This window comes from Haliotis rubra, unplaced genomic scaffold (genome assembly GCF_003918875.1).
Source record: "Haliotis rubra isolate DU_JTF1 unplaced genomic scaffold, ASM391887v1 Scf13, whole genome shotgun sequence".
In the NCBI taxonomy this organism is placed as follows: Eukaryota; Metazoa; Mollusca; class Gastropoda; order Lepetellida; family Haliotidae; genus Haliotis; species Haliotis rubra.
In genome coordinates this window covers 3,757,538-3,901,716 of record NW_025765225.1, presented here as the reverse complement: position 1 = coordinate 3,901,716, position 144,179 = coordinate 3,757,538, and the positions used below count along the sequence as shown (strand labels likewise).

The 144,179-nt window shown below is 40.6% G+C and overlaps 2 protein-coding genes across 2 annotated transcripts; both read left to right on the top strand.

Annotated features, from left to right (window-relative positions):
- Positions 1-6,272: 6,272 nt before the first annotated feature.
- On the top strand, positions 6,273-51,342 carry LOC124267229 (thioredoxin domain-containing protein 16-like). The gene is given in 22 exon segments (XM_046702145.1): positions 6,273-6,527; positions 21,545-21,627; positions 22,830-22,909; positions 23,640-23,714; positions 24,227-24,318; positions 24,321-24,347; positions 38,465-38,555; positions 39,031-39,193; positions 39,961-40,121; positions 40,964-41,039; positions 42,506-42,686; positions 43,854-44,003; positions 44,608-44,842; positions 45,405-45,538; positions 45,834-45,918; positions 47,190-47,331; positions 47,785-47,973; positions 48,094-48,155; positions 48,999-49,086; positions 49,259-49,352; positions 49,580-49,714; positions 50,841-51,342. Coding segments are annotated over 22 exon segments (2,793 nt in total). The 5' UTR covers positions 6,273-6,346; the 3' UTR covers positions 51,110-51,342.
- Positions 51,343-65,193: 13,851 nt separating this feature from the next.
- Positions 65,194-140,703, top strand: LOC124267187 (kinesin-like protein KIF16B). The gene is given in 35 exon segments (XM_046702102.1): positions 65,194-65,349; positions 74,618-74,687; positions 74,939-75,061; positions 77,098-77,214; positions 77,724-77,756; positions 78,352-78,404; positions 79,508-79,623; positions 80,502-80,571; positions 83,968-84,040; positions 84,314-84,381; positions 84,909-85,009; positions 91,344-91,466; positions 93,478-93,650; positions 94,146-94,199; positions 95,249-95,308; positions 95,975-96,097; positions 96,714-96,780; positions 98,490-98,548; positions 98,551-98,626; positions 107,885-107,970; positions 112,626-112,747; positions 114,638-114,691; positions 115,239-115,395; positions 116,507-116,608; positions 117,042-117,203; positions 118,792-119,609; positions 130,649-130,778; positions 131,946-132,091; positions 132,545-132,721; positions 133,029-133,086; positions 133,365-133,412; positions 133,712-133,837; positions 134,118-134,207; positions 134,585-134,665; positions 135,775-140,703. Coding segments are annotated over 35 exon segments (4,119 nt in total). The 5' UTR covers positions 65,194-65,302; the 3' UTR covers positions 135,931-140,703.
- The last annotated feature ends 3,476 nt before the right edge of the window (positions 140,704-144,179 follow it).

Below are 144,179 nucleotides of genomic sequence, written 5' to 3'. Positions count from 1 at the left end.
CAAAGGTACATATAAACTTTAATGGAGGGATCATGAGACCATAACAAGTCGGGAGAATTTCAATTGAAAAGTCAATCACAATGACGTCACGAGTCCACAACATAGGGGACAGGGGTCAAACGACCATGTCACAAGCTCAAGAACGGGTATGTCCACCATCGGCATTGAGAACAGCAGTGCATCGACGACGCATAGAGCCTATCAAACGTGCAAGGAAGGCTTGTGGGATGTCACGCCAGATCCTCTGAAGTTCTGTTGCAAGGTCAAGGACGTTATCTGGCCATCCATCTCGTCCCAAACATGCTCTATCGGGGAGAGATCCGGTGAATTTGCAGGCCAAGGCAGTAAGTCAACGTTGTGGTGTTGCAAGAAATACATAGCAACCCTTGCCGTATGAGGGCGGGCATTGTCCTGTTGGAATGTTAACCCAGGGCCATGACGTTGCAGATAAGGAATTGCCACAGGTCGAAGAATCTGATCCCTGTAGCCCACACCAGTTCAGTTGCCCTGAACAATCACCAAAAGAGTTCTTTGGCGTGCTGTTAATCCACCCCAAATCATCACGGAACCACCACCAAAGCGATTCCTCTCCAAGACACAGGCCTGTGCATTTCTCCACCAAAACAAGTGTCTGCGGACATGATTTCGGCACCACATTCGGCGAGCTTGTCGATGATGTTGTGTCAGGAAAGGCCGTATGGCGGGACGTCGTGGTCTGATCCCGTGATGACGTAAACGTTGTCGAACTGTGTTGGGGTGGATACGGCGAAGTCCTGGGATGGTTTGGGCAATCATCACTGCAGTCTGAAACCTGTGGCGAAGATGGGTCACCCTTATCCATCTGTCCTGTCTTGGCGTTGTTACACGTGGACGTCCAGAAGTGGCCGATCGATGACGTCATTTGTGTTCTGGTAGCGTCTCACCAGTGCAGAAATGGTGTTCCGGTGGCAGTGGAAATGTGCAGCCACTTGTCGTTGAGACATTCCCCCCACGGACCATCCCAATGGCCGCATGAGGTTGTGCAGACGTGAGCATTGGCATGCTGTGCGTTTCAATAGCCGTTTAATTTTTTTAACGATCGCAAGGGCAGGGGTTGAGCTTTCCAAAGTGACAGTATTGTGTGGCATTCATTTGCTCTGTTTCTCTTTCCCGGAATGCACGTGCAACAACGTATTGCACGTCTCAAGGACGAACCCACTGACGTCACGGAACGTGGCACGTGCAAGCATGTTGGATACATGTCACTAATCTCTGAGTTTAAATCCTTATGTGTCTACACAGGTTTGATAAATTTAGATTTTAAATTTTTGTATGCACAGTTTCTTTATGTGACTAGTATATATAAGTCCAGGATCGATGCTCAAGTTTGTCACATCAGTAGATATGGTGTGAGGATATTTGGAATGACACATTTACTTCTCGTTCTTTAACTGCTCTAAAACTTAGCTTCTAACATGAGAACACTAAATCTCATATTGGTCAGTGATCATGTCTGTCCTATTTCACGGTAACTTTGGCTAGTCTATTAGTTTATATTCCTGAAAAGTGTAAATCCAATCTTAGATTTTATAACTTTCGGTTTAATGTGTATTTTACGCCCGCTTCAGGCAATAGGAACATAACAAGAAGCGGTCGTAAAATACTCACGTTTGTACAAGAAGTTTCCTTACGTACACTCAGGTAATAAGGTTTATTGAACATGTTGAAGTGGTTCCTAAGTTTAAACAAGCATTATGACTTTGCCTTTGACCATTTGTCAGAATCTCGATTTTTAAATATTTGACGTAATTGCGTGTACTGCTAGAAAGGTTCAGTGAAGTGACAGGTTCTGTTCAAATTGAATCAATTCACAATGTACTGACCGCCTCCGTGGTGTAGTTGTTAGAGCGTCCGCCCGGAGAGCGGAAGGTCGCGGGTTCGATCCCCGATCGCGTCATACCAAAAGACGTTAAAATATGGCACTTGTTGGTCCCTGCCTGGCGCTCGGCATTAATGGGTACAACAAGGACTGGTCAGTATAATGTGTCTGAGTGGGGTGTTCATGCTTCACTGGGGCATGGTATCTCAGTGGGCTAGCACTATAAAACCAGCTTCAGTCTGGGCTAGTACAAGCAGCCGCACATACACATACACGGGCATGCACGTCGTCATATGAGCGAAATATTCTCAAGCACGACGTTAAACCCAATTTCACGTCACCTCACCTCACAATGTACTACACACAAAGTCGCAACTGTATTAGTTACAAACGAGCTGTAGTTACAGTATTCATTGACACTCATTGAGAAACAAATCTTCATTGAGTGGAAATTACCATGGATCAGCTAAATGGGTTAAATAATTCTAAATTATCATGGTTTTAACAGCTTTGTCATCACTACCACAACAGCCCCACCTTCATTATTGCCTAACCCATCTATACTACCCGTCAAAAGTTTAGACTCACTTAAAGCACTCACGATATGTTATGTATATATATTTGGTTACATCGAAGATGAATTTCTCCACTAACGTGGGGGAACCAACTGCAAACCTTATGGAGATTAATTGCACGAGGATCATGCATCAATTGCTGAAAAGCATGTGCAAATATCGTGCATGTGAACAGCTGCGTTTTGGTGTAAAATTTCGCTAAGAATTCGCCAATTTTCACTGAGTTTCATCATTTATTGAACTCATGACAATAATCTTTTCAACGTTACGAATTTGTTTTACAATACATCAGTTCATGTGTAAACAGTACCCTTAAACTGTATGGAATATTTTGCAAAATCTACTTAAGATCAGTTGACTGAAGTAACCCAGATAGCAATGTCCGTTGGGCCAATGTTGGACCAACATTGGCCATCATTGGGCCTACGTTGGCCAATGTTGGCCCAACGAACATTGCTATCAGGGAAGTGGCTACATTTACAGTAGTGAGGCTAAACCTTTGATGGGGAGTATATTTTGATCGTTGATTCTAAAAAGACGTTTTAGCGATAGTAACATATACAGTACATCCACGCTGCAGTGGTTTAGACGTGTGTATCGGGTGTCCACCTTTTATTGATACAGCACTTTCATGGCCCTCAAGTAACCATTACAAAACATGAATTTGGCTGGCAAATGTTGTAGCTACAGACTCGTCAGATAAGAGATGTGTGCTTTGTAGGTAATTGTTATGTGTAGGACAACATGCTTATTAGCTTATGCCTCTAAATTGTTACAGAAGTCTGTGCTCTACTACTATGGTAGACACACAAAAGTTTGGTTCAATACTGTAAAATCAGTTTCCACATCGCCAACTGACCCATGAAGCTCCGGGTTAGCATTGGTCTTCAGTAACCCATGCTTGTCGTAAGAGGCGACTAACAGGATCGGGTTGTCATTCTCGCTGACTTGGTCGATGCATGTCGCCGTATCCCACTAGCGTAGATCGATGCTCATGATGTGAATCACTTCATGGTGTTATTCATATAGGCCGTCGTCATATAGCTGGAAAATTGCTGAGTGCAGCGATAAACAACAAACACAGGCTACTCGTGCACCTTTTACACACACGGTAACTACGATGTTAACAAATCGTCTAATTCTTATTCATGGCACTGATTACAGAACACTGGCCAATTGGTACAAAGTGTCTGAAGTATGGTCTACCTTGACTTCATATATAACTAAACTATCTAATCGGTATCCGCCCGTGTTTGACAGTGGCTGGAAATGAAACAAACAAGTGTTTATTCGACAGAGGTGTATTTGATACGAGTATCATTGATGTTTTTAGACCATATGTTGGCAGTGTTTCCGTGACGGGGTTCAGCCTTGTAGTGTTTTATAATTAGCTGGTTAAATCGAAGTTTAGTGTATCCTTCCGTGTGAACGGCAGTTTATTTCACCGATCTTGCGAGACGGATGACACTATGGACCAGGCCCCGTGTGTAAATGTTGTAACGGCTGTTCATTCTGTTCATGTTGTCACTGCTGGAGATCGACATATTCAACTAACACAGAACCCTTGGCTGCCAAAAGCAGCAGTTCAAGTTACATGGAAAGAAGAAGCATTATTTTAACTTCAGAATGGATGGTATCATATATATAGGAGACTGTGAGCAGGGTTAAGATGCTGGAAATACAAGTCTTCACACACACACACACACACACACACAGAGAGAGAGAGAGAGAGAGAGAGAGAGAGAGAGAGAGAGAGAGAGAGGCACATTTAAGCACCCCCTGTATTTTTGTAATGATGGGTTTTCAACAGGTACATAAAACTTATCGTGGTGACCACGATGGAACAACTTGGGTTTTTCTGACCCATATGATCCCTTGACTCATAAAAACGAAATGGCCCTGGAATGTTTAATGTTGAATGTATTGGTGAATATGAATATGTCATTTTGCGTGTCTTACACAATTCAAGGTCAATACCGACAGCCAGCACTTTCCTCTCCTCCTCATTTCCCCTGTCAGCCTCCTGATCCTCCATTCCTTGTGTAAAGCAGCTTCCAATTGGGCCAGGTTTTATACAGGAGGATCCCTTTGTTGCACACGACGACCATGATCATTATAGAACAAACTTTATGGATAACAACTTCTTTTATTCGTGAGTGCGACGTTTCGATACAGATTCTTGTACAACGGTGCTTGACAACGGTACAAGAATCTGTATCGAAACGTCGCACTCACGAATAAAATAAGTTGTTATCCATAAAGTTTGTTCTATATTGTACTTCCCAACTTCTAAAATGCCACTCAAAGAAGTGACCATGATCATGTTCTCGATATACTCCAAAGGGTTAAGATCGGGGCCCAGTCAATCGTGAGATATGTCAGTTCTTTGTGTATATTTCGACAATAACCAGCTATTGCATGGCGTCAGGATTGATATATGAGCCAACAAATCTATATTCCTGGACTGTTTAGTCCCATTTGTCACAAGTTGTCCTTTGTTTGTTTTCACAGTAATCGACTCCCGTTATGGTGAATACCGTGACAACCACAATCAGCTCGATGACATATATTCACTCTTCATGCACGTGGACTGAATGAGTGAGTGAATGTCGGCGCAGTCAGTAGTACGAACCACACACTCTACCCCCATCCACAGAAGCGCTAATACATTCTATGTTTTCACCTGGAGTTTTATTGCTTATCCCAGAAACCCGAATACTGCAAAATACGATTTTCAAAAGCTGAAAAATGAAAAGGAGGCGATTTGAAGTTTACTGGAAAAAAAGTCGAAAAAATAAGACGAAGTTGCCGAGCAACGAGCGATTATTTTAGACCTCTTGTAGTTTTGAAAGGCTAAATTAGTAGGGTATTCTACAATACCATGAATACACAATGCCATTTGGTGGAAGCTGCGTGGGTGAGTGGGTTAGACGACTTTGTGTGTTGACGATTTTAGGTGCCTGACTCTGAGGGTGTGGGTTCGAATCCCGGATTGGGCTCAACCAAACAAAAGTACTCGAATCAGTAGTTTACTAACAAAGTGTAATCCAAAATATAGCATGTGTCTTCAATTACAGTCGATTAGATCAAATGTAACATATTGTTGACTTTGTTTTAAGTTGGAGAATAAGTTCTCCTGCACATAAAAAGAAATATATGGCAGTTTTCTTACTGACTTAATTATATTTTTTCAAAATAATTATTTGGCTTACCATATATGGTTTCATTATAGACCAACACATAAACAGACTTACATGAATTAAATGTACTTATGAAGAGCAATAATCTAAAACAAATAACAGTTGAAAACAGAACGATATTCAGATAAACTGACGTTAGATTGACGTTATACACCTCAAGATTGATATATATTTTCAGCCTATAAAGAATGGCTATTTTTGGTCTCAGTGACATATGAATGTCAAATTGACTTAATTCTCATGCTTGTATGAGATCGTTGATGAAGTAGTTCAGAATATTCATAAATCTGGTCGTGATCTCATTAATGAACCCTTTAATCATTGTAATTGAATTGATTTACCAAACATATCACATATTTGTCTTCATTCTTCTTGGGTCTTTTCATATAATGCACCAAAGAATAACGTCCATTTGCACGTTTTCTAACATATCTCAGATTAGACGCAACCCATATTGCTTTTATCGGACGCATTTTTATCTTTATTGATTATTTACATGCCCGCGAGAATGTATTATGCAAATGTACATTCGCCAAATGATCGATTGAATCCGGTAGAAGCTCATTGGAGCATTATATAGGTAAGGTACAGACGAGGCGTTCCGATTGGTCAATCTGCCGCCGGAAGCAGTGTCAATGTGCTTTGCTTGACAGTGTGTTTACAGTCGGGTAGTGGGAGATCGGTGTGGGAAGTTGATCAGTGTACTGCTCGGCATGGCGTTAAAATTCAGCTTTGGCAGCATCTGGAACATTGTCCTGGGACTTAGCATAGCATTTGTATATGCGGAACCTTCAATTCCATTTGACTTCAAGAATGTTGAGATTTTGACACCTGATTCACATTCGTCTCTTCAACATAAGCCGTTCGTCAGTGTGATATACTACTACAAGCGTGGTGAGATGTTTTTAAATGTATTTTATAACAGTAAGTCGGGTTGGCAAGGTTGCTCATTAACCAATCACCCAACAACCACGGCAACAGATTCCCGAAAGAGATCTCGCTTTACTGATATATAGATTACAGTGTACTGCAGTATGCATCTGACCGAAACAGGTCGATCCTTGTACTTATTAATATTATATCCGGGTAGGCCTCTCACACCCGCCTCTTCGCCCTGCCACTCCCACCCACCTCCGTCCCCTTCCAAATAGTCATTCACTTACAAACAGCAGTCCGATTCCTGCAAAGGAAGTGATCTGGACAGAATACCCTCCTGTATGAACGACTCAAGTTTATTGTGACAAGTCTATCATATGTACTTTGCTATAAACTATTAGCATATAAGGTTTCTCTGTCAACAGAATAGCTCAAGCAAGACTATAGCTAGGCATAGACACATATAATTTAAACTGCATTAACCATAAAAATTTAGCATGAATGAGCAGATGTATACAAGCAGAGACCATATACCATATCGGTATCTGATAAAAGCCAGATTAAATAATATATATCTCGGTTTTCTTGGTGCAGCATCGTCTGCATTCATTTAAAGATGCTAAACATTCCTGCATTCTAAACAGAATTTTCTTTTTTGTCCAGTGTATATGACCAATGGAATATTTATTTTCGGGACAAGAGATGGTAATGTGTTATTCATTTAGGATACTGGATTTACTTTATATCAGGATCATCCAATCCTTGTACAGGGTGCCGTTCCACTAACCGATCTTAGCCCTATGCCAATCGTAAACCCCTAAAATCCCAATCTTAGTGTGACGTTACGATCGGCATACCGTTCCACTAACCAATCTTACCTAAGTCAATCGTAAAGTTAAGATTCAAAGTCTAAGTTGCTCATGACCAACTTAGGGTAGCTAAAATCAATCGTAGAGAAACCAAAATGGTGGCTTTCCTATTCTATGTGAAAAATAAGAGCGAGCATTTCACCGTGAGCGTCCCCTAAAGTCCCCCATGAAATGAATTTGTATATTTCTGTGATGTAAACAAACACTAAGCTGAACAAGCCTTACAAATGTCAGGCCAGTCTGACCACTGTCGTCATGGGAACACAACCGAAGCGAAGTCGGTGTAACACATTTGTACAACAATATTGCAACGTCATGGTTAAGAATAGGGACAGCCGTGAAGTGAACAATGTTCTGAAGCAAAAAGATACAAATATGTATGATTTCACTGCGCATTATTGGTGGGGGATTCTAAAGGCAGGCCGCGTGTTATTCAAGACCACTGACAGATTCTACATACGTTGTATATAGCCTCGTCACGCCTTGTTTATTCTGATTGACAAGGTTCAGGCACATATTAAAAGCTCTGACACAATTGACAGACTTAAAACCTGTTCTCAGTATGATACTTATAATCTCGGCTGTAAATATTCTCGTAAAATTATAGATCTGTACACAGCGCTTTGAGCATGCCCACTGATGTGGAATAGGCACTATAAATATGCAATTATTATTATTATATTATGCTTGATACCCAGCGTTCTCACGCACTTGCACCTGAAACCAAGGTGCTCAGTACCCTAATATTTTTGCTCTGGGTTTTTCTCCACGTTTACACTTGGTTAGAAAAATACCCATGAAGGACCGTGTTAGAATATTGAACTTCAATAACCCATGCCTGTCGTAAGAGGCCACTATCGGATCGGGTGGTCAGGCTCGCTGACTTGGTTGACACATGTCATCGGTTCCCAACTGCGCAGATCGATGCGCATGCTGTTGATCACTGGATTGTTTGGTCCAGACTCGATTATTTATAGCTAAGATACATAGCGTTCACTAACATGAACGCCATGTTGTTGAACGCTATGCATCTTAGCTAGATTATTTACAGACCGCCGCCATATAGCTGGACTATTGCTGAGTGCGGCGTAAATCTAAACTCACTCGCTCACTCAGATGGTTCGTAAACTACTTTCTATCATTTGCTAGACTATGCAAAGGGAGATAACGCGTGCCTCGCATTCCTCTATCTCTCGCACGAAAGAGTCTCGATCTAAGCTTGGATCGGATCGTAAGATCGGGACCGGCTACGATCGGCCTAAGATCGGTTAGTGGAACGGGTGTAACTTTTAGCTAAGGCGATTGTAAAATTGGCGTAACTTGCTAAGATTGATCTTAGATAAGATCGGTTAGTGGAACGGCACCCAGGTCTCATGGATTAGTCAGGTCGGTTGTTTTGTGTATATACTTTGTAAAGATCTTTACATTACAGGTATGTTATTTTCAAAGTTCCTTCAATGTCAAACAATTCCCCATACATTCACTTAATTTGAAATTGCTTATCTGACATAACATGGTCTCTTTCTATATTTAAAACAAGGATAATTTACAGATTACGGCCTAATTCGCCGACTTTTGAGCAGCCAGCCAGACTAATCTGTCGACTAATGCTTGAGCTGTTCTATGCTAATCGGTCGATTCTCGGCAGCAGGCCGTGTTAACACACTGGGAAAAGCTAGACATTAATGAAGGGGTTGGCTTGTATTGGATTAGGCTGCATGTTTGTTTAAATGGGTAAGGGGTTTTCAAATGCGTAAGGGGATTTTGCAATGAATTCAGCTTGTTTTCTGTAATATTTTAAAGCTATCCTCTTTTGTTTTAAAACTGATCTTTGAGTAAGAGTATTAGCACCCTTAGGGTTGGGGAATGCTTGCTGATCATTCACCCCTTTACAACCCTTAGGGTTGGGGAATGCTTGCTGATCATTCACCCCTTTACAACCCTTAGGGTTGGGGAATGCTTGCTGATCATACATCCCTTTACAACCCTTAGGGTTGGGGAATGCTTGCTGATCATTCTCCCCCTTACAACCCTTAGGGTTGGGAAATGCTTGCTGATCATACATCCCTTTACAACCCTTAGGGTTGGGGAATGCTTGCTGATCATTCACCCCTTTACAACCCTTAGGGTTGGGGAATGCTTGCTGATCATAGATCCCTTTATGACCCTTGGAGTTGGGAATGCTTGCTGATCATACACCCTTTACAACCTTTGTGGTTGGGAAATGTTTGCTGATCATACACCCCTTTTCAACCCTTGGGGTTGGGGAATGCTTGCTGATCATACATACCTTTACAACCCTTGGAGTTGGGAAATGCTTGCTGATCATACATCCCTTTATGACCCTTGGAGTTGGGAATGCTTGCTGATCATACATCCCTTTACAACCCTTGGAATTGGGAAATGCTTGCTGATCATACACCCCTTTACAACCCTTGGAGTTGGGAATGCTTGCTGATCATACATCCCTTTACAACCCTTGGAGTTGGGAAATGCTTGTTGATCATACACCCCTTAAAACCCTTGGGGTTGGGAAATGCTTGCTGATCATACATCCCTTTACAACCCTTGGGGTTGGGGAATGCTTGCTGATCATTCACCCCTTTACAACCCTTAGGGTTGGGAAATGCTTGTTGATCATTCACCCCTTTACAATCCTTATGGTTGGGAATGCTTGCTGATCATTCATCCCTTTACAACCCTTAGGGTTGGGAAATGCTTGTTGATCATTCACCCCTTTACAATCCTTATGGTTGGGAATGCTTGTTGATCATACATCCCTTTACAACCCTTAGGGTTGGGAAATGCTTGCTGATCATTCACCCCTTTACAACCCTTATGGTTGGGAATGCTTGTTGATCATTCACCCCTTTACAATCCTTGGGTTTGGGATATTTTTCGGTCATTCACCCCTTTACAATCCTTACGGTTGGGAAATGCTTGTTGATCATTCACCCCTTTACAATCCTTATGGTTGGGAAATGCTTGTTGATCATTCACCCCTTTACAATCCTTACGGTTGGGAAAGTTGATCATTCACCCCTTTACAATCCTTATGGTTGGGAAATGCTTGTTGATCATTCACCCCTTTACAATCCTTACGGTTGGGAAATGCTTGTTGATCATTCATCCCTTTACAATCCTTACGGTTGGGAAATGCTTGTTGATCATTCACCCCTTTACAATCCTTATGGTTGGGAAATGCTTGTTGATCATTCACCCTTTACAATCCTTATGGTTGGGAAATGCTTGTTGATCATTCTCCCCTTTACAATCCTTATGGTTGGGAAATGCTTGTTGATCATTCACCCCTTGACAATCCTTACGGTTGGGAAATGCTCTTTTGTTTTACAACTGAACTTTGAGTAAGGGTATTAGTACAACATGAAATTGATCTTAAGCATTTCTTCATATATACATGTAAAATGTGGATCACTTCATACTTGGCAATATGACAAACGCGGCTGTTCAAGTACTGTTTCTTCCAAATACTAGAGGTACCAGTAGTATACACAATGGGGCTACGGGACCAGGTCCCCACCAAGGGCTCAATTTTAAAAATTGAGCCTTTGCGAAGTCCCTAATCCCGTAGCCCCATTGAGTATACTACTACTGAGGTGCATGCAAAATTTGATGAAAATCGGTCGACTAGTTTCTGAAATATTGACTTTTAAGTGAGCATGGGGTCGGTCGGGAGAAGGCAAAATGTCCAGCCAAAATACACACGCGCACACACTTATACTCGTCCACGGCGCTCACTCAAAGCAACCCCCGAGACAGTAGCGAGGTGATGACTGCCGAGACCTGCGATTCATTCAGCTAAAAACACCTCTCGCCTCGATAATATATAACAAGTACGACAATACATTGGATTGTTAGCCTTTCGCCAGACCGACCCCATGCTCACTAAAAAGTGATTATTTCCTAAACTATTTGACCGATTTTCTCGAAGTTTTGCATGCATCTCGGTAGATAGTTACGCTATAGCAAAACGGCATTGGGAACACTCTCGGTGACTTCATTAGATTAATAAATTTTTTAAATTTAGCCCTTTGGGGGGGACCTGGTCACGTAGCCCCATTGTGTATACTACTGTACCAGATACGCATACCACAGAGAATTCAGGTACACGACCAACAAGGCAAAGAATGACACCATCTACTGGAAATGCTCGAACAGAAGCTGCAAAGGGACTATGCCTACGACGTCGACATCTTCAGAATGCATCTCAGATCGACTTTAAACATGCCGTCACCAAAGCAGTAATGGGAAGTATTCCCTACAGACCAGGATTCACAGATGCTTCTTTCATTTTGCCCAGGCCCTGTGGAAGACGATCCAGTCACTAGGACTCGCTACGACCTATGAAGAAGATGCTGAGTTCAGGATGCTGAGGATAGAAGGAAGGCTCTAGCTCTTTTCCCTGTAGCAGGTAACCAAGTACATGGACTATGTCACGATACAGTGGATAGAAGGCCCATGGCGAATCCAGATCTGGAACCACCACACCAACACCACCCACCTGACTAATAACAACTTAGAAGGTTGGCATCACAAGTTGAACCAGCAAACGTCATGCCATCCCAACATCTTCAGCTTCATCAACCCGATCAAGAGGGAACAGCCTATCACAGACGTGAAGATAGCACAGTTTGATACCCCCAAAGAATCCTTAATTCTTGCATCCCCTTAACGGTCTAGCACCCTTTTACAATTGTTAGGTTTGGGCTCCCCTTTTCACTCACACCACTTTATAATCCTTAGGGTTGGGAATGCTTGGTGATCATACATCCCCTTACAACCCTTAGGGTTTGGAAATGTTTGCTGATCATACACCCCTTTTTGACCCTTGGGGTTGGGAAAGGCTTGCTGATCATACATCCCTTTACGACCCCGAGGGTTGGGAAATGCTTGCTGATCATACATCCCCTTAAAACCCTTAGGGTTGGGAAATGTTTGTTGATCATACACCCCTTTTTGACCCCGAGGGTTGGGAAATGCTTGCTGATCATACACCCCTTTATGAACCTTGGAATTGGGAAATGCTTGCTGATCATACACCCCTTAACGACCCTTGGAATTGGGAAATGCTTGCTGATCATACACCCCTTTACAACCCTTGGGGTTGGGGAATGCTTGCTGATCATACATCCCTTTACAACCCTTGGAATTGGGAAATGCTTGCTGATCATACACCCCTTAACGACCCTTGGAATTGGGAAATGCTTGCTGATCATACACCCCTTTACAACCCTTGGGGTTGGGGAATGCTTGCTGATCATACACCCTTTACAACCCTTGGGTTTGGGGAATGCTTGCTGATCATACACCCCTTTATGACCCTTGGGGTTGGGAAATGCTTGCTGATCATACACCCCTTTACAACCCTTAGGGTTGGGGAATGCTTGCTGATCATACACCCCTTAACGACCCTTGGAGTTGGGAATGCTTGCTGATCAAACATCCCTTTACAACCCTTGGAATTGGGAAATGCTTGCTGATCATACACCCCTTTACAACCCTTGGGGTTGGGGAATGCTTGCTGATCATACACCCCTTAACGACCCTTGGGGTTGGGAAATGCTTGCTGATCATACATCCCTTTACAACCCTTGGGGTTGGGGAATGCTTGCTGATCATACACCTCTTTACAATCCTTGGGTTTGGGAAATGCTTGCTGATCATACACCTCTTTACAACCCTTGGGCTTGGGGAATGCTTGCTGATCATACACCCCTTTATGACCCTTGGGGTTGGGAAATGCTTGCTGATCATACACCCTTTATGACCCTTGGGGTTGGGGAATGCTTGCTGATCATACATCCCTTTACTTTGCTGATCAAACATCCCTTGGGTTGGGAAATGCTTGCTGATCATACACCTCTTTACAACCCTTGGGGTTGGGGAATGCTTGCTGATCATACACCCCTTTAACAACCCTTGGGTTGGGAAATGCTTGCTGATCATACATCCCTTTACAACCCTTGGGGTTGGGGAATGCTTGCTGATCATACACCCTTTTACAATCCTTGGGTTTGGGAAATGCTTGCTGATCATACACCTCTTTACAACCCTTTGGGCTTGGGGAATGCTTGCTGATCATACACCCCTTTATGACCCTTGGGGTTGGGAAATGCTTGCTGATCATACACCCTTTATGACCCTTGGGGTTGGGAAATGCTTGCTGATCATACATCCCTTTACAACCCTTGGGGTTGGGGAATGCTTGCTGATCATACACCTCTTTACAATCCTTGGGTTTGGGAAATGCTTGCTGATCATACACCTCTTTACAACCCTTGGGCTTGGGGAATGCTTGCTGATCATACACCCCTTTATGACCCTTGGGGTTGGGAAATGCTTGCTGATCATACACCCTTTATGACCCTTGGGGTTGGGGAATGCTTGCTGATCATACACCCCTTAACGACCCTTGGGGTTGGGAAATGCTTGCTGATCATACACCCTTTATGACCCTTGGGGTTGGGGAATGCTTGCTGATCATACACCCCTTAACGACCCTTGGGGTTGGGAAATGCTTGCTGATCATACATCCCTTTACAACCCTTGGGGTTGGGGAATGCTTGCTGATCATACACCTCTTTACAATCCTTGGGGTTGGGAAATGCTTGCTGATCATACACCTCTTTACAACCCTTGGGCTTGGGGAATGCTTGCTGATCATACACCCCTTTATGACCCTTGGGGTTGGGAAACCACATGTATCACATGTGCTTCTTTGTGGAGTAGGACTGAAGTCCCAGAGTCAAGCTGCCAAAAACGGTCACCCATCCAAGAGCTCTCCACACTCAACGCTGCTTAACTTCATCTGATTTGTGACCTGAGCCCTATGCCCAGGACCACACACCACCACATCCTTGATGTTCATCCATCCCTTTATGACCCTTAGGGTTGGGAAATGCCGAGATTTCCATGACACAAACAGCAACCTGCACACGTGTGATTGTGTGTATCCTGTTGGCGGTAACATATTGTCTGAACGGAGCTACATCCTGTTAGCCAGGTATTTAGAGGCATATTTTGGTTTGTTATTTAACATCAGACACAGCAATATATCCAGATTAATGATTGTCATGCTTAAGATTAGTGCTAGCAAAAAATGACATCAATAATGGGAATGGTAGCCAATGGAAAACATTAAAACAATTATCAGTCAGAAAGTTGTTCCAGGGATTATATCTTGACACAACTGAAGATTATGGCTGGCCAAAAAGGAAGAATAATCCTAATAAATAGTCAGTGGGAAAACATTTGAACAATTATCAGTCAGAAAGTCAGGGATAATATGGAATTATGGAAAAAGTTTGATAAAACTGTGACATTACACTAATTACAGTTATCACATTACTGAAATGCCTTCCTTGTTATAAGAATTCCTGTCAGTAAAAACAATGTTCTCATCAATATTCTGCTTTCTGTCTAGCTCTCATTTTTTTAAAGAATGGATGTGACTTTGTACATTGAGCCTTTGACACTGAGAATTTTTGATAATCTTAATCATGATAATGATATGCAAGTACAGTTAAAGTGTTTGGAGTCTGGGGCCCGATCTCCGAAATGTTCGTAGCACTATGCCATTCGTAAGCCTATGACAAGATATAGAGTTACGACTGGACAGCTCAACAATATATTCAAGATGTATATCTTCTATATAGCCCCTATGACAAGATATAGAGTTACGACTGGTCGTAACTTTACGAACGCTTTGTGGATCGGCACCCTGTTTGTTAGCTTCTCTACTGTTTAGATTTCACAATAAAAATGAGAGATGACATGATTAGCAGTAGACAGCATTTATGTTTACTTTAAAATGATCACAGAGATGTCGGTTGTCATTGAATTTGTCCCTTTATTAATATCTCCATGCGACAAGCCAATATGGTTGTGAACAGGTTCTTGATGTAAATCAGTATTCTTCATGTTCTCAATGTGATGAGCTCTCAGGTGGGCCAGATTTGTTGTCTTGTCTTTCAAAGGACTTTCGGTGGCACCTGGCTCTTCTCAACACCTGCAAGGCACTTTGGTAGTCTAGTGGTTAAAGTGTTCACTCATCACACCATAGACCTGGGTTCAATTCCAACACATAGGTACAATGTATGAAGCCCACTTTTGGTGTCCATCTCTGTGCTAAAGGTGGCTCACTCACTCACTCACTCACTCACTCACTCACTCACTCACTCACTCACTCACTCACTCACTCACTCACTGGATGAGATTGAGGATGATTTATAGAATATGTATTATTCTTTGATCTGCTGTGTGTACGCCTTGACGTTGCAGTTGTTTACTGTATATGATTGTCATCACCATGCTCTGTTTTTAAACAGACAGAGCTTGGACAGCTCAACAATATATTCAAGATGTATATCTTCTATATAGCCCCTGGAGATGTGTTTGACACACTGAGCTGTCGGGTCAGGCTCATAGTTTGAAAACATTATGTTGTCAGGATAATTTATCTGTTTTAGCCATGAAGTACAATGTAGGTCTATCAACTTGGTGAGTAGCTGATGACAAATAGTGTCATTTATGAATGACATGTTCATTATTTATGCTTTGCAAGTTGCTTTTTGTATTGGTAATAATAATAATACAAAGATAAGTATTGAACAATGGCAACTTGATTCATTTTATGTTCACAAACGTTTGTATGGACATTTCACCTGGTTAGGCTTACCTGGTGAATCTTTAGCCCAAGAACAAATACAATATCGCTTAGTCGGCAATATCTAATATCAGACTTTGTCTTGCTGAAACCTAAGTTATGATTCTGAGCTAGGTCATATTTATTGAAATGATTTAATTGCCAAGACATAAGAAATCTTACTTAGAAATACTCTTTGTTATGTATGAGATTTCAAAATGGAAGAGCTCTTATTTCAATGAACTCTGCAAATGGGGGTGAACCGTAATCAGTGCGTGTTCAGGTAACATGATCTGATGATACCCTGGATATGTTTATCATGGCCTATGTATCTAGAGGCCAGTATTCAGCCCCATGCCTGCAGCATGTATCATGTAAAATATACAGATGGTAATGGTAATATTACTTTCTCGTGGCAATATACCTAGAACTAATGTATTGACTTGGTTGGGTTGATTGTATTCCACTGATAACAGAGCCAAACATAAGAGAAGGAAGCTTAATACTTTATCATTGTATTGAATGCTTTTTACATTGGAATCATAAATACCTCTGAAAATAAATTAAAACGTAAATATTCCCAGTTTCAAACATTATTAACAAAATAATCATTGTGTAATCAAAATAATCATAATAATGAAAAAAATCCAATTTTCCTACCATGTGGTCTGGATTCCTAGATAAATGCTTGTGTTCATAGTAAGCTGGACATATTAGAAGAAACGGGGTCAAGTCATGGTATGATAAACATGGTCAACAGGGGCGGATACAGCTTTTTGAGAAAGGGGGGATGCACACTATTGAGAAAAGGGAGGGTGCACGCTTCATTTTCACCCGAGTTTCAATGGTCATTTAATAAAATTTCAGGACGAAAGGGGGGGTGCGCACCCCTGCACCCCCCCTCTGGATCCGCCTATGGTCAAGTTGCTGGCTTCCTACCACCATGTTCCCATGACTCTTAGACTATACATGATACAAATGATAAACGATCAGATAATGTCACTGAAGATCAGCTACTCTCTGTTTGCCAATATTTGTTATGGTTACAGCATTGTAGGAAAGATGTAGAAAATCTAGCCTGTCCACAGGACTGGCTGGTCAAATTTTTTACCAGTCCTGCCAAAATCTAGCCTGTCCTCCAAATATAAATAAAACACCATTTCAAGACTTAAAACTGGCTTGTTTTATTTTAAGCTATAATTTAATATGCACACACAGAGCTTGGACTGTTAAATCTCTCCTAGTGGAATCATCTGGTTACAACATGACAGAACTAGTCTTCAGACAAGTCATCAACATCTCCATCAAGATCTGAACAGTCAGAGTCATAGTCTGAATCTGCATCCTTGCCAGTTGCACATTCAACATTGACTAAAATAAGAGTAAATTCGCTCAGTCATAGCAGCAGACTGACCGATGAGGGTCGCGCCATTTTGGTTTGAAATTGGGGGAAACAAGAAACACGTTTTCCTATTCGTTGATTCTGTGACAACCGGCCAATCACGCACTTCCTTACTAAACTCGTTTCAAGAAGCTAAGGAAGAGAACTCTGTTCTTATAGCAAACATATCTCATCGATTTCGTTTGCGATAATTTTATCTGTTTGATTATTCTAGTATCTTTTGGCAGTAAATATTCAAAAAGGTTATAATATAATAATGATTATGTCATTGGTTTGCTAAAACTGACCCAACATGAGGACGGACCAGATTTTTTTTTAACCCGTCCTCCACAAAATTCACCCGTCTCGGACGTTGGGACGGGCTATCTTTCCTACACTGGTTACAGCGATCATTTTGGACAGCACCGTTGCACCATGCACACTTTGAAATATGAAATGCTGCATTGAAAACAACCAGTGTCCCTTATGGCGCATATAAATCCCACATGGTGCAATACGTTGTGTTTGGTTGGGACCCCATGGCTATATACAAATTATGGGTGACTATTGAGTGGGAAACAACTATTGCGATAGCGATAATCTATTGCAGCATACTATTGCGATCAACTATTGCAATACTGTTGCTATAGTTTTTTTCTTCTTGAATTGTCTCATTTGAAGTCATTTCCCAAATGAATATATAGTTTATATGAAATAAAAACAAGTTGAAGTAGTTTCACTCTCTTTTTATAACTGACAAGAAACTTGAAACCCAAATCAAGTAAACAGTTAAAACTCAAATGAAGCTGCAAGTCTGCACCTAAAGAATAAAAAAATCTGCGCATTTATCAATGGAAGTCAATTACTAAACTATCGATAGGCTCACATGCTATTGATGCATCAACAGTTTTTCGTTTCAACCATCGATTGAGACTATCACAGACTCAACAAATGTAATCCATCGATAGTTCGATGCATCGTTACAGCCTTAATACAAATAGTAGGTTTATTTTGATTAATATAATTAATAAGCTTTTGCTTTTTCCATGTAGATGCAACCCTTCTGCTAAATATTTTAATAGTTATGATTACGTCCATTAAAGTAACCATATTAATTTTTTAGAATTTGTTCTATATGTTTAAAAACATTCAATAATTTTATGTTTTGCTCAGTATTTTTTTGACACATGAGACAGGTATACGACAGGTTTTTGACAGGTATACGGTCATTTTTGGTTATTTCTGTTCTATGTAGCAGATTTACATCTGGAATTGACCTTGATATGTCTACTTGTACGTGGTAGGGTTACTTGGGGGTCAGGGCTTGAATTTGAGGGGCCCCAACCTAGCAGGCCATGCAGAATAGTCACTGAACCGTTGACAAAGAAAGCAAGTACGGTACTTTTTGTTAGCAGTATATTCCTTGTCAGTGATGAAGCATTACTTCGTGGAGAAAACGGCTTGGGTACCCGAATCCCAGTTTCTGTCCTTATCTGGGTATCTTCTGTAGGTCTCAAGACTTGGGTACAAAATGTCTAACTGGGAATTGCTTTATTGGACCTCTGACATATTGCATTTAAATACATGTACAGTTGACTGAAGCAGTATATTTACTCAGACATAAAAGTCAGAAGGAATGTGTGTATAGTTAGGGAGAAATGCAGATATAAATGTTTGTAGTGTTACCAGTTTTTGTCCTTCAACAATGTGTCTTGTCCTTGTACCCACCCACCCACCCAACCCCACCCTACCCACGCACCGAGTTATCTATCAAAGCCCTACTGGATAATGGGACATTATATGCATCCATTTTCACTTCTAATGGATACAGGTGGGACTATCTGATGTCCGGTAAACATGATAAAGACTAACTGACCGAGTTTGGTTTTACGCCGCTTTTAGCAATATTCCAGCAACATCACGGTGGGGGACACCAGAAATGGGCTTCACACATTGTACCCATGTGGGGATTCGAACCCGGGTCTTCAGCGTGACGAGCCAACGCTTTAACCATTAGGCTACCCCACCGCCCTAACATGATAAAGAACTGATGAGGCAAATATAGACGTAATTTCTTGGAAAATTATAATCTTTTTGTTAAATTCTTTTGCTCGCTATCATCATTAACCAGGTAAATTTGAAATAGCTAGTCAAGTATATTAAGTACTATAGAAACCAACCAATCTTTTGCCCTTCATTGGCAGTGACATATCATATATATGTCCCTGTGAAGATTTCTCTGAGATAACTGTAGAAAGGAAGTTGCTACCAGTTCCTACAAGCACACAGAAGATCTTAAAGTGATATTTTCTTCAGTGATATCCTCAGTCAGTATATTGTGTGGTGAAGTTTTAGATCTTCTGACTGATGTGACTAGTCAAAGATTATGTTACCTTTTACCTTGAGACCTGATGGGTCATATATCATTGGCCAGGGTCATATGAACAAGGTCACCTATTGGCCAGTAAAAGCAGGGTAGGGACCACCTATACCAAAATAGTTTTGGTTCAGGGACATTATCTGCATCCATCCATCCATCAATGTATTTAGGGGGGCAAACAGTATCATAAACATTATAAAGAAATAAACACTGAATTATAGACATGGCACGAGGGTGATTGATTCAATTGTCATTCGACATAACAGGCCATATCTATATTTTTGGCTTAATGATTCTTAGATGCTTGATTGGCATTTTAGAAGATGATATTTGATGAACATAGAGATTTTTTCTGGGTTACATCTTCTTTTTATTCTCGAGTACAACGTTTCAGGGCTTGTTCTGGCCCCATCATCAGGTAAACTGAACAGTAACTGTTAACTCTGGCCGTGACGTCACAATGCTTATGACGTCATAATGCTATGACGACGCAATACATGTGGTGGTCAATAGATACAGATGACATGGCTAATAGAATACATGTTATTATGAATATATAAGATGTCATTTACTGCAAAATTAATGGATCAAATTAGAACTGTGCAGATACTTATACAAAATTGTTGATTGAATTAGAAATGTACAGAGACGTATTTATAAATGTATAGAATGTAAAGTAATAGCAGTGTATACAAAGAAATTATGCTTTATACATGGGAACAGTGACGAGGGTAGGGTATTGTCTTATTGTTTTATGTACCATGCATTTGGGAGGTAGACACCCTGGTCCCTGTTTATTGCTGGTTTTGTGCGTTTGATGAAGATAGCTTCAATCAACTTGCGTTTACGCCAGTCACTGATGTTTTTTGAGAGGACTTCAGTTTCCCAGTCAACTTCATGATCGGGATTATTCATAATGTGTTCAGAAACTGCAGATTTCAGATCTGATTTGTCCACTGAAGTTTTGTGTTCTTTCACACGTGTAGCTACTGGTCTGCCTGTCTCACCAATGTAGATGTCACCACAGTCACATTTCAGTTTATACACACAGCCTTTAGGGTTGGATATAGCATGATTGCATCCCTTACCATTTGCACGTAGCAAAGTTTTAAGGGTTTTGCCAGACAAGAAAGTGGTGTCAATGCTACTGTTCAGTTTACCTGATGATGGGGCCAGAACAAGCCCTGAAACGTTGTACTCGCGAATATAAAAGAAGATGTAACCCAGAAAAAATCTCTATGTTCATTAATGATTCTTGTCGGCAACCCTTCATGTCAGTGATAGACTGACTCAAAATATGACATTGAGAATGCCCTTGATGGGAGCAGACATTTTTAACCTATACACTTGGCAGGTTAATGTTTCTCGAAGTTACTAATGAAACATCTACCGGTAGTTTAATGTCAGTATGTCTATCTGTGTGTCTGTCCCTCCACCTGTCCACCCATCCATGTTAACCTGTTAAACCTGTGGAAGCATCACCACAGAGACATGTCATTTAAGCATCCTAGAATCTGATGATCATTGGTTCGAGTCCCTGATTATGTGGCAACCATACCCTTGCTCGTGTAACTTGAGCATGTGAATGACCTGCATTTCCTCCCATGTTATGTTGACATCCCATGCTGGTGTTAAACCCTAATTCACTGACTTGTCCTCAATAAGTGCACAAGTTATCCTTTCGTGCAGACCGTTGAACACTGTTGTTTGCTAATTATCAGTTCTGCGTCTGTGTTCCAGAACTACCCCGGTTACGTGCCTTCTTCAAGGAGTTGGACAAATCAGCTGAGTACCTGGACATCTATGGCACAAAGACTGGCATTGTAAGTATCACAGTGAACTCTCACAGACTTAGACTTGCTGAAGTCTCTAAGGTAATAAGTTTAAATTATAATTTCGATAAAAAAAATATAAATAACAGACTGGCATCAAGTCTCTAAGGTAATTATTAATTGTATGAATTATATCTTCTATACAAAATATAAATAACAGCCTGGTGTCAAGTCTCTAAGGTAATAATTAATAGTTTGAATTATTATTTCTGTAAAACATATGAATAACCGACTGGCATCCTTCTTATCTAGACTTGCCTCTTTGAGGGACAGAATTACAATAAATGTACATCCATGGGCTTAGCATTCAGTACAGCCTTGGAGCAAGGCTATCACAGACTGTATGATTGATGCTGTATGACCAATTTAATTACTTTTGTTCTGAATGAAGTTTATCATAGTCTCAGTCATTAGAGACGTAATGATTCACTGATATCTGCAATGTCTTTGATTCTTAGGTATAGACTGAAGTTGAATCGTCACTTTGTGAAATCACAATACACTGTACAGAGAACAGGAATTACATCCTATACCCAAAGCATCTGTGTTACCTTGAAGCATAGGGATGTGATGGGGGAGCCTAGTGGTTAAAGCTTTTGAGCGTCACACGAAAGTCCGGGTTATATTGCCCACATGGATACAATATGTGAAGCCCATTTCAATGTCCCCTTCCATGACATTGCTGGAATAAAAGCTAAAAGTGGTATAAAACTATATTCACTTTAAGCATGGTGGAATATAGCAAAGCAATGCCTGTAATCATGGCAGAAAATAGAACATGGCCACATAAAAGCCTTGGGGAACAAGGATTCAGTCATAATAGGAAAATAAGTTTTCATTTTCAGGCTTTTTCGAGCCCAAAATTTACCTAAACATTAAAAAAGGTTATGAAAAATTACAAGCCAGAGGTGTTTGGCTGTATGTAGTTCAATGATTTCAGTATTTCTTACAATTTGCTGTATATTGTGATACAAGTGGTATCATCAGTCCACATTGGGATATGGTTGTATCAAGAGATCGCAGACAATTCTTAGCTGCACAGGTCATTGTGCATATATAGGTTATATGTGTTTGACAACTACCTCTCCAGTTTGCACTATAATTTGTGTATTTACCTTTCCATACAGACATGGTAGAAACAATGTCTCCTATGTTGTAAGAACCTGAGTCTTCAGGAAGTGCTCTGTTTGCAGCTGGACTGTAGTAGCGATGCTGCCACTATGGTGGAAGAGTGCAAGGCTTCGAGGGTGGAGTACAACGTTTACAGCTATAGGCAAGTGCTGATACCACTGTCAGTGTGTCACTTTAATACACTCAAGGCAGTAACCATTGTTATTGGCATTTAAATAATAAAACTGAGTTTGTAATTAGCCGTTTTTGCCATTTGTGTGGTTTGTTACCATGGTTACTAGCATGCATAACCTTAGAAAAGTAACCTAGATTTCATGGATAACAATGAGGCGACCTTGTCTTGTATTTGTGTGAAGGGCATCCTGGGTGCATGAAATTACTGTATATGAGTCCAGTGTGCAAAATGGTTTCCAAATTTTGCTATCGAGTTGGGCTAGCTATATGCCTGAAAGTTACTAGCCCACAAAATACTTCACTAGCCCAAAATTTGAATGTAGGCACGGGTATCACGATAATTGCTAATATGATGAACATTTTTATCAGGCCATAATCTTGCATGACTTTCAAGTGTCTTATAACTTAACAAGTCGGAGAGAGTGATATATTTACAAAATGACCCCATGAAAATTTACTAGCCAGTCGGGCCAGTGACTGTGGAGATTTACTGTCCCAACTGGATTTTTACTAGCCACAGGCTAGCAGGCCAGTGCCTATTTTGCACACTGTATGAGTCTCAGAAACCTATGATTTTCCTGATGATGTTTCTCGGTTTGTCAGAAAAACTGCAAACCCATTCTCATTTGTTTTCTCCCAGTAAGGAATGTCCCAAAGTTGGTTCATGTGTTTTGAAGTTCCATGTTGTGATATTTCAGAGATGGCAACAGTCTGCTCATTCTGGAGCTGGAGACCATGTTTGATGTCAACTCCATCATGTCCAACATACTACAGTAAGTAGCTTGCTGGCCTAGCTTGGCACAGACTGTTGCAATGATAATCGCTGTGAAGACGTCAGCTCTGTGTAGCTTGTGGACAAGCTTTGTAGCCTTAGTGAGTAAGTGAGTTTAATTGTACGCCGCTTTTAGCAATATTCCAACAATATCTTGGCGGGGGACACCAGACGTGGGCTTCACATATTGTACCCATGTGGGGAATCGAACCCGTGCCTTCAGTGTGACGAGTCTGAAGCAAAGTGGCACAGTTAATAGTAAATTGTATAAAGGTTCATATTTTAGACAATTTACCAATGATTTTGTACGAGTGTGGTCACCAGTCTGATTAATTATCTGTAAATAACTTCTTGCACACCAGAACATCTATGACATGGATGTCATAGAGAGATGTACACGAAGTTCACACCAGCACCGCTCTCTGAAGTAACATGCTGCTTCATACGAATGTGTGTGCTTCCTATGACTTGCACCATCACATAAATAATACTTACATCGTTTCTTCCCACTAGGCTTATTTTGCTGCATGACGTACCCATTGTCCAGAGTCGGTCTGATCGGCAACAGATTGAACTGAAACATAAGGGCAAGTCTGATGTCATCTTCCTTTCCACAAGGCCATTGGCACCTATGGTAAGTGATAGTGTTGTATGCTCCATATATGTCCTCACAGATTTCATCCTGATTCAAGTTTCTGGCATTGATGGTAACAGTACATAGATTAGTCATCATGACCTTCAATGTCGGCCATTTGCACCAATGTTCAGTGCCTGACAATGCTGTATATATATGTTAATATGGATATCTAATTTACATTTTTATTCCACAAGGCCATCAGTAGTGGCACCAATGGTCAGACTATACCTACTCATTATGCCCTTAAAAAGGTGATTGGTACTAATGGTGAGAGACTGATAATGTTGATGCTTGATGTATGTGGATAGTTCTTCATATCTGTACAGCACAAGGCCAATGGTACCAATGCACAGATTTATCACCATGTCCTTCATCAAGGCCATTCATATTCAATGGGAGTCACTGACAATGTTGCATACTTGACATATTTACATAGATTTAACATCACTTTAGCATCCCAATATTATAAGAGCATTCTGATAGTGTTGTATATTTTTCTTCCATGAGTCACTTAGAAACACCTTTCTAATCCAATGTCGTATGCTCTGCCAATTGATATTAATGGAATGAATTTGTCAATACAGTTTTATATCCTCCTTCCACTAGGCCACTGTTTGTCTTGGTAAGAGTTTCCTGGTTTAGTGTTATATCCTCCTTCCACAAGTAATTAGTAAGAAATGGAGAGAGCTTTCTGATTCTAATTGTTACCTGACCCATGAAGATCCAGGTTAGAATTGATCTTCAGTAACCCATGCTTGTCATAAGAGGCGACTAACGGGATTGGGTGGTCAGGCTTGCTGACATGGTTGACACATGTCATCGTATCACAATTGCGTTGATCGATGCTCATGCTGTTGATCACAGGATTGTCTGGTCCAGACTCGATTATTTACAGACAGCTGCCATATAGCTGGAATATTGCTGAGTGCGGCATAAAACTAAACTCACTCACTCACTATTAGTTACCTGTTTTAATACTTTATTTCAAAGATGTACACTTTATTGCTGCATGAAAATATCTTTCAGCAGCTGTATCTGTAATATATATGTTTAGTTTTATCACATGCATTTTACAAGTAAGCTGTTCATGTACAAGAAATTAGTCATTGGATGATGAACAATATCCCCAAATTATTTTTTGTAAGGAAAATGTTGTTTTTACATATCTTATTACATATCTTAAACATGATTTATTGATATACATGATAGAATAATATAAGTTGTTTACTGGTCTTGAGGGGGACATGGGCTGATGTACCCTTGATGTTTGTTTATGTTCCCTGAGCCCGAAAGGTTCGCTTGTAAGCAGGGTACATTCAAAATGATAAGGGAGGCGGTGGGGTAGCCTAGTGGTTAAAGCGTTGGCTCGTCACGCCGAAGACCCGGGTTCGAATCCCCACATGGGTACAATGAGTGAAGCCCATTTCTGGTGTCCCCAGCCGTGATATTGCTGGAATATTGCTAAAAGCGGCGTAAAACCAAACTCAGTCAGTCAAAATGATAGCAGAGCACTCAGCCAATCAGAAAAGGACATTTATGTGTGAGGCAAGATAAAATTTAATAAATATTCTTGGTGCTCTAAAGACATGCAATGTTAGAAAAATGCCAGCAGTATTTCTACACACTACACAGCTGTTTTACTTCAGCCAGAGACTATATATTAAGATTATCTACAGCTACCTCACTTAATCATAAAATTATCGTTTGTCGATTTCGGGGGAAATGGACTATATTGGAGTATGAACATTATCAGTGGTTTGATCACATCATTGGAAGATGCAAGTGCCGAAGCACGGATGGCCTTGTTACAGTAGTCATGTCAAGATATAGTTGTGTCAATTAAGAGGACTACCTGCCAATTTGAGAGCGGCATCTGTCCGGAAGCCAGGCAGTTTGGAGCCAGTGTATCAAATGAGAGAAATCAATAAAAGACTGCAGTGGATACAGAGACCATATGAATCACCTGTCACCATGACACCAACCCATAACTATATCCTGCTTAGCACCATTAGGTGTCCCCAGCATATGGCAATGATGAAATGATACGCCCAAGTGGAATTGCCTGTTGTTACAAAGAATTTGTTTTTGTCTTGTTACTGTAAGAAAATATATGCTACTTGGCGACACTTCAGTTTAAGTAGCCAAATACACAACCCAAACTAAGACTAGCATGAAATTTATGTTTGAATAAAAATCACAATGCATTTCTCTCTTTTTAATAATATTTTTTAAAGCTCATTTAATGCATCTAGCAATGTTTGTCAATTTGTTTCATCCAGATTGGTTTTGATGTGCAGTGAAACACTATTGTGTCAAAGTTGGGAGGAAAATACTACCCAAGGTTGGACATAACATACATAAGTATGACTAAATAAAGAATATGTAGGGACCAAGCTTTTATTTGCGACAATTTGTAAGTTCAACACAATAAAGTTTGACGAAATGGTGTAATTAAACACTGATGTTACCCAGTTCTGGTTCACAATGTTCAGGGTGCTGTTGTACATAGTAACCGTAGTGCTACGACTGTCGCAAGTCAATTATAAGGTATGAAAGTTACGATCACCTTAGCACTACGACTGTCGCAAGAACATTATAAGGTATTGAATTTACGATCCCCTTAGCGCTACGACTGTTGCAAGTCCATTATAAGGTAAGGGAGTTTTGATCAGCTTAGCACTACGACTGTCGCAAGAACATTATAAGGTATTAAAGTTACGATCTCCTTAGCGCTACGACTGTCACAAGAACATTATAAGGTATTGAAGTTACAATCACCTTAGCACTACGACTGTCGCGCGCCGTCCATTATAAGGTATGGAAGTTACAATCACTTTAACGCTACAACTGTCACAAGTCAATTATAAGGTATTGAAATTACGATCACCTTGGTGCTTTGACTGTCGCAAGTCCATTATAAGGTAAGGGAGTTACGATCACCTTAGCACTACGACTGTCGCGCGTCCATTATAAGGTATGGAAGTTACAATCACTTTAACACTACAACTGTCGCAAGTCAATTATAAGGTATTGAAATTAAGATCACCTTGCTTTGACTGCTATGGACTGTCGCAAGTCCATTATAAGGTATGGAAGTTACGATCACCTTAGCACTACGACTGTCGCAAGTCCATTATAAGGTATTGAAGTTACAATCACCTTAGCACTACAACTGTCCATTATGAAAGTCCATTATAAGGTATGGAAGTTAAGGATCACCTTAGCACTACGACTGTCACAAGTCCATTATAAGGTATTGAAGTTACGATCACCTTAGCACTACGACTGTCGCACGTCCATTATAAGGTATGGAAGTTACAATCACTTTAACACTACAACTGTCGCAAGTCGATTATAAGGTATTGAAGTTACGATCACCTTGGTGCTATGACTGTCGCAAGTCCATTATAAGGTAAGGGAGTTACGATCACCTTAATGCTAAGATCGCACCCAGGTCTCAAAGGGAACTGTGTTTTGTTTGATATTTGAGGTGATTAAATCAATAAAATGCTGATTGGTGACGATTTTGTTCTTAATAGCCTAAAGAGAGACACCACACTGGAAATCAGATCAGCCTTAATACACAGTTCCTTAAAACAATCATGAGGATTAGGGAAGACACTTGTATGTTAAAATATTTATAGGGAAAGTGTAGTTTGTTAAGTCAGTTAAACAACTCCCTTGTAATAGAGAGTAGCAATACCCATTCAACTATAAGGTAGCTGTTAACTAACCCCTTATGTTTAAAAAATGTTGCCTAACTGCACAAACGTTAAAAGCCTCTTGTGCACCAACATGGGATAAAAATTGAACTATTGGCCGTCTTTCTCTTATCAATAAGGTGACCTAGAAATGAAACAAGTATTTATCTGAATATTCATCAGTGAAGAATGGTTCTTTTTATGTATATATAATTCTAATGCAATACATGTAGTTTAAAATAGGTTTGTACATTGTCTGTATGAGTTGACCATAAAACCTTGAACTTGAAGCTCTGATACCGTGTGATAATGCTATTGAAATCAGGCTACAAGAATTGATATATTTTTCTAAATGAATTACAGGGAAGTAGTTATGGAAGATCACAATGAATACATTTAATTTAGTCAAAATTCCGATTTTATGAAACAAGGCCAGAAGGTATGAAAAGCTCATGATAATTTATGATGGCCAAAATTGAAGTCAAAGAAAAGTGTTACAAATCAGAATAGAATTTCTGACTTATCACTCCCAGTCTGCGTGCAGTCACTTTATGATGTGTAACATATGGAGACCAGAGAGGCATTATCTGTCTCATCAGGCAGCATGGTGTGTAGTGGCACCATATGGGCTGGGAACAAGCTGGTGCTGGGTTGTACTGAGATTGATTTACCTTGCACAGCTTTTGGGTTGTGTGTTTATGGTCCAGTAGGCTAGTGGGAACAGTATTTCACTAGTCCTCAGACTTTGTAGCTAGCTCTGTTTGAACATTAGCTAAAAAATTAAAATGTTAACATTTTCTATCAGCTATATTTGGTTGGCTGGCTTGGCTGCTTGTTGGCTTGGTTGGCTGGCTGATTGCTTGGTTGTTTGCTTGGTTGGCTAGCTGATTGCTTGGGGCTGATTGCTTGGCTGGTTGGCTGGTTGCTTGGCTTGGTTGGCTGGGTTGGCTAGCTGATTGCTTGGCTTGCTGGCTGGCTTGGTGTTGCTGGCTGATTGCTGGGTTGGCTGGCTGATTGCTTGGTTGGCTGGCTGGTTGGCTAGCTGATTGCTTGGTTGGCTGGCTGATTGCTTGGTTGCTTGCTTGGTTGCTTGCTTGGTTGCAGCAAAAACCAAGAAGGTGTTGTGGGACAAATTGGTGTTGCATGTTGAAAGACTTAAGACTATCAGCAGGGCAGTTACAATGACAGAATCACAAGAATTGAAAGTTGGAACTAAGATCTTGTGGAGCATACTTGGACAACTGGCAGACAAATCATGATACGAAAGAAATACAACCAAAATATGGAACTAGGAAATATAGCAGATCTAGGCTCCAGAATGTGAACTCATGATCGATTAATCATCTTATTCAAGGAATTAGATACAACTAGGAAGAAATGTACAAATACAGTCGAGCAGTGTTGTGTCAAACTCTGATAACTCGATATCTCGGTTGTCTCGATATAACATCTTGGTCCCTGCAAAATCCTTCATAATTTATCATTATTCAAGCTCTTTTAACTCAATACGGATGACTCGATATTTCGGATATCTCAATATAATGTCATGGTCCCAACAAGCAAAATACCCCTTTTACTCGATATTTGCAAAGAAACTCGATATTCACATATCTTTCAGGGGGCAAGTATCCCTCTGAACTGAGGTTGTTTCCACACGTTTACACACGTTGCGGCATGAATCAAAGGGATGCGGTAGTGTAAACTAATTAGGGCTAATTGAGTTGAAGGTGTCGCTTATTTGTTATTTAGTTAGGATTAATAAGGAAGGAATTAATTAGGAAGTACTCACTGTTACGACCTAACACTACTGATAATGAATTATAGTTTCGAATCAAAACATACTGACAATATCCAATGAGGGTTTTGTGTAATCACGTGACTACCATGTGATTGTTGAGTTGTTTCAAGATTGCGTTCCCCGTGAGTAAAAATGTATATCCAAATAAATATCTACTTTTTGTTTTGTCTTCTTTCATAGTGATATGTGATGATATGCCCTGGTTGGATGTCTCGAAGTTCGGATAACTCGATATTTTTTCTTGGTCCCATAAATATTGAGACAACCGCGCTCGACTGTATGTCTTTCTAATTCATACATACTCGCAAACATTGCTTAACTGTTATCCCAACTTTAATGTGATTCACTTTGAAATCTGTGCAGGTGTTGTTTGGATGAATATTTTTTTACATATAAGTTAAAGGATACATTCCATTAAGTGTTCACAAGCTTTCTTGAGAATGTGAGAGATCAAAGCTGAAGTCCTTTCAACCAAGTGTTATATTCAGTGTATGCTCATAAAGGTGTTCAAACAGGTTTTCCTGGAATGGAGATTGTTTAACAGCAGTACTCATTGGTAGATAAATATGTATTATGTTGTTTACTCTGTCTGATGTTACACCATATGATAGCCTCTAAGTGTGCTGTTTATATCTGTATATACCATAGTCACTGTAAAAAGACTCCTACACTTACATTAAAAACTCATTCAAGCAATAAACAGATTACGTTATTTTGAAATAAAGTTAACGTTGTAGTGAACAAACCAGTCCAATGTACATAAAACTATGACATTTCGGAAATAGCTACAAGGCAGTTACATATCCTTTTGCACTCTCGTTTTCTGTAAATAAAACGATAATGTTCATATTTTAGTTTTTAGTATGTGTATAAAGATAAAATATCTATTGCATCCTATGGCATGAACTATAATATTCAGCATACCAAATTCTTGATAAGAATTGTGAGGTTCATGTAGTAATTTTCAGACAATAGAGTACAGCACACATTACCATTTCATTACTTTACACGACCTTTATATTTCTTGCAAGGCTTCTTAAAATATATACAGTGAGACCACGGATACCCAGACCCCAAATATCTATAACGGATATGCGGTTTCCGTTCCTGGACGGTACATTTTACAAACCAAATGGCTAAATCAACACAAAATTGACTCACTTATCCGTACAAAGCTTTGATCTTCCGCTGACTGTGAGAAGTGAAGCGCGAAAGTCCCATGTGTCTTGAGACGAGACAAGGTCTACTAATCCAGATTAATGACCGATCAGCAGGGTGAATTCTAATTGGCAAATCAAAATGACCATGCTGTTTTGAAAGTGATTTAAACCAGAAGTGTATGCTTGCTACCATTTCAACACCTAAGCCTGAATGACAGAAATCGAAATATATCTGGATATTCAGTTATCTGGACAATTTACGCAAAATCAAATGTGTCCGGATATCTGGGGTCTCACTTTATGTGATAAAAGGTCAAGGTCAGATTATTCTTGTAATTGTTTTGAGGAAGAGTGGTTGGGGGGGGTGTCAGATGTGCTTTTTGGCATAGTGTGTTCAATACAGCAAAAACATTTGCCTGATCAGAAGATCCACACCACAGTGTTATGCTCATATACAAAAGTGACCATGTCTTTGAGACCAGATACCCGTGAAGGTCCGGGTTAGAATATTGATCTTCAGTAACCCATGCTTGGCGTAAGAGGCGACTAACAGAATCAGATGGTCAGGCTCGCTGACTTGGTTGACACATGTCATCGGTTCCCAATTGCGTAGATCGATGGTCATGCTGTTGATCACTGGATTATCTGGTCCAGACTCGATTATTTACAGACCGCCACCATATAGCTGGAATATTGCTGAGTGCAGCGTAAAACTAAACTCTCTCACTCACTCACTTTGAGGCCAGAAGATCCACACCAAAATCTTATGCTCATATACAGATGTGACCATGTGTTTGAAACACAGCTTCAAGTCACACAGCTGACGTGGAAGTTACAAGTATATTCACACTTCAGTAGTGGCTATTAAGAAAGCAAGATAAGACCCCATGGTATAGCACAGACTCGGGTGACATCCTGGATGGCAGGGCAGTGTGTGAAACATAGACTTGATAGATGCAGGTGATAGACCATCTAGACAGAGGTCCGGTGTTAGGTTTCATCTTTCTGTGTGCATGTACTCAGTGGAGCCTATCACATTCCCCCCACTGTCATCAGTGATCTGATGTCCTAGAAGTCCTTTCACACACCAATAGCTGTAGTGTGGCTGTCCTGGGGAGCTCAGGCCAGAATAGTTAATACCCAGAAAAGTCCATGATGCTATAGCTGATTTTCATGCAGAGTTTTGCTTGACCAAAACTTCATAAACAAGGGGGATAGTTCTATGGATGTACAACTTCTTTATTACAATATATACAATGTTTAATTCAATATAGAAGTTGTATATCCATAGAACTATCCCTTTGTTCATCATACCAGTTTCTAAACGCCACTATAGAAGTCAAAACTTGATGGTTTTTGAGCCACAATGATTGATTGTAATTGTTGAATGCCACTGAATGCCAAGCCCAAACATGAATATTTATAAGCCCCATGATCATTTAATATTCAAGCTGTCAACAACACGTTGCCCTATTAGTTCCCTCTGGAACTCACTACCTCTCCATGTCAAGTCATCTCCTTCCATCTCCATCTTTAAATCAAGACTCAAAACATTCTTGTTCAACCACAACTAAATCTTATAACACTTCTTCCTGTATATAGTGTACATATTTACTGTTGCGCAAAGAGCATGCCCATGAGGTGTGGAGTTACTACTGTGCTCTACAAATGTCTATATTATTATTATTATTATTAGGTCTTCAGACGAAAGTCTGGAAGACCTACTGTTAATATCCTCAATATTATTCTTTATTCTTCTTCTTCTTATTATTATTATTTGTACAATTTTTGTGACAGCTCTCCTGACCTAACCGCTGGGCCGATTTTCATGAAACTTTCTAGGAGGTGATAGCCTGTGTGCTGAAATTGATACATAGTCGAAAAATCCAGACTTCCTCGCTTCCGTAAGGGCAGAGAACCCAAAATGTCAAAAATATTTCAAACTTTTTTCAACGTCTATATCTCCAATACTATTAGAGATAAATTGACCAAATTTGCACTCAATGTAGATAACAACCTTCCCCATGGATTCAACCATAGCCGAAGTTTCGCGGCAGAATAAATTTTCCGCAATTTTGAAAAACTGAAATTTTTGCCCGATTTCCTGCGTTTTTGATTTGTGCCTGTCTTTAAAAATCTTCTTCTCCAGAACGGCATATAGTACAATCGCATTCGATATATCATTTTAAAACCCACACTCCGGACTACTTAAACCCTTCAAGACATATCGATATCTTGAATAGTTTAAGAGTTATCGCCCTTGGAAGTCAGTTAATTTTTTAAGACGCATTTTTTATAGGGTTAAGAAAGAGGTCACAACTCTGCGGAAAATCAATGAATTCCATCTTCCATAGTATCAAACTGTAGGTAATTGATGGGAAACATTTTTGCTTCACATCATGGTTATGAAAAAAATCAATAATAACGTCACCATTACGACGCAAACACAGCCTTCACGATTTCGCAAAATTTCCTGCCCCTTTTTGACGGTGCCTCTGTTTAACAATCCTCTGCTCCTGAACGGCAAATGGTACAATAGTGTTCTATATATCGTTTTAAAGCCCACACTCTGGACTACTTAGGTTGTTCAATGCATATCGATATCTTGAATAGTGTCGGAGTTATTGCCCTTGGAAGTTGGTCAATTTTTGGCCAAACGCATTTTATAGGGTTCACAGCTCTGCGAAAACACAATGGATTTTCTTTTTGGAAGGTACCAAACTGTAGACAATAAAATGTGGAACAATTTTGCTTCACACTATCATTATGTAAAAGTCAATAGTTACGCCACAATTACGCCACAAACAGTGAGGGGACATTAGATTTCGCATTTTTTCAGTTGTGAGATAGCTGGAGGAAGTGTCGTAAAATCTAGCACCACTGCCCGTGTCCTGGTTTTCCAGTGCCCACAGAAATAGTTCCCTCTTTAACAGGCCGTAACTCTGTTGTTCATAGGGTCTACATTCAAAAGAATTAGTGTTCTGGAATTGCCAGGATGTGATCTCTCCAGCAGTCTGCAACATGTACCAGTAATCTCTCTTATAGTATATGTTTTTCTGCAGTTTGTGAATTTTCCGTTTGTGTCAGCAGCATTGAATCAATGCCAAATTAATCTCAGGTTGGAACCCGCCTTTAACCGCTACACCACAGTAATTTTTAAAGGTTGGGTTGAGTTGAGTTGGGCTTTACGTCGGCTTTATTCCAGCCAGCCATATAGTGATAAGAACAAGTCTGCATTAGTACACATGGTAAGTACAGAGTCAAAATGAGTTTATTTATAAAACATCTATTCATTACGTTGTCATTTAAAAACAGAAAAAGTCATAGCACTAAATTTAAAAGCAGGCAGTTTGTTAGTCACATCACACAGTTGCAATTTATAATACAGATAAAACTTCCCTCAGGTTGTTCACTATCAGATGATGCTCCATGGCGGAGAACATATATCTCCTATAAAGAGACTACCACTGCAAAGCTGGTCCACGTGCAGATATGGAGACGCATGTCAATTTCAACGGCAGATGTAATTGACAATGACAAGGAGCTGTCAAATCTGAGTTGGAGCGCCATCCAATGCCCAAAGAAATAAGCGTTACATGGCATTATCCTTCACAAGTGCAGTATTTGCACATACGTGTATATGCGTCAGATAGCTAGGATCACGTAGCGATTCCAGAACACTAATCGTTTGGACCGTAGACCCAAAAGGAATGGCCGGAGCTGGCAGCTGTTAAAGAGAGAACTATATCTTCTCCAGAACTATTTAAAAGGTACATGACCCGTGACCCGGCTGCATTTCACCGATCGGCTCTCGTGTCAAAAGCGTGTTCTGCCTGGGTTTTGAACGGCTTTCTAGCCCTTAAATACTCTTCAAACACCCTCGTAACTCCGACAGTTAAAATTGGCCGGTCCAGCTGAAGCGTCAAAGCGGTACAAGTAAAGGTAGCCACGGGGGAGGAAGTCTGAAGACCGTCAGTATTGCCCTGGAGGCAATCCCTGAGTTATTATTATTATTATTATGTTTTACAGATTAAAGATAATATGCAGCAGAGAGGGTTTGGGTGATCCTGGCACAGTCAGGCTGGTAAGGCTCATCATCAGCTCAGGGCCCTTGCCCCTCTACCAGCAGCCAGCCCAGACAGCGAATGGGACTTCTCCCAGGAAACGCTGCCTAGTCAGACCACCAAGAACTTTCCGGAGAATATGAAGGCTCCCAACACTGCAGCCTTCTGCATTACCCAGAGTGTCAGAGAGCTGTACTCGGTGGAGAACCGGGCACTCTCTTGATCTGTGCCAAAAGATCAGGAGGTACCAAACCAAAGAACACCGAGAACAATGGGGGAGCCTGACGACAGTGTACTTAGGATGCAAGCGAGAGACATTTCAAAGGCGAGGAGTCCGCATATTTATCATGCTTTTCCTTAATCTTGTCAATCACATTTCCTGTCAAAAGGGACAGAAAATTCAATGATATATATAAATTCATTGGCTTTATCAAAGTACAAGATCAGGTTTGTTGGCAGGAATTCTTCTGAGGGCTGTATATGGGCCTATTCCACAGAAGTTTGAAAGCATCATTTTCCATGGCGCCCTGGACATGTTCAGGGTCGTACCATGGATGGACCTGAGGAGTCAAAGCCACAGGCATGTCGGAGGCGGTAGTAAAAGCAGCGAGCCATGCCATCATGTCGTTTAAGATATGCTGTTTGTGCCAAGGAAGGGCATCCACTGACAAGGTGTTGGACAGTCTCTGTGAATTCATTGCAAAGTCGACATTTCATGTTAATATTCTCTTTAGAATCACATTAAAGGCGCGATTCTGAGTGGGAAGTGACTGGTCCTGAGCAGCAAAAGGAAGCCCTCAGTTTCACATTTAAGACCAGCCACGACTTCATCCAGGCGAGAAGGAGTCGGAGGGATTGCTATTCTGTTCCACACACTGCATGTACACACGATGCAATGGCTTCTCAAAGCTTCTCCACAAAGACCGACTCTGGGCAGACTTGGTGAAGGACTTAACCTGGTTTACTCCCATCAGCTGTACCATCCAGCAGTACATAGCCATCAGCAAAGTCAACCTCAAATTTCAGATTCTGTCCAACAACCTTGGCGCGCTTAAAATAGCTGTGGAATTCCTTGCTTTCATCATGAGTCTTCACATGCATCACCAGAGGATCATCCGATAAATAAATATGTGCAAAGTACACAATAAAAATTCTGTCATGAAGAGCCTCCACATTAATCAAACCCCGACCTCCAGAATTGATTGGCATATATACCGGTTAAGAGAGGAGCGAGGGTGGTGGGCTCTGTTATCAGACATGATCCTTCTGGTCAGGGCGGTCAAGACTCTGGATGTCTTGTTTCGTCAATCAACTACTCCAAAGGAATAGGAGAGGACTGGCACAGCAAAAAAGTATTGGTGGCTTTGACCTTGTTTCGAGCATTTAGCTCTGAGCTCCAGATTTTCTTTAAAGCGAGATTTGTACTTTCGGCCCGAAGTTTGTCTTGAATCTGGGCATTCTGGAGCTTATCTCGAACTTGCATTCAAGATAGGTGTAGGCCTGATCTTCCACAAGATGCTCAATAACTCCTCCCCTTGTAACTTGACCGATCCATCATTAGTTACCTTGCCACGTTTCAAATGAAGAGTATTACATTTGTCGAGTCCAAATGTCATGCCAATATCATTCGAAAAGGACTTCGACAAGGAGAACCTGCTCTTTCAAATTGGAATCTCCTTTGGCAAGAGGGCTTCGATATCATCCATGTAAAGGAGATGAGTAAGAGGTGTTGGGGATCTGTGCTGAGGAGGTCGGGGATGGTAACCCTCCCCTCTTTATTGAGCAGAAAGCTCAAAGGGTTTAAAGACAGACAAAAAAAGCAAAGGACTAAAGGAATCCCCACAGAAATATTCCCCTTCTGATTGGAATAGATTCGAAGTCTGCATCTGCCCCCAGCGAGTACATCTCAAGTTGAGTCGACCAGCAACTCATTAAAGACTTGAGTAAATCAAGTAGTCGCTCAGGGAGGTCAATGCAATGAAGAGACTTCAGAATCCATTCGTGAGGGACAGAGTCATATGCTTTTTGTAGTCAATCCAGCACATGGAGAGGTTAGGGTGATATGTTTTAGCCTCTTCCAAAATCATTTTCTGTACAAGAAGTTGATCCTTGCACCCCAACATCCCTTTCTTGCTCCTTCTGCTCTCTGTAAATGATATCATTGGAAGAACAGTAAGATGACACAAGGTTTGTCAAACACCCTGTGAATATTTTGTATTGTGTATTCAAACATGTGATAGAGGCGAGGAAGTTTTGGGATCAGTCAAGTCTCCTTTCTTGGGGAGAAGTATTGTGCCACCTTTGCAGAACCATGGAGGAACATCACCTGTGTCCACAAGAGTATTGAAACAGTGTAGTAATGGTGTTTGGACACAGGGGAACAGTTTCCAATACCGATTTCGAATGCCATCAGGCCCTGGAGCTGTATTTGATTTGGACTTTTTATAACACTTTTCAGGCAATCTGGTGAGATGTAACAGACAAACGACCTAGTTACCTTCTCATGCATTGCATGGTCATAATCACGGACCCATGGTGCCTCAAGGTTACAGTTGCCGGTACAGACCACAACTGTTTCCAGAACCTTTCATTGGCATCCATGGGAGGCCGTTTGTCATGTTCACCATCACCCTTTGCTTTCAGTTGCCTGTAGAAGTGCTTTTCATTGTTTCTAAACAGTTTATTTTGTTTGATGAATTTATTTTTCTTTTCCCATTTTTCTTTCTTTCAGTCCAAACCTTTATTTTGGCCTTAAGGGAATCGACAATTTGGAGAAGTATCTTTCTTCGTTGTTTTATATTTCAGTTTTAATTTTCTCCAAATTGCCTTTTGTCTTTTGACATTGGACTGCCTGATGATCTTAACTTCAGGCACAGCTCTATCCAGGAAATGTATTTTCTCGTTTCCGTTAGTTTTACTTGAAACCGTTTTCTTTTGGTGTAGTCTTCTTAGTATTGGATGTGTTTTCTTTGGAAACTGTGTGAAGTTCCTCCAAGGTTATTATTATTATTATTATTATTATTATTATAGCATTGATGAAATAACTGGAATGTTTTCTATTCCTACAGTATTAATCTTAGAGTTATGCCCTCAAAATGTATGTCATGACTATTTGTGGAGCCTGGAGTTCCTGTCCTCTTGTTGGAAATACTGACATAAACACCAAAATAAAATTTGAGATGGAATTTGGGTTGACATAGGTCCCAAGCAACCTGTGCTTGTTTTGTAAGGTGAATAAATCGAAGGGTATTCAGGCATGGTGGCTGGGATGGGTAACTTCGGGTGGTCAGGTCCAGTGGATCCTGAGTAAGACCCACTGGGCTAACCCGAACCCGGTAAGTCACATGATGCATTGTTTATTGTTGACTTACAGTGTTTATGTTGATTACAGAGCACCGTGTGTTCATGGAAGTGGCCTATGCTTACCAGGACCGCTACAAGTTCGGGCTCACCACAGAAACAAAGACTGCTGAAGGGCTCAAGTAAGCAGCCTTTCACAAGTTAAACAGAATCTAGGATTTAGTCAGTTGGATGTTTGAGCAAGTTTGATTCCTTTCCCCAAACACAAATCATTTCAGTGCCACATAGAACTGTATTGTGCCAAGACCTTGAAATGGGCACAAGGCCATGGTGCATATACCTTCAAAATTGGTGGTTGGGTGGCCTAGTAGTAAGCGCTTTTGCTTGTCCCCATATGTCAACAGTTTAAATGACTCTTATGATATTCTGAAAGCAGCATAAAACCATACTCACGCACTTACTTAAATAAAAGTAATGGTAAGTTTTGTAAGATATTATGTTGAACTCAAACCCTGCCCCAGTACCTGCTCTATTGAAAGCTACTGCCATGCCTAATTCATGACTGAAGTGTTGTCTACATATGTAGGAATTGACTAAGGGGGATAATTCATCTAGTGTAGCTGCGGTTGAAGCAATAATGTATTCTCTGTGTCACAGGGAGGCTGACCTTGTGACTGCCAACGATGATGCTGCAGTGTGGGTGCTGTACTGTCGTGATGCTGACGAGGACAGCGCTGGGTGCCCCAGTGTCCGGTATCGGGGCAAGATGGACCTTCCCTCCCTTGCTGTCTTCCTCAAGGCTCTTAGCCTGCCTAGAATAGTATGTTGTCAACTCAGTACTTTATTATGTTAAGTATTTATTAGTAAAATTAGACCTTTTACTCTGATGCAGTATCTCTCTGCTTGAAGACTGGTGGGCATACCAGGTGAACTTTCTTATTAGCCAATCAACAGTATTTCTTGTAAGTTGTCAGTATGAGACAATCTATCATTCAGGTAGGCATATCTGATGTTTTACTTTAAACATGAAAGTGATTGTTATTGTTCTTTTGTTGCGTATGATACTTCCTGGCAACCACTCATAAGGGTTGTTGCAAAGGATATATTTCATTTCTTAGATTAAAAGTTCCACAAGATAGTGGTAAGGAAATGAAGCCAAATCAGTTCAGAAAACTATCACCTGATTGGTTTATTAGTCCAAGCATCCTTAATTTTGATTGGACAGTCATAGTTTAATCTGGATTCATCTGATGTGACCTCGACTGGTGTCATATAAGAGTTTAACATGTTCCACTCTACTTGAATAGATAAATACAACGATGCCAGCAATGAAATGCATGTGTGTGCGATCAGGACCAATGTTTAAGGGGCGGTAGGATAGCCTTGTGGTTAAAACATTCACTTCTAATTTCAAAGACACAGGTTTGATTCTCCATACCTGGTTTCCCCTGTTGTGACATTGTTGTAATATTGATAAAAGCTATCTAAATCTATACTCACTCACTCACAAAGGTGAAACAAGAAAGAACACATCAAAGAGTTTCAGTACTTTAGTAACAGCTCCACTTTCTCCTCCACATCATCCAGTTCGAACTCCCGGAGCATGGCACAATCCCAACCTGCCGCAACGAGAAATTTCACTGCGTGTTCCTGTACTATGACAGTAACAACAAGGACCAGGTGCTTGAAGCAGCAGAGAACCTCAAGTTTGAGATCTACGGCGTGGCAGGCATAGTCGTTGTTGACACGTAAGTACAGGGGTGTTAGCATGATTCAAGCTACCTTCAGTTTTTCAAGTAAGGTTGCCCTTTTGATTACTTGGTTTAAAATGTTGGGGGTGGGGTGGGGGAGGGAATGTTAGTATGATTTGATAAGATCTGAATACATGACACATGTTGACAACAGTGTTTTACAACAGTTTTTACAGTGTTACTTTCTTTATATTTAGAATGTTTTCATTGCAGAGTTTTACAAGATGGCAATTGTTGCATCCTATATTCTATACGGGGCAGTGGGGTAGCCTAATGGTTAAAGCATTTGTTCGTCACGCCAAAGACCCGGATTCGATTCCCCACATGGGTACAGTGTGTGAAGCCCATTTCTGGTGTCCCCCGCTGTGATATTGCTGGAATATTGCTAAAAGCAGTGTAAAACTAAAATCACTCATTCACTATTTTCTATACAAATTGAGATTGAAAACAGCTAATTCATATTAATGGCTGTGTATCAGAATGGTAGATTCCTTGTTACAGTATAGTAACATTTCTTTTCTGATAAGAAAAACAGTCAAAGTGAGTGGTTGAATTCAATTTTACATTGAAACATTGAAATCACATATATGTAAAAGACTGAAGGCTTCTGAGCATGTGCTGTGATGTCACTAACATTCTGGGAAAACCCAGTGAAATGTGGAACATAGCACCAGCCTGCATGGCTTTAAACAAAGTTCAACTGAAAGTCCCCTGGACCTGACAGACCCAATATATCTCTGCATTTTCCAGTGACTTTTGCAGGGTCTGTTAATTGTACCTAGCTATCGCCTTCCTGGTCCCAAGGTAACCATGGTAACCACCTAATTCATGTATTGCAGGGAAAAGATTGTCTTTGATGAAATCCATGGTTTTAATGGCAAGACTCCATCTATCAGTGTGTTCCTGAAAGAAGAGGTAAGTTGTTATTGCTGATGTGTGTCCCACCAGACAGATTCGTCTCAGTCTCTCCTCACCCAACTTCTTTGAAAGGCATTTTTAGAAGTTGTAAAGGTGAAGGAAAACCAAGTTCTATGGATAGTCAACTTCTTTATTGCAATGAGTGCGATGTTTCGGTGTAGGTACTAACTTGCTTGATAATGGTGTTAGAACCTACACCAAAACGTCGCACTCATTGCAATAAAGAAGTTGACTATCCATAGAACTTGGTTTTCCTTCTCCTCACCCAGATAGTGGTGAGAGGACAGAATAGGTCTCAAGCTCAACTTGCTTTTCTCAAAGACACATTTCATTGGGACTTGTAAATAATACTGGGAGTGTCATTATTTGCAAAATTTAGTATTGATTTATTTATTGCACTTACTGGGTGACAGGAAGTTGTGACTAAACGGACCATTCCTTAATAAATCTATTTTTGGATCATGGGGAATGCATTTATCAAAAGGAAGTACCTGGCTTCCTTAATATTAGAGGCCAAAAAGTACCCGGCGCTTTATTTCTTAAACAGCTGCTTTACCCCAGCTTTTATTCGAGGCCCAGTGCTTATTAAGAGGAAATATAATATGTAATCATTTCTTTGTCAGTGAATTTTCAATTAAGTATCGACATTGATGGTGACTTAATGGATAGAGTGGGCAGTCTTAATGGCTTTATTGATCAAGTGTTATTGTGTTCTGTTGGCGTATATTGATACTGATAATATCAAGGACTGGTTTGCCTGGTCCATACTCAGTTATTGAGAGGCTGCATCCATATTGCCTGAATATTGCTGAAAGCATTATTAAACAACAAATGAAAAAAAAAAAAAAGTATTACCAAGTGCATTACTTTTCCATTCTGTTATGACAAATATCCTGGTCCAATTTGCCATTTGTTCCAATGTGACCAGCCTGGGTTTGAATTGGTCTTCAGCAACCCATGCTTGTCGTAAGATCGGTTGGGATCTGGTGGTCAGGCTTGCTGACTTGGTTGACACATGTCATTGTATCCCAATTGCGTGAATCGATGCTCATGATGTTGATCACTGGATTGTCTGGTCCAAACTCGATTATTTACAGACCTCGATAATTGCTGAGTGCGGCATTAAACAACAAACAATCCAAATCCAGTGTGACCATTTCTATCGCATATCTCTAAGATAGCTCAGGATTTCGCTTGCTCATGAGTGTTATTTGATTGGATGGCTGTTTGAAGCATCATTCCATTTAAGTATGGCTCAAAAGAAAGCTACATTAGTAAAGACTCCAGGCTCCATGGAATAATAGGAGATAGCTACAATACCTTGACACTCAAGGATATTTTTTATCTATCTTTGTCTTCTCCTAGTGTTCCTGTGTATCCACTGAGGAATTAGGACTTTCACTCTCATTATCCAACCCTGTTTTTGTAGAAGCTTGTTTCATATCGATGTGTGTGCCCTTCAGGATACTCCACGTTTCATGACAACTGAGTGGTCACTGGACAACATCGCAACCTTTATCCAGGCCAACCTGTTTGACCAGCAGCCCGTGGATAGGGACAGCGAGGAGGGGCAACGGGGGTCAAAGGGTTCGGATGCAAAGGATATGGACAAAACTGGATACAACTTCCCTTCTGTGGAAGAAGGTTTGAGTCTCACTAGATCAGCACTCACTTCTCTCTCCCCTTCAGTGTTTTTCACAATACATACTTTTCATAATTTTTACCAGTACAAACAAATTGTACATCTTGAACTCTTGAGCGTATTTCTGCACAAGCACATTGAAATCAAATGGATACTTCCTTTAAAAACATGTGCCGAAACCCTGTTCTAAAACTTTGTACAGTATAAAACTTTTAAAATCCTTGAAGATTTACTTCTTGAAGTGCCACCTCCTCCTTGGTGTAGTGGTTAGAGCGTCCACCCAGAGAGCGGAAGTTCGCGGGTTCGATCCCCGACCGTGTCATACCAAAAGACGTTAAAATATGGTACTTGTTGGTCCCTGCCTGGCTCTCGGTATTCATGTGTACAACCAGGACTGGTCGGCTCGGAGTCAGTATAATGTGTCTGAGTGGGGTATTCATGCTTCACTGCAGCATGGTATCTCATTGGGCTAGCACTATAAAACCAGCCTCAGTCTGGGCTAGTACAAGCAGCCGCACATACACATACACGGGCATGCACGTCGTCATATGAGCGAAATATTCTCAAGCACGACATTAGACCCAATTTCATGTCACCTCACCTCACCACTTCTTGAAGTGCACACTGCTCAGAGAGAGAGTAAACAATATTCAGGTGTGTATGACTGAGACAAAATTGTTTTTCTCATGTTCAATATTCTCCTCATCTCGGCCTGGGTTCTACTTACCATGGGTACATCATGTAAAGCATACTGGTGAAGATATCATACCCACCAAGATTGTCACTGTAAACCATTACCACTGTAATCCATGCAATGTTGTGCCAAACATTTGTTATGAAAAACAGTGAACACGCAATCCCTGAACATGCATAGACTGTTACAACAATTGCCAAAAGTTTCCAACATGGTCACTCAAAGATAATTCATAAACCTTAATCACTGCTGATAATTCATCAAGTTTACTGATGATTTCAATTGTTGGTCTCTTACAGCAACTGTGGTTAAGTGTTCATTTGTCACACTGAAGTCCCGGGTTCGATTCGCCACAAGGGTACAATGTGTGAAGCCCATTTCTGGTGTCCCCTACCGTGATATTGCTGGAATATTGCTAAAAGCGGCGTAAAACCATACCCACTCACTCACTACAGCAACAGTGTTGTTGTTGCAGTGGAGACACAGGATGACCAGGTGGCAGAGGCTGTGTTCCAGCTCAGCCGTGACCCCATGAAGCTCAGCCTCGTTCCTGCTCTCACAGATAAGACTTTCCCAGCAACCGTCCAGGAGAGGGACCTGTTGGCCGTGCTCTTCTACCTGCCCTGTAAGTCATGTGATGGAGTGAACATATGTAATTGTTGAAGTGGGGCATGATTAAGGAGCATCTTTGGGGAGTATCACTCTGTCACATTTGATCTAGTCTTATATTATCTTCCTTATATATGGTGCATTTATGACCAAGCTGGCTAAGGCTATTTGCTATTTGCTGTGCAGAGTTGCATCCCTTGGGCTTGCCAGAAACTGATGATCATTGGTTTGAATCCAAGATTCACTCTTGATTATGTTTCCAGGTTTGTCTGGACCGGACCTGTGTGTAGCTGAGCTACCAATCACTGCAGCTTCTATGTAAATGTCACCAGTTAAATTTAATGAAATGTGCTATATCCATATATATGAGGATATAATGGGATATTTTTAATATTTTTTATATAGAATATACATTTTCAAATTAATCCTACAGTTTTCATAATTCCTTTGAATACCCTACATCTATTACACCCTTGCCATAAATTCCTGCTAACCACATAACAAAATCTTAGATTTTTCTCTTCACTGCAGATTTATCTATTAGTTGTGAGGATAACCCTATTCTGTCTTTGCACATTGTCCAAGTGGAGAGACTGTAGAGCACAATGACTGTATTTCAGTTGACTCAAGGAGCATGGCATTCCTTCGTGCATATGGTGAGGCCTCCTTCAGCCTGGGGGACAAGCATGCCAGTCCCAGTATTCTAGGGAGGGTCAACTGCTATGACTGGACGGATGTGTGTGGTCAACAGAATGTGTCCAGCTACCCAACAGTGCGCTTCTTCAAGAAAGGACAAGACCCAGTTGACTACAAGGGAGCTCTTGATACTGATGCAGTTGTGTCTGTGGTCAAACTGTGAGTGTGATGGCTCAAATTAGGACTTCTGCTTGTCTACATAATTAAACACACTATCGCCCACTGTTTTTGTCAGGTCAAGATATACTCAGTGATTAAAGGCTGTCAGAAAACACTGCAAATGAGGTTAGAGTATGATAACAGTGGATGTTGTCTTTTGAACTCTATGCTGTCGGGTTTTCAAACAAACCTGTATACTCTCAGATTGCTGTCACTAGTAGGAGTGAAATGTCATGATTCCTTGAAATGCTGGAATATCTAGGGAAAAACAGTAGGAATCCTGTAGTGGCTCCTTGGCAGATTTTGGAGAACAGATGAAGATTTTTACCATAGTTAAGATGTTGATCTGTGGAACAGTTTTGTTGAGCACGTCTGTTCGTGTCAAGGGGGGAGCGATGGGGTAGCCTAGTTGTTATAGCATTTGCTCGTTACGCCGAAGGCCCGGGTTCAATTCAGCACATGGGTACAATGTGTGAAGCCCATTTCTGGTGTCCCCTGCCGAGATATTGCTGGAATATTGCTAAACGCGGCGTAAAACTGACCTCACTCACTCCATGTCTAGGATGCAGCAGGAGTCACCGATGATGCTGACAACACAGACGGAGGCGCAGAAGTTTGTTGCGGGGACGCTGCCTGAGAATATCGTTACCTACACCAACATGTCAGTACTTGGCCTCTTTGAACAAACAGGACCTGGTAAGTTGCTGTGGCTCTTACAGAGGCATGGGTAGCCTAAGACTTAACAGAAGAAAATCATTGTAATGACGAGAGAAACAAACAATGTCGTTTATTTGGAAGAGAGGCCAAGTGAGATGAGACATTCAGAACCTGAACCTGTGGAAAATTCTAGACTTGCTTCATTTTCAAAGAAACATTTGTTGCTGTATCATTAGCTTAAACTATCAGCCGTTAAGATATGTTAGGCATCCTTGTGTTAGTTTGACAAACTTGTATTGCAGATTATTCACAATGTTTGTTGTGTTTATTCCAGAGCTGTCAGCGTTCAAGGATGTGGCTGGGAGCCTGCAGAACACAACAGTGTTTGCCTATGTTCAGGGGAAGCTGGCCAAGGACATGTGAGATTATGTTATAATATTTCTATTTCTATACGACAGAATTCTGTACTGATATGATTATGGAGTGATAGGTTGACCATTCTTGGATGCTGCAGAGTTATCTCCCTTGGACACACCAGAAAACATTGATTGTGGGTTTAGTTTGCTTTTAGTTGTTTAACGCCACTCAGAAATATTCCAGCTTTTTGGCATCAGTCTGTAAATAAGCAAGTCTGGACCAGACAATCCAGTGATCAACATCATGAACATCATTCTACATAATTGGGATATGATGACATGAGTCAACCAAGTCAGTGTTATGACTAAGATGGGTTGCTGCTGAAGACCAATTCTAACCTGGAACATTACAGGTCGATTGTGGGTAAAATGGCCTTCTAAACATCTAAGCTGCAAAACTTCAGGCTTTCCCACCACATTAAGGTGACATGCCATGATATAGTTGAAATGCTGTTAAACAGTGTTAAACACTACTCACTCACACACTCTTTATCTTTTAGGATGAACTGTGGTTTAATTTGTACATTTCAATACAATACCTATATGAAGGAATAATAATTCACTAAAAGGCAGACAACATAGGAAGAAGGCTTCTTCAGTATAAGGCAGACAACATAGAAAAGAAGGCTTCTTTAGTATAAGGCAGACAACATAGAAAAGAAGGCTTCCTCAGTATAAGGCAGACAACATAGAAAAGAAGGCTTCTTCAGTATAAGGCAGACAACATAGAAAAGAAGGCTTCTTCAGTATAAGGCAGACAACATAGAAAGAAGAGCTTCTTCACTATAGAGACAAAAGAAGGCTTCCTCAGTATAAGGACAGAAGACTTCCTCATATTCAAGGCAGACAACATAGAAAGAAGGCTTCTTCAGTATAAGGCAGACAACATAGAAAAGAAGGCTTCTTCAGTATAAGGCAGACAACATAGAAAAGAAGGCTTCTTCAGTATAAGGCAGACAACATAGAAAAGAAGGCTTCTTCACTATAGGGCAGACAACATAGAAAAGAAGGCTTCCTCAGTATAAGGCAGACAACATGGAAAAGAAGGCTTCTTCAGTATAGGCAGACAACATAGAAAAGAAGGCTTCTTCAATATAAGGCAGACAACATAGGCTTCTTCCAGTTAGAGAAAAGAAGGCTTCTTCAGTATAGGGAAGACAACAAAGAAAAGAAAGCATCCATGCTCCCATGCCTCCCATCCCTCCCCTTACCTCAATATGTAATTTTTTCCCCACCAGTTTCCATGTACATACTTGTCCTCTGTGTGTTGACAGAGCAGAGAAGCTAGGCCAGCCTGTTCCATCTGTGCTGGTGTTCCGCCATGATGACCCGTACTCTGACACCAAGTCCCTCACTGCTGACCTGACAGTGGACAGCATCAAGTCACTGGTGTTAAACAGCAGGCTTCCGACATTGGTGAGACCAACACCATGCCTTAGAACATTAAGAACTGACTTGTAAATGATAATGATAATAACAACTGATTTCTAAAGATAAAAACAAAGCCATGCAATTATAAACACACAATCCTGAAAGTCTAGTGGAATGCTAAGCGGAGAGGTGGTTTTAATAGAGACTTGAAAAGGTCCTTGGTTTTGGTGTTTCCTTGTTCAGATGACAGGGAGGGCATGATGAGGGTTCTTTCAGGCTATGTCAAACATTGTCCAATCATATTTATATATAAAGAACATGGGACCTCTTGTGCCATATAATTCCTCTAGATTATGACTGTTTAAACATATGGAGAGTTATATCTATCAGCTTGATTACTCTGCATATTCTTAAAATGAAAAAAACAGGGCGAGTAATAAAAAAGGACAGGAAAACAATATTTCCAGACATGGTATACATGAAACTCTGATGTCGCAGCCGAGTTTTATGTTAAATCTGACAGCTGATATCTTCCCACTGATGTACAGCCAGGACAAGCCTTTCCTCATCCTGTTCTGTGACAAATATGAAGAAGCTGAGACAACTCTCATCAAGAAGACTGTTGCTGACTTGGCTCTGTCTGGGCTCTTCCCGGGTGTTGTCTTTCTGGGCTACCTGGATGCATGCGTGAGTGGTTTCTTTAGATGTCTTTAATACAGTTTAAACTATGCTGTGTTCACTGGGATGTGATAGTTATATTTAAAGTTTGAGTTCTGTCTTTTTGATTCCCATGATCTCTCCAATCAGATCTCAATGATCTCCGTCAACCAGTGTCCCTATCCACAAATTATCATAGCTGTAAGATCATTGTAAGTTAATGTAAATTTTGAAGAACTGAATTTGCCTGATTGCTTTGATTGCGCTATGGATTGGGCCCTCAGCTCTGCTGTGGACCTGATTAAGATATTTTGTTTGGCAGATATATTGGAGATAACATACGTATGATATATGACTTATTACTTTACACAGAATCTAAAAATGTTCCGGGAATGTTATTACTAGTAGATTTTGAGAAGGCATTTGATCCTGTATCATGGTCCTTCATAAATATGACACTTAAATTTTATGGATTTGGTGATAGTATTTCAAAGTGGGTATCAAGCCTATATTATGATATAAAATCTAGTCTTATTATAAATGGAAATATGTCACCTTGGATACCAATTTGTTGTGGCTGCAGACAAGGAGATCCTTTATCCCCCTACATTTTCCTACTATGTGCTGATATTTTATCTGCTCTTATTAAAAAAATAAACATATAAATGGCATAAAAGTTGATGATATAGAGTACTTGATTGCACAATATGCAGATGCTGCTGAATTCATTCTTGATGGCTCAAAAAAATCATTTGAAACTGTTATTGATACATTAGACTTATTTGATAGAATTTCGGGACTGAGGATTAATTATGACAAATCACAGGTTGTTTGGATAGGTTCAAAAAAACATTGCCAAGTTAAATATAGGCCAGATCTGGTGAGTCCAGTGTCTGTATATATATTGTATACATTTATACATATTGTATACTGCTTTCTCCGAGAATACAAATTAAAAAAAAAGAAGAAGAAAAGTACATCATGAAAGACATTTTTATGATATTTTCCTTAAATTTTCACTGAATAGTTTGACATGTAAGTGAAACATGTTACAGACGGGGCAGCAGCATAGGAGCCACCATCTTCTCTGAGTATACCTGGTCTTCTGTTCTGCCAGCCCTGTCCTTGGTCTACCACAGAACTGTAAGTCATCACCCTGCAGTACCACCTCAAGTCCATTGCTTAAACAGTTGTGAAATATCACTTGTTCTATAGTCCTGATGAGTGGAATGTTGACTGCAGAGCTTATGGTCACCTGTCCAAGTTACTCAACCCCAGTAGTGTTGTGTCTGAGTTGCCGTCTGCTTGTTTCCAGGGCAAGGTTTACAGCAAGGTCGAGGGGGAATTTACTCCTGAGGCTGTCCAGGAGTGGCTGGGTCACGCTGTGAATGATCAGGAGGAACCAACAAGTAAGTTTATCCAAGGTATCACCTTGTTGTCCTGTACCTTGGTACCCCAGTAAGTTGTCCTTGGTACCTCAGTAAGTTTTCCATGGCATCACCTGTGCCCTGTACCTTGGTACCCATGTCCTGTTATAAATCTTTCGTGCTTACCCAATACCCTTCCATGTGAATGGATGGGTGTATTTTGTTGTCAATGTGATAATTTTGTAAGTGGAAATGTTTCTTGACCACAGAGATGCTGCCAAAGGGAGATTGGAAGCCTGCAGCAAGGAGCTACGACTTCCTGGGACTGTCCGAGTTTGAATCTAAATATGGAGAAAGTCTTGACCACAAACCAACACTCCAAACTGCGGAGGAGTTTGGAGCAGGTAATTTACAATTAGTGCAATATTTTACGAAATAGGTACTTCTGTCATTTAACTGTAATACTTCAAAGAATATAAGTCTCCATGTCTATCATGCAGAAAGGGTTCCCTGTTCTCCATGTCTATGATAAGAAGAGTATGTGAGCATGTTTTTACGCCGCTTTTAGCAATATTCCAGCAATATCACAGGGGACACCAGAAATGGCCTTCACACATTGTACCCTTTTAGGGAATCGAACACAGATCTTCAGCATGACGAGCGAACACTTTAACCACTAGGCTACCCCATAGCAAAGAGAATCAGGCTGTTACAGTTAGTGATCCTACCAGAGAGCATGTCTTCAAACCATGTCTTCATACCCAAGAATGTGTCTTCATACCCCAACATCTTTTCATACCCAAAACAATGTCTTCATACCAACCACATGGCTTCATATCCTGCAGCATTGTTTCTTGATCATGTATCGATATGATTTGATAGGCCACTCTGATGAGGTTCCAAAACATGTAAACAGTTTAACTGCTGAATAACTAATGGACTGATATATTTATTATTAGTGTTAACCAATGCTATACTGGATTTCCTTTAAGCCCTGGGCTTAATAACGGAAAAAGACCCTTCTTCTTCACAAATAAAAACCCATAATTAAGCCCAGGGCTTAAATTCGGGAAATGTTTGTATCTGAAGAAAATGATAAAATGGAATGAACTTTAATATAAACAGAATAATACAGAACACCTGAACCTTAAACAATCATTCAAGAACTGTCTTAAACCTGAACTTGAATGACACCCCTCTGTTATATTTACATACTTTACTGTATGGGGAACAACGTGTCCTATGTTGTTATCATATTTTATTGCGACTGCATGTGAGTCATATGGATTGAGGTTGTCTATATGGGTATAGAGTACCTGACCTCTCTTGGGACTCCATGTAAACATGAAAACCTCTTCTCAGTAACTGCATTACAAGCGTGCACTACAAACGTTATATATGCTGAAGTTTGCCATGTGTTGTTGCGAAGGGACATCACTCTAACAATAAAATTTGAAATATCCCGCTATAAAGCCCATGGGCATAATATGTGGGCTTAAATATGTGAAATCCCGGTATTGAATTTTGCAGGTTTCAACAGTGATGGTACAGAGATTGAGTATGGAAAGGGCGAGCGGGCAGAGGAGGAAGGTCAGAGCAGTGATGGCAGTACTGACGATGAGATCCGCAATGAGTTGCTTGAGCTGCGCAGTTCTCGCTTGTACCATCAAGTGCCGGACAGGAAGGAGTCTCCCATCATGTCCCATGACACCCAGGAGTCCCAAGACGTCCCAGAATCCTCAGCTGAAGAATCTGCTGCTGATCTTCATAAAGAACACCCCGAACATACAGAGTTATAACAAATTATTTACCTAAATAGGAATAATTGCTTTTGTTCAAATCTATCGTGCTCTTCTCACTTTCATTGTATTGTATGTTTAATGTGATATTTCAAAATTGTCAGCAATATGTTGATGTCACGTGTGTTAAAAAAATGTCATGTACAGTATTTTACTAAATATAATTTTTAAAAAGCTAAATTAAAAGACCACAACTCCATTATTTCCGTAAGGAGTGTCATTGTGGTCATATGAAGTCACTATGTTCCCAGATAGCAGTGTAGGAAAGATAGCCCGTCCCAACGTCCGAGACGGGTGAATTTTGTGGAGGACGGGTTAAAAAATATCTAGTCCGTCCTCATGTCGGGTCAATTTTAGCAAACCAATGACATATATATAATGATTATAACCTTTTTGAATATTTACTGCCGAAGGTGTTTTATTTATATTTGGAGGACAGGCTAGATTTTGGCAGGACTGGTAAAAAATTTGACCTGCCAGTCCTGTGGACAGGCTAGATTTTCTACATCTTTCCTACACTGCAGATAGACTTTTAACCTGAGATGTATCTACTGCATCTCCTTGTGTATACTGGCTGGAGACAGTGATGGACAAGATGGAACTAAAATATATTTTTCGGGTTCATTTAACGGAGTACAAAACCATCCAAGCAGAACTACTGTTAACTCAGAAAAGATCTGATACACTGTAATGTAAACACTGAATTCCAAACTGTCATTCATTTCAAACTGTAATAAGTGCTAGATTTTCATCAGAGCTTCAGACTGGAGTTCATAATTGTTCGTGAAAATGCATTTGCTGCCAAATTGATGCCAGGGGACCATGTTTGTCAGAAGGTGAGGGTAATTTGTTTTGTGGGGTATATTTTATTGCAGTCTGAAGCATTGTATCCCGTGAATAGTCTATTACTGGTTTGTGCTGATACAGTGGTCCCTATGTATATTTACATCTAGTTCCAGACATATACATACATTCCAAGTATTATCTGTTGATGTAGAAGTTGTATTTTACAAGAGGGATTTAGTTCTTCTTTACAAAAGTTTTTATCAGTTTGTCAGGGTACTTTTGTATCATCATTGTTTTATAGATGCTTGTTTATTTTACAAATCATCATGCTGTTCAATTGTTTTAATTGGAACCTATAACATAGTATCAATTCTCTACACTCATACGACCTATCAGTTTTATCATTTATGGCTATCCGTCTGGTTGACTACTCCTGCATATCAGTGGAACTATTTTAAGATCATTTCTAGGAGCTGTTTCTGATTAGTAGAGCATTCATGGACCATTTTGTTCAAAACCAGAGACTCTTAGCCAATTCAAATGGCACAGTTTGTTCCAATCCAGAGACTTTCAGCCAATAATTGTTTATTTAATCTGATTTTGTGTGTTTTATGTCATTTATGAATTGAATACTCTATGAGAAAATCATCTTGTGTGATCATCTTTCCGATCTTCCCAATCTAATAGTATCCTACAAACTTACCTACCCCAAAACCATACCCATCTTGAATTCCTTAGATTTTTCAAGTATTCTTGGCATAACAATTCTGATAGGAAAATATTCTACAAAGTAATAATGTCATGCGTTAAAAAGGGTATAGGATCATTAATGTGTATTCTGTGAAAGTATATCTGCCAGAGATTGGCTCTATTTACCCATTTGTGACATCAGCCTTATTGTATGTTATCCTTGTTTCTGTTATTGTTGTGAGTGTTACAGTACATATACTGATCATATTACTCACCAGTTAATTTGTTGTATTTCAACAATCATAGCTATCAGATTCATATCAGCTTCATTGTAATCAGATATTAGAAGATTCTGTTTTATTTATTATATCTATATCTATATCTGCCATTGCAGGATAGTTAATTTCATATTGTACATTTAATTATTACACAGCAATACCAATTTTTTTAAATCGTGTTTATATACATGTGTTCACGTCTTACAATTGTATGAAGGATGAAGTTTGGTTAGGTCATTTCGGTAGATCCACACTTATGGACATTTTGGTTCTTTCCACTTAGCAGCATAGTTTCAATGTTTGGAAGAAAATTTTGAAATTGTTTTCTTTTATTTAGATTTGCTAGCAACAATGCTATGAAACATGAAATTCACCCCCATGTTGTTTTCCACAAGGGAGACAACTCATGCTGGGAGGGCTTCCAACTGCTGTCATATTTATCATTTCTAGTGCTCTGGATCAAAGGGACAGGGAACATATTGTTGAATTTTTACATACTTCTGTACAAGTATCAGCCTATGAAATCATTGCCAGTGTGACTGGTCATACTGTTCATGTCTTTGTAAACTTTTAATCAGTAAACCTGTTGTGTGACTCTCCATATAGCAATAGAGGGATCTTATCATTGGATGTGAGGTGCTGGTACTAGTGTTTGGTATTGGGTCAGTTCTTATGATTGTCATTTATCAAGGTTGTTTAATGAATCATCTGGTTGTTGAAGTGTCAGTTGTATCCCTGAATAACTTAGCTACATCATGGGTCTGTGCTGTCAATGTGTGTGTGGCATCACATCTCACAGATTGTTCTTGAACTCAGTTCCATGAGCTTCCATGTGTTTCAGGCAGACAATAATAAATCTGTCATCTTTGTGTTCCTCACTTTGTTTTCTTGTTGTGTTTATGGCGGCGGGGTAGCCTAGTGGTTAAAGTGTTCGCCCATAACACTGAAGATCTGGGTTCAATTCCTCACATGGGTACAATGTGCGAAGCCCATTTCTGGTGTCCCCTGCCATGATATGGCTGGAATTTTGCTAAAAGCAGCGTCAAACTAACCTCACTCACTCACTCACTTTGTGTGTACACTGTGATACCCAAGTGTGGATTCGTGGCCAGTTATCCCAAACTCTAGGTCATACAAGCACAGATACAACCTTTTATCACCATGAGCAATCAGCTTGTCTGTCTGTCCATTCATCCATTTCCCCAGCAGAACTCCACCCTTTGAAAATGTCTTGCGGAATCTTGCCACACTGATCAGTCTTATTGATCATTTGGGATTTTAATTTTTTTATACTTTTTTACTGTGACATGGTTTACAAAGTCCCACCAATTTTATGACATGGATAAAGAAAGATCAGGGGTTTCATTTTAAATCCTGTTGCTTGTCGGGATGCTTGTTGGGATGCTTCTTCCAGGAACCTGGTGGTAACTTCTTTGAGTGACAAGTTGGAAAGTCATATAGTTGGGAAGTATATAAACAAACTATATAACAACTTCTTAATTTCATGAGTGTGACTTTTTGATACAGATTCTTGTACCATTGTGGAGCAGCAACGACAACGATAATGAGCAATGACAACGAGAAGTGATGAGCAATGGCAAAGAGCAATGAAAAGGAACAATGACAATTAACAATGAGCTATGATAACGAATAATGACAAAAACAATGAGCAATGACAACGAATAATGAGCAAAGACAACAAACAATGACAAAGCAATGACAAGAACAATGGGCAATGACAACGAATAATGAGCAATGACAACAAACAATTACAAAGCAATGACAACAATGAGCAATGACAACGAGCAATGACAATGGGCAATGACAATAAACAATGACAACAAACAATGACAAGAATAATGACAATGAGCAATGACAAAGAGCAATGAACAATGAGCAATGACAACAAATAATGAGCAATGACAAGAACAATGAGCAATGACAAGAACCATGAGCAATGACAATGAATAATGAGCAATGACAAGAACAATGAGCAATGACAACAAGCAATGACAATGAATAATGAGCAATGACAAGAACAATGAGCAATGACAAGAACAATGAGCAATGACAACGAATAATGAGCAATGACAATGAGCAATGACAACAAGCAATGACAAGAACAATGAGCAATGACAACGAATAATGAGCAATGACAAGAACAATGAGCAATGACAACAAACAATGACAAAGAGCAATGACAACGAATAATGAGAAATGACAACGAACAATGACAATGACAACGAACAATGACAATGAGCAATGACAACGAACAATGACAACGAACAATGAGCAGCATTGCTGCTCCACAACAGGACAATAATATGTATGTAACGACCCACTCATGAAATTAAGAAGTTGTTATCCATAAAGTTTGTCTATATCGAACCTGGTGGTAACATAATGGATCAAGGTCAGGCTCAAGGTGTCCGTTGATTACACGTCACCATGCCCTGCAATCGTGTATAATTGTTGACAATATCAATCACATGGATGACTGCTCCCGACCTGATAATTTATAATCTGCCATCATGTAGATGGAATAGCACTGAGTGTGGTGTTGAAACAACAACATATATTGAGTTGAGACTAGCTGACACATACGATAGATATGACCTCTACAACAGAGCACATTGGCATGTACTCGATATACAGACAGACAAGGGGCATCTGGTATTATTATAGGCCAAGCCTGGAAACAGGCACTGTGTGATGACGTGGTGAGAGGTCATATGCTCCTCCATCACGTATTTCTCATATACGGTCACCTATACGCCATGGAATATAGAGTATTATCATCACATTACTCACACTGACCAGGTTCATCCTACAGCCATGCACAATTAATAAGAAACTAACGAAGGTGCATTATAATCAGCGAGGAGTGAGTGAGTATAGTTTTACGCCCCACTCAGCAATATTCCAGCTATATGGAAATGTAAATAATCGAGTCTGGACCAGACAATCCAGTGATCAACAGCATGAACATCGATCTACGCAATTGGGATGCGATAACGTGTGAACCAAGTCAGTGAGCCTGACCACCCGAACCCGTTAGTTGCCTCTTACGACAAGCATGGGTTGCTGAAGATCAATTCTAACCCGGATTTATAATCGGGTTATAATCAACGAGGAGAGTTCTGTGGATATACAACTTCTTTATCTATAATTCTATTATTGCCTATTCTTCTAAGTAGAACGACTTACAACACTCGTGTGTCGTGTACAAAAAGGGAATACTATCTTCACCTATTATTTGACCTTTGTGCTGGCCATGACTTCTTTACAAGATAAGTTGTTTGTACAAACAAGTAAAATAAAGAACAGTTATTACAACCCACTGGTAACCAGATATCACGTGAGACGAGAGGTTGGATCGTTCAGTTCTACCTACTAAACTGTTTAAATATAGAATGAATGTAAATACGTCCACGGTACATAAAGCCGCGTGTTAACGGTGATACGTCATTGTAAACCGTCTCACAATATCGTGTATATATTATCCTAAAGTACTGTTGGAAATGCTAGAAAAATGCTTTTTGACTTATATTTAAAATTCAGAGGTATTACAGTTACTTAAATAACAAATATCACTTCAAGAAACATCTACCTAATGTAGACCGAGAGAATAAATTGTGAGACATGCCCTAAAATGTGTTTTTACTGATGAAAATACCAAAAACTTAGAAAAATAAGGGGTAGTGGGACGTTATTTGATACAAACATTAATTGCCTGTGTTACGTCATCAGCATCCACGGTATCGACAGGTGAAATTGACACCTGAGCACACGCTCGGGCGAGGGGGTCATCTCAATAGATGTTTTCTGCAAAATGTTGAATATGTGTACGTATAGTATACGTATCGGTTATGTAAGGGATCATTTGTGTATGTGTGTTTGTTTTGAAATAAACATACGAATTACTGTACATTGGAAAGAGTCCAATCACTTGTGTTATCTTATCGATTGATTGTAGAAATGTGCAACGTTTTAATAAATGTTTTGCATGTCAACAGTATATTTCATTGAAAACATATGGATGTAATTCGGTCAGTTTAATCTAGTTGTGAACATTGGCCAAAGATTTAACGAAGTCACTGGTGTAGCTTCTTTAGAATATGTATATTTTTCTTCTCATAAAGTTTGTAGACCGCCCGTCTAAGCACTCCCTTGTCAAAGTTGTCAAGGATGGTTTTACGTCCCGGTTTTGCATTTGAGACGGTCCCTGTCTTGTCTGATTTGTTTACAATATTGTAAACTTGTTGGTAAGACATGCCAACAGCTCTACAAGTTCTGTAATAAACCCTTTCTAAACTAATGAAAGGTTTACCTCTGTCTTTTTTAAGCAGAAAAAACTATAAACCTTTGCAACAATCGACTGCAAATCGTTGGCCATAGTGGACGCTGTGATAAAGATGTGCATGCATGACGGGAAACTTATTTATCAAGACTTAACATTTATAATAATATTTCTTCAATAAAGAAACGATAATTAAGTAAAGTAACACAAACATTGAATATTTATTTGTTTAGGAAAAACGTTAATTCATATTTTTACACCACCTGTATTATTAGCATAAATGTAAAGACTATTTCAGATTTCTGTTGTTGAACTCTGAAAAAATATTAAGTTGCTGTTTTGGTACCAAATTCTCTCCTGTAAACTGCCCTTTAAATGCATGGGAATGTTAAATCGATTGAAATAAAATTAGGTAGACAATAGGCGAGTTGATATATTGACAACATAGTACATTTATCACCTTTATAAAGATATTAAGGCTAAAAGCATTTTTCTAGCATTTCCGACAGTACTTTAGGATCTACACAGACACGTCGCATCTATTGCAATAAAGAAGCTGTATATCAATAAATAGTTCTACAGCGACTTTCTAAATGCCACATAAAGAAGTCGCTCGTCACGCCGAAGACCCGGGTTCGATTCCCCACGTGGGTACAATGTGTTAAGCCCATTTCTGGTGTCCCCCGCCGTGATGTTGCTGGAATATTGCTAAAAGCGGCGTAAAACCCAACTTACTCACTCACTCGAGTTATACCATGGTGTGTCAGCATATTATGAGAGGAAAGCCACAAATGATGCAGGGCCAAGATGTTTATTGTGGCCCAGATGTGATATTGCTGGAATATTGCTAAAAGCGGCGTAAAACTAAACTCACTCACTCACTCACATAAAAAGGTAACTGCTCATTCAGGGAACCAACGCAGGATCCAGGGACGATATAAGCTAAATTGTATTGAACATATAATATTTTCTGTGTGAGTAGCCACTCAACAATTATTATTTATTGTTCACAATTTATTTGTTTCATGGCATCTGGAATATAAGAAGTATAAATCGTAAGTATGTAATATTGATATTTTAGAAAGTTTACAAGGGTTGTCGTTTACAATCGCATGGAGGTCAGCCTGACTCGCCTGTTCTTGTCATAACTCTTTGGGCAGTCACGAAATATTGACATACATTCTACACTGTGAGCCGCAGTCACGATGTGAGCTGTCTGAAATACTTCCTTATGAAGTTTAGGGACTTTGTGTTCTAACAGAACGAAGGTGTTGTATGAGTGAGTAATACTGAGGGGTGTAACGTCATAATGTGAGTTATGGCAATAGACCGAGTGTCCAGCTATCGTAACTGTATAGTCTATTATCGACTTACGAATGTTTTGGTGCTGCGAACGCTTTGCGGATCGGCCCCAGAGCCAATGTTAACGAACTGGCACTAGGGCTGAGACGGGATACCCGGGACGGGTGGGTAATGAGTTAAACCCGGGTACCCGTCTCAGTACTCGCACCCGTTATGATCTTGTGGCTAATATATTAAATAATGTAATATGTTATTCTTTCATGATTAAAAGGTTGTATTGTCTTTGAAGATTCAGACATAATTTACAGTCACTCCTTTTGAATATAATACATGGTTAAGCTATTGAAGAACTCGAAATTGTAGCCTTCGAGCTGAAGAATATATTGCCATTTCTTGCAAATTTGATGTCAGGAATTCACATAACGGGTATCCGGGTAGGGTAGGGTAATAGGGGGTTGGGTACCCGAGTAGACAATTTGGACCCATCCCAGCCCTAACTGGCACTGTTGCTTTGTAGTTTGCAATAAACGTTCGTAAATAAATTCGTACATTTTGTGTCACGGCCTTTCACCCAGACAGATTTCCATCGAGCAAAACGTCTTAGCGTATTTCCATGACCTACATCGGGATCGCTGACCTACAAAGGAATCAACATGTCAAAGTAGCTTCACTGTCAGTAATATGATCATGTCAAATATGTTTCGAAAAAATTAAAAGTGTCAATATATCATGTGATACTCCGGCTGGGGTTAAAAACGGAGGACAGTCATTTAAGGCGGCGCAATTATCTGTGAAGAGTTGCGTCCCCTGGGCTCGCCACAATCCTATGAGTATAGATCATGTGATACTTCGGCTGGGGTAAAAACGGAAGACAGTCATCTAAGGTGGCGCAATTATCTGTGAGGAGTTGCGTCCCCTGGGCTCGCCACAATCCTATGATTGTGGATTTGTCAACACAATACCCGTGCTATTGGGTTTCCCCCAAGTGGTATCAGCCTATGACCTGCATCCCTTCGGACTTTCCTTCCACAGTAAGCAGAAGCGCTTCATATAAACCTGCAATAATGTATAAACCGGCGTTATACCCAACTCATTCACTCTCTCACTAGGTAGCGTATTAATGGCATGGAACTAGTCAGACGTCTTCTGTCAATAGTTTCACATACAATCTTTGAGGCGTGATCTTATATAAGTAAAGGCTATTTCCCAGATGCCTAGCATATGCACACAACCATGCATGATAAAAAAAAGTCACCGGAAATACTTAAATTATGAGCACACCAGGAGTACAGGAAACAACGAATTACGTCAACGGGTTGAAGTCCATTATAGTGTTATATCACAGGGACTGTCGTGCATCCCACTTTGAACAGTGTCACATTGCATGACACATTTACATACATCACACATTTGTTTCCAGCTCGTGTTATACAATTGTTATTAACAGTTATGGTGACTGACTGACTGACTGAGTTTGGTTTTACGCCGCTTTGAGCAATATTCCAGCAATATCACGGCGGGGGACACCAGAAATGGGCTTCACTCATTGTACCCATGTGGGGAATCGAACCCGGGTCTTCGGCGTGACGAGCCAACGCTTTAACCACTAGACTACCCCCACGTCCCCAACAGTTATGGTGAAGCATTTATAACATTAACTGTGGGGAGAGCGTTAGTTCAACTGCGTTGGTCCAAACGACGTTAAAGAAGGTTTTTGATTCTTTATTTGTTGTTTTACGCCACACTCAGCAATATTTCAGGTTTATGGCGGCAGATGGTATATAATCGAATCTAGGCCAGGCAATCCAGTGACCACTAGCATGAACATCGATACGGTGACTTGTGTGTCTTGGAGCCTGACCACCTGATTCCGTTACTCACCTCAAACGACAAACATGGGTTGCTGAGGACCCATTCTGACCCGGATCTTCACGGGTACGTTACAGAAGGTACTTAATGCTTTCACCTCGTTGAGATCGTACATGGCACTCGGTATTAACATGATGAAACAGAACTGGATCGCTCAGAGTCAGGAAAGTGTCTTACTGGGTGTTAATGCTAAACTAAGACCGTTACAATCTCTACATGAGTGGAACGGTTTTAGCTTACGCCATTTCGTCACACCTCACTCTTCCTACCCCTTGGACTTGTGAAGATCCGGGTTAGAATTGGTCTTCAGCAACCCATGCTTGTCGTAAGAGGCGACAAACGGTCAGGCTTGCTGACTTGGTTGACACATGTTATCGTATCCCAACTGAATAGATTGGTGATCACTGGATTGCCTGGTCCAGACTCGATTATTTACTGACCGCCGCAGTATAGCTGGAATATTGCTGTGTGCGACAATCAAACAATTAAACAAATCAAACCTCTTGGACGTATTAGTTCACAGAGAAACAATTATGTACTTCATGCAGTCGGAACGTGTGTGATCAGGCACATGTCAGCAGGTGTATTAAATAAGTATTGATGACAAATGTAAAATTTCATGGTGGTATAAAGACCACGCGTTTGGTCAGTGACGTCAGGACATTTTGGGGCGGTGGGGGGTAGCCTAATGGTTAAAGTGTTGGCTCGTCACGCCGAAGACCCGGGTTCGAATCCCCACATGGGCACAATGTGTGAAGCCCATTTCTGGTGTCCCCCGCCGTGATGTTGCTGGAATATTGCTAAAAGCGGCGTAAAAAACCAAACTCAGTCAGTCAGTCAGTCAGGACATTTTAAACAGGCCTTCTATTTCTCATTACGTATTTAAACAACATCTCTTTAAACTCTGTAAATCTCAATCAAAACATATCACTTAATCTCCTAGATCTCTGTACATCTCAATCTGTAATTCCATCTCACTGGCCTCCTGTACATACTATATATTTTGCTCGTAGCCATACTCTGTCATCACCCGATGAGGGGCACGAAGGCGCCCAGACACGTCGTGTTGTAAATATTAAACAAGTTGTAAATCCATACCATTGGTTACATTGTTATGTATTTAAACAATACAAGTGAATATCGAGCCTCACGGGTACAGGTCAACAGGCCCACTAGTTATAGAAGGTCCACAAACACCCCAGTCAAAAGGTCTCATGCAAACGCATGAATACAAATAGAAAAGTAGTGTTAGTTGCTATTTACTGTCTATGATTACATTTATTCCAGGGGTGGTGGGGTAGCCTAGTTGTTAAAGCGTCTGCTCGTCACGCCGAAGACCCGGGTTTGATTCCCCACATGGGTACTATGTGTGAAGCCCATTTCAAGAAAAAAACGCACATGTGAAACTGTTGGAAAGTTATCTAATCGCTACTTCTATGCTATAGGCTACATACATTGGTAACCACATGCGAGCCATAAACCAAGTTCAGCCTGTCAAGTGAAACTGCAGTGTTAGTAAATATTTACTTAGTGATACACAGAAAGGAAAATACGGTTATATGCAGCGGAATATCACTGATAACAGAAGTAGTACAGACTAATATTCTTGTTCGAGGCATAGTAATCCCAGATCCGATGAGCCATGCAGGTTTGTGGAGGTTTGATCTTGGCCTGTAATATTACGCCAGGTTCATTCCGGCCTCAGGGGTGTCGTCATCTGTAAGATCACCGTGTGCACAGTGGTCGTGTAACTGGTTGACGCTGTCGTACAGGACTGCGCCGGATGATTCACGGTGCATATTGACATAGGCGTCGTCATCGATCAAACAGCCTCTGTCACAAGTCACAACAAAATCGTTTAGAGCGTCTGCTGAATACTTATCTCCTAAACAGTGGTTACAGGAAACTACGCGAGAATATACCACCCAACATTTGCTAAAGACATGCATAGTGGAAGGTGTGGCCCTTAGCTAGACTAACAACTAGTCTCTGAAATGAACATATTTAACTGAAAAAAGTTCATAGTAAAAAAATATAATGAAAAGGACATCGAATGCACATATAGTCTATACCTCCTGGTTCAAACAGTGCTATTATCTGGGCGTTGGCTTGAGAAAAATATACACCAGAAAATATTCTTTTCCTACAACATTAATAGTATTAGATCACGATGATCTACATTACTGGAGCAACCTGTAGTATTTGGGCAGGAGAACAACCACACTGATTTTATCTGTGACCTTGGTCTAGGTAAAACACGATCACCCATGTACATATAATCTGAGTACCGAATATACTGAAGCTCACCTTTATTAATGCCATAAAACGTGGAGAGAATGTTACCACAATCGAATATGTCCTAAACTTTTGTCCAAGACTTGAGTTAAAAACGTTGAATTATCGTTTGTATTTTTACGAGTTTTTACTGTTTTCTCACTTGCATAATAGTATATTAAACATTCCTCCAGGAAAGAATAATTTTCACTTGCCATGGACATGCAGCAAATGCCATGGGAATGTGATAGGGAAGAATATCAGTTCATTGGTAACGGACGGATGATCCATAAGCTCACTTTGACCAGAGACCATATATAGAGGATATAATATGAGTGCCCATGTCATACTATGTTTACGACACGAGTGCCTTAATGTTGGTATTTCCCGAACGAGAGCGAGGGATATGCCGATAGTTAGGCACGAGTGTCGTAAACATAGTATGATATGGGCACTCATATAATATTCTGTTTATTACCGAAGTCGTCAAATTGAGGACAATAAACCCAAATCTACTTTCAAACACAGGCTGGCTACCAGCCGTCGCCGCATGTAGAACGCAACTGCATAGAAGGAACGTGACGTCATAGCCTTGTTCATGACGCCACCATGACAAAGTGATATTTTGCCCTAGGGCATCGTATGAAAAATATGAACCCCGATATGTTCGCCCTCGTAGGTAATAAAATAGATTATTATATGGTCTCTGCTTTGACCATGGTAAGGTGAGCAGGATCGGTTTGATTGCCGGTATGTACAGGGCAGTGTTGACTGATCCGCGAGATTATACGATTAGCGTCGAGAAAGAGAGATCGCATTACACTTCAGAATACGCCAAGACCGTCAACACTGTATATAGCGATTAGCGAAACCCCTTCCATCCAGACAGTATCGTTCACAGAGAACTAGCCCGATCTAACAGATCAGCCTTGACTGGTCCCTACTGCATGCATGACACGTTTCCATCCATAACGGGGCATAATTATATATGGAAGCAGATATGTGATATATACCTGTTCCATCAAATGAGACAAGTGTTTGCCACTGATATGGCAATGTCCCCCGCCGCTAAAGAATGGAATATCTATATTTACTACTTTTTATTTTTCGGTCACATACAAGATGCCTGAAATGACTGGTGTCTGCATAATCACCCGATGTAGGCTGTCAACATACTTGAAAACATTGGGTGCAATGTTTTATGAGATATCGCCTTTAAAAAGCGGTCAAAGTATTGTGGTGACCTCGAAGATAAGGTCAAGGTCACCCAAATAAACTGGTGTCTGTGTAATACCCCAATGTAAACTGTCACCAAATTTAGAGACATTGGGTACAACAGTCCATGAGATATCACGTTAACAAGAGTTAAAAGTGTGAAAGTGTCATGGTGACCTTGAACATAAGGTCAAGGTCACCCAAAATCAACTGGTGTCTGCATAATCCCCTATTGTATGCTGTCACCAAATTTGAAGACACTAGGTACAACAGTCCATGAGATGCCGTGTTAAGAAGAGTTTGAAAAGTGTTCAAAGTGTTGTGGTGACCTTGAAAATAAGGTCAAGGTCACCTAAATACACTGGTGTCTGTGAAATCCCCCAATGTAGGCTGTCACCAAATTTGAAGACATTGGGTACAACAGTCCATGAAATATCGCGTTAACAAGAGTTAAAAGCGTGCAAAGTGTCATGGTGACCTTGAAGATAAGGTCAAGGTCACCAAAATCAACTGGTGTCTGCGTAATCCCCCAATGTAGGCTGTCATCAAATTTGAAGACATTGGGTACAACATTTCATGAGATATCTCGTTAACAAGACTTTGAAAAGTGGTCAAAGTGTCGTGGTGACCTTGAAAATAAGGTCAAGGTCACCCAAATCGACTGGTGTCTGCATAATCTCCCAATGTAGGGTGTCACCAAATTTGAAGACATTGGGTACAACAGTTCATCAGATATCACGTTAACAAGAATCGGGATATAATATAATCCCGTTATACGCACTCGGATTTGATAATTGGAGGCTTCCATGCAAGGAGAAGTGAATAGCTTTGGTATACGCCGGATTTGTTGTGTTTATTAGTTGAAACTTATAAACACACTTGCACTTACAATAATGGATGGCTTGATCCTAATTATTCTCGCCAAATAATATCAAAATAACGTTGAGAAAACGCCTGCTTTAAGAAACATTATATGTATGCAGCCTGTATAAATACTGCTGCAAAATTGTATCGGGAGCACCAACACCATAATGTTGACATGTCGTATCTGCCTGTGGAAGTAAACACAAACCTTCAACGTGATGTGAACGAACACTGACGGACAACAAAATATATTTCTAATCACCATGAATTGCGTTTTAAGTGTAGACTTCCATCTGATATTGATTATTGTGTTGACAGCGATATCCCTAGCCATTGACACGAATATTTTGCTGTTTCATCTTGACGGCCTGGTTTGATCTATCAATGTTTCGTCCACACCAGACAGTGCTCGTAAATGACTTTCACGCATTACTGACTGCGTAGCGCCCGGTGTTGTTTGTTTTCATTAGGAACACGTGGTTATCTATTTATATCCAATAAGTCACGTGGAAGCAAGATGGCGACGCACAGGTGATTGTAGAAGGACCTGGATAGACGTACTTCTAAACATGAGATTTCTTGTGAGAGGATTAGTTGCAATGGGGTGATAACGAGATGACTTCGGTGAAAGTTGCTGTCCGGGTCCGCCCCGTCAACCAGCGGTAAGCATTTATCGGGGTTCTACTTCAGCGTCGCCTGATGTGGGATTTCAGCCCGCACATCATCGATACTCTTTCGCGTCATGTTTACTGAGTTAAAAACTTTGCCCTTGGCGTTGATAATACAGTGCATGTGTTACGTATTATCTAACGGTGCACATATGATATCCTTAAATTATCACATTTATATGTCGCGTGCCGTACACGCCTCCATGAGTTATTTGTATCCAGTGACCTGCTTCACTGACACACAATGCAGTCAAGTGTCAACTGCTTGACGAGTTGCTAACACCGCGTATTTCCTCGTACAACACTTTCATACCTTATGTTTGATCATTGCTGTACGTTATAATAACAACCCAGTCTTTGCTTTGTTTATGATCGTTTATGACGTTATTATTTACTATCGTATAATCAACAGTTAATAAACACGTTATCAAACATTGTTGCATCTATGTGTAATTATCACCTCGATGATGTCATGCTTGTCGCATGTGGAGAGATGTTACTTTGTTAAACGCTAAGTTAAGTTCAGCAAAAATATATTGGAATCTTAAACAAATGCTACAAACTTTGTTCATAACTTAACTATTAATGTGTTCTGGAGACCTCGATTAATATATTTTAATGAATGGCTGTCAATATTTATTCTATATTAACCTGTTACATTGTGATTGAATGGAAATATTGTTTCAAGCCACATTTCTCGTTCATTCACAATGGAAATAACAATGACTCAATAACTCTTGCCTACAGTGTAAAAAATAGGATTTTTACAATTAATTACAATCAACAGTTTCTTATCATGCTCATATGTCATCTCATGCAGTATGGCAGTGTATCAAACTGTTTGTTGAATGAATGAATCGTACTTCCCTAACTTACTATGATATAGTGCACAATAAAGTGTTGAGAATTCCAAGATGACCTTCATTCTTAAACACATGCTGAAAGCTACAATGTTATGAATACTTGTTCACTTGAGAATCTCCTGGTTTTAATAGTAAAAGTTTGGTGGCAAGTCATAGTAACATGTCTGAGATCAAACAGCTGATTCGACAGCCACCTGAACAGGTATTAGTGAACTACCTTGAAGCCCATCAAACAGATTGGTCACATATGTGAGAATATCACACCTGTTCCCATAGCAGTGTGTGTTGCCTTGCTAAATAGTCTCATGATTGTGAAGTTTTGAAGACATTATCATGGGAAACAATCAATGTGCGAAATAGTTTCCAAATTTTGCTAGCCAGTGGGGCTAGCTGTGCCTGAAAGTTACTAGCCTACAAAATAATTCACTAGCCGGAAATTGAACGTAGACACGGACACGATTAAGCAGCTTATTATGATGAACATTTTTGTCTGGTCATAATCTTGCATGAATTAAAACTTAACAAGCCAAAGAGAATGATATGTTTACAAACTGACCCCATGAAAATTCACCAGCCAGTTGGGTCAGTTACTGTGGAGATTTAGTGGCCTGACTGGATTTTTACTAGCCACAGGCTAGCTGGCCAGTGGCTATTTCACACACTGTATACAAAGTAGATAATTACCATGTATTTGGTTTAAACATATTTTATTCTATTCAAGAAGAAAGAAAAGGATTGGCAAACAAGCCTAAATGGCTTATATTAATGCCACTCCATAATACATGTGAAGGTTCACCTTTGTGCATAATGTTGTACATATTTATAGTGGTTATATCAAATTATCTCTGAATAATAACAATCATGGATATCAACAATTTATCTTGGTTTTGTTTCGTGGCCAGTTACCATGTATTTGCAATATGATTATTAAAAAATGTGTTTTTATGCATTTAATGCCTTGACATGTATCACTATGTTTGAGTCAAGCCTAGATTTCTTGAAGTTATGTCAGTCTTTCCTTATTCAGAAAAATGAGACCACAGGGACTTTGTACTTATAAATTACAACTGTATTTGCTGCTAATATTATACACTTGTAACAGAATAGAAAATTGATGTAACAAATGGTTCTTGGAAGGCAGCAATTATCAATCTAAAATACCAACTCTTAAGTTAATTAACAATTAGGGTTATTGTCTTGTGTTGTACTTTATTGAGATTGACACTGTTTATTCCCAAACCTGCTATTTTACCCATTCAGATGGTCATAAAAATGTGAAACCCAGGCTGGGAATTCAGTTTCAAATTACATTCTGCACAATAATATCTAGTAAAAATATCATGCCTACATAAGTTATTTGGCTGCTCCACCATCTCCACATTCATTCATTCATTCATTCATTCATTCAAGCCAAGGTTTGCTGGTGTTATTTCTATTTGCCCTACCACTCCATGTTTGATGAGGTAGAAAAATAAAACTGTGCATCTACAAACGTCTAATGAAACATATGAAAAGTAAAATTTTATAATATGGTTTAATCATTTTTTTAAGCATTTAGGCTCTAGCCACTTCAAACATAAAAGAGAGCTGTCTTTGACAGGCTAAAGTGCAAGAACTACATGATGTGTATTCTACCATAACAATAATAAACACCTTGCACTTAAAATGTGTTACAAATAATTAGGATGCATTATTTCCCTGTAAATTACAAACATACAGTACTGCTTTTTTTTCATAACCAATGGTGTCATAATACAAGTATGTGGTATAATAGGTATATTATCATTTGTGTGAAAACAATTACTAAAATAACATTAAATTATGAATTAATTTGTTATTATATAGGTATGATAAATCACTTGTACACATTATTTAGTTCAAACATTTGTACATTATTTAGTTCAAACATTTGTATCTTTGAAAAAAACTTCAAAGAAGATGAAAGGACTAACTTGTTGCATGAATCAGCTGACACCTACATCTGACCGTGTAAATTTCAGGTCATGTCACTGTAACCATAGCAACCTACTTATGTACACACATAGAAAATCCCTGACATCATGTTTATCGAATGTGTTTTAGTCACATTTTTAATCATGTTCACAGTTGCGTAATTAGACTGAGCATGATGTAGCAAACTGTTCAATGGATGCCATATCCACATATGATATACCAAAATACTCTTGGCAAATATCAGGGGCGGTGGGGTAGTCTAGTGCTTAAAGTGTTCGCTCGTCATGCCGAAGACCCAGGTTCGATTCCCCACATGCAGGGTACAGTGTGTGAAGCCATTTCTGTTGTTCCCTGCCGTGATATTGCTGGAATATTGCTAAAAACTGTGTACTACCAAACTCACTCACTCACTCACTTAACAAATATCAAGTAACAACAACAATGTTGATACTTCCCATTTTGAAGAAGTCTTGTGATGAATTCTCATTATATATCACCATCTCATTACGTCTGTCTCGCAGACCATAGAGAAAATATGTAAAGGAGTCCAACTCATCATGCTCAATGTCTGGTTGCCTCAGCTCCCCTACCACTAAGAATTGTTCTGGATTTCTCTTGGATTTTATTTCTTTCTTTTAGTAGATAATATATATATTTGTTTCAAATAAGATAACATCTCACTGTCTTGATTTACCATATACACATGCGACAAGGTACTTCACTTTACAATATGATGTGGCCTCTATCATCTTGTTGAAAGATGGGCTAGCGAAACCTTTACCAAGAAAAGAACTTGAACTACATCCAGTGTAATCCTAACTGACTCATTCAATATAAATATGTTCAGATACAACATTATGCAAATGATCGACAACAAGCTGAAGAAAGAGTGAGTAAATAAGAATTTGTTATTTCAGCTCAACCATCTCATTACAGCTGTAATTGGAGTCTTTAGCCCTTGGGGTGTGTAGTGGAGATATTTCAGAGTTTACGTCATTATGAAGCATCACATGACTGTGAGTCTGTACTCACATGAAACAGCGACAGCTGGGTGATAAATCAATATATTACCTGTTATTGGGATAGTTTATGATATGTCCATGAAGTTGTGTATACATCTAGTTGATACTGACCCGTATTCATCCATATCTTGTCTTACTTCTTACAAAATCAATACATTGTATCATTGTGTTTGTGCTAGTGAGCGTACAATGTTGATGAATGCAATGTGGTTAAATGTACTCTACCAACTACTCAGATTATTGTGTGAGAAGTCTAATGTGATTCCAAGGCCTTTTGATAGGTGTACGCAAATATTATCCTAAGTATAAATGTATATGATTGTGTGACTGTTTCAAACATCTGTCAGCAATGTTCGAACTGTCTTCATGGCAGCTTGTAAATACTTGAACAGAAGCCACTCAAATCAGTGGTTGACTGCAAAATAACAATCCACAATGTTGGGTATGATGATAACAGGACTTCAAGGTGACACGATTGATTGTTAGTCAGCTCTTGCGACAAGCCGATCATGTGGAATAACCTTTTCCTAAAGACTAATACTAGTGATAGATACACAAGGACTTATCCTTCTGTGATATAGGTCTTCAGTAACCCATGGTAATGAGACTAATAGGTTGTGGTGTACAGACACACAGACACTTTTGGTGAAATTCAGCTAATCTGCAGCTAAATTCTGATTAGTTTTCTGTGTAAAATAACTTCATTTTTTCGGGAAACAACTAGTAAATCTAGATTTTCAGTTGTCTGTTATTTGTGGTAGTGTCTATCACTGACAGTGTCTGTTGGTGAGGGTCACTGATTTAGTTGATGTATGTTATCATATCCCATCACAATGTTGATAGATGTTCATGATTTAAATCACTGGATCATCTGGTCCAGACTTCATTATTTACACACTGCCAACACATGCCTCGAAAAACTAGTCTCTCTAGATTTTCAGTTTTCTAGGATTTGGGACCTTGGCTATCCTTGACATTATGGGATTGTCAGGCTCACGGTTTGGTTGATACATGTAATTCTATCCCATTTGCACTGATGAATGCTCATGATGTCAATCACTGGATTGTCTGGTTCAGACTCTGTTACAGACAACCATCATATGGCTGGAGTATTGCTGAATGTGATGTTAAACAGCAAACACCACATAAGTCAGGATTGGGTTACCGGACATCAGCAGGACTTGAAGGTTGATTAAGTAACCCATTACACTGGGAACTGAGTTGTTTCTTCTAGTTGCATGTCATCCTCAAAAGTCTTCCAGTTACATGAAGTCATCCTGCAAATTATCAAGATGGTCAGACGACTGATATTATGGGCAATCATCCAGTCTGTTTGGTTTGATGACACAATATCATCCTAAGTTGCCATTAAGTTGCCTCATATGACCAGCCTTGGTTGTTGAGGATCTATATTGTAACCCCGAATTACAAACAACATCTCTATCCCATGGGCGGATCCAGGAATTTCGAAAGGAGGGGGTTCAGGGGGTTTGAACCCCCTGAACCCCCATTGGCTCCACCAACGCTAAAAATTTGATCTTACGTCATTTTCAAAAGGGGGGGTTCGAACACCCTGAACACACCACCAACACCACCACACACACACCCCACCCCCTGGATCCGCCAATGTATCCCCTGTAAGACTGATGGCTTCAACATCAAGTAAGGTCAAAAATGGAGCCAAGGTGTGCCATTTGTTTAAGGGGTTAATGATGCACTTGCACTCAGAAACACTGAGCCTCTGTAATGTAGTGAAAGTCAGTCATGATCAAAGCAGTCACTGGGGGTTTTCAAGGGTCTACTATTTTAAATGTGGCCTCTAAATCCCCAATACGTTCCAAGTCATGGTTGAGGTGTCACTGGCCCTGTGATTTATGTGTGTCGTGCATCACGGAACACACCCTCACAGGTGTCAGTGACCAGTGTATTTACCACATGTGACTTGTCAGCTGTACACATGCATCATACCTTACAGAATTCTTGTGGGAAGTTGTGTAACATGTTGGCTCACTGAAATGATTCATTCAGTATTAAAAGAATGTTAACACTTACATTATGGTCCTAATAAATGGGTTTTCTGACCTATAAGATGAGGTTGTTATGGTACACACAGAAACTAGGCCATCTTCAATTTTGTTTTTGACACGAGCATTGTGGAGAATGTCCCAACTAAAACTTGAAATAGGAGGCGATGGCTGAATAGGAAGCTCTTAAGATGTACTTAGTTTTAACATATAAATGAAGAAACAAGGTAGTAAATCCACCTAATGTTGTTTTCCTCCTGCAGATAATGGGTGCAGTATTGATTTTATGGCCTTCAAGGAATGTCATTAAAATTGATCACCTTCCTGCAGCCATGGCTAGTTTAATTTTTATCTTACATGCTGAAGGAAAAGGAAATGTTCCCGATAATGATCCAAATATACTGTTAACGTCCTGGCCCACTACTTCCACAATCTTTTGTTAACTTCCTAGCCGTGTGGATCATTACCAAATGTCACCTATATTCAGTTTTTGTAGGTGCACAACTTGCTTGGAGATTCATTATTAGCCTAACAGGCAACATCACCTGAAATATCTTATCACCACACAGTTTCAAACATCACCACGGTGACGACCAAGCAATTAATTATGAATTGTTCTGTCGTGAGTGTGAATCTGTAACTGAGAGTTTTTATGCCCTGCCGTGAAGTGGGAGGGGATATACTAATGGGTAATGTCTGTCTTTCCATCCATTATGTTTAGTTTGTGGGGCATGACTCTAAGATTGTTGAATATTTCTTCTCCAGATTTTGCAGCTACCAGTGTAGCCATTAAATTTTCACTTTTGCTATGTAAGATTAAATTTGTTTCTGATTTCAAAGAACATTAATTAGACATTTTCAAATGAAATTAGAGCTTGTTCTTCAAACTTTTGAATAATTGTCATTAGATATTACACAGACATCAGTCTAGCCATGAACTGGTGCTTAGTGCTATTATGGAATTTGGAAGTATTCTTTTTCTTGGTGTCCATGACAACTTTGTCTTTACTTACTTATCAATGAAGAGGTGAGGATTATTGTGGGGATTGGGGGACAGACACTGTTCACAGTATTCAAGGATTATTGTGGGGATTGGGGGACAGACACTGTTCACAGTATTCAAGGATTATTGCAGGGATTGAGGGCACACACTGTTCACAGTATTCAAGGATTATTGTTGGGATTGGGAGCCAGACACTGTTCACAGTATTCAAGGATTATTGTGGGGATTGGGGACAGACATTGTTCACAATATTCAAGGATTATGACGGGATTGGGGACAGACACTGTTCACAGTATTCAAGGATTATTGTGGGGATTGGGGACAGACATTGTTCACAATATTCAAGGATTATGACGGGATTGGGGACAGACACTGTTCACAGTATTCAAGGATTATTGAGGGGATTGGGGGACAGACACTGTTCAAAGTATTCGAGGATTATGATGGGATTGGGGACAGACACTATTCACAGTATTCAAGGATTATTGTGGGGATTGAGGGCAGACACCACTCACGGTATTCAAGGATGATTGTGGGGATTGGGGGACAGACACTGTTCACAGGATTCAAGGATTATTGTGGGGATTGGGGACAGACTCTGTTCTCAGTATTCAAGGATTTTTGCGGGGATTGGGGAACAGATTCTGTTCACAGTATTCAAGGATTATTGCAGGGATTGGGGACAGACTCTGTTCACAGTATACAAGGATTATTGTGGGGATTGGGGACAGACTCTTTTCCCAGCATTCAAGGATTATTGCAGGGATTGGGGGACAGACACTGTTCAAAGTATTCAAGGTTTATGATGGGGATTTGGAGGCAGACATTCCTCATGAACTGTTGTACCCAATATCTTCAAATTTGGTGACAGCCTACATTGGGGGATTACGCAGACACCAGTCAATTTGGGTGACCTTGACCTTATTTTCAAGGTCACAACAACACTTTGACCACTTTTCAAACTGTTGTTAACGTGATATCTCATGCACTGTAGTATCCCACATATTCAAATTTGGTGACAACCTACATAAGGGGATCACGCAGACACCAGTCGATTTGGGTGACCTTATCCTTATCTTCAAGGTCACCATGACACTTTGAACACTTCAAACTCTTGTTACGCGATATCTCATGGACTGTTGTACCCAATGTCTTCAAATTTGGTGACAGCCTACATTGGGGGATTATGCAGACACCAGTTGATTTGGGTGACCTTGACCTTATCTTCAAGGTCACCATGACACTTTGAACACTTTTCAAACTTATTTAAACGCGATATCACATAAAACATTGCACCCAGTGTTTTCAAGTATGTTGACAGCCTACATTGGTTGATTATGCAGACACCAGTCATTTCAGGCATCTTGTATGTGACCAAAAAATAAAAAGTAGTAAATATAGATATTCCATTCTTTAGCGGCGGGGGACATTGCCATATCAGTGGTAAACACTTGTTGTTGTTGAATGGGGAATGTCTCTGTCCACAATATCTTTGGATTATTATGGGGATTCCTGGGTAGATTAGGTCCCGAATACCCAAAGAATGTTGATGGGATTTGGGGGCAAACTCTGCTCATAGTATTCAAGGCTTGTTGATGGGCTTTTAGGGCAAACTCTGCTCATAGTATTCAAGCCTTTTTGTTGGGATTTGGGGGCAAACTCTGCTCATAGTATTCAAGGCTTGTTGCTGGGATTTTAGGGCAAACTCTGCTCATAGTACTCAAGCCTTGTTGTTGGAATTTGGGGGCAAACTCTGCTCACAGTATTCAAGGCTTGTTGCTGGGATTTTAGGGCAAACTCTGCTCATAGTATTCAAGCCTTGTTGTTGGGATTTGGGGGCAAACTCTGCTCCCAGTATTCAAGGCTTGTTGCTGGGATTTTAGGGCAAACTCTGCTCATAGTACTCAAGCCTTGTTGTTGGAATTTGGGGGCAAACTCTGCTCACAGTATTCAAGGCTTGTTGCTGGGATTTTAGGGCAAACTCTGCTCATAGTATTCAAGCCTTGTTGTTGGGATTTGGGGGCAAACTCTGCTCATAGTATTCAAGGCTTGTTGGGATTCAGAGACAGACTATGCCCAACAATACCAAAGGCTTGTTATTTGAAATCAGATGTTCATTAGGTCCACAGTACCCAAGGATTGTTGTAGCGATTATGGGACATGCTAGATCCAAATATGATCATGGGCATTCAGCATTTATTCCAGGGTACATTAGATCCACAGTACCCAAGACTTGTCTACAATGTGGATTCTGGATCCAGCAAAGACTCCAGCAATGCATACACAACCTGTCAGACGTTAAGACATTGTATGAGGGTTCAGGCCACCCAGCCAACATGTAAACCTGTATGGATGTTTCAGTGACCAGTGGTGTTATGGTGAGAATGTGTGTTTCAGGGAGGTGGACCTGGGGAGCAAGGTGATCATCAAGATGGACAGCACCAAGACCAGCATCACCAACCTCAAGGTGGGACATGTGGGGACTTAGCTATGCCTGTGGATACAGAAAAATCTATATTCTGAGATGAAATCCATGAATGGGACAGTAATCTACCTTTAGAATAACAATATCTTTTGAGTCTCCTTTAAACAATAAATGTTCCTCTTGTTGTCAATTAAAGAAACTCATTAACTCGTTCTAGTCCAATAGGTGGTGCTTCTTAGTTGTATAGTATTGAAGTTCTGTGTAGGTGGGTTGACTGATTTGTTCTGTTACAGATGCCAGGGTCAGTAGGAGCTGGGGACACTGGTCGGGAACAGATGAGGGTCAAGGATTTCACCTTTGACCACTCCTTCTGGTCAGCCAACCCTGAAGACAAACACTACGTCTCACAGGAGAATGTGAGCCACATATCAATGAAAACATATATCTGCATAAACACTTAGATTGAATAAGTCTTTATTTCGTACTGAAGAGGCCACAGGCCTATAGTACATATACATATATAATGGGGAATTACATAAATAAATATATTTACATTACAGTGATAAAACTTTTGTTCTATACAACATTGCAATGTGGATGAACATGGCAAGATTTTGTAATATATTTTGATTTTTACTGCTTATAAGGGTTGAGAATTTTATGATGCTTGGATGATATAGTAATATCTTTTAATGTATTTACAACGTATTGAATTATATGATGGACAGATGAGGAGAAAGTGATATTCATCTTCAATTTCATTTAAACGACAAAGTGTACATATTCTCTCTTCTCTTTTAACATTTTTATATCTGCCGCTTTCAATCAACAAATCGTGAGATGAACATCGGAATCTTGCTAGTGATCGCCTAAATTTCTTTATATTAACACATGATAAGTATACTTCATTGAATAGATCTTTTTTAAATTTTGAATAGTAAAAACATTTACTTGACAAAGATATTTTCTCACACCATGTTTGAAGATATATGTCTTTAAGTCTTATGGTGAATGACGTATGTGATTCTACATATTGTGCATTCCAAACGTTTCTGAGGCCAATAGAGAATAAGAAGTTCTTAACATGAGATGTCCAATTTCTTTGTCCATTTTCATCATACAATAACATCATATTATAACATTTTTTCGGTAACCGATATGAAGGCATATTTAACAGTTTTAACCAATATTTGACAACTTTTATGCTTGTAAACAAGTGCATTGGATATCTGCCACATTCACCGTAAACTACTGCATTAACTGTATTCAATTTAACACCAAGATATTTCTTGCATGCATACAAGTGTATTCTTTCTATTTGATGAAAGTCTGCTAATCCCCAGATTTTTGCTCCGTACGTCAAAATTGGGTTTATCTTTGCATCAAAAATCTTAAAAAAGGTTTTGTAACCAATATCTCCAAGTGTACTTATTGTCTTCATAATACCGATAAGTGCCTTTTTCACTTTGAGCGAAGCATATTTGACATGCATGTTCCAAGACAAACCATTGGTAAAATACAATCCCAAATATTTATAATAGCTAACACAGTCTAGATGTATACCCTTAAACAACCACTTTTCTTTTTTAGAAAGTTTACCTCCCTTTTTAAAGAGTATGATTTTTGTTTTCTCTCTGTTTACTGTTAATTTCCATTTATCGCAGTAATGTTCAAGTTCATTTATTTGATTTTGGAGGCCACTAACGGTGCTTGAAAACAACGCAAGGTCGTCTGCAAACAACAGAAGGAAGATTTTAACTATTTCTGGATGAAGTTGTATGCCACTTGAACAATTAGTTTCGATTTGAACAGGAAGCTCATTGATGAAAAATGAAAACAGGAATGGACTAAGTATACATCCTTGCCTTACACCAAGTTGTAATTCGAACGTTTCCGAAAATTCTTGATTATTTTGAACACATGCCTTCATGTTCTCATACCTATTAATCAAAAGTTTACTCATTTTGTTACTGAGACCATGCCATTGAAATAGAGACCAAAGCTTGTTGCGTTGGACAGAGTCAAAGGCTTTCGCAAAATCTACAAATAGGGCATATACTTTTCCTCCTTTTAAATTCAAGTATCTCTGTATTATACTTTGTAAAATAAACATGTTATCAACAGTGGTATATCCATGTCTAAATCCAGCTTGCGATTCATTTATCTTATCCATTGTATCTCCCCAGCTTACAAGTCTCTTATGAACTATAAACGTGAAAATTTTACTAAATATACTAAGTAATGTTATTCCTCTATAGTTATTTGGGTTATTTGCATATTAGATATAGAGTAACATACATTTCTCAGATGCTTACATTTGTAACATTATTCTCCCAGATGACAGGGTTTCAAGACTTAAACCTTTGTTAAATATGTCTGAACTGTGACGTTTCCACTGTTTTCAAGTGAGTATTTCCTGCTAACTGTTTGTTGTATTACCCTTGTATTGTAGGTGTACAATGCACTGGGCAGTGACATCCTGTCTTCGGCATACGAAGGCTACAATGTGTGTGTGTTTGCGTACGGTCAAACAGGATCAGGGAAGAGCTACACCATGATGGGGGATTTGGTATGTACACACCACAGCAGTACCTTTTCTATGAACCTCATGGTCCAACATCTGCCTGGAGAGCAGATTGTCTGTTGTTCGTTCCCCGACTGTGATTCTAAAAGATATTAAATAATGGCACTTGTTGTTTCCCTGCCTGGTGCTAGGCATTAAGGGGTTGAAACAAGGACCAGTCAGGTCAGAGCTGGTACACTGTGTATAAGTGGGGTATCCCTGATAAACTGCGGCGTGGGATCTTATAGGGCCAGCATCATCAATCTGGCATAATTCCAGACTGGCACAAACATATGAGCATGCATGTATTGATGAGTCAGATGTCATCATCCTGATTCTCTATCATAGCATTGCATTTTCATGATACTGTCTGATGTTCACAAGGTATGTATATTGTAGACATTTCAATGTTGGTATGGTAGGTATAGGTTTAGAAACAAATGTTTCATGTAGGATGGCAGAATTTTGTATATGTTACCTCAGGAGTCTTTTACAACATGGTGTTTATGTTTCAGGAAAATGAGGGTCTCATTCCTAGGTTCTGTCAGGTACGTTATACGTTTAGCTGTTCTCTGTGTTTATGATCCTATACACAGGATACTTGTTCCACGTTAATCTATACATGTGTATTTAATAACAATTAGACGGTGGGACAGAACTTTTGCAGATTTCTGGAAACATTAGCCAGTAAAGGAAATTCTGAGTTTCTGAGCTGTCAGTGGCAACCGATTATGAACGGTTTGTTTGGATTTATGGCCACCATGGAGTGCCAACTCTGTGATGTTTGATAGAGTTGATTGGTTGGTTGGTTTTATAGTTTTAGGGCGACGTGTCTTTGATAGAGTCATCACACCTGGATTGTCTCCCTTGCTACTCAGTGTTAGTGTGTGATCACAACTTGATTGTGTCCAGCTTACACTACTCAATGATAATGTGTCATGAGTGATCTCCCTTCCTAAACAATGACAGTGTGTCATGACATCTTGATTATCTCCCTTGTAAGACAATGACAAAAATTGAACTGGAAATATAGGATATAATTCTTTCCATACAGTGAAATGTGCAGTTCTGTTTTGGTTCATTTATGTCAGTAGTAACTACCGAACTATGACGAAACATTTAATCATGTCCAATTATTTGCAGAGTTTGTTTTCAAGGATGACAGATGAAAACACTTCCTATCGAACTGAAGTCAGGTAAAAAATCTATTCACTTGCAGTCATTACTTGTGACAATGGGTAATGTATTGACAGTCCTGAGGTGATAACCACTAAATTGTTACATTGTTACAAGTAGAGAAGATGCAACCTTCAAAACCATATTGACAGGTTGCCCAGTCAGCTAAGACAAATAAGACTTGGCTGTGCACTGCACATTCACTTTGGTCAGTCAAGAAATCCTATAATCTGAGTTAGAAATGCAGGTTCATCATAGTTGTGTTTCTGTATTTGTCAGTAACATATCCATGCCCATGGTTTTCACGTAACTGATAAACATCTGGGCCCTGCATCATTTGCGGCTTTCCTCTCAAAAGATGCTGACACACCATGGTATAACTGGAGTGAGTGAGTGAGTTGGGTTTTACGCCGCTTTTAGCAATATTCCAGCAACATCACGGCAGGGAACACCAGAAATGGGCTTTACACATTGTACCCATGTTGGGAATCAAACCTGGGTCTTCGGCGTGACGAGCGAATGCTTTAACCACTAGGCTATCCCACCGCCCCGGTATAACTGGAATAGTGTCCGTTAAAACCACTTCAATCATTTGTAAGGGCGGTGAGGTAGCCTAGTACATAAAGCATTCGCTCGTCATGCTGAAGGCCCAGGTTCGATTCCCAACATGGGTACAATGTGTGAAGCCCATTTCTGGTGTTCCCCACCGTGATGTTGCTGGAATATTGCTAAAAGCGATGTAAAACTTAACTCGCTCACTCAATCATTTGTTAATGTTCTTGGCTGAAAATTCCTGCTTCTCTTTGTTACAATAAACCTTAAAAAGTAACGATGATCAGTGTTTTGTGTTTGTCATATCCAGATTAGTCAATTTACAGAATGCAGGGCTAAAGCTCTTATGTTTATATCAAGCAGCATGCATGTTCCTGGAGGGTCCAGTTAATGAAGGTGTTGCATTTTCCTGTGCAGAGTTGTGTCCCTTAGATTGCCTGCTTTTCCTTTGGTTTTCTTCTCATGGTATAGACACACTGTGTTATAACTGAAACATTGATGTAACCAAACTTTCATCACTCATAAACAAATAGCAACATTCACTCACTCAGTATCTCATATATGCCTGCAGCTACCTAGAAATCTACAACGAGAAGGTGCGAGATCTCCTCCGTCCAAACTCAACCAATAAGCCAGTGTACAGCTTGCGAGTCCGAGAACACCCTAAAGAAGGCCCCTACGTCCAGGGTGAGTAATGCAAACACAGGTTGTTTGGTGGACCCACTGAGGAGCAGAAAAGTTACTCTGTATCCTAGGCTTTCATGGAAATATCTGAGCTAACATAATGTTATGTTTTTAGGTGTTGAATATAGTTTATTATCACATGACAGGTGTGGTCAGAGTTTTGTGTCATTGGTCTTTGATATATTGCATGTATTAGGTCCAGGCTTCATAACTTTGGCTTTGGTGAGTGTACTAAATGTCATTCATTGCCACTTAGAGTTGTTAGTTGCTCAGGTTCATTCATGTAAGTGCTGTATGACTAAAATATTGTTTAGTGTATTAACAGTTAGTCTTGATTGCGTGGTTTGATGTAGCACAGCTTTTTATGGTCATTTGTCCATGTTACCCATCATCGAAGTGTTACCTTAGTGGCCTCTCTCCACATGGTCAATGGATGTTGCTGACACTGAGCTCCAGACACTTCTTGCCTTGTGGGAATTCCAGGTTAGATTGGTAGCCAGCAAACCTGTGCTGGTTGTAAGAGACAGCTTGATGTAGCTGTGGTCAGGCATGGTGACTTGGGTGTGTCACTGTTCCCAGACAGCCTGGATTGTTGCGCACAGTCTCAAATACTCTGTTGTCTTGTCAGCCGTGCGCACAGTCTCAAATACTCGATGCTCATGCTGTTGATCACTGGATTGTCTGGTCCAGACTCGATTATTTACAGGCAACCACCATATAGGAATATTGCTGAGTCGCTGCGAAAAACTAAACTCACTCACTCACTGTTGTCTTGTCCAGGCTCTTTTATATATTGATTATTCACATAGTGGGAATATTGCTGAAAATGGCATCAAACAACAGTCACTTCCATTCTGATATTCATTTATCTACTGTTTCAGACCTATCCAAACACATAGTGAAGAAGTATGGTGATATCCACCGTCTGATGAGTAAAGGCAATATTAACAGGTGAGATAAGTACACAGTTCATGTAGGGCCATTATTTTTATATTTGTGGACCACAGATCTGCTGACCCTTTTATCTTCATGAAAGAAAAAAGAGATAATCCCATTTAACATAATATTCTTGCATGATCATTTAGAGTTATGTCCCTTGTGCTTGATGTAGTCAAAAGTAACTTGTTTTCACCAGCCTGTAAATAATTGAGTCTGGACAAGACAAACCAGTGGTTGATATTATGAAGTGTTTCCGGCCCCTTCCATTAAGCATAGACCGCTTCTTATGTTTGGCCCAACTGGTTTGACTGCTATAGCCACTTCATATGTTTGACCACTATAGCCACTTCACATGTTTGACCACTATAACCACTTCACATGTTTGACCACTATAGCCACTTCATATGTTTGACCACTATAGCCACTTCACATGTTTGACCACTATAGCCACTTCATATTGTTTGACCACTATAGCCACTTCATGTTTGACCACTATAGCCACTTCATGTTTGACCACTATAGCCACTTCACATGTTTGACCACTACAGCCACTTCACATGTTTGACCACTACAGCCACTTCAGCCACTTCTTCATGTTTGACCACTATAGCCACTTCATGTGTTTGACCACTATAGCCACTTCACTTCATGTTTGACCACTATAGCCACTTCACTATAGCCACTTCACATGTTTGACCACTATAGCCACTTCACATGTTTGACCACTATAGCCACTTCACATGTTTGACCACTATAGCCACTTCATGTTTGACCACTATAGCCACTTCACATGTTTGACCACTATAGCCACTTCATGTTTGACCACTATAGCCACTTCACATGTTTGACCACTATAGCCACTTCACATGTTTGACCACTTCTAACACTTCACATGTTTGACCACTATAGCCACTTCATGTTTGACCACTATAGCCACTTCACATGTTTGACCACTTCTCACATGCCACTTCACATGTTTGACCACTATAGCCACTTCACATGTTTGACCACTATAGCCACTTCACATGTTTGACCACTATAGCCACTTCACATGTTTGACCACTATAGCCACTTCACATGTTTGACCACTATAGCCACTTCACTATGTTTGACCACTTCCACTTCACATGTTTGACCACTACCACTTCATAGCCACTTCACATGTTTGACCACTATAGCCACTTCACATGTTTGACCACTATAGCCACTTCACATGTTTGACCACTATAGCCACTTCACATGTTTGACCACTATAGCCACTTCACATGTTTGACCACTATAGCCACTTCACATGTTTGACCACTATAGCCACTTCACATGTTTGACCACTATAGCCACTTCACATGTTTGACCACTATAGCCACTTCACATGTTTGACCACTATAGCCACTTCCACTTCACATGTTTGACCACTTCACATGTTTGACCACTATAGCCACTTCACATGTTTGACCACTATAGCCACTCTCACATGTTTGACCAGCCACTTCACATGTTTGACCACTACTAGCCACTTCACTTCACATGTTTGACCACTATAGCCACTTCACATGTTTGACCACTATAGCCACTTCACATGTTTGACCACTATAGCCACTTCACCACTATAGCCACTTGACCACTATAGCCACTTCACATGTTTGACCACTATAGCCACTTCCACTTCACATGTTTGACCACTATAGCCACTTCATATGTTTGACCACCACTTTGACCACTTCACATGTTTGACCACTATAGCCACTCACATGTTTGACCACTATAGCCACTTCACATCACATGTTTGACCACTATAGCCACTTCACTTCACATGTTTGACCACTATAGCCACTTCACATGTTTGACTTCACACATGTTTGACCACTATAGCCACTTCACATGTTTGACCACTATACTTCAGCCACTTCATGCCACCACTTCACATGTTTGACCACTATGTTTGTTTGGACCTATAGCCACTTCATGTTTGACCACTTTCACATGTTTGACCACTATAGCCACTTCACATGTTTGACCACTACTAGCCACTTCATATGTTTGACCACTATAGCCACTTCACATGTTTGACCACTTCACTTTGTTTGACCACTATAGCCACTTCACATGTTTGACCACTATTCCACTTCACCATGTTTGACCACTATAGCCACTTCACATGTTTGACCACTATAGCCACTTCATATGTTTGACCACTATCCACTTCACTATAGCCACTTCACATGACCACTATAGCCACTTCATATGTTTGACCACTATAGCCACTTCACATGTTTGACCACTATAGCCACTTCACTATAGCCACTTTCATGTTTGACCACTATAGCCACTTCATATGCCACTTCACATGTTTGACACACTATAGCCACTTCACATGTTTGACCACTATAGCCACTTCACATGTTTTTGACCACTATAGCCCACTTCACATGTTTGACCACTATAGCCACTTCACATGTTTGACCACTATAGCCACTTCACATGTTTGACCACTTCACATGTTTGACCACTTCATGTTTGACCACTTCACATGTTTGACCACTATAGCCACTTCACACATGTTTGACCACTATAGCCTTCACTTCACTTCATGTTTGACCACTATAGCCACTTCATGTTTGACCACTATAGCCACTTCACATGTTTGACCACTACTGCCACTTCACATGTTTGACCACTATAGCCACTTCACATGTTTGACCACTACTCCCACTTCACATGTTTGACCACTATAGCCACTTCACATGTTTGACCACTATAGCCACTTCACATGTTTGACCACTATAGCCACTTCATATGTTTGACTTCACTATTCACATGCCACTTCACTTCATGTTTGACCACTATAGCCACTTCACTTCATATGTTTGACCACTATAGCCACTTCATATGTTTGACCACTATAGCCACTTCATATGTTTGACCACTATAACCACTTCACATGTTTGACCACTATAGCCACTTCACATGTTTGACCACTACAGCCACTTCATGTTTGACCACTATAGCCACTTCACATGTTTGACCACTATAGCCACTTCATATGTTTGACCACTATAGCCACTTCATATGTTTGACCACTTTAGCCACTTCATATGTTTGACCACTATTCCCATTTCATAATGTTTGACCACTTCTACCACTTCATGTTTGACCACTATAGCCACTTCACATGTTTGACCACTATAGCCACTTCACATGTTTGACCACTTCTGCCACTTCACATGTTTGACCACTATTGCCACTTCATATGTTTGACCACTTCATATGTTTGACCACTACAGCAACTTCATATGTTTCACCACTATAGCCACTTCATATGTTTGACCGCTTCTACAACTTCATGTTTGACCACTATTGCCACTTCTTACGTTGAGGCTAGTGACTACATGTACATTGTCTGTCTTTCAGAACCACTGCTTCAACCAATATGAATGATGTCAGTAGTAGATCTCATGCTATCTTTACTATAGTTTTTACTCAGGTAAGATAATGATTTCATTACCATGATATACAATACTATCTCTGTTTATTACATTAGTTCATAAAATAAGTTTCAGTGATTAGGCAGTTTCAGAATACATGTAGTTGTAAAATATCATATGCACAAGGGATATGGGATAGTCATTTTAATCATTTGTAAAAGAAAGCCTTTTTACTTGTGTCCATTCTTTGAACAGATATTGTACTCCTTTACCAGAATTTTCGTTTTTGTATTTTCAAGCATTTGTTAATGTATTGATAATATATATTTTAGGCTCGGTTTGTGGATGAAATGCCAATGGAAATGCATAGTAAGATTCATCTGGTGGACTTGGCTGGCAGGTGAGTGAGTGAGTTGGGAGATGGGGTTTACAGTTACAAAGGGGGACAGAGAAGGTTTTGTCATGTAGGGGGTTGGGGGAAGGATGAGTGTTACTGTAATGATGATGGTGGAAGGTAATAGAAGGGTCTACAGTAGGGCTGGACCAATTCCATATTTACTACACAGGTTCCAAATTCCATGGGAGGTATCAAGAGTTGGGTACAAAATGTGCAATGAAGAAGCTATACACATTTAAGTAGTTCAAACAATTTTATTCATTGCATAAGCATCGTAAATCATGTTACAAAGTTATGGCTTGGTCTATAAGCAAACTGATAACTGTTAAATTGTTTACTGGTAAAGTACCTTTCTATTCATATTAATGATGATTATGTAGAAGTAACATGCTCAACAACAGATTCAGGGCACAGAACTCTTCTGGTTGTAGGGTATTGGCTCACTTAACCTCTGACGAAGACACAAGTTATCCTTCCTTTTTATGTCTGATGGGAAGATGACATTTCATCACATGTTTCTCTGTCTGCAGTGAGAGGGCAGATGCCTCAGGTGCTAAAGGTCAGAGGCTGAAGGAAGGAGCCAGTATCAACAAGTCTCTCGTCACCCTCGGCAATGTCATCTCTGTACTAGGTGAGGCTGCTTGATGTACGCTCCTTTAATCAGGGTCTCATTTTTCAAATGTTCAAATGAGGAAAAGAGAACTGTGGCCTGAAGAGACCTGTTGTGGGCTGTTTCTCCATGTTTTCCGAAGCAGGATCACTTATCTTTTGAATTCATACCTTTTTTCTTACCGGAAAAATGGAATAAAAAGAAACATGCATTATTAATATTTTTCCTTATCCTGACTCATGCTTATTGCTTGTCTCCTTCCTTTTGCGAACGTTAGTGGAACACTTGTATCTTCTATTGAAGCTCCCTTCAATAAAAACAGACGTAAAATCACTGCTCACCAAGAGTTATCCCTCTGGCCGTTTTGGCGGGAAAAGTGGTGCCACCGCTCCCACATGCTACACTCTCTCCTTCTTCGCCCTAGTGGACGGTTGGGAGAGGGCCTGTGTCTTCTATACGGCACTATATCCTTTTATTTATTAGTTATTACCCTATACATTACCTTTATAGGGGTTTAGGGAGTATCCTTCAACAATATGGTTTGAAATTTATTCGTATTTTTCACTGTTTATTCACGGTTTTGTCCGTGTTTGTTCAGTTGTTTACATTTCATGAAAACCTGTTTTCGTTGTAGGTTTAGGTTCTCTGCTGCAGACCCGCATTCATTGTGCCCTAGCTGCACAACACCATGTACTTCCAGCTCTCGCTGCAACCTTTGTCAGCATTTAACCAATATTGAATTTAATAAATATATTTTCTGCGTACTTAGGCATGCTAAAGACAAGTCCAGACGACTTTTTCAAGTCAGGGATAAGCCGGCTGAGTCCCTCGCGTGTCAACTGCTGTCAGACGACCCTCTTCTTTCCAGTGATCCGCCGGAGATGTCCTCGGAGGATGGGCGTGGGACGTTGTCCGCCACTTCGAAGAAGAGGGCTGCACCTTCGGACATCCCTTCATGGCAGACAAAGAAGAAGAAGCCGTCCTCTACGCAGAGACGGCCACACACCCCTAAGACGGCAAGCAGCTCTACGGAGACGTCTTTGCAGACAACTAGGACTTTCTCGGCCGAGATTGTCCCGATGGAGGAAAGAGGTCTCTATGATGAGCAGCCGCTCATCATCCCGGAAATACATCGCCCCAAGAAGAAGCAGGCCTCAGCAACGGTAACTTCAGCGCAGTTAACTACGCAGTCCGAGGTATCTACACTGACGACAGATGAACGATCCCTGGACCATATCGCTACCAACACAGAGAGGGCAGCTCATCTATCACCGCAGACATTCGACCAAGGGGCCTTCATGCAGCAGTTCTCACAGCAGATAATGGAGATGATGGAGAGGCGGTTCGCGCAGGAAAAAGATCAACCAGCCCTGGACACCACCCGCAGAGAGGACCCGGACCTGCACAAAGGACCCACCGCCGACGACACATCGGAGAGGCCTTCCATTGACGAGACAGATGAACAGCCTTCGCGAAGGTTTTCGGAGACAACCTCAAGGACGTCATCAACATCACACAGATCGTCAAGGGATTCGCCGAAGCAGTCACGTACCAGGAGACGCTCGCCTCCTCGCAGGTCTCAACGCAGATCGCCCTACAGACACAGCTCTACAGGCTCATCTCCACGCAGATCGCCACGCAAGTCTCCGTGCAGGTCTCCACGCAGGTCTCCACACAGGTCTCCACACAAGTCTCCACGCAAGTCTCCGCGCAGGTCTTCACACACATCAACGATCCCAGATCAGCGCCCCTGAAACAGAGGACGATGGCGGTATTATCTTCTCGGACGCAGAGATAAGATATTGGATGGCCAACGGATTGGAGTTAGCGTCACCCTCTAAGGAAGAGAATGCAGCACTCACCTGATGAAGGACGATGATTTCGACACGATCACTCTACCGCCAATTGATCCCATCTCGGAAGTTCCAGATGCAGCCTTCCGGAAGGCAACGAGATCCCAAGCGCCGAATATACCACAGTTCAATGCTAAGAAGTTCTCCCTACACAATATGGACCCCTTCATGAAGGCACAAGAGATCGATGACAACTACAAGGTCATCAACGACGCCCGGACCAAGTCTTATAAGATTGACGACAAAAAGCTGGCGCAGATAGAGACGATGTCCAGAAGGATGTTCTTCGGCCTGAACAGATCCAGGGCAGTGAATGAGACGCTCATCGCTAAGTTCAGGGACTCTACCGCAGAGGAGGACCGGATGATCTACTCTGCTCTACTCATGCAGAAGAAGGACCAGCAGTTTATGACGGACCATCTATCATCCATCTCAGCAGCGTTGACGTTGGCGAGACGACAAGGACTACTGGCATCCTGCACCTGGAGCGAATGCTTCACGAAGTCGCTGTACAGAGCCCCATGGTCGACATCATCCATCTTCGCAGGGGAGATTGACGACGTCGCCAAAGAAGTTGCCAAAGACTCCAGAGAGGTCCACATGACCATTGATACACTGGCCAATGTCATCAGGCAGACGTCCCAGCGCTACTCGGGCAAGATGAAGTTCGCAGGCATCCAGAAGGCAAGAGACAAGAAAATGAGCACCTTCAGAGGAGGGAAGGACTCTTTTCATCGCCCAGCTGGCAACTATAGAGGACGACCCGGGCGAGGCAGGGCACCCAGAGGTGCCAAGAATCAGAGACGATGAAGGAGGGGTTCGGAACGACTGGAGTCTTCCACCCCCAGCCGTTCCTGTACAACCTTCACAAGTGGGTGGACGTCTACAAAACTACTGGGAGAACTGGGGAATTCTTCAAGATCCATTTGTATCCAGCATCCTAAGAGACAGATATCGCATACAACTACAAGCAACTCTGCCGTTGACAGACGAACCTCACAAGTTCAACTTCACGACCCATCGGACAGAGAGGCTACGAGAAGCGGTCACATCTCTACTAGAGAAGGAAGCCATAGAAGTGGTGGACCAGGACCAGCTCTCACCAGGATTCTACTCCCCAGGTTTCCTAGTGCCAAAGAAAAACTCCAAAGAAAAGTTCCGACTCATCTACAACATGAGGGCCTTCAACAGAGATTATCTACGCAGACCACCAAAGTTCAGCATGATACATCTCCCACAACTCCTACACCTCGTCTGTCCGATTGACTACATGGCCAGCATAGATCTACAGGACGCCTACCTGCATATTCCTGTACATCCGGACTCAAGGAAGTACCTGAGGTTTATACTGGACGGACGACACTACCAATGGAAGGTCCTGCCATTTGGAATATCATCGGCCCCCTGGTTGTTTACAAGGGTGACGAAGCCCATAGTCACATACCTACATCATCGAGGTCTACGCAGTGCATTCTACCTAGACGACAGGATTCAAGTACATCAAGATCCCAAGCATCTCAGACTACAACTGGACTTCACCATCAGACTGCTTACACAACTTGGGTGGCTAGTGAATCTCCTCAAGTCGGACCTAGAACCTACACAGGACCTGCAGTTCCTAGGAATCTGGTTCATGACAGAACCGCATAGTGGTACCAGAGGACCGATGGCTCAAGATACAACAGACGATCTCGCAAGCTCTACTCTCTCCGTGGCCACTACAACAATGGCAGAGTCTGTTGGGTCTCCTCACGTCAGCACAAGACATGACAGCCAGAGGGAGACTACAACTACGCCCACTACAGGTCTTCGTCAATGTTCATCTAGACGACCCGGAACCCTTCGGACTCCCGGACGCACTACGCCCATATCTACTATGGTGGACCCAGAGATCGAATGTTTGTGAAGGCACCTACTTAGCAGAGCCGGAGTGCAAGACACATCTCTATGTGGACGCATCGCTCCAAGGTTGGGGAGCACATCTCGACGACGAAGTGTCAGCTGGGACGTGGACCAACGAGGAGAAAGATCTGCACATCAACATGCTGGAAATGAAAGCAGTACTAAACGCCATACTCCACTGGACTAACATTCTGGAGAATGCTCATCTGATGGTGCATACGGACAACTCCACAGTGGCGTTCTACATAAACAGGCAAGGATCAACAAGGTCGGCGAACCTCCTGGACCTCAGCTTTCAACTGTTCAGCATAACAGACAACCAGGAGCCAAGAATGTGATAGCAGACGCACTATCCCGTCCAACGCAGCCATCCCCAACAGAATGGATGCTATATCCAGAGATCTTCAAGCAGATCATACAAGAGATGGGAGCACCACTAATAGACCTCTTCGCCACAAGATTCAACAATCAACTGATAACATTCGTGATTTCCACCACCAGCTCTAATACCGAGGGTGTTGCAGAAAATCAGCCAGACGAAGGACCTACAACTGATTTTGGTCGCGCCTTACTGGCCAGCGAGAATATGGTTCCCCATTCTCATACAAGAATTAGGACAACCTCAACTGCAACTACCAGAGTGGACGAATCTACTAGTACATCCTCACACAAAGCAGGCGCACGGCAACCCAGAGGTGTTCCGGCTACACGTGTTGACTGTATCAAGGCGTGCTTGAACAAGAGAGGATATTCCACCAGGGCAGCGAAAGCAGTCACACTAGCTCTACGCAAGTCTACACGCACCTAATGCGGCGACAAGTGGCGAAGCTTCGAGACATACGCCTGCGAGGACCGGCTTTACAGCCATAAAGGCGACACACCCTCAAGTGGCGGACTACCTTTGTCACCTACGACAAACGAAGCGGTTAAAAGGGTCAACCCTCTCAACTTACCTAGCGGCATTGAGCTCAGTCATCTCCATGAGGACAGGTGCAAAACTGACGAAAGTACCAGAGTTACTGGCCTTACTACGCTCTTTTAAATTGGAGGACCAACAACAGAGATTTAAAGCTCCGGCGTGGGACCTCAACGTAGTTCTACGACATCTCACCAGTGACGTCTACGAACCATTAGAGAGGACATCCTTCGAGTTCTTGACGCAGAAGACGCTGTTCCTGATCGCCTTAGCAACAGCAGCAATGATGTCGGAAATACATGCTCTGGACTTCAAGAGAACACGATTTGATGAAAATCAAAACACCGTGCATATGGGACTGCGATGGGACTTCATCGCAAAGAATCAACTGCCAGGTCAACCGGACAGACAATTCCACGTCCCAGCGCTATCATCAGTCCTTGGATCACAGGATATGCAGGACCTATCCTTGTGCCCAGTAAGAGCATTGAAAGTCTACCTACAAAGATCCAGGACCAGGAGACGGGAATTCAAGCGTCTTTTCGTCCCGATATCGACAGTGACACAGATGGAGGTCTCCCGCACTACGATATCAATCTGGATCAGAACTGTCATACTACGGGCCTACAAAGTAGCAGGAATTGATCCTCCACGAGCCTCCAACCCACACGAAGTTAGAGCTCTGGCATCAACACTCGCTCTACATGGGAATTGCTCTATCAGGACGATAATGGAGGGCTGCTTTTGGAAATCAGACATGGTGTTTGCCAACCATTACCTGAGGGACATCGTCACCGAGGACGTTTCCGGCATTCACCATTTCGGCCCGCTGGTTGTTGCACAACAGTTGACAGTCCCTCAAAGGCGCTGAGACGAAGTCTAGCCCTTTTATCACGTGACTTGAAAAAGCCTACGCTCGGCAGAGTTCAGCTTAGAGTCTATATGCACGTCTAAGGACAGACTAGCATAAGTGATATGACCCAGTGAAATGGAGTCGCAAAATCCACATAAGATGTTAACAGAAGCCAGGACCAAAAGTTAGCAATTGTGGTCCCCCCGTCAGAGACAGCTGGAAGTACTTGGTTACAGCAGCAGCAGAGACTAGCAGTAAAATAGCAGTGCCAACAAGAAGTTCCCATAGGGGGGTATATAAGACGTAAATCACTAAATGAAATCCAGAAGTAGCTTGACCCACCACCAAATCCGACGGATTCTACAAGCAATAAGCATGAGTCAGGATAAGGAAAAATATGTAATTTTCTGAATAAAATTGATATTTTATACTTATCCTGACTCATGAGGTAAGCCCTCCCAACCTCCCCGCTAGACACTTTGGATTTCCCTGCAAATTAAAGTGTCGGGCTCAAAATTCCGAGAGAGTGAAGCATGTGGGAGCGGTGGCGCCACTTTTCCCGCCAAAACGGCCAGAGGGATAACTCTTGGTGAGTAGTGATTTTACGTCTGTTTTTATTGAAGGGAGCTTCAATAGAAGATACAAGTGTTCCACTAACGTTCGCAAAAGGAAGGAGACAAGCAAAAAGCATGAGTCAGGATAAGTATAAAATATCAATTTTATTCAGAAAATTACATTATTCATAAGCTGGGTATTTTTATTCAAGTATTCATAGTCTAATAATGGTACATGTGTAGATTTCCCTGATCTATGTGTCTATGTGTTTAACAGCTGAAATGTCTGAGAAGACAAGCAGGAGCAATAAGCCGACTTTCATCCCGTACCGAGACTCAGTGCTCACCTGGCTGCTAAAGGACAGTCTGGGAGGCAACGCCAAGACCATCATGATAGCCAGTAAGTCCAGGATGTTCATTAGGTGATTCTTATACCATGCCCAGCCTTACATCATGACCCAGACCATACCCAGTCTGCAGCAGGGGTTACTTAGACCGTACCCAGTCTGCAGCAGGGGTTACTTAGACCATACCCAGTCTGCAGCAGGGGTTACTTAGACCATACCCAGTCTGCAGCAGGGGTTACTTAGTCCGTACCCAGACTGCAGCAGGGGTTACTTAGACCATATCCAGACTGCAGAAGGTGATACTTAGACCATACCCAGACTGCAGAAGGTGATACTTAGACCATACCCAGGCTGCAGGAAGTGATAATTAGACCGTACCCAGACTGCAGAAGGTGATACTTAGACCATACCCAGACTGCAGAAGGTGATACTTAGACCATACCCAGGCTGCAGGAAGTGATAATTAGACCGTACCCAGTAGGGCTTCAACGAGTCCATTTTCTTGGACTCGAGTACTCGAGGGCTGAGACTCGACTCGGACCCGAGTACTCGAAATTAATGCCTTTCAAACAAACGATATCGTCGTATGACTAACATTTCCTATTGGTCAGAATCCGTATTTGGATGTTTACTTGCCAAATTTTATTTTTTTTCATCATACTGGTTGTACTGCTTGCTTAACGCAGTAATATACCGCACAGGCGGCATTTGGTTATTTTTCTTTTTTCACTATCAAGACACGCTCATACATTTGATTTTTTATCGTTCTCCATGTCTGTTAAGATAGTTACCTAATTATTTTAAGAAGTGAAATCCCAAATGATGTATAATAATTACTCTCATCTGCAGACTTGTAACAACTAATACCATACAGACACACCTTATGAGGAGTAAACTACTTAATCTAGGCCTTAATAAAAACATTATTAGATGGGTTAAAGACTTCAGGGTACATAGAACTCAGTATATCAGTGTCAATGGCTATCAATTTTCTTTCCTCTCAACCTCTACTGGAGCTCCACAGGACTGTATTCTTTCATCCGTACTCCTCGTTTTGTATACCAGTGACTGTTACTTGTCATTAAATGACTTGTTTACTGTGAAATTCGCAGATGACGCCACTGTTATTGGCCTAATTTCTGATTCTGAACCTTATTATCGTCAAGTCATTGACAAAACCGTAATGACAGTTTTTATCAAACCTTTTTTCAAAGTGTGTTGACCTACAATTTTCTATGTTGCTATGGGGCCTGTCTGATCGCAACAAAAACAAACTTTTCAACATTGTTAATACTGCCGACAAAATTTCGAGTATATTCCTTTTATCTATGAGCGCCAGATTGTCAAAAAGGCAACTAAAATTAGATTTGATAGTTAACATATTTTATCTCACCATTTTGAAGTACTTCTTTCTGGACGCTGCTGTCGATTACCTTCCCTCGAAACAAACAGAGCTCGACAGTCTTTCATACCATCAAGTATTCGTGAATGCAACAAATATTTTGAATTATCACCATGTGATAACAACAAGAATTATTCAGCCTCTTTACCTATGTGGTTAATTGAATTATATCATGTCAGTTTTATTGTGTAAATAGCTTTCGTTTTGTGCATGTAATTATTGTGTATATTTTTGTGAATTGTGTACATATTCATTTTGAGACAGTTTGGATGTATAAGTATTTCCTCCGGGATAATAAAGTTATATCTTATCTTAATATTAGACGTTAACGGCCGCTCATGTTCAGCACTTGGCAGACAGTCTGATCTGTCAACGTAACCCAATAATTCGAGTTATCTCCCCTTTTCGAGTCCTCGAGTCCTAGAAAATGGACTCGAGTCCAGCTAAACCCGACTCGTCCTCGAGTACTCGAGTACCCGTGGAAGCCCTAGTACCCAGGCTGCAGGAAGTGATACTTAGACCATACCCTGTCTGCAGGAAGTGATACTTAGACCACACACAGTCTGCAGGAAGTTATACTTAGACCATACCCTGTCTGCAGGAAGTGATACTTAGACCATACCCTGTCTGCAGGAAGGGATACTTTCTGATATCTGTTGCAGCTATATCACCTGCTGATGTCAATTACGGGGAAACACTGAGTACTCTTCGTTATGCAAATCGGGCCAAGGACATCATCAATCGTCCAACAATTAATGAGGATCCAAATGTGAAACTGATTAGAGAACTGCGGGAAGAAATTGCACGTTTACAAGGACTTATTGGAGGGGATGTGGTGAGTCAGCAGAACATTATGTGTATTGGCCACCAAATGTGTCAATATATCTTGATACTGATATTTCAAGGTATGGATTGAGGGGAGACAACAAGGTGAGCGATAAATCACTTCCATGTTTCCGCTGTTTTTTTAAACGCTTTCGAAGTGAACCAGTATCCTTTGAAACATGTATTGCACTAGTGTTATCTTGATTCTCCAGATTTGGTAGTTCCACGTTAACTGTATACCAAATTATAGGTAAACAAGGTAAAAATATAGCAGTTCCTGAAAGTAGTTGTATGGAAAGTAAGGTTTCAGTACAAATAAGGCCATGATTATAGCTTTATAATATGATGGGAAATGTTTGACTTGGCTGGAATGGTGACATGAAAATGTTTGGATCTATTAATGGATATGATGGTGACCGACACACACCAACTGTCCTTTGTAGACTCGAGCTGTTCCATTTTTTTACCAGTGAGGTTGTTGACAAATATTTTGTTCTGTTTTCAGAATGGGACACCATCTCCCAAAGTGCAAGAAAAACTTCACGAGAAGGAGGCTAGAGTAAGTATTAGTCATATGTTCTGGCCTTTTGTACTGCCTATACCATAATGCAGATGAAGCGGTAGCCTATTGGTTAAATCATTTGCTTGTCACAGGACACGGGGTTCGATTACCCACATTGGAACAATGTGTGAAGCCCATAATTTGTTTGAAAACCTAGCCTCTGCTTTATCACAGCAATAAATTCCTGTTTTGGCAATAATCACATTGATTTGTCCACATGCATCCTGTCAACTGCCAAGATAAGGGACATGACAGATTGCTTCAGATGACAAGCTTAAACACTAATGACCTGTCTGACTGACCTAGCTATAGACATGGATGTGTTCCTACAAGTTCAGTTTTGTCTCTAAATGGGTTGTTGCCTCAATATTACCAAGTAGCAGCATACAAATTTTTAATTATCTCACAGGTATTTCACAGAAGTGACTGGAGGTGAGGTGAGGTGAAATTGGGTTTAACGTTGTGCTTGAGAATACTTCGCTCATATGACGACGTGCATGCGTGTGTATGTGTATGTGTGGCTGCTTGTACTAGCCCAGACTGAAGCTGGTTTTATAGTGCTAGCCCACTGAGATACCATGCCGCAGTGAAGCATGAATACCCCACTCAGACACATTATACTGACTCCGAGCCGACCAATCCTTGTTGTACCCATTAATGCCGAACGCCAAGCAGGGACCAACAAGTACCATATTTTAACGTCTTTTGGTATGACGCGGTCGGGGATCGAACCCGCAACCTTCCGCTCTCCGGGAGTACGCTCTAACCACTACACCACGGAGGCGGTCTCAGAAGTGACTGGAGGCTGGGTGGGTAGCCCATTGGTTAAAGTGTTAACCGACAATACCAAAGACCAGGGTCCAGTTTGGTCATGTGGAGCCCATTTTTGTTCTCCTTTGATATGCTAGAACATTGATAAAAGTGGCATGAAACTTAACTTACTGATGTGTGAGTGAAAGATTAGGCTGAAATTTTTCACCTCAGGACAGGAAGTTCATGAATGACATAAAGGTGAACGTACAGACATGGTGTCTTTGTGTTTCCAGATCAAGATCCTCACACAGGAGTGGGCCGGGAAGTGGAAGGAGGCGGCCACCATTCTACAGGTAACTACCACCACTGACTTGATCAACTAGATCCTCTTCATGGGGATTCCAGTCCCCATTCCACAAGTTGATCTTAGTGCTACGATTTTCTTAAGGCGCTGTTTAGGTATAGGACCTATGATCATCTCAGTGCTGAGATCACTTACTTGAATCAGGATTCCCAGTCAGAAAGGTCCAAGTTCCAAGCGTTCATTGTCTGCCTAAACAAGAAATTGAATATTACAGGCCATTAACATATTAATGCTCAGCATCAGACCATTAACAGCTTGTTTTCCATTAATTGCTTGTTTGGTGTGGTTCAGACTTCAACAGTTGTGATATATAATTTGTGTACTGCTGTCTGAATCATAAAAGAATATTCTTCAGCTAGTTCAATATTATTCTAGATATTGTCTGGAATCTACAACTAGATTTCTGTGGTGAGACAGGGAACACTTCGAGTAGGCTAGAAACTGGTCCATTGTGAGAGATGAAGATATGTTGTGTCTGTATTAAATCTGTGAGAGCCATTGAAATAGCCTATCACTACTGTACTGAGGCCCAATCCACAAAGCGTTGTTTGCTCTAAGATCATTTGTAAGAATGTGAATAACAAGGACAAATGTAAGATAGGTCATACCACTACAAACACAGTGTGAATGGGGACCCTGATCTTGTGTTGAACAGGAGCAGAAGACGCTGGCACTGAGGAAGGAAGGTCTTGGAGTGGTCCTGGACTCGACACTTCCACATCTTATAGGGATTGAGGACGACATACTCAGCACTGGCATCATGCTGTACCACCTCAAGGTAGACATGTTACGTACATTTGACTCAAGCCTCCCTCTGGTGTTCTGTTTGCTTGGTCACATTAATCTGTTTTGGTTCTCTTCTTTTTGATAGGAATTATTGCATGTATTGGTACATATCTTCTTCGATGTAAGATTGGTGAAATATTGTAGGCATGAAAGTTACCACAAGTGGTTGTTAAAAATTGCCTCCCTTTGTCAGCAGGATAATCTCTCATTCAAGCTTATTGCACTTGCATATATAGTGCACACAAGTCTAATGCCTGCTTTATCGTGCTACTGTATACTGACCATGCTACAGTTTAACATGGATACCCAAGGCATACAGTGCACAGGGATCATATCAGAGATGTAAAATAAACCCCAGAGGTGGTTCTTGCCAGAAGAATATGTTAATCAGTGGTTTGTATCCCAAATTTGAGTATTCTGGTCTGCACCATACACAAATGTTTCACTAAAAGTGGTTTGGTTTCACCTTTTGTCCTACTTACCATTTTACCTTACATCACAGATGTTTTGATGTTACAGAAATACCATTCAAAGATGTGTAAAATATAGCTCCCTTTCTCTAGGAAGAGGCCTTTTATGACTTTTATGAATGATGTATTGTATTCCAGGAAGGGGTGACTACTATCGGCGCTGATGAAGCTGGGGGTGCTGTCAATGGTCCCAATCCTGATATCGGTGTGTACATACTTCTACTGCTACATACAGTGAAGCTCAGGCCTTGTTATGCTAGTTGGGAGCTTCCGTGACAGAGTCAAGACAGAAGGTCGCTCATTATTTGGCTTTTTGTCTTCTGTTTGAGTTTAAACTGCTGAACCTATTTGTGTGCTATTGTGCATTAAGAATAACCTTTTGGATGAATAGAAGTGTCCTTATAAGTAAAAGTTCTGCCTTTACAAGTGCTTCAAAGTGATCAGTCACTCAAAAGGTCTTTATAAACCTTGTTCTACCAGGGAAAAGGCTCCATCTGAGTTGTCTCCCCTGAAACAATGATATTCAGTGATAAGTGCCCAGGGCAGTTAGGAAAGGGTGAAAAGGGGTGCTCATTAAAACCATTGACAAGTCAAGTGTTTTGTGGGAAGCTGATTAGTAGAGAATATATGTGATTCAATGTCAATGAAGCTAGTTTGTGGGGAGTTATTACCCCTCGAAAATGCTGTGTTTAATAAATTTTGATAAAACTTTAATAAATTGGCAATATACACAAGAAAATAAGAAAGGTCAAGTAAATGTTGGATCTTGGTATGTGTGACATAGTTGATGGTTTGTCATCATAACTTGACATCACGGAACGCTGTTCACAACGCTGATCCTGAATGTCCCTCCATAATATATGTGAAACTTCTCCCCAGCCCAAAATCCAATATGGCATTATGTCATATAGGTCATTGTTGCCAGCAAGTGCAGTTAACATGAATGTGAACTCTGACATGTCCACATGATAAAGTTTTCACCCTTTCAGCAAAGGGATGTGTTTTTTTGTATCTATTTCATTCTCACATTCATTTCATGATTTACTGTAGTTGGAATATTTTTTACTGTCTTCTTTGTCACTGAATTGTAGCATTGTATATATGCGGTATTGTGGTGCATGTTTAGCATGTGTAAAATATCATTAGAACATATGATGCATTTGTTTCAATACCAGAACGGCGTAAAAGAGTTGAAGTCTACGTAAACAGTAGTGTACGAACTGATTCAGCTGTAGTACCATGTAACCAGTGTCTACTTTCCGATAACTCTTGCATCACAACTTAAGCAGCAAATCTACTGTAGATAAAATGTGTCAAACAAAATATGTACTCAGATATTTAGATAAGATGAAAGCTACATTGAAGTCTCCCTGGTTACACTAATCCCACTGATAAAGTCTGGTAGGATTGTAGAAGTCCATGTCCTTGTCATGGCTCTATCTAGAGATGAAACTAGATTGCCACTATGTAAATGGAAATGTTGGCCCAAAGAATGCTGAAGGTGAAGTGAATAGATAGGTTCAGAGTGTATCTCATCAGATCTCTCCAGCCAAAAGGTGTGATTGCTTGCATCAGTGTGAAACAAGTAAATTCTGCTTGCCTGTTTGACATTTTTATAACAGACAATAGGGGCGGTGGGGGTAGCTCAGTGGTTAGAGCGTTGACTTGTCATGCCGAAGACTTTGGTTCGAATCCCCACATGGGTACAATGTGTGAAGCCCATTTCTGGTGTCCCACCCCCCCACTGGGAAGTTGATGAAATTTTGCTAAAAGCGGTATAAAACCAAATGCTCACTCACTCACTACAACAGACAATAGGAGTCTTATCTTTCTTTGTTTTGTTTTTTGACATCCTGATGAATCTGTTTTTGGCTCTGTGTGTTGTATATTGATTTGTATCTTTTCTTTCCCCAGCTCTCTCTGGTCCGAAGTGGAGAGGGAACACTGTGAGATTCGCTACTATGACAAGGATGTATTTCTCCACCCTCTTGGAGATTCCTTGTGCATGGTCAATGGCTACCCTGCCAACGAACCAGTCAAACTTACTCAAGGTACTACTTTAGTCTTTGAATGACGTACAGCTGATAACCATGATCATTAACAGCAGCAGTTTTTATGATATAGAAACATCTGATGTGTGACATTTTTACACATAATATCTGGAAAATACACAAAAATTCTAAGGCCAGACCAATTTTATTTCTTGTTTTACGGATTTTTGTCCTCAGAAAACCTAAAGGCAGGAGGAAAAAACAACAAAAATAAAATCACCAGTCAAAGTAATATTCCTTCTAAATACTGAAAGTGTTTTACTTTTGGCAATTTATGAAGTGTATATGGAGCAAAAAACAATTTAAAAAAAATGTTCTTGTAAGTTTACATTTTTGGCCAATAAAAACATTAGGATTGTATTTTTTTTCGTATTTCTTGAAAAAATACTACAGGCAGATCCGTAAAACAAGAAATAAAATTGGTCTGGCCTAACCATAAGAAATCAATGAAACTAATAATTGAGATTAAAAACGATAATATAACTTATTTCCATCCCCATACTGAAAGACAGTAATAGGAATGGTTATGTCAAGTAATGTTTAAATCAATGAATGAATATTTTCTATAAGCACTCACTATTACATATCAGTAATAGACACTAATAATTGGAAATTTCACAAGCACACGTAGTGTGTAAAGTGAAATTATAATTTCATTAGTAAACATAGTAGATGTGATATTGGTATCTTCATCATGATATCCGGAATAGGCCATATTTAAAGCTAGCGAAGTCTCGCTGTGCGAGATCTCACGAGGCAAATTACCCATAAACCCTTCTTCATAAGGGACGAAATTAGAAAAGAACACAGAGTAAAGGAAAACATTTAATCAGATCATACAGATCTATTGAATTTGAACTTCAAACGGAAAAAACCCTAGATGGGGTCAGTGGCCACAAGTCATCCAGTGGAGCCCTCCTCTTCCTGGCCAGCTCGCTGTAGTCCAGACCCACAGCACTCAACTGCAAGTAAAGAGCATAGCATCATCAGCTATGACTTGGTTGAATCACTCAGATCAATCCAAAACTGTAAAATATTAAAATCCATTAAGATTGACATAAATTCAAAACATTTCCTGGAATGAAGTTAAATCTTAGCAATGCAATAACTCTGAGAAATGCCAAACAATCTAGGCAATTCAGGGTGGGAGATAGAATAGGGAATATCACATCTACTATGTTTACTAATGAAATTATAATTTCACTTTACACACTACGTGTGCTTGTGAAATTTCAATTTCATGTCATAAACATAGTAGATGTGATATTGGTAGTTCAAAGCCCGTAGTGTCAAGTATCTTTGACAAGCAGTTGCCACTGCTGATAGTATTTCTCAGATAGAAGGTTCTGAAAGTAGAGGCCTTGGTCCAGTTTCCCAACTTCAAAATGTCTGTGACAGAAGCACCTTTGGCAAATGCCTTTGAAGCACTAGCTCCTCTGACAGAATGAGCTTTGTAGTGTGAAGTGTCAATACCATTCCGCCTCGCCATAAGATTTGTCACCCATCTTGCAATACTTGGGGATGAAACCGGTTTATGCGGGTTTCACATAGCTCAAGAGAAGGCCAGACCTACATTCATCTCTCCAAGGTTCTGTGCGTTCTAAGTACACTCTAAGGCATCGAACTACACAGAGTGTGGGGTCCTTCTCATAGGCACTGAAACTCAAGGGATGAGGTTTTGTTCCTGTCTTAGTCACCTTGGTTGGTTTAATCAGGGTAAATTCTACTTCAGTGCCCCTGTCTACCATGTGTCTGATATCCAGGGAAGATAACTCTGAAGACCTGCTAGCAGAGGTTAGCATCAGAAGCATTGTCAACTTCCCAGACAAGTTTTTATCCGACAAATATATATTATCTTTCAATTTTTTCAAATATTGCAGCACCAAATCTACATCCCAGGCCACTGAGTATCTGGGCTGAGGAGGATTCTGATTAAAAATCCCTGACATTAATTTCCTGACCAGTGGGTGCTGACCCACATTATAGCCCTCGATAGTGGGGTGAAAAGCAGACAAAGCTGATCTAGCTGTATTTATGGTCCTGTACTGACTATTCTCGTGGTACAAGTGAGTGAGAAAGTCTAAGATAGACTCCACAGAGGCTGAAAAGGGATCAAAACCCCGTTGATTGCACCAGCCAGTCCACCTATTCCAGGAAGCATTGTGTTTCTTGTGTGCCAGGTAAGCCATTGGCAGGAGAGCAGCTGTGTAGTCAGCCTCTGAAATTCCTCTGGTCTTGATGCTACGCCTGAAACCTTCCATGCCGCTAACACCAGAGTGTTGTTTTTCTATCAGTGGATGAGGCAGGTTTTATGGGGAGTTTAACAGATCCCTCATCTGTGGGAGGAGGATTGGCTTTGTGACCGCCATCTCCAAGAGGAGTGGATACCAGGACTGACCTTGCCACACTGGAGTTATTAAGACCAGCTCCGCTTTGTCCTTTCGGATCTTCCACAGACACCTGCCTATCAGTGAGAATGGGGAAAGGCATAAGGAATCCCTGGTTCCAATTCACTAGAAACGATTTTATTGATTATCTCTTATTCATTTCACGCTGTATGTTTGCTGGAAACGCCTTCATAACAGATTTCATGAATCTAAACTGGTTAACAGGATACCAATTGTTTTCTAAGCTTCCCAGCAGCTAAGCTGTCCACATCTGGCAGACACTCAGGTGGCGGTGTAAGTATGTGTGAGACAGGACATTGCAAACAAATGTGCTTGAACTGAAGACTGAAATCAACAATTTTGTGTGTTTGAAATTCCATAGATTTGTATTTAATCTACCAAATGACTTATTTCTTGTTTGTATATATGTTCCCCTGTGAATTCTACATTTTACGACCGGCAGTACTGATACAAGATGTCTCATTGAAAGACTGGAGTCGTTTTATTAGACAACTGGTCTGATATGTCTACTTCGCGATGTACTGCTATGTGGCTTTTTTTAATGCTCGTATCTAGTAATGAAAATAATCCTATTTGCTAAGATCGGGATGAATTTGGTAATGATGATATCTATACAGATGTAGATAATGCTCCTGTTGACCAGCCGTGTGTCACATGAAAGTATCGCTAACAGATTTGGGCGTACTACTGAATCTGTGTTATGTGTGTCAGCTTTGTTCATAATGAACGGTAGAGTAGAAGGAGACAGAGGTGGAGAGTTTACATTTGTTGGAGCAAAATGGCTCAAGTGTCGCTGATTATTTTCTTGCATCTGCTGATTTGTTTGAGTTCAGAAAAGTTAAATGTTGGCTTATAGACCTGATTCTGACCATCTTCCTCTGGAGTTGTCGCTCAGGTTTCCTTCTATACACCGGGTCTAACCGGACAGTTGATTGTGCTAAGACTCCTAGTTTTAGTAAATTTGTATGGGATGCTTCTAAGCAGAATGAATTTATAAGTTCTCTCAAAGCAAGTTTGGATGCCAATAATGAGTCAATATTTAGTAAATTGGAGACTTCTCTTGAAGAGGGCATAGACAATTTCATAAAGTGTATATTAGATTCAGCATCTTGTATGAGGAGACAGTTTAGACAAGGTGATCTAAATCGTAAACTTAAATTTAACAAGGAGTGTAATGTAGCTAGATCGGAATCAAGGAAGGCTCTTAGGGCTATTTAGCGTTGTCGCACTGAGCAGAATCGCAGGAGCTATTGTAAAATTAGAAATAAGTATAAGAGTTCCTGTAGAGCTTTTAAGCTGAGTGCAAAACTCAAGGCTATGTCGACTAAATAGTACCCTCCACAGTCCTAGGCTGTTTTGGCAAAATATTCGCACCCTACAAAGAGGCTCCCCACCCGCATCAAAGTATATCACAAACAGAATGGTTTTGCCACTTCAGGGACTTGTTGTCTAAGGACGATATTATCTATGATGTACATGATGACACAATAGATACAGATAATGGATGTGACGAGTTTAGTGATGTTGATAAGTTTCTACTTGAGTCTCCTATTACAGAATTAGAAATAGTTGATGCTGTATCCTCCTCACTTTAAAGTTGGAAAGTCTGCTGGTGGATGGTGTTATTTCAGAGATGATCAAAACTGCCTTGCCTGAGATAATGCCGCTTCTAGTTAAAAGCTTTAATCGGATATTTGATTCTAGATGTTTTCCGTCTGAATGGGCTAAATCAATAATTGTTCCATTATTTAAGAATGGAAACATAAATAACCCCAACAATTATCGGGCATATCTCTGACAAGTGTTGTTGGTAAACATTTGTATCTATTATCAACAATAGGCTAACACAGTGGTCAAATATGAGGGACTTGATCCCAGATTCACAAGCTGGATTTAGAAAGGAATACTCAACCTTTGATCATATTTTTACTGTATACTCAGTAATTGAGCCGATGTTTAGCTTTTTAGTAAAAGAAAATTGTATGTAGCCTTTGTTGATTTTAGAAAGGCTTTTGATTCTGTTGACAGAGATAAAATGTGGAAATGTCTTAGAAATAGGGGTCTTAAAGGGAAAATGTTTGATATTATCAGGTCAATGTATTCAAATGTAAAGTCTTGTGTTCGATGTGATGATGCTTTCAGTGACTATTTTGATTGTCCTACTGGTGTACGACAATAAGGCTGTGTTCTAAGCCCCATACTTTTTCTCATTCTTTATCAACTAACTATATTTTGACGTTATACAATCTGGCAGACATGGCATCCAATTATTTCCTGATCTTGTTGAACTTTTATTTTACTTTTGCCCGTGATGTGATCCTTATGTCAAGTACTGTTATTGGCCTTCAGGAGACAAATTGATACACTTTCATCTTATTCAGATAACTGGCTTAATTTGATGTTAATCTTGAAAAGACCAAAATTGTTGTTTTTCGTAAGGGTGGCCTAACGGCAGCTACAGAAAAGTGGTACTTTAAATGTGAGCGATATGACTGTTGTTAACGAATATAAATATCTAGGGATACTGTTTACACATACACTAAATCTGAACAAATCCATTATTAATTTGGCAATTAGAGGGAAAAGGGCCCTACTTCAATTGCTCTCTGTTATACCAAAGTTGGGGGTTGTTGGTCCCAATATATTTTTTCAAATTGTTTGATTCCCAAGTACAGCCTATTCTTCTTTATGGGTCTGAAATTTGGGGCAATAAGGAATTTTATGCCATTGAAAAGGTTCACCTTCTTGCATGTAAAAGGTTTTAAATGTTGGGATGTCTACCCCTAATAATATGGTGTACGGTGAATGTGGGAGATTTCCTTTGTACATAATTTCTTACTCTCGCTGTTTAAAGTACTGGTGTAAAGTAATAAATATGCCAGAACATCGCCTGCCCAAAAACCTACAATATGATTGTCCATCTTGATAATATTGGTAAAAATACTTGGGCAACCCAGATATTATTCTTTGTTTGTTTAGATACGGCTTTGGATTTGTTTGGCTATCCCAAACCCTGGGCTTACGTTAATGCATTTATCAAACTCTTTCGCATACCAGGGCTATTGATATCTTTAAACAAGACTGGCATTCATCTTTATATGAAAGTTCAAGATATGATTGCTATCGTGAGTTTAAATCTTTACTTGAACCTGAGTCGTATCTATACAACTTAATGAGTAAAAGCTTCAGAGTGTTTTCATGCTCTTGAGACTTGGCCTAAATGATTTATATATCAATCAAGGAAGATATTCATCTATTATAAAATCACAAAGGTTCTGTCCATTTTGTAATACTGTAGAGAATGAATTACACTTTCTATTTCTTTGTCCTGCATATAATGATTTAAGGCAACTGTATTTTCCGCAATGGCTACAATCAAATATTAATGCTACAAAACTGTATTCAATACTTTCATGTAAAGCATCCCTATTACAATATAAGGTAGCTCTATTTATATATCATCGCTTATATTGAGAAGAGATTCAATGTAACGTGTGTGTGTCGAGATGTTGTATATGTTGTACATATCATACATATTTATTCTGTATATGGGCTCTGGCCTTCATGCAATAAACTGATACTATACTAGAAACGCATCTGTTGATTGTGCAAGGGGTCTGGCCTCCAGCTGCAGAACGGCTTCATTTGGAAAGTCAGTCTCGATGCAAAAAGGTCCATTGAGAAGGGACCCAGTATCTGGTTGCATTGAGCAAAGATGATTGGATTGAGCATCCAATCGCCGAGTCGCTGAAGTGGCGAGACTCCCAGTCCGCATGAATGTTCTCTACCCCTGGCAGATAGACTGCTGTTAAGAACAGACGGTTCTGGAGACAGAAACCCCATATCTGCTTTGTGATCTGCAACAGACTGACTGATTTTGTCCCCCCAAATCGGTTCACATAAGCCATGGCTGTCTGATTGTCCACTTGGACCAAAATAGATTGATCTTTGATCCCCTTACAAAAGGTCAAGAGTGCCAGATGAATTGCCTTCAGCTCTAGAACATTTATGTGCATACTCTGCTCTATCTCTGACCAGCGGCCTCCTGTTGATCTCTGGCCGTGTATTGCTCCCCATCCCTTTTTTGATGCATCTGTCTGGAGAATTACATCTGGATGAGCTGCCATGATTGGCTTCCCGTTGAAATTGGTGAGGTTGGTCATCCACCACTTCAGTTCCTCCAGACAAACCGGAAGGCAGTGTAATCATTGACTCAGTAACTCTGAGAATCGCAAAAGCTCCCTGCTCGAATGCATCTGCAGGTAACGACAATGCAGTTGAGCGGGTAAGATTGCTCTCATTGAAGCTGACAGTTTTCCTATCAAACTTGCCAGTTGTCGAATCCTTACCTGTTTCTTTCTCATCATGTGACGACAGGTTGCTACAATGTTCTCTACCTTCTCCTCTGGTAAGATCAGAGTACGATCCACCGTGTTTATCTGAAACCCCAGGAAAGTGATCGACTGGGTTGGTGACAGAACTGATTTCTTCCAGTTTATGACAAAGCCTAGGGACTGGAGGAGAAAGATGAGGGTGTCCCTGTGTTGACTCAGCAGGGTCGGCGATTCCGCTATACACAAGATATCGTCCAGGTATATAATCAATCAAGCGGATGCCTGCTCGCCGTGCCAAACTTACCACTGGGCTAAAGAAGTTTTGTGAATGCTCTTGGAGCTGGGGCAAGTCCAATGGCATGGCATGCATCGGAACTGATACAGAACACCCTTCCAAGAGAAGCCGGAGTAGCTTTTCATGTGGGGTGCCATTGGGACGCTGAAGTAAGCATCCTTCAGATCCAGCTTGCAAAGGTAGTCCCTTTTGCGGATCAAGTCCCTTAGAAGGTGTAGTCCTTCCAACTTGAAGTGTTTGTAAGGAATGTGAGCATTGAGGGCCTTGAGATTTATGATTGGCCTCTGCCCTCCATCCTTCTTGGGAACCATGAACATAGGACTTAGAAACTGATCCGAGTCCATCGAAGCAGACTGGGGAACAACCTCTATCACATGTTTGCAAAGCATTGATTGGATCTCCTGGCTCAAGGCTAACTGTCTTGTGAGCTTTAGTTTTGGTTGAAACACGATTCTGAATTGGTTTTGACAACAGAGGAATCTCAAACCCGAAACTGTCTGAAGTATCCAAGGATCTGAAGTGATCTTTGCCAGTTTTTAAAAAGTGTACCAGACGACCCCCATGAGGGATTCCTTGTAAAACAGAAGATCCAGGTTTAGCTCTAGAATTGCTGGGATAACCTGTAGATGTGGCATTGAGGAAGGAGGAGCATTGTGGGAACAGGCGTTGCTGACATTTGACCCACCTGATATAAGAGAGTCTGCGATTCCGACCGGACTGACCCGGCTCTTCCTCTGCCTCTGGAAGAGTTGCCTCTGAAACCTCTGTTGAAGGAGGGCTTGATGTGGAATGTGCCCCAGTAGACTGTCTTCCTCCTGAGGGCATTCTCTGAAAGGGCTGTCTATCAGGGTGACTGGGCCCTTGGTGTCTGAAAGTAGGTCTCTGCGAGCTGAACGTCTCTCAGCATCAAATATCAATTTGGCTTTGGTTTTACGCTTTTACCTCCTTCAGCATGATCGTCATAAAGGCATCTCGAAGAGTCTGCCCTTAGCCTCTGACAAAGCTGTGTCATGCTTGAGAATGAGGCGTTTAGCCTTCTTGACATCCTTAGAAAGTTTAGCCAGAATGTTTAGCCTTCTGTTGTAATTCATGGAGACATTAGCCTGACCCGATAAGACAGGTGGTTTTCTCTACCAATTCCAACAGCTCAAAGATGTCTAAATCGGTGGGGATTCACCTCTGCGGATCTTATCAAGGTTATGCCACAGGTGACATAGAGGCCCCATGGAATTCAGAATCCGCTTTTGAATAAATTGAAGGGATTGGTCAAACTTTTTCTCGAACGACTTTCCCTTAGCCTCAAAGAGGTCGTCCAGATATGGATCCAGAGAAGGAGTCTGAAGACATTCCTCTGAAGGGACAGGGAGATCCTCTAGAATATTTTCTTCTAGTTTGGAATCCTGGCAGAAGACAGAGAAATTTCTCTGAGTCTGTTTTGACAGAGTATGCAGGGAGACACCATTCTGTTGGGTCTTTGGCATCAGCTAACGAGAAGGGGCGTAATCATCGAAAGTCTCTATTGTTCCTGTTTTATTGATTACCAGTTTTGGCGAGAACGACCCTTTATCCCCACGTTGATTACGTAGCAGACTCAACGTAAAGATTCGATCGAGCTTACATCGCCGAGGGGAAGATTCTGATCCTGAATCTGACTCAAAGTCAGAAGCAGAAGCCACCCGTCAAGCAAATTCGAGCACGCTTTGTGCTGACTAGAGTGGCTATCCAACCCCAAGTCTCGCTTGTTGCCCGACCCTATGGTTGGGGTTGATGGGACTTGCCCAAACCATCCACGTGGTTTTTCGACATATCATCGGTTGCAGATGTATGCCTCTACGGGCACATTTTTCTGCTTAGGTATACCATCTAGGTCCTGTATGGACCCTTTGATGGAAGAAAAGTTATTCATACCAATCTATGCAAGTGAAAACGATCAAAACTTACGGAATGGCCGGCTCACGTGTCTATCTACATTGAGGCCATGATGAAGAAGGGTTTATGGGTAATTTGCCTCGTGAGATCTCGCACAGCGAGACTTCGCTAGCTTTAAATATGGCCTATTCCGGATATCATGATGAAGATACCAATATCACATCTACTATGTTTATGACATGAAATCAATTATTGCATCAATACAGGCAATCTTATTAATTATGAACTGTCACTACTCATTGGGTATCATGTTAAATGTATAAACATAAAACTAAGTTGTCTCTCTCTGTAGGTGCTGTGATTGTTCTTGGAAGAACAAACATGTTTCGCTTCAACCACCCGGAAGAGGCAGCTAAATTGAAAGAAGAAATGAGCAAGGTAAAAATTAAAATTGATAACAAAAATGATGCTCTTGACCCATTTGGAATGTCCTAGGGTAGAGTGTGCCTAATACACTATGCATGTGAATGTCAGTAAAAGTGATTTGAAATACTGTTCAAACTCCCTCCCTCCCTCCATCTCTCTCTCTAACCGCCTCCGGGGTGAAGTGGTTAGAGCGTCCGCCCGGAGAGCGGAAGGTCGCGGGTTCAATCCCCGACCGCGTCATACCAAAAGACATTAAAATATGGTACTTGTTGGTCTCTGTCTGGCTCTCGGCATTAATGGGTACAACAAGGACTGGTCAGCTCAGAGTCAGTATAATGTGTCTGAGTGGGGTATTCATGCTTCACTGCGGCATGGTATCTCAGTGGGCATACACGGGCATGCACGTCGTCATATGAGCGAAATATTCTCAAGCACGACGTAAAACCCAATTTCACCTCACCTCACCTCACCTCACCTCACCTCACCTCACCTCACCTCACCTCTCTCTCTCACTCACTCACTCACTCACTCACTCACTCACTCACTCACTCACTCACTCACTCACTCACTCACTCACTCTCTCTCTCTCTCCCCCTCTCAACCATGAGGCTGGGTGATTCAAATGATGTCACTTGGATAACAGGTAGCCTAGTGGTGTACAAACATGTACCAGTTGTCTGAGGTTCCAATAATGTTCAGAGTTACATCTCTTGGACATGCTGGGAACCTATAATTCTTATGAATCTTCTACCTCTATTACAATATTGCCATAAATCCTGTATCTCACAAAATGTATCAAAACAAATAAAAAGTCTGTACCTATACTCAATATTTATGAAAGTATTAGTCGTTTTTGTGTTTGTGAGAGTCCAATATGGCGTCGTCATCTCACCTCTAGCCTGTAGATCATACATGAAGTTCTTGATAACTGGTGATTACATCCAACTTCATACAGCTTGCTGGATATGTAGAATTGATCCTGCAGAGAATAAACTGGCAGTGAGTTATCCCTATCCCAAGACAGCCTCCAGCAATATCACGGCGGGGGACACCAGAAACAGGCTTCACACATTGCACCCTTGTGGGGAATCAAACCCAGGTCTTCGGCATGATGAGCAAACTCTTTAACTACAAGGCCCACTGCCCCTCTATTTCAGAGGAGATAGAACAGTTGCATCATTTTATACAACAAAAGTAGGAGGAATTTGATTTTTCCACAGATGCCAGAATATGTGGGATCTCCAGCCCCAGGTTCATCTCTTAGACTAAACACCATCCTCAAACATTGCCAAGCTAAAATCAACCATGCTTCCGACAATTGATCTCAGTTGAGATGCAGTGAATGTTGCCCCTTACCTTTGCTGAAGAAGAATATGTACCAGACACATGACTGTGCATGCCTAGGTGTTCTTGATGAAGAGTTTCTAAAACTGGTATGGTGGCCATACACCAGAGTTAACTTACCTACCAAGAAACTACCTTCGACAGTGTCTCTACAGAACCCACTCCAACGATTTTTATTGCTTCAGAGACAGATTCTTTTCAAGCTAATTAGGGAGGGGATAGAATGGAACAAATAGTGCCAATCATACCAATTTGACCAAAAGCATTGTAGACAGGGCAGGAGAGGCACCAGACAATGTAGGCTCTGACTTGACAACCAACCATTCTGTTCCTTTCAATCCTGTCAAGCAGCTTTAACTATGGATTAAGATTTACAACTGCCGACTTTCAACCAGTGGAAATGATGATATAACCTGTGAGATCTATGCAACAATGACAATATCCACGATAGCAGGCTTTACGTCATCTACGTCAAGACAAACATTTCCACTATGGCACAATAAAGGAATATAGATCTGCCTAATACCCTGTGCTACATGTTGACGGATTGTCATCCTTCTATCTATAGGCTAATGAGGTCTTTTCATATGGAAGATGTCAGAGCTCCAAGATTCTTCTGAAGTAGAATCTTTACTGGTCCTTTCAGGATTATAACCAGAACAGTTTGAACATCATACTATAGCTACTTTATTCCAAATATCAAGAAAATCAGCCTGTTTTACTTGCCTAAACCACAGTAGCTGGAGTATCTGAAGTCCATCAATCACTGGCCCTCTATTACATCCAGACCGCTGCTGGACGTTGTTGCAATGATTTCAATTGACTACTCTGTTGCATATGTAGCAGGGCATGAAGTCATCCCACAGATGACATCCTTACCTTGTCAGCTTGCTGACAGGGTTAACCACTTTGGTCATGTGGACAAGGCCTCCAACTTCAGATCAGAAGGTCCGTAGTTCAAATCCCAGCATGGCCACAACACATACATTAAAGGATTCCTGCACCATCCTGTGTTCATTGAATGCTCTAAAGTTCTATGTCAGACCTTCAGAACCTCATGGAGGACTGAAAGAGATTCATACAGGACATTCACGGACAAAGGCATTACAAATACAAGCAACGGTTGTAGGATGAATGGCAAAAACTAACAACAGCTGAAATAGTTGAATGTTCCAGATGACCCAGAGACTCACATAGACCCTACGCTCACATCCTCCTCAGCCCATGAAATAAGAGCTTTGGAATCAGGTTTCTGATCCTGGAATACAGTTTCCACTCAACAACTTGTGTCAGCTGTCGATGGTAGTGAGTGGAAGTGACATCACTATTTAAATGTCATCTTGACTAAAAGTCACCAGAAATGACATCAGAGATGGGACATAACACAGAATTGACATCACAGAAGTGAAAATGACACTTAAAACTGGATTTTACATCACACTTGGAAGTGAAAATATGACCAAAATTAATGTCAGAACTATAAATGACCCCCAGAAATGATGTCGGGTGGAGCTAAACAGGGAGTTACATCATAGTGAAAAGTATGATAAGCTGAAATAATATGGGCCATAAAACCTGAAATGAAGATAAATGAGATTTTTTGTTGTACATCTATGATATCAATAACATGCATAATTACAAATATAAAAGGTACTTCAAGTGAAGGTATTTCATGCTTGTGTTCTTCCATATGAAGTTTTGAAGTCTTCCTAGAGTGATTTGTTAGTTCTATTTTGCCTTTATTATTGTTGTTTAGTTAATATTTACTGTCAAGATAGTAAGTAACTGTTATAGGATGAAATCACAAGAATGTTGTCCTACTGTCAACTACGTACACTAGCATACACTAGAGAGATAACCTGTCTTACCCTTTGGTATATTCTGGCAATGTTGGGATCAATAAGGGGATTCATAAGACTTGTAGGAACAAAGGACATCCTTGCTAATAATTCTTAGAATACTGCTTCTGTTACATGTAATCTCTTACTCCTCACCTTTCTCCTGTCCAAAGATGATAGATTTTGGGAAGAAGTGAGGTTTTCCCTTTCCAGTTTAACTTTGATTTGAGGTCATACTGAAAAAGGAAATAATCTGACAATCTGGATATTCTGAAAAAATTGTTTGGCTCTGCATTTCAGGAAAAACAACTTATTTGTGAAGCTCAGTCTGAAAAACTATGTTGTTTGAAACAAAATCACAGACAAAACTTTGGTTGTATTTCATTCTGTGTAGAATCTGTTGTAGTTTCTATATCTGTAGTTTCCAAAATTGTCCAAGAAATTCTCCACATTAGTGTAAAACTTCACAGCATCTGATCAGTTGAGTATCACTGGTTGAAAAAGTAGGTAGTCTGTATTCTGTATTTAGCCCCAATCTTGACAGTGTACTGTTAGTGGATTCTTTGCAAACTGCTGTATTGTCCGTCTGCTCCACTCCGTGTGTTTGCACACCATCCTTATGTTGACAGTTTCAGATGTGGTTTGAGCAGACGGGCTGCACACATCACGATTTGGTCCAGCAGGGTTAATTACCTCGGACACTCATCACAAAGTACAGAATTCTATTTTTGAGTCAAATTTAGGCACTGAATAAAATTGTTTCAAAAAAATGTAGGAAAAGTTTAAAGGTTCATCGTTTCCAGAGGTGCAATGTTGGATGCATGTTATGTGTGTTATGTGTGGGGACAGAATTAAATGTCCCCTCTGTGTTGGTACATTCCAAGCCTGGCAAACATGGCCAGCATTAACAGTGGACCGCTGTGCAGGTCAAGTCAATATTGAACGATGATCTGTCGTGATAATGAAATTACCAGGCATCCTAATCACGACTGTGGATGGCAGGCCAGCAGCAGACACTACAATGTTTCTCGGACTTCCTTTGTAAGCTAAATTGACTCACAGCTGAGTTCAAGTAATGCCATACTTCATGATCATTTTGAACAAACTTGTGGCACTTGAATATCCATTCTGTCACAGTTCTATTGGTAATTATCTGTCTTCTTTATCTTCTGTGGAGTTTGTTGGCGTTGTGATGTAACAAAATAGTATGTCTTTTTGTTATTTTCTCTTCTCTCTTGGTGTTGTATTTTTCAAACTTAAATATACAGGTATTGTTTGGTTACATGTTACTTTTATTGCACTATTTTCATTTAATGCTTTGAAGAAAAATAACATGACTTTTTATGCTACTACCATGCCATATTCTATATATTGCTTTCCCCACCATTTGTTTACGGGGAGAGATTGGACCTTGTGCAATCTTGGCATGACCCGTGGACATTCATCCGTAAACACAATGTTTACAGTCATGGCCTTCTGTTCCAGTCTACCTCAAACCTGAATCTTTCCACGAACTCCCTCCTGAGTCACTCTCGTACATCTCTGCTGAGCCACTCCATGACAGATCTGTACCGGTCTACAGACAGCCTCTCTCCACAGAGCTCAGGGTGAGTTTGGGGGCCACCGAGGCATTGAAGAAGGGGAGTAGGGAAGGGGAGAAAGTTGTTTGATTTTATGCAGCCATGACTGAGTCTCGTGTATATATATAGCAAGTTGTTCCCTGCCAGTATGTGCTGGTCTACAGCCCGTTTCCACAGGGATCAAGATGCATGTGGGGAAGGGGGAGGGGGTGTCAGGCAGTGAAAGGAGTGTAGGGGTAGAGGGATAGCGGAAGAGATTGTTTATTTGAGGCACTTATAACTTGTTTATATTTACAGCATGTTCCTCCATGCCAGTATTTACAGGTGCACAGCCTGTCAGAGCCACAGAGCTCATGGTTGCCCTACTGTTTTTGAAGACCTTGCATGAAAGTTAAATTAGTTTGATGTGCAGTTGATGTTTGTTGTGTGCCAACATTGACCCATATCCTGTTGTGATTCCCTTAGTGTAGGTCTCAGACTTTGTCATATTAGAAACTTGTTTGTGTCTTTGTGTCTAAGAAACCGGGGCGGTGGGGTAGCCAAGTGGTTAAAGCGTTGGCTCGTCACGCATGTCTGGGCACAATGTGTTAAGCCCATTTCTGGTGTCCCCCGCCGTGATATTGCTGGAATATTGCTAAAAGCGGCGTAAAACTAAACTCAGTCAGTCAGTCTAAGAAACCTGACTCTGTTTATGTCTGTTGGTCAGTTGTCTGACCTGAGATTACCTAGCTATGTTGGGGGCACAGGCCCAGTCATCAAAGGCATCATAATTCATGGAGTTGCATCCCTTGGACATGACAGAGACCCAAGGTGTGGGTTTGATTCCCAGTTGTAGCTCATTCCAGTTATGCGTGTGTAAGTGAGTGAGTGAGATTAGTTTTACGCCACATTTTGCAATATTCCAACAATATCATGGCGGGATGGGCTAGAAATGGGCTTCACACATTCTACCCATGTGAGGAATCAAACCCAGGTCTTCAACATTATGAGCACACTCTTTGACCACTAGGCTACCCCACGTTCAGATAGAGTTCAAGGTATTTTGTCATACCTTTTCTTGAATGGTATAATGGCATCCTTGATTTACTCTATGTCATGTCAAGCAACTCTGTCATGCCAATCAGTCAATGCTTTTTAATGAAGCTTTGGTTTATTACTTTGGTGTAATTTCTGTTTGCAAATGCACAATTGTTTGACATGGATGAGCACTTGACGAATGAAACACATTTTTGTACACATTAATAATTTCACAATAAATATCCAGATAGATGGCATGTAGTTTTCATTTTTAACTTGTGACAGGTATATTTAGATTCTGTACCCTTGTTTGAAAATAAGTAAGTTTTACCCAAACCTTGTGCATGCCGTAAGAAGCTGTCAGAATGTGTTTTTGGAGTCAACAGTGGCTGATGAATACCTGTTTGACCAACAAGTGTGTTATGGATCATTTGATGTTGGCAAGAAAGTGAGTAATTAGGTTTAACACTGCACTGAACAGTATTCTCAGTTATATCCCAGTGTATAAGCTAAATGTGGGAGGAATGCCCTAAGTGATGCAGGTCTCACTTATTTACCACTTTGATGAAACCCATATACTGGGGTATGGTGCTGAAAAACAAGGAAATGTTATCTGGGCGAACAGGCATTTGTACCTATGTTTCCAGTGTGCCCAAGGGACACAACTCTGCACAGTGAATTGTGGCATATTATACATCTATATTGTGTAAACAAAGTGCATTACACAACTCAACCCATACCTAGAAAACTAAAACTAGACACATTTTGTCATGATGTGAGTGATATTAATCACTACAATTTATTTTTTGAAAGTTTATTGGTTTCATTTTAACATTTGGTGCCCGGCATGTGAGTAAGGTGTGCACACTAACTGCATGTGTCTGCATGTCTGTGTTCCAGTTGGGAGCTTGAGCATGTCCACAGGGAGGAGCTGGAGAAGCTGGATCAGAAGAGGTGAGCAGACAGCACATCAGTACACACAGACAGTGGTTCCAATCGGATTCTGGAATGAATAGCTCCATAGTGTGCTGTGTTTGGTGTTTTAGATATATTTGAAATAAGCCTTGTCCAACATTCCATCCTGAAAATGTAAAGATGGATTTTTCTCTGTTGGTATCAGATTAACTTGTGGCAGTGTGAAAAGAAGAAAATTAGAAGAAATGACATAACTGATACACAAGTCACGAACATTGTCATTGGTTGTAATTTGAAAAATGAACTTTCTTCTACATCACCCCATGTGGTAACTGTGTGGCAGACTGTTGGACATACCCAATACTTGTAGTAAAAGCGAAATAATGAAGATTGGTTTTATACAGTGTATGACCAACAGGACCAGGAGCCTGTTCCACAAAGCAGTCTTAACACTTCGACTGTCATGAGTCTCTGTTAAACAATGAGAGTTGAAATACCTTTGTGGAACAGGACCTTAGCACGGGTCTTCCAAGAACTGAGACAGTTGATATCAATGTGTATTGTAAGAGTTGTGACATGTATTCAGACAGGAGATTGAGGAACTGGAGGAGAGGTATCGCGGCATGGAGGAAGATCGGATGATACGACAGATAGCCCTAGAGAAGGAGCTGTCAGAGAAACAGGAGTGTTTGGAGGAGATGAGGGAGAGCCTGCAACAGCTGCAGCACATGCTGGGGTCAGAGGTCAGTATGACTGGGGTCAGAGGTCACTCTCCAGTGTGGCATCAGTCCATGGTAGTTGCTAGAGTTTAATATCGGTATTGTGTCACTATACATAATCAAATGTCAGTATGTATCAAGGCATCATCTGCTAACATGGATGGAAATACAATGTCATTAGATATGAGGTCAGATGCTGAATGGAAATATATTGATGAGTGAGGTAATCACTAATGTTTGTTTTTGTTGTTTTTTTAATTATTTTTATTTCCCAAAGTACATTTGGTGTTTTCATAATACATTGTACAAAACATCATACACAACATCCTCGTTATCAATTTGTTGTTGTCATAATACATTGTACAAAACATCATACAAAACATCCTCGTTATCAATTTGTTGTTGTCATAATACATTGTACAAAACATCATACAAAACATCCTCGTTATCAATTTGTTGTTGTCATAATACATTGTACAAAACATCATACAAAACATCCTCGTTATCAGTTTGTTGTTGTCCTAATACATTGTACAAAACATCATACAAAACATCCTCGTTATCAATTTGTTGTTGTCATAATACATTGTACAAAACATCATACAAAACATCCTCGTTATCAATTTGTTGTTGTCATAATACATTGTACAAAACATCATACAAAACATCCTTGTTATCAATTTGTTGTTGTCATAATACATTGTACAAAACATCATACAAAACATCCTCGTTATCAATTTGTTGTTGTCATAATACATTGTACAAAACATCATACAAAACATCCTCGTTATCAATTTGTTGTTGTCATAATACATTGTACAAAACATCATACAAAACATCCTCGTTATCAATTTGTTGTTGTCATAATACATTGTACAAAACATCGTACACAACATCCTCGTTATCAATTTGTTGTTGTCATAATACATTATACAAAACATCGTACACAACATGATCGTCATCAATTTGTTGTTGTCATAATACATTGTACAAAACATCGTACACAACATGATCGTCATCAATTTGTTAGGTAGTCACTAATTGGTTTGAAGAGTCTGTTCAAAACTGAAGCAGGCAGTCTTGTAGAATCTGTGTGTTGTATAGTCCCTGCTGTATGAGGAGGTTTCTGCTGCAGGATGCTGAGCGGCTGGACTATGAGGACATGCTACAGAAGCTGGATGAGCGGGAACAGCAGCAGCTGGCGTCTGCCCGAAGGATGAAGGCAGAGTTGGGGGAGGTCAGTCAGACAGGCCATCAGTGTTAAGGCTTTTTGCATGCAGCTTACTAATTCCTTGAAGTTATTTGCAAGGTGTAGTGAGTGATTATGGTTTTAAGCTGAATTTAGCAATTTTCCAGCAATATTCCAGCAATATCACAGCAGGGGGACACCAGAAATTGTACCCATGTGGTAATTGAACCCAGGTCTTTGGAGTGATGAGTGAATGCTTTAACCACTAGGCTACCCCACTGCCCTTTGCAAGGAAATACGGAATGTGGGCCAAGTGTACATTGCCCTGATGGTTATCTTGGCTGGTCAGCACCATGTTGTATGTTATTAGAAAGGTCTGTAATACTATTTCCTCCAAATCTGAGCTGATCTGTGTATGATGTAGCTGAAAAACTTATCTAAGCTGCCACAAACCCAACTCACTCTGCTGTCTGTGTCCCAGGAGATTGTGGAGCTGCGGAAGCACCAGGAGGAGATCAAGGCAGATTGTGATACTATGGTGGACAAGCTGGAGCAGAAGGAGCAGGAGAAGAGGGAGCTCATCTCAAACCTGGAGGAAGAGATACGCTTGAGGAAGGACTCGCTGTACACTGAGAAAACAAAGGTCAGGAAGAGGCACTGTGTGACTCTGAGACAAATATAGGGATTTTTGTGTATTTCGGCATGAGATATTCAAACACAAAAATGTCACAGTCATCATTCTTTGTCATTAAAGTACATATTTGATTGTCCAATTTTATTACAATTTAGCGTGGTTAAAACTTATCCACAGTACTTTACTGCTATGTACAGTTGTGAAAACAATGTGCTGTTTTCTCCCAATATCAGTTATCAGTTAAATTTCTGTTCTGTTTGGATAATTACCTAGAACCCATTCAGTACTGTAGCTCCATTTTCCACTTTATTTGAATAGCGACACCTGCAAAGTAGCCATCCAGTGTAAGTACTTTCACAAGTGAGTGAAATTGTTTGGTCATGGATAGACCTTGATCTGTCTGTTTGTGAGTCTGACAGGGCTGTAGCATGGAGGTAAAGTGTGCCTGTGTACCTATCTACCAACAACACATCACATTATTTGTAGTATATGTGAAATTTCCTTGTTTTAAATTGCAATTAAGTGTTTGACTGAAGAAAAAGTTTCATAGACTTTCCAAAAGTTACATTTTTTTCTAAAAGAATGGTATTTATATCAGGCGTGAATGCTTCAGTGACTCGCTGTGCTTACTATGAACATGTACTCCCAGTATTGAATTTCAATGCATATAGGGAATATTCCTTTGCATCCAGGAAAACCCTTTGTAAGATCAGACCGCCTCCGTGGTGTAGTGGTTAGAGCGTCTGCCCGGAGAGCGGAAGGTCGCGGGTTCGATCCCCGACTGCGTCATACCAAAAGACGTTAAAATATGGTATTTGTTGGTCCCTGTCTGGCGCTCGGCATTAATGGGTACAACAAGGACTGGTCGGCTCGGAGTCAGTATAATGTGTCTGAGTGGGGTAATCATGCTTCACTGCGGCATGGTACCTCAGTAGGCTAGCACTATAAAACCAGCTTCAGTCTGGGCTAGTACAAGCAGCCGCACATACACATACACACGCATGCACCTTTGTAAGATCAAGGTGGAAGTGGTGATGTTCAAACCAAAGATATGGTGGCATACAGTGCCTGTGTATTTATCATGATAGACTGACTGGAGAAGAGAAACACACAAACACATATAATCAACTGATATCTCAATGAAATGTCCAGTAATATCACAATCAAATCATAGGAAATTATTAAGTATTATTAGAGTTAAGTGATATATTATAAAATGATAAATGTATTTTGTAGTGATATCACTAGCTATTAAATGATAACACAGTTAGGCATCAGAGATCTCTGTCACGTTGTAATGACAAAACAGTATTGATGGTCATCTTCTGTTTTGTAATTGTAGTAGCAATTTGAGGTAAATGCTGAAACTGTTGTAATCAAGTGATGTATGTTCAATGTGATCAGCCAAGGCTGTATACACATGGTATAAATTATATGATTACAATAAACTGCTTTAACAGTGCTTGAGAACTTTGTTAGAATCTACACAGATTCTGCTACAGGTGTAATTAAGAAGTTGATCATTGATATTGTTGTCATTAGTTGTAATTATCCATCCTCTAAATGCCACTCAAAACCCATGTTGAATCTTCTCCAGGGATTGAAGTCCATCGAACAGGAGAAGGGGCAGATACAGTTGGCTCAGAAACAGTTAGAAGAAGAAAAAAACAAGTTGTTGGCGAAAGATGAAGGTTTAAAAAAGAAATTTAGTGAACTCAGTGAGAAAGAGAAATCATTAAATGTGAGACTTAAGAAACTTGACCAGGAGAAGAAGGAGAGATGGAAACAGCTCCTCGATGAGGTAGCAGAGGAGAACAAAAAGATCGAGGAGGCATGGTCAGATCTGAAGGAACATGAGGTCCAGTTGGAGGAAGCTTTAAGGAAAGCTGTCTGTGATAAGGATGAGGATGAGCGGCACTTGGTAGAGTGTGAGCAGCGCCATCTGGACTCAGCTCGTGAGTTGCTGAGGGAAGAAGAGGAGAAGGTGGCAGGTAGGGAGCATGAGTTGATAGAGCTGGTGGAACGAGAAATGGATGAGTGGGAGAGAGAGAAGGCAGAAGGAATTGGTCAGATACAACAAGAAAAGAACAGTCTGTTGGCGTCTGCTAGGACAGTTGCAATGGATAAACTTGAAAAGGAGATTGAAGATAGGACGGATGCAATAGATTCTCATGCAGCACGAATTGTTGATGAGGAAGAGACTGTGCTAAGGCTAGAGAAGCAGTTAAATGCGAAACTGACTGATGTGCACAGGGAGAAAGATGCAATCCATGCAGAGAGGGAGCAGACGTCCAAAATGGCTGATGTGCAAGTGGAGCAGAAGAATAAATATATTGAGGAAATTCAGGCAAAGATGACAGAGATTGATGATGAATGTGAGGCAGAGCTTGGTCGGATCAAGAAGGAGAGAAACAGGTAAGTCAGCCATTGCCAGTTATCGTTGACATCCTTCTGTCTTGTATAATCATAGATGTCCCCAGGAAGAACAGGCCCACAGAACCACATGCGTGTCCACTGAAACTAATTAGGATTTTGTGGTCACAGTGTGAGTTTCTGGACTAAGCTTCTCTTTGTACAGTCATTGATAGGCCCCATGCCCTGTGCATTTCTGCACAAACTAATCAGGATTAGGTATTCACAATGTGACTTTCATGTCTAAGCTTCTCTTTGTATTGACATAGATAGACTCCATGCACTGTGCATGTCCACACAAACTAATCAGGATTAGGTATTCACAATGTGACTTTCATGTCAGTGCTTCTTGTGACATAGTCATGGATGTAGTCAATTGTGGGAAAACAGGGCCAAAGAATCCCATGTGGTCTAGTCCCACTAATGAGGATTGGGTAGTCACTGAACTTTATTTACACTCTGGCTATGTTCTGCAGCAGTAGAGGTACAAGTTTACATCAAATGTACAACTTAATGTGTGGCTTTGCTGATTGTGTGTCATTGTTCCCGGACTGTGTGGATCGTTACTTAGGCTGTCTACTATGTGAATGCATGATAGAGATTCTGTGTTTACAGAATACTGGTGGATTTGTGCTAGCTGCATCTAAACAACATTCATTGTTGACGACAAGAATTTGTTTGTGCATTCAGAGTTTGCGTCACAAAAAATGACTTAGAAACAAATTAGAATTTTCACTCTTGAGAATTATTCAAACTTTTGATATCAGACTGTAGTGATTTGTACTGTTGGAACAAAAATATTGAAAAGTTGTCACTGTAGTTTATTTCATGCAACAGAAGAAAACATGCAGTTTGTGAATATGTTCGTAGCTATAATTAGTATTAACAGAGCACATTCATTTCTTGAAGAAGCTGGTTTCTATCTTGATTGTTACAATTTTCATGTTGAGTAAGGAATTTAAAAAATCAATAATTGCACTTCCATGGTGTTCCTAGTGATCTGTAAGGACATGCTCCAGTAAACTGAATATATGTTGATTAGTTGTTCAAACAACTGGCACCGAGTGATGTGCATCAATAAAGGAGGTGTTAATCAATATGGTATATCTCTTGTATTTGCTATTTGATAATATCCTGAAGCAGAAACACCTGTGAAGTAGCGTCTGTTGTATCATATTGCCGCTAAACGCTCAGATCATAACACCGTCTAGTGTTGCTGGCATTGTATGACCAGGCCCCTAAGACATATACTGTACATCAAAGGTGTGATGCACCTGAGGCTGTTTACCTGGCTGTTTACCTGGCTCAGAAGGTGAAATTGTCCCTTTGGCCGTCCTCATATTAAATTAAGCATGCGAGACACGGCCAACACGAATCTGACTCCAAGCTGTCCATGTCCGGTGTCTTTGTTTTGGACAGTAGTGAGATATACATATCAGCTTGATGTCATCCAAATTATGAGCAGACAAATAAATTGCAAATAAATCTGCCCTGTTGGAGAAATTATAGTTGGCACAATCCCTTTTTGTGTGTAGGAAAGGCACATTTTATACTTTTCATGAACTGGTCATCTGGAGTTATGATGCATTTAAGTAGTACTGAAATATGACAAATAACTTCCGAAAAATTGCTTTAGTTGTATAAAGTTGAAGTAGAGTGCTAATCTATTAGTAATATCAAATTTAAATATATTTCAATTATTCAATATTTCCAAAAATAAAATAAAATCACATTTAAAAGTGATACTAAGAAGCAAGTTCAGTTGTGTAAAACTGAACCATGACATATTTGGTCATTTACTAGTTTTGTTGCCATAGTTACTGTTTTCAGATTTCGTACTGACAGTTTGTGAAACTGGTAATTAATTTGTAATTGAAGTTATAAAACAACAAAATTTGATTATCACACATCAACATATAGATATCTCAATGAATTATCAAATAATATCACAATCAAATGATGTTATAGTGAATTATCAGGTCATATCAAATGATATTGCTTGTTCTCAAATGATATCTCAGTCAAGTATCAGTTGATATCACAGTTTAGTAACAAATGATATCAGTGAATTATAAAGAAATATCACAATTGATCTTGTGCTTTAGAGAAGCAGTTGGTAATGATATCTCAGTCAAGTATCAGTTGATATCACAGTTTTGTAACAAATGATATCAGTGAATTTTGAAGCAATATCACTACTGATCTTGTGCTTCAGAGAAGCAGTTGATAATGATACCTTGTCTATACATCTTACTCTTGTGCCCTCGTTATCACTAAGTCGTCTTTAATGTTATCACAGATTAATGTTAATAATCCCAGGTAAATACTTGGTCAAACAAGAAGTTGATAAGAAATGTTTCCCTTATTGAGCCATACAGTTGTAAATGAGTGTAATTATGCAGATTAGCTATCAGTTAAGTATGTTTGGCAAGTGTTAACAGCAGATATTGGATGAGGGTTTTCATCATGAAGACAGTAAATGAAACAATTGCCTGGGATATCTTGTGAAGGTGTTTATAGTAACCATAGCTGTTTATAGTACTTTTTGTGCTCAGATTTTATACAAATTTAGTATTCTTTCTTCGTTGCAGAAAAACTAGAACTCTTCATAATTATCTGTATGATTTTGTAATATTTGGATGATTAGACAGACAGATGAGGGCAGTTCCCAGTCAGGGATATCCTGTATTGACTCAAATATATCAACATTTGACATCACTTATGTCAACATTACTATTGCCATTAAACAATGCCATTGTCCGTGTATTAACTAGTGGTAGCCACATGCTACCTGTTTGTTCTCAGTGATCCACACGCCTGTTATCTATTTGACACCTAACTGGAGCAGCTAATTAATCCCCCTGTCACCAGCTTGATTGTCTGTAATGACAATTAGCACTTTAGCTTCCACTCACTGTACTTTGTACAACTGGCAGACCAACCAATCACTGGCGACTCTTTTAACAATGAGCTGTCAGATGTTGATTCTCATTGGTTGCTGTATGATGTCTGACTGGTCATTGGTCAGTGTAATCTGACCTCAGTGTAATCTGGTTAGATAATGCTCTCTGGTTATAAGTCTGTCCAGTAATGACAGTTGTTGAGCCAGTTCAGTCAGTAGCTGTTGTAGGATTAACATCAGAGAGATTAACCTTGACCATGATGAAGTCTTGTGCAGTTTGTGATGAAAGGTACATTTAGTGTTTGTGGATTTCAGTCTTAAAGACCATTTGCTTGTGATTTAATGGAATAGTTTTCAGTTCATTTCTTGTGCTTGGATATGTTGTTCTTGGCATAAATTGCAAACAAAAGACACAGATGCACATGCACACACAAACACACACATGCACACACACATGCATTCACATACACACCACTGATCATTACAATAGTGAGTAAATGTTGCTTTAAGCCACATCAGCAATTTTGCAGCTATCATGGATAGATCATCACAATATATGGTAATGCACTTAATGTGTTGTTAAAGCAATATGGGATAATCACAAGTATTATATAGAACAAACTTTAATAACAACTTGTTGCTGACACTGAATGCACTCACGAATAAGTTGATATCCATCTATAAACTTCTAAAATGCCACTCAAAGAAATCACAAGTATTTATAAAACTTACAATTTTGGATGTTTGATGTTGACATTTGTGCCTGAGACTACCTGGTCATTGTGAACTTGTATGTTTGTTTATGAAGGACACCAACACTATGTTGAAGGATCTATTTATTTCTTCAGTTATTTATACCCTTGTATATGGACTGAGGGCCTTTGTGTCATGATACTTTAGTTTCAACAGTGGCTATGTCTGTGTGGAATGTTCCCATGTCATGTTGGTTGTGTAAGATGCCCATCTTCCGAGATGCCTTGTTTGCTCAGGACAAGTATTTAACAAGCCTGACAGCCCAAGGTAGGGACACTGAATCCTTATTGAGAGATTAGGGGATGTTAATAGCTAGGAATGTTTGATGGCCATGTGAACAATCCATCATCGAGATGTTGTGTGATGGTAGAAACTACTGGAGTATCTGGTTGTTCAGTGTCTAGTAGGTAGGCTAGAATTAAATAGACTTAATGCATATTGGTCTTGGAAGCTTTTGACCGCCTCCGTGGTGTAGTGGTTAGAGCGTCCGCCCGGAGAGTGGAAGGTCGCGGGTTTGATCCCCGACCGCGTCATACCAAAAGACATTAAAATATGGTACTTGTTGGTCCCTGCCTGGCGCTCGGCATTAATGGGTACAACAAGGACTGGTCGGCTCGGAGTCAGTATAATGTGTCTGAGTGGGGTATTCATGCTTCACTGCAGCATTGTATCTCAGTGAGCTAGCACTATAAAACCAGCTTCAGTCTGGGCTAGTACAAGCAGCCGCACATACACACGCATGCACGTCGTCATATGAGCGAAATATTCTCAAGCAGGACGTTAAAACCCAATTTCACCTCACCTCACCTTGGAAGCTTTGTTAGTGCATATGGTTGAATTTCATATCATTATATGTTCTGTCCTTCTTATATGTACAGTGTGTTTATCTATTATGATCTCAGATACTGATACTCTCATATTGTAGCAATGTGACTTTGTTATATCCCAGGGCATGTACAGTGTGTCTATCTATTATGATCTCAGATACTGATACTCTCATATTGCAGCAATGTGACTTTGTTATATCCCAGGGCAATGCTCACTGTTATGGTGGTTAACAAAGTACAGTAGAATAACATTTAGTCCCAAATGGAGCCAAGAACAATGCTAGTGCCAAGAACAATACATAAAACAATCCTAGACCAGTACATAGAACAATGCCTAGAACAATGCCTAGAACAGTGCCAAGAACAGTGCCAAGAACAATACATAACACAATCCTAGACCAGTACATAGAACAATGCCTAGAACAATGCCTAGAACAGTGCCAAGAACAGTACATAGAACAATGCCAAGAACAGTGCCAAGAACAAATCCTAGACTACATAGAACATAAAACAAGAACAATCCTAGACCAGTACATAGAACAATGTACATAGAACATAAAACAATCCTAGACCAGTACATAGAACAATGCCTAGAACAATGCCTAGAACATGCCAAGAACAGTGCCAAGAACAATACATAACACAATCCTAGACCAGTACATAGAACAATGCCTAGAACAATGCCAAGAACAATGCCAAGAACAATACATAACACAATCCTAGACCAGTACATAGAACAATGCCTAGAACAATGCCTAGAACAATGCCAAGAACAATGTCTAGGACAATGTCTAGAACTCAGGCAGTCTTGATTTGCCAAATTATTCTGTACTTGAGTTGAATTCCTTTTTTATTGGTTGTCCTTTCTGTCTTAAGGGTATGGGAACTGGCTATGACTATAGTAAGTGTTGAATAGTATATTCATAATTGTCAGAAATGATACAAAAATTGAAAAAATATTAATGCAGTACAAGTTCCAGGTATCATGGTGACATGGTTTGATGTAGCTTATCAGCTGAGTTTGTATGTTGTTGATAGTACCACAGACAGCTTCCATCCAAATGTTTACTTTGAAGTATTGGCAGTCTACCAGTGTTGCATAATCAATAACTGGACCCTGCTCAATCTCCTGTCCATCCCCCAGGACAAGGTAGAACAATGGTTGTTATATAAAGTGGCTGAACTAGCATGGGGCCCCCTGCAGACTCAGCTGTAGCCTCAACTGGGTGGGAGGGGAGAGGAGGAGGAGGGAGTAGAAGGGGGATGTTACATGTGTGGCAGGGACTTCGTGACTTAGCGACAGGGTTTAAGGCTCCTGTCATCATCAATCTCTAAGTTATGGGGGTATCAAGGTTAATAATGAATAGCATGTTATGAAGATTTATTACACGTCTGTGTGACATGTATATAATACAGTATGTATATTGTGCTGGTTGTAACATGCAGTGTTCAGTGAATGGGTCATTGATGTCATGTGTTGTGTAATGTTAATCTCTGCAATCAGCTGCAGATAAACCTTTAATCACCTCACTTGAAACATTCTGTCACATCAGGCAAATACCTGCCAGATTATTGCATTCTTAGGGATTATAGGTTACTTTTGTATCAAGGAACATTATTACAGAGAAAATGTTAAGTTATATTATGTGTAATACATTTTTATGCTTTGCTGCTGAGTTCTGAATTGGCCAACTGAGAGAAAACAATGGCTTGTGTTCATTGTTTACTTTTGTAATCATTGTAGAAAAACATTCTGTGGCCAGTGTGTGTTTGATGTCTGCTTTCTATTTCTCATGTTATTTCTACTTATCCCAACCCGGACCCATTCCACAAAGAAATCATAGTCCTACAACTATTCTAGTTTGTGTGTAAGTATGGGAGGTCTGATCATGTTAGTCCTGTGATTGTTTTGTGGAACATAGACTACCATACCCAGGATTGATATCAATCAACTGGAGGGAGACATGTTCATTGGAGAGCAAGCCCTATTACTGTACTTTATGGTAGGGTCGTAACTGATGGTTTATATTCCTGCCTGGGGCGTGCATCAGGAAGACAGTCAACTCATGAATAACATTTAACATGTCACAGGCCTTGCATGTCTGTCAGTAGGAGAAGGGTGTACATGGTGGATACTCCATGCACAAAGGGAGATAGAGGAGAAGTAGTGGCTGATCTCAAGGAGTTATGTTGGTACTGCTGAAGGAAGACTGAGGCAGAGATAGTTGTCATTGACATTAGGTAAGGCTGAGGTAGAGGTAGGTGTCACAGACGAGGTAAGACTGAGGTAGAGACACTGACGAGTAAGACTGAGGTAGAGGTAGTTGTCACTGACATTAGGTAAGGCTGAGGTAGAGGTAGGTGTCACTGACGAGGTAAGACTGAGGTAGAGGTAGGTGTCACTGACATTAGGTAAGACTGAGGTAGAGATAGTTGTCACTGACATTAGGTAAGGCTGAGGTAGAGATAGGTGTCACTGACATTAGGTAAGACTGAGGTAGAGGTAGTTGTCACTGACATTAGGTAAGGCTGAGGTAGAGGTAGGTGTCACTGACATTAGGTAAGACTGAGGAAGAGATAGTTGTCACTGACGAGGTAACACTGAGGTAGAGGTAGTTGTCACTGACATTAGGTAAGGCTGAGATAAAGATAGTTGTCACTGACATTAGGTAAGGCTGAGGTAGAGATAGTTGTCTGAGAGTAAGACTGAGGTAGAGGTAGTTGTCACTGACATTAGGTAAGACTGAGGTAGAGATCGTTGTCACTGACATTAGGTAAGACTGAGGTAGAGATAGTTGTCACTGACAAGGTGTAAGACTGAGGTAGAGATAGTTGTCACTGACATTAGGTAAGTCTGAGGTAGAGATAGTTGTCACTGACATTAGGTAAGGCTGAGGTAGAGATAGTTGTCACTGACATTAGGTAAGACTGAGGTAGAGGTAGTTGTCACTGACATTAGGTAAGACTGAGGTAGAGATAGTTGTCACTGACATTAGGTAAGACTGAGGTAGAGATAGTTGTCACTGACATTAGGTAAGACTGAGGTAGAGATAGTTGTCACTGACATTAGGTAAGGCTGAGGTAGAGATAGCTGCTGAGGTAGAGATAGAGATTGTCACTGACATTAGGTAAGACTGAGGTAGAGATAGTTGTCACTGACATTATGTAAGGCTGAGGTAGAGATAGGTGTCACTGACATGAGGTAAGACTGAGGTAGAGATAGTTGTCACTGACATTAGGTAAGACTGAGGTAGAGATAGTTGTCACTGACATATTGTAAGACTGAGGTAGAGATTGGTGTCACTGACATTAGGTAAGACTGAGAGATAGGTGTCACTGACATTAGAGATACTGAGGTGGAGATGGGTGTCACTGACATTAGGTAAGGCTGAGGTAGAGGTAGGTGTCACTGACATTAGGTAAGACTGAGGTAGAGGTAGGTGTCACTGACATTAGGTAAGGCTGAGGTAGAGATAGGTGTCACTGACATTAGGTAAGGCTGAGGTGGAGGTAGGTGTCACTGACATTAGGTAAGGCTGAGGTAGAGATAGGTGTCACTGACATTAGGTAAGGCTGAGGTAGAGATAGGTGTCACTGACATTAGGTAAGGCTGAGGTAGAGATAGGTGTCACTGACATTAGGTAAGGCTGAGGTAGAGATAGTTGTCACTGACATTAGGTAAGGCTGAGGTAGAGATAGTTGTCACTGACATTAGGTAAGGCTGAGGTAGAGATAGTTGTCACTGACATTAGGTAAGGCTGAGGTAGAGATAGGTGTCACTGACATTAGGTAAGGCTGAGGTAGAGATAGTTGTCACTGACATTAGGTAAGACTGAGGTAGAGGTAGGTGTCACTGACATTAGGTAAGGCTGAGGTAGAGATAGGTGTCACTGACATTAGGTAAGGCTGAGGTAGAGATAGTTGTCACTGACATTAGAAGGAGAGCTGAGGTAGAGATAGTAGACATTAGGTGTCACTGACATTAGGTAAGGCTGAGGTAGAGATAGTTGTCACTGACATTAGGTGAGACTGAGGTAGAGATCACTGACATTAGGTAAGGCTGAGATAAAGGTAGTTGTCACTGACATTAGGTAAGGCTGAGGTAGAGGATAGTTGTCACTGACATTAGGTAAGGCTGAGGTAGAGATAGTTGTCACTGACATTAGGTAAGGCTGAGGTAGAGAGGTGTCACTGACATGAGGTAAGGCTCACTGACATTAGGTAAGGCTGAGGTAGAGATATAGGTGTCACTGACATTAGGTGAGGTAGAGATAGGTGTCACTGAGGTACTGACATTAGAAGGCTGAGGTAGAGATAGGTGTCACTGACATTAGGTAAGGTAAGGCTGAGGTAGAGATAGTTGTCACTGACATTAGGTAAGGCTGAGGTAGAGATAGGTGTCACTGACATTAGGTAAGGCTGAGGTAGAGATAGGTGTCACTGACATTAGGTAAGGCTGAGGTAGAGATAGTTGTCACTGACATTAGGTAAGGCTGAGGTAGAGATAGTTGTCACTGACATTAGGTAAGGCTGAGGTAGAGATAGGTGTCACTGACATTAGGTAAAGCTGAGGTAGAGATAGGTGTCACTGACATTAGGTAAGACTTAAGAGACTTAAGTCCAGTATAAATAGTATATATATAATCAGACCATCACATTGTCAAATAAATATTCACGTGAAGCCTCTGGCAAGATTCTGATAGCATCAGACATTTAATGATGGCAAGGATAATATTCTTCACAGGATCCCAAATCTGGCAGTTGACCTGTTAGCGACTATCTTCAATCTTGAAAGAATGTTTTGCGAACACACATTGAAGTGTGGTTAGATATATTCTTCAGAGTTTAATTGTTTTTGTCATATGAGATGGGTTGTACCACCACAGTAAGTATATACTTATCTTGTAGCCAATATTAGATATCTCAGTGACTTTGATATTTGATCAGGCTATAGTTGAGATGTATGTTTAACTGTGAAGACTAGCCTTGGGTTTTTGCTTTGAGGACAAGTACTGTCTTTTCTAACGAGAGGGATAGACTTACGGTTTTACTGTGAAGAATAGTCTTGACGTTTTTGAGAACTTTTCCCTGAGATTTTCACTATGAGGACCAGCCCTGGGATTTTCATTTTTAGGACTAGCCCTGAGGTTTGTATTGTGTAAACTAGCCCTGAGGTTTTCATTGTGTGGACTAGCCTTGAGGTTTTCATTGTGTGGACTTTTCCCTGAGATTTTCATTGTGTGGATTAGCCCTGAGGTTTTTATTGTGTGAACTAGCCATGAGGTTTTCACTATGTGGATTAGCCATGAGGTTTTCATTGTGTGGACTAGCCATGAGGTTTTCACTATGTGGACTAGCCATGAGGTTTTCACTATGTGGACTAGCCCTGAGGTTTTCACTGTGTGGACTAGCCATGAGGTTTTCACTATGTGGACTAGCCATGAGGTTTTCACTATGTGGACTAGCCCTGAGGTTTTCACTATGTGGACTAGCCCTGAGGTTTTCACTATGTGGACTAGCCCTGAGGTTTTCACTATGTGGACTAGCCATGAGGTTTTCACTATGTGGACTAGCCCTGAGGTTTTCACTGTCAGGACTAGCCATGAGGTTTTCACTATGTGGACTAGCCATGAGGTTTTCACTGTCAGGACTAGCCATGAGGTTTTCACTATGTGGACTAGCCCTGAGGTTTTCACTGTCAGGACTGGCCATGAGGTTTTTACTATGTGGACTAGCCATGAGGTTTTCACTATGTGGACTAGCCATGAGGTTTTCACTATGTGGACTAGCCATGAGGTTTTCACTATGTGGACTAGCCATGAGGTTTTCACTGTCAGGACTGGCCATGAGGTTTTTACTCGGAGGACTGGCCATGAGGTTTTCACTATCAGGACCAACCCATGAAGACCAGTCCAGACTGGATTATTTTACAGACCGCTGCCATATAGCTGTAATATTGCTGAGTGTGGCGTAAAACTAGACTCACCCACTCACTAGCCCTGAGGTAGTGCCGGGTATGTTGTGCACACATCATACACTCTGTACAGGGGGGCAGGTTGATGGTCTAGGAATGCCACAACAATCATAATCCTCTTGCTATGCTACGTGAGAATGATTCCTGTTGCTATGCACTGCTGTGAAGTGTAATAATTAGGGCTGGGACGGGTAACCCGGAATGGGTGGGTGATGAGTTGGTCCCGGCTACCCGTCTCAATACCTGTACCCGTTATGATCATGTGACTATTAGATTAAACAATGTTACTCTTTCATGATTAAAAGGTTGTATTGTCTTTGAAGATTTAGACATAATTTACTGTCGCTTCTTTTGAATAAAATTCATGGTTAAGTTATTGAAAAACTCAAAATTGTAGCCCCCAAACTCAAGAATGTATTGCCATTTCTTGCAAATTTGATGTCAAGAATTAACATAATGGGTATCCGGGTAGGGTAAGGTAATAGGGGGTGGGGTACCCTAGTAGAAAATTTGGACCTGTCCCAGCCTTAGTAATAATGATCCCTTTTGTTCACCCTGCTTAAGTTCACTGTCAATGGTGTTGCAGGCTGATGTCGGAAAGGAACTCCCGGGATGCTAGCTGTGTCACAGACATAGAAGGGCTGTTGGGAGCGCAGATGGATGGAAAGATCCAACAGTTTGAAGCTGAGAAGACAAAACTATACCAACAGACACAGGTAAAATACATAATTTTGAATGAATTTTACCCATGTTGGGAATTGAACCGGGGTGTTAGGGGTGATGAGCAATTTCTTTAACTGCTAAGCTACCCATTGCATCATATAAACAAGTATGATGTAGAGTTTATACTGTTGAACAGACTTAGGTGTGCTTACAATGGTATGGTTGGTTGGTTGGTTGTTTAATGCAGCACTCAACGATATTCCAGCTTTAAGGCGGCAGTCTGTAAATAATCGAATCTGGACCAAACAATCCAGTGATCAACGGCAAGAGCATCGATCTACGCAATTGGGATAAGATGACATGTGTCAACCCAGTCAGCGAGCCTGACCACCCGATCCCATTAGTCGCCTCTTACGTCAAGCATGGGTTACTGAAGATCAATTCTAACCTGGATCTTCATGGGAATGGAGAATCTGTACACAGAGTGAATGAGATAGGATCAAACAAAACTACCGGATAATTCCAGTTAAAGCCAGGAACACTAAGAATAAGATTATGACTGATTGGAATCTTTCATGAGTTGATGGTAAGCAGGAGGTGTGTATGTAGCAGGGCGTGGAGGCATCCCACAGATGACATCCTTACCTTGTTGGCTGACTGAGTTTGGTTTTACGCCGCTTTTAGCAATATTCCAGCAACATCACGGCGGGGGACACCAGAAATGGGCTTCACACATTGTACCCATGTGGGGATTCGAACCTGGGTCTTCGGCGTGACGAGCCAACACTTTAACAACTAGGCTACCCCACCGCCCCCTTACCTTGTCAGCTTGCTGACGGGGTTAACCTCTTTGGTCATGTGGACAAGGAATCTGACTTAGGATCATAAGGTCCCTGGTTCGAATCCTGGCACTGGATTCGAAAATTTAATGGCCGCTACAGTTGATTGATGATGGTATTTGAACCTACACTGAAAGATCAGTCCTGATTGTTATGAATAAGTTGTCTATCCTTATACCTTAACCTTGCTTAGTACCACAACATCTAAATGCCACTCAAAGAAGTTTAGTGTGGTGTGGTAGTTTTCTCTGGAAGTGCAAGAATTATTAAAAGCTTTAATCTTGTTAACCATTCATTTAGAAACATAAAAATACATGAGAAGATAAGGTGAAAATACATGAGAAGATGAGGTACAGTTAGAATGTTATGGATGTGTTTTAGGAGATGGAGAGACTGAGAGAAGATATTGAGAGAGGACAACAGGAGCTGGAAGAAAAACGAAGGAAGTTTGAGGAGGAGCGAGATACAGAACTGGATCGTATTGAGTTTGAAAAGTTTAGATTGCAAGATATGGAGCACAAGGAGAGGTGAGGTGATATAGAATGGACTACTGAAATTGACAATGATAGTGTCAATGAATGAGTAGGGATTTTTACTGCCTTTTAGCAATGTTCCAGCAATATCATGGTGAGGACACAAAAGTTTGGCTTCACACATTGTACCCACATGGGTAGTAGAACCCGGGTCTTCTGCATAATTAGCGATTATTCTTGTTCATCCATTATTGAGAATATTGTGATATGACATCATCCATTGTTCATAACGTCACAATGTGATCATGATACATCATCAGTGGTGAGTCATTTGCCAAAGGTTCTTGTTATTTAACATTCTTCCATTATAAATGATCCTCCATAATTCCTGGAAGATATTTTTGGCTACACCAAACTGTGGCACTTTCACCAATTGACCTGGGATGCTTCATTATCTGAACTAAATACAGCCCAGTTACTGATACTCACTGAATTGGCGTTGTTCAGGATCAACAGCCTGGTGGAGCAGGAGGTGAAGCGGCGTCTGTTTGAGGAGAAAGTGGAGAGAGACAGACTCAGGAAGATAGACAAGGAGAATGAGAGGATAGAGAGAGAGAAGGAGATTCTCAGACTCAAGGCAGCTCATAGCAGGGAACTCAAGCAGCTTCGAGCCAAGCTAGAAAAGTAGGTGACCAAACAGTTAGTGAAGGTCAGATATACTGATCAAGGTCAGTTCAGCCTCTCTGAGCCGTGTTGATAAACATGCTGAATGTGAATCTGTCTGCAATGAGAAGGATTTCATTTTGTTAAACTCACTGACTTTGAAATAAGTTTGAATCAGTATTAAATATATTTTCCAGTATGTTAAATGTATTTGATTGAGTCTATGTATTGTGTGCCTCGTGTAAATAGGTAAGAATGGAGTCTATACCATTGTGCAGTATGGAAGAAATCTTCAGGAGAGTTGTATCTTGATGTGTTTTGCTTCCAGTAATGGCATGGGAAGAGTGTCAACACCCACAAGGTCTAACCCTTACACGTCAACTATGGTAAGCAGATCTCAGATCTCAAATGCAATCTTGATGGGATAGTATATGAGAAAGGAATGACACAATAAAAACAATTGTCATTATCTGTGTTTATGAAAGATTATAGATAAGATATCAAAGTATATTTCATTGTTTACTTCATTGTCAGTTGTTTGATGTTCAAGAGGATGTATATTTCTCTTGATATTTTTCTTTAGCATAACAGTTCTTCTAAAGATATTTGAATAATTCCTGGTAATATTGTAAGTTAATAATGATCTCTTTTTATCTCTCGTCAGTCTTTGAACAACAATATATCCAGCCCAGACCAGTCGCCGCGTAGGATGGTGAGTTGCCTACTGACTCACTTGTCACTGTTGGAACACAATACCTGTACATATCTATCATTAGGTTTACAGAAGGTTCATATTTCCCGACCCTGTGGTAGATGTAAACAGAACAGGTTTCAGGACCATGTGCATGTTAAAGAAGATGTATGTTTGACCTGACCGAATGCATGTCATTTTGCCCTACCTTGAATTGTTACTCTTAGTATCAACCATCAGTTGACAAGTCTGGAATATTTTCATCAAACTTGATGCAGCTGACTATTGCCTGATGTTGTGTCACGCTCTTATAATTCCAGAGTCAGACCAGTGGGTCGTCAAGTTCCGGAAGCTTCTCGAGTCCTTCATCTCGCATCTATATCAGTATACCCACGTTCACCTTGAGGGGTCATGGGAGTGACGCACATCATGAATATGAGGTCAAGGTCAGTGTTATCAAGTAATTTAGCATTGTCATTTTGATTACCACTTAGAAATTTCAAAGTAGTTGTTTCATTTTTCTTTTGTAATATTTGGAAAACAAGATTTCAAGATGTAGAATAAATTGAATTAAGTTAGAAATAACTATGGCTTGTGAAGCAGTAAGAGATCCATGAAGCTGTGTACTTAACAAGGATCATGTTGTTGTGTAAAGGATCTTCATGAAATTAAGTGATATTATAATTATTTTTTCATCATCATTATTTTCTCCTTGTTGTTGTACAGGTCAGTGTTGGTGAGGACACTTGGACAATATTCCGGCGGTACAGTCGTTTTAGAGATCTGTATCAGATAATGAAGAAGAAATACCCAGAGGTAGGAAACAAGGGGAAACTCAGTCAACAAAATATATACCAAAACAGCTCTTAGGTGGTCCAATGTTTAATGTTCAGATAACTTGATAGTGTTTAGATAAATGAGCATAATGTCCTTTTGTCTATGACTTGTAACTGTTTGTCTTCATTTGTTAATGAACATAGATAGGACACTGTTTTATTCAGTATCTATTCCTTGCAGAAAAAAACATGGTGTCAGAAAAAGCATTTATTCATATGGGTCAGTTGAATCATAAGGAGTCTTCAGAGATGTCAAATGCTGTCATTTTAATGGCAAAATAATTTAAAATAATTTCACACACATGAAAATATGGATAGAACATTTAAGGCCTGATCCCTACTTGTATTCCTCTCCAGACCAGTATACTAGTGTTCCCACCTCGCAAGATGTTCAGCAAGTCAGAGAAGGTAGTGGCCGAGAGACGGGTGCAGCTAGAGGTGAGATATCCTTTATAATCACTTCATGTACCTGGTATTGCCATCTCATCTGATTTAGTCAGATCTGCCCAGTCTCATTTGCCTCACAGGTTCTACCCCAATTCTGGAGTGAGTGAGTTTAGTTTTATGCCGCACTCAGCAATATTCCAGCTATGTGTCGGCAGTCTGTAAATAATCGAGTCTGGACCAGACAGTCCAGTGATGAAAAGCATGAGCTTCGATCTACGCAATTGGGAACCGATGACATGTGTCAACCAAGTCAGTGAAGCCTGACCACCCAATCCTGTTAGTTGCCTCTTACGACAAGCATGGGTTACTGAAGACCTGTTCTAACCCAGATCATCAAGGTTCGAGTTGAGTCTTGAACGTGCCTCTATGAGATGAACTCCCTATATATGAGGGAATAACCCTACCTATGGAAACTACCCTATATAGGGGAACTGCCCTACAAGTGGGAACTACCCTACCTCTCAAAACTACCCTATATGTGGTACCTACTGGTACCCTAGGTGTGTAAACTACCCTATATGTGGTAGCTACTGGACCTACCCTATATGTGGAAACTACCCTATATGTGGTAGTTACTGGTACCCTAGGTGTGGAAACTACCCTATATGTGGTAGCTACTGGTACCCTAGGTGTGGAAACTACCCTATATGTGGTAGCTACTGGTACCCTAGGTGTGGAAACTACCCTATATGTGGTAGCTACTGGTACCCTAGGTTTGTGGAAACTACCCTATATGTGGTAGCTACTGGTACCCTAGGTTTGGAAACTACCCTATATGTGGTAGCTACTGGCACTACCCTATATGTGGTAGCTACTGGTACCCTAGGTTTGGAAACTACCCTATATGTGGTAGCTACTGGTACCCTAGGTGTGGAAACTACCCTATATGTGGTAGCTACTGCTACCCTAGGTGTGGAAACTACCCTATAGAAATATTAATCATGGATCTGAATCCCGTCAGCCTTGTTTACGTTTGATTACTTGGTATAAAGATCCCTGAGGCACTGATGAGTAGTGTGAAGGGAAATGTAGTCATTCAAACCATGCATATTTTTCGATTCCAGATTGCTAAAATGTTTTTGCATATTTTTTTTCTGCAGCAATACTTGAAAAACCTGATAGAAGTGTGTATGAGATCTGCGAACACACCTCTCCACCCAACAAACAACAAGCACATGACTAAACTCATCTTGTGTGACTTTGATCCGTTCTTCAGGAAAGGACTGTTTGAGACAGCTAAACACTGCACAGCATGATGAACTGCCTCATCAACCAATCCAGGCAGTGTTTACAAAGTGTTATGGGTATTTGTTGCCAAGCAACTGCCCCAGCAACTATCTTAGAACTGTCTGTGCTTTTATTAAATATAGTGCTGGTGCTTTCGTTACATCTAGAGTTATTATCATGCAGCATTTATTTACGTCTATTCTCAACTTAAACCACTAAGTGATGGATGTTATAAAACTTGTGTTAGGATTGTTAAACAATGTCCATTGAATTTTTCTGTATTTTTTACTAAATTTGAAAGCTATGTAGGGATTATTTGTAATTGAGTTAATGGAATGATTATTTATTTTGTATACAGTAAATATAGTACCGGTAACTACTTAATATCAGTAAAGATATACAATTGCAGGTGGCTGGTCCCAGTGGCATATCCCCCTATCCCATGATACTTTTTAAATGTATTACCAATGATAATAACATGTTGATTTTGTTGTTAATGTGAAAAAACATTGTTTACATTATATTTGCATTTTGTGATGTGATATTTTGGGGGTGTTTTTTGGATGGCTTCTTCTTCTCTCTCTTGGCCCATTAAAGCTGCCAACTCAACTGAAAGTGCAAATAGTTTAAGTGGGACCCCTCCTATTTAATAACTCCTGGATCTGCCCCTGGGTACATGTCAGTAATGCATACAGATATACAGTTGATGTAACCAGGTGATTATGGGATATATCACTCAGTCAGTATTTAACAACTTTTCATTTATAATATTTTAATTCAAGATATATTTTAAATGTTGTATTTAAACGAACTTATTTATAGCTAAGCATTCTTTCAAGAAACTGAAGAACTTGGCATATATGGCAGTTTGTGAATATTTTATTATTATGTACATACTGAAGGGATGTGAATTTTACATAAATTTAGATTGTATAGATTCTGTAAATTTATTGTTTCTTGATATGCATGTTTTTGAGATTTCGTTGTACAAAGGTAAATTGTGTATATATAAATGCATTCCATGACAGATATGCTGGTTTCTATGCTCTGTTTCTGTCTGATGAAATTAAAATGCTTGAAATTTTGCGATGGTAGTTCTTTAACTTTAGCCAGCAATAGTGCCTGCTCTGCACTTATGAGAGTTGGTATGTACACCGGCTTTGTCAAAGACAGTACAACACCAGAATGGGCTAGTGGTTAATATTAGGAGCAGGTACCCCCTGACTTCACCTAATCCAATATTGACACCTCGAGTACAGGGGTCCTCACATCCAGATCACCACAGGTACATGGTGACAGGCCATTGGTGGGGGTAGTACGTTCCACAGATACCATTTCGTCTGATATGTTGGGAGCCACAACTCCTATATGTTCAAAGTTTTCGAGCCCTACTATTTCACTGGATAAGTTGGGAGTTTGGTTTCAAACACTGGTCACATCTCCTACATTTTCGAAGTTTGAGCTCTGCTATTTCACTGGATAAGTTGGGAGTTTGGTTTCAATACTGGCCTCAACTCCTGCTTTGCCCCAGACATGATAGTACTGACATGCCAGTGGTACAGGGTCTGTGGAGTTGGTGGGCTCGTCTCGTGAACATCCCCACATGGGTACAATGTGTGAAACTCATTTCTGGTGTCCAGTGCAGTGATATTGCTGGAATTTTGCTAAAAGCGGCGTAAAACCACACTCACTGACTCACTCACTCTCAGTGAACTGTCTTGGTAACAGGGCCTGGCCAGTTTGTAACAAGTTGATACCATAGTGGTAGGACATCAACATGGCTGGTGATGGCTGCCTGGGAGGCAGATACAAGCATCACAGATACTGGTTACAATGATGATGTGTGGCAGTGCAGGGCAAGGCCCATCTTGTACAAAATCTCATTAGACGACTTTCTGTAACATCTGTCTTTCAGTGTGCACATTTGTGTTGTAAATTGTTTAACATTGTTGCTATGTAGGCCTATGTCTTTCATGCTTCTGCCTTTTTAATTACTTGGTTTACAGATTTGGTTGAACCTAAACAAAGTAATTAAAGAATAGTGTGTTGGAAGCTTTCAGCTCAACTGTCCATGTTTGTTACAGGGAGATTATTGTTAAAGAATCTTATCTTGATCTCAGCCCAGTAATCAGCGTCAAGATTCTTTTTGAAGCGTTGTGACCCTTAGGCCATATATAAAAATATTCTTGTTTCGCATTATCGCCCGACCCAAAAATTTGATCTGACCCTAAGATTTTATGATTTTTGACTCTATAGAAAATGCAGCTCTTGACTCAAAATGTGCCTGAATTTTTCACACTTCTAAATTTTGATTTTCTATCGGAAAAAAGGTGTAAATTTCCACAGACATCAAGGGGTTTTGGACTATAAAATAAAAAAAAATGTAAAAATATACTCCGCCCACCGGCGCATATTTTTGTTGTTGTAAAAAGTGACGAGAAACAAGAATATTGTTTATGTGGCCTTAGCTCCACCAGGACCCTCTGATTGGGATTTCTGGATCCATGACACACAGCACCACACCAACGCTTATAGGATTCACAGAAGTGGTATTTATATGATGGTTTTTAACACCACATTGGGCTTTCTCTAACCTGACGTTATTATATATACAGTGGAAGCTGTCAAAACTGGCAGTTGTCCAATCCGGCAAGTTGTCAACACCGGCATAACATCTCAGTCCCGTCTGTGGCTAGTGCAATTATCATCATTTAAAAGCTCTGCAATCCGGCAGCTGTCAATTCTGGATCTCGGCATGAAATGAGCCGCCCGAATATGGGGTTATACTGCAATCAGCGCTGTCTAATCCGGCGCGTGGCGAGGATTTGGCTGGATGCGTATTGTCACCAATTAATCCTGCATTGTAACAACATGGTTGTCGACAAAGACATTTTAATCTTAGTTCAGCATGGGTATACTTGTACATGTAGGTTGACATGTTTTATTGTGATAGAACAATGTATATGAGAGTGACAAAGCTTGTTCACTTCTAGTCGGAAGTAACCGTGTCATCTGTACAATCCGGCACGCTGTCTAAACCGGATTATTTCTGTAGTCCCGACAGCTTCCACTGTATATTGTATCCAGTGTACACTGATGTCTTGCTAACAGGATATATCAGCACTGGCTGCCTTCGTTGTTTCAGTTTGTTTGGGTAGATAAAGGATGAAGCTTGGTGTTTTCATTTTCTTAGAAAGAGCACATTTACAGCTGTCACTACCATTATACAGCTTTGTAATGTTCAGGACCCCGTTTAACAAAGCTATCGTCACGCTACGACTGTCATAAGTCTATGTTACAGTATAGGAGGTACAGCAGTCGCAGCACTGAGATAGCTTTGTGAAATGGGGCCCAGACCTTTTGATGAGATATTTTGTAAAATAGAATGATGGGATTGTTATTTTATGGCAAACATTTATCATGAAAGGAAACTATTTTTTTGTTTGCACTCAATACATAGCATTTTCCTTTAGGGATTGGTCACATGAGGACATGGGTCAGGGTTTAGTAATACACTATTGTACTAAAAGTAATGCCCTTCATCTGCTGCTTGTATTGTTTTATATGACCCTCCTTGATCGCTGCCAAATTGCTGATGCAGTGTTAAAGCAATATTCACTCACTCATGTTGAAAAATCTTGTCATAAACCTCTTTGAAAAAAAACATTATGCAAAAGCACATTATATTTCAATATTGTCATCAAAACAATAACAATATCCCAAATATTTGTACTTATTTTTAACCCAATCTTGCACCATTACCTGCTATAATAAACAACCAGCCTGTTATATACCCTGTGAAACATATTTCCCGGATTAAGAATAAATATCAATGAAGGACACTTTAAAGTTTAATCAAATATTTTCATCTTTACAGTATGTGAATTGCTGATGTGCAATTGTTGTTCAAATTTAAGCAACTCTTACGCTATTGTTATCAGTTGGCATTGTGTGGACACTATGATGGTTTCGTAGACTGCAGTTCTTACGTTTTGATGATGAGTGCTATATTCTGTTTTGTTGTGCTTTATTAGAGTATTGTCAGTCATTTCCCAGAGCTTGGTTTGTACAACTGATGGATCATAGGTGTTTTAACAGTCACTTTATTTAGCTTCAGAATACTGACAAAATGGCAGCTTGAATCAAGTTTTGCAATTACTTGTAACTTCTCACCAGTGTTTTATTTCTCTTTGGATATATTTAAGTCCTGTTCAAGCTTCATTGAACATTAAGTAAGGTTTCTCAGGCAATGTTGATTGATAAATCCACACATTTAGAACAAAGTCCTACAAAAAGATGGAATATGAACTTCTCAAAAGAGGTTTACAGACAACCAATTCTTTCATACTAGTGTATACAGAATGACTACTGTTAAGTACTGGTAGTAGTATTAATATGTCCTTCATAAAGTAATTGTCACAAACTTAACTGCATGAGAGTCAATAATCCTTAATGAAAGTATCCCAATGTACTATTCTCTTGAGGACTGGTTTACATGTGAATAATCCACATTTCTAACAAAAGGAACAGCTAGTCAGTACAAATATGGCTGTCATTATCCTGTATTTTGGATGAACTTCTGTCCGTGGAAGACATGCATACAGAAATGTTTGGAAATGTGTTGGTGCTCATGAGCACTGCTGAAAGGACACACAGGTCCCGATGTTTCCACTTACAGAAATCCTGGTTAAGTGTATTTGTACAGCTATCTCTGGTCACCACTGTCAGTACCACACTGTGCCTTGTTACTCCATGTACACAATCAGTTGTCCATTTTATAATAAAGTTTTCATTCCACAGTGCATATTGTGTTGGCTATGTTTGATTCAGACATTAATATCCATCTTCTTTCAAACAAATTCGAAATGAGACAAATTCTAGGAAAGTATCACAAAATAATTTATTATGTTTGTGTGTGAAGATGTAACCTCCATTCAATCAATATGGAGATGCAGGAGAATCGGGAACAATGCCAGACTATACACAAGAGAAGCTGGAACTGAAACAGAAGTGGTTATCACGAGTGAAGGGAACATCTAACAGCAGATATGTCGTGAATAAAGTCTTGAATATGGCAGGACTTGATAAAAGTACACAGACATACTTTGCTGGGTGCCTAAGAACTGCAATGCACTGTTAATTATGTACATTGGGACTGCCTGACACCTATGACCAAGGGTCTAACTCGGATTATGGTTTTAAGCATGTCACGATCATATCTGAACCTGTTATACCAAGAAATGAAGCACTCACTCGACCATGCCAGGACAGAAGTGAAGCACTCACTCAACATCGATCTGACATGCCAGGACAGAAGTGAAGCACTCACACTCAACTCACTCAACATCTGATCTGACATGCCAGGACAGAAGTGAAGCACTCACTAACTCAACGATCTCACATGCCAGGACAAAGTGATCTGACATGCCAGGACAGAAGTGAAGCACTCACTCACTCAACAACGATCTGACATGCCAGGACAGAAGTGAAGCACTCACTCAACAACGATCTGACATGCCAGGACAGAAGTGAAGCACTCACTCAACAATGATCTGATCATGCCAGGACAGAAGTGAAGCACTCACTCTGACATGCCAGGACAGAAGTGAAGCACTCACTCACTCAACAGCGATCTGACATGCCAGGACAGAAGTGAAGCACTCACTCAACAACGATCTGACATGCCAGGACAGAAGTGAAGCACTCACTCAACAATGATCTGATCACATGATCTGACATGCCAGGACAGAAGTGAAGCACTCACTCAACAATGATCTGACATGCCAGGACAGAAGTGAAGTGATCTGACATGCCAGGACAGAAGTGAAGCACTCACTCACTCAACGATCTGACATGCCAGGACAGAAGTGAAGCACTCACTCAACAACGATCTGACATGCCAGGACAGAAGTGAAGCACTCACTCAACAACGATCTGACATGCCAGGACAGAAGTGAAGCACTCACTCAACAATGATCTGACATGCCAGGACAGAAGTGAAGCACTCACTCACTCAACGATCTGACATGCCAGGACAGAAGTGAAGCACTCACTCAACAACATCTGACATGACATGCCAGGACAGAAGTGAAGCACTCACTCACTCAACATCGATCTGACATGCCAGGACAGAAGTGAAGCACTCACTCAACAACGATCTGACATGCCAGGACAGAAGTGAAGCACTCACTCACTCAACAACGATCTGACATGCCAGGACAGAAGTGAAGCACTCACTCACTCAACGATCTGACATGCCAGGACAGAAGTGAAGCACTCACTCAACAACGATCTGACATGCCAGGACAGAAGTGAAGCACTCACTCAACAACGATCTGACATGCAGGACAAAGCGATCAACAACAATCGATCTGACATGCCAGGACAGTGAAGTCACTCAAGCACTGACATGCCAGGACAGAAGTGAAGCACTCACTCACTCAACAACGATCTGACATGCCAGGACAGAAGTGAAGCACTCACTCAACAATGATCTGACATGCCAGGACAGAAGTGAAGCACTCACTCACTCAACAACGATCTGACATGCCAGGACAGAAGTGAAGCACTCACTCAACAACGATCTGACATGCAGGACAGAAGTGAAGCACTCAACATCTGACATGCCAGGACAGAAGTGAAGCACTCACTCAACAACAACGATCTGACATGCCAGGACAGAAGTGAAGCACTCACTCACTCACAGAAGTGAACACTCACTGACATGCCAGGACAGAAGTGAAGCACTCACTCACTCAACATCGATCTGACATGCCAGGACAGAAGTGAAGCACTCACTCAAACAATGATCTGACATGCCAGGACAGAAGTGAAGCACTCACTCACTCAACAACGATCTGACATGCCAGGACAGAAGTGAAGCACTCACTCAACAACGATCTGACATGCCAGGACAGAAGTGAAGCACTCACTCAACAAAAGTGAAGCACTCACTCAACAACGATCTGACATGCCAGGACAGAAGTGAAGCACTCACTCAACAACGATCTGACATGCCAGGACAGAAGTGAAGCACTCACTCCAGGACAGAAGTGAAGCACTCACTCACTCAACGATCTGACATGCCAGGACAGAAGTGAAGCACTCACTCAACAACGATCTGACATGCCAGGACAGAAGTGAAGCACTCACTCAATGCCAGGACAACGATCTGACATGCCAGGACAGAAGTGAAGCACTCCACTCACTCAACAACGATCTGACATGCCAGGACAGAAGTGAAGCACTCACACTCAACAACGATCTGACATGCCAGGACAGAAGTGAAGCACTCACTCAACTCAACATCTGACATGCCAGGAAACACTCACTCAACAACGATCTGACATGCCAGGACAGAAGTGAAGCACTCACTCACTGATGCCAGACATGCACTCACTCAACAACGTGACATGCACTCTCACATGATCTGACATGCCAGGACAGAAGTGAAGCACTCACTCAACAACGATCTGACATGCCAGGACAGAAGTGAAGCACTCACTCAACAACGATCTGACATGCCAGGACAGAAGTGAAGCACTCACTCAACAACGATCTGACATGCCAGGACAGAAGTGAAGCACTCACTCAACAACGATCTGACATGCCAGGACAGAAGTGAAGCACTCACTCAACAACGATCTGACATGCCAGGACAGAAGTGAAGCACTCACTCAACAACGATCTGACATGCCAGGACAGAAGTGAAGCACTCACTCACTCAGAACAATCTGACATGCCAGGACAGAAGTGAAGCACTCACTCACTCACTCAACAACGATCTGACATGCCAGGACAGAACTGAACACAGCCTTGACAAAAGTGCACAATTTTCAGGTTTTGAGTCAGTCTTGTAAACCAACTGAAGAAATATTTAAGCTTGGGTTTGATTACAATCATACATCAATAAATGATAAAGAAAGATTGGCATCATCTCAGGCTATATACATGAAACACATTGACATGGTTAGTCTTTATCAAAACAAAATGATACTAATTACAATTAGTTAGTGAATGTGCATCCTCGATAATCTCCAAGCTATACATTCGGATAAATCTCCACTAGTACCCTTGATGCATCTACGATAATTGTATTACCTCCCTTTGCTGGCTCTGCCTTCTCACAGTAGCCAATCAGATAAGCCCTTACAACCGAGCCTGCCAGCCTGCCACCGTGAAGGTTTGCTCGCTGTGGGACTGTTTAGGATAAAAAGTCACACAGACAAATTGACAGGTCGGAAACCTAATAAAAATATATGCAAGAACTCCTTCTACA